The sequence below is a fragment of the Hippoglossus hippoglossus genome, chromosome 2 (genome assembly GCF_009819705.1).
Source record: "Hippoglossus hippoglossus isolate fHipHip1 chromosome 2, fHipHip1.pri, whole genome shotgun sequence".
Classification (NCBI taxonomy): domain Eukaryota; kingdom Metazoa; phylum Chordata; class Actinopteri; order Pleuronectiformes; family Pleuronectidae; genus Hippoglossus; species Hippoglossus hippoglossus.
Window position 1 is genome coordinate 2,734,519 of NC_047152.1, and position 144,179 is coordinate 2,878,697.

The 144,179-nt window shown below is 44.4% G+C and overlaps 1 protein-coding gene across 5 annotated transcripts; it reads right to left on the reverse strand.

Moving 5' to 3' along the window:
• Window positions 1-8,089: 8,089 nt before the first annotated feature.
• zeb2b (zinc finger E-box binding homeobox 2b) lies at window positions 8,090-119,068 on the reverse strand. Of its 5 annotated transcripts, XM_034609748.1 has the most exons (12): window positions 119,051-119,068; window positions 107,869-107,942; window positions 100,566-100,631; window positions 91,798-91,936; window positions 28,219-28,473; window positions 22,944-23,012; window positions 20,562-20,750; window positions 19,286-19,500; window positions 16,241-16,349; window positions 13,869-15,868; window positions 12,000-12,180; window positions 8,090-10,273 (listed from the first exon to the last, which is right to left on the reverse strand). In XM_034609748.1, exons 4-12 carry the CDS (start codon window positions 91,868-91,870, stop codon window positions 9,702-9,704), a joined length of 3,663 nt encoding a protein of 1,220 aa, XP_034465639.1. In that variant the 5' UTR covers window positions 91,871-91,936; window positions 100,566-100,631; window positions 107,869-107,942; window positions 119,051-119,068; the 3' UTR covers window positions 8,090-9,701. The 5 variants fall into 5 exon arrangements, with proteins under 5 accessions (XP_034465639.1, XP_034465646.1, XP_034465630.1 ...); XM_034609755.1 differs by lacking the exons at window positions 100,566-100,631; window positions 107,869-107,942; window positions 119,051-119,068 and adding an exon at window positions 93,206-93,699 and having other exon boundaries at window positions 28,219-28,470; XM_034609739.1 differs by lacking the exons at window positions 100,566-100,631; window positions 107,869-107,942; window positions 119,051-119,068 and adding an exon at window positions 93,206-93,699.
• Between the last annotated feature and the right edge of the window lie 25,111 nt (window positions 119,069-144,179).

The following is a 144,179-nucleotide window of genomic DNA, read 5'->3' on the forward strand; positions in this document are numbered from 1 at the left end:
TATCTATTTCCAGTGAGGGAGTACAAAACAGTGCTAAGTCCATTAATGGCGGCGAGCCTCTCTGGCATGAATAATCATAAACCAACCAAAAAAAAAGCAATTGGCCTGTTCAGAAGACAAAGGTACACAGAGAGGAAGGACACATTTAAAGTTCATTTGCTTGAGAATTTAGGGAAAAATGCCAAAAAAGGAGGGCAAAGGGCAAGAAATCATGGATTTTTTATGAGCACATTAACCCTGCATCGAATTGCTCTGTCTCCTCGTTCTCTGGTGAAGTATACCGCTTAATTAGAGCAGATATTTCCTTGTCGAAAATACTGGGGCCCAACGTCTAATTAAATCAAGAGGACAGTGGCATATTAGTGATGGGAACGCCCAGGCAGCCATCCACCATCGACCATGATGCCTTCATAAAAAATGCATGCCGCTCCCCGAGAAGGAAAAGCTCTAATTTACAAGAAAGGAGAAGAAGAGGCCTGAAAATTCATTCAGGGCTGCGGGTCTCAGCGGGGTGAAGCTCGCACCTTGACGGGTAAGTGATGGTTTGCTTAACGTCTCCTCTGATGAGGTTAAGGACGTGTCACTTTGTCTTTGGCCGAGCTTTAATCAGGCTCCAGCCGGCCCTCTGGCACGAGCCGCGGCTTCGCGGGCGTGTAACTGACCGGTGATTTAGAATGATATGATTACACCTACACTGGCATGCTGCACCACAGTGTGAATTAGCCCCCCCTCCCCACCTCTAGAAAATGTGTAATGAGCGATGTTCCCTGCTCCCAGCTGGGGCCCTGTGGGCTCAGCCATGAGCCGGCATCCTAATCAGCCGTCAGCCAAAAAAGCCGCTGTTGCCGGCGCATTAGAATCTGTGTTTGTGCATATCAAAAAGATTTCCACAAACGCATTGGCAAAACACATAATCACTTACCCCTCAGAGGGAGAGAAGGGGGGAGGCTGGATGAGCGACGGACGGACTGACAGAGATCATTTCCTGTGAGTGCTGGAGGAAATCGCCGTCGTCACGGAACAAGCTCGCAACCGGTGCTCGTCGTGTGTCGAGCAGACAGAGCCGGTGCCGAGGAAGAGGAACTGCAACACACGAGAGCAGAGAGAGGATCAAAATAATAAAGACAACATGGGGCTTTGGTTGCGATGAGCTGAGGAAACGGCAGGAAATGACCCCTGAGCTCAGCAGAGAAAAACCTGCAGCGACTTTCTCAACTCACCTGAGGAACAAATGACAAGAGGAGGAAGAGACTTTGTTTCTCTGAAGTTATTATTCAATATTCACAGACTTTAAATGTACTGCATTAAACAAAGATTTGTTTCGTCTTATTTACCACTTAAAGCACTACAAACAGAGACGTTGCAAAAGGCCCGGCAAAGCTAGCAATTGCCTGGGGCCCTGAGCCGAGAAGGGGGCCCCTGAGAACACCTGATTACGTTAGTCCATGATGACGCCAATTTTATGAGAGCCCCTTAAATTCTATCACCAGGTACGTACAGAAGTCTGCAACGAGGACGTGGAAACACGACCCGAGCACATCAGGATTTTGACATTATATTTTTGCAGGTTCGCGTTGGGCCTGGTTTGTTTACTCTTGGCCTCGGACAGAAAATTGCGACACAAGCTGCACTAAATGCAACAACAACATGGTTTTGCCAAATGCTTTGTCAATTCAAAAAGTTTGGTTGAAGACTACAGGGCCCTCAAAGTCCCTTGGATGCTCCTGACTGCAGCTCCCACTCATCGACACACACTCACACCCCAATGTTATATTTGGAGTTTAGTGTCTTGCCCAAACAGTTGGGATTCAAACTTGTAACTTTCTAGTTAGTGGACAATCAACTCGACCTCCTGAGCCACAGACGCTTCTCAACACTGTGGTTAGGAAGAAGTTGTGGCAGGAACTCACAGAGGTAGGTGTGTGTGTGTGTGTGTGTGTGTGTGTGTGTGTGTGTGTGTGTGTGTGTGTGTGTGTGCGCGTGTGTGTTTACCTTGCCTCTTGGTACCTCCTCACGTTCTTCGTCTGTTCTTGCCTGAGGTTCCTCACTCGACCACTTATCCCTGATAAACACAAACAACCGGGGAAAGACAGAAAATGTACCTTCATTAATTCAGACAGAAGTGAAAGTGTCAATGACTGAAAGACACGTTCATATAAAAAAAGACAAACACAAAGAAATTGATTCTTCAACTGTCTTATCCAAAGAGAGAATATCCTCTGTTAAGGTCTGTAAATGGTCTGTATTTATGTTGCACTTTTCTAGTTTTGATGAGCACTCAAACTGACTCGCCATCAAACTTGCCCAAAGATACTTCGGCACGCAGAACGGGGATCTAACCTGGTTAGTGGACGACCCGCTCTGCAGCCGCCCTGTGCTTGTTGGGAAAAAGAAACTACTACTACAAAGTGTCGGTGTCTTTTTGGCTTCTCAACAAATTGTGTTCTAGGTAAATACTCCTTCAATTTTAATTCAAACTCAGTTTCATTTACATTAAACATTCAAATGTGTCATATTTGCTTTGCTTTGTTTTGCACGCATCACTCGTCGATCAGACTCGATTTTCGCAGCAGCGGCAGAGAAAAGCGTTGGTCTTTCCCAGACCTCTGCAGGCGCCTGGTTCGCCGCTGCCATACCATGACGCTGCTGTGCCAAACGTGGCGTTTTTTCGGCGGGAGCGAGAGCATAAAACGATGAATGCAAATTAATAAAATTCCACGCGGGGGTCTTTGCAGAGCTGTCCAACATCGCCACGGTGCACGAGCCCCCTGCGAGCACCAGAGCATTGTTGTCTTTGTGGCGCTCTGCAGCTGCTGTATTCACTGGAAGAGGCAGCATCGCGACCCCGTCCTCGCAGACTCACACCGTCACCCCCAGTTCACATGTCAGTCTGCAGAAAGTATGTCTTCAATACATGAAGGTATATTTAAACATTTTCAAGACTCAAGAAGTTCTTTTTTCCTCCTTCACCTAAATGCACAGTAGAGCCTCGTTCGCTTGGCATTGTGGGAAACGTTGAGGTTGAAATAGCCAAAATAAAAAGTCCCTTTAAAACCAATTCCAACCTATTTTAACAATAAGCGACCTTTTATTTCAAACGTCACCTTCCTACCTTCTGTGAATTGCTTTTAAGTGTTTTTGCTCTTGGAAGTATTTTGGATTGGTTATGTAAAAAATAAAAATGGCATGCTGATAAAGAGCTCAGCGATGGGCTTGAAGCTCATGTTGAAGAAAACAGATATTCCTGCGTGTGCATAATAATAATGCTGGGCAAAGCAATAAGTGGCGGACAGGACTCAGTCCAAAAGTAATGCAGTAACGTCCCCACATTAGGCGAGGATGAGTTTCTTTTATCGTCTTCTTCCTCCGCTCCCTCCTCTGTAGCACCACTGGCACCGGCCTGCACCACCTGCTACGGGGCTCTTTTCGTCGCGGCCAGAATGAACAGCTGGCTGCTCTTCTGACGCTCTGATTGGCTAATCCCTGCTGGTCACTTGTGCTTTTTCTCCCTGCGTGTCATTGAACTTTCTCTCTCCGAGTGCCAGGTCCGAGGAGTGCTCTCTCTCTCTCTCTCTCTCTCTCCCCCCCTCTCTCTCTCTCTCTCTCTCTCTCTCTCTCTCTCTCTCTCTCTCTCCCCCCCTCTCTCTCTCTCTCTCTCTCTCTCTCTCTCTCCCTCCCTCTCTCTCTCTCTCCCCTTCCTCGTCTTCACCCAGGCCCGTCCTTCATGTGCCCTGCGTCTGGTCCGGGTGGCATATGGGGATATGTAAATAATTTAATGAGGTCAAAAGTGTGAGCGTATCCTCCACTTTCCCCAAACCCTCCCTCCGTGGCATCAATGGGTAAATAAAGTGTGTTCTTACAGTATTCGGGCTCAAGTGTCATCCCAAAACTTTCCTCTCTTGAAGTAAATTCATCGTCTGCGGGATTTAAAGGAAAAACTTCATGTTAGTCGTCAACATTTTAGGAAGAAAGAGTCCGAGAAGAAGCATCTCTGAGACTCACTGTGAGGTTGCCAGGTGCCTACGTCCAAAACCTGCGTTCTCCGATTTTTATCTGGCAACCAGCGCTAGCCAGAGATGCGACACAGAAGTGCTTTGTGGGGAGATAAACTGGATCAAATTATGTGGATTTTGCATTAAAGAAATCATCGGGGACAGATGTGTTGATAGTTGAGGAACATCTGGCTTTAATGTGGCTCTAAATTCCACCTGAATCGTGCAGATAAGTGAATTTAAAGACACCCAGTTGCGTTATAAAAGTTTATATTCGGCGACCGGATTACATCGTGTGTTTCCTTGAAGGCTCAAGAAGGTGATGACACTGTTCTTCGCTGCCTCCTCAGGTGCATCTCTACACTTGCTTTTACACATTACTGCCCCCGATGGTCAATTAAACCAATGGCATGACTGTGCACGTACATTACAGTGCTGCTTGGGTGGCGATTCAGTCCGAACCCGAAGGCGCCCGAGAGAAAACTAACCGAGCCCGACCCGGAACTAACATTTGTTTTTGTGTGTCCGAAAAATATCAAGTAGAACGTAACTAAACCCGACCAGAACCTGAATATCATTTCAAAACCCACGTTCTAACATGCATGCATTCACATGCACGTCCTCATGGGACTGGAGGAGCAGGCCCGTTCACTGATGTTCTGACCTGAGCACAGAAACGTTCACAGATTTATATTGGCACATTCTGCCCCAGATTTCAGTCCATAATAGTTTTGTTATGAAATGAAACCAGGAAGTGCCGAGACACTTATTGGCGTCTTCAGAATTTCGCGTAGACTCAACAGGACATCAACAGAAAGAAAGTGGGTCAGAATAGAAAAGAAAACAACTGAAACTGGCTGATAAAAAAATACAAAATAAATAATCACTCTGCAAATGGCAAAAGGAGAAAGAGGAGGGGAGCGAGGAGAACAGGTGAAGTAAACATATAAAAGTAATTTTTGACCAAGGACAAAATGTATCCATGTTAATAAACTTATGAATAAAAAGTGGAGAAAGAGCAAAGAGCTGAAATCCTTAAGGTGAGGAGAGAAGAGAAGCTGGAGCCTAATGATAAATATCTTGCCGACACAACCCTGAGCCGGACTGATCGGATTGCTTGTACATGTCAGACGTCTTCGGCTGCAGCTTCCTCTCGTCGTCGGATGTTACCAGCGTTTCAGTTTTTTTTTCTCCTTCTCATTTCAGGCACTGATCTGTTCCCCAGTGCAGCTCACACTGACTCCACCGTGGAAAAAATACACTTCACTTCCCCCAGTTTGCAACCAAACCTCAGACCTATTTTCATTCACTTGCCTCCGACGTGTTGTCATGCTCTATCACTCTTATTTTGTGCATGAAAGCGTGATCTTTTTTCCCTTACGTCTTCATTCCGCCACTGACGCTCCGCGCTCTCTCTCCCTTTTTCCATACTGTAACCCCTCGTGCTTCCTAAAGCACATTTACACGCTGGTTTTGTGTTTTTCTTTTAAAATGCGGCATAAACACAAAGTTGACTTGACAACCGAAAGAAGCGGCGCCTTCACCGCAAGAAACATACGACTGATGAGGATTTCTGTCTCTCGGAGGACGGGGAGCGCAGGTAGAGGAGCGAGGTTGAAGAAGAGGACGAATGGAACAAGACAAGAAAAGTGTTTTCAATGCAAACCAGTGGATTTTACTACTAAGTGTATCTGTGGAGGCAGCAGAGGAGCCCCAGGCTAAATACACACTTAGCTTTGGTCTATACAAGGCCCTGCAGTGAATCATCAGAGCTCAGCTGTCCAAAACACACCACCAATCTGGCCCAGGCATATGGCTGCATGACACTCGTATGAATTACTTCTACACACTCGTGTTGTTGTTTTTCTTTGTCTTACGTCAGAGCAGATCACAATCACGTAAAACGGAAAACAAGCAGGTCTGCGTTTTGAAAACGTTCACGTGGGAAAGAGCTCTAGTCAGATTTGAACGTTTTTTAAAGATCTGCTGTTGTGTAAAACAGGAAGAAATAAATATTTGTTTGTGTGTTTATGATTTTTTTTACTTAAGTCGTAAGATTTAGTGAAAATGGAAACCTGGATTTCAGTTTATTAAGTTTGGCAACTGATCAGCTGATCAACAGTTTTTGATATTAAATACACAACAAAATCAATGGTCATGAGGCTTGATTGCAATTAGCAGCGGTTTTCCAGAGGCCGGGCTCGTACTCTGAGACAGTATCGATCAGGAAAAGTAAGACTAGATTGGATCAGCTTCAGTATCGGCCACTATTCAGAGAGTGACGAGTGGGATTCATTCAGACAAGAGGAAAATAAATGAACTATGCGGCGATGGAGGAGTTAACAAAGGCTGGAACACTTCCCGAGAACAGAACGAAATCAATCTTCAGGTTTGCATTAAAACATTTTTTAGTTGTCGTCTTTATTTTGTCACTCTTTTAGTTTTCCCTCTAGATGAACTAATAAATGTAATTCCCCCCTCTCTCTCTCTCTCTCTCTCTCTCTCTCTCCGTGTTTCCCCTAATTCAGCGTTTCCATCTCTGCTTGCATTACTCCGCGGTTGCAGGAATATTTCATCACACCCGTCTCGAACTTTGACCTCTGCTGCTCGTCGCTTGTGAAGTCGGAGACCGGTCGGACTGCGGCTTGTATCTCTGCAAGTCTAATAGATGTGAAATGTAAAAGCAGAGGAAGGTTGAAAATTCCTCCCTTAATGATAGCGATACACTCCGGAGGATTCCCTCCTCGCTCGCCTCGACACCGACGCTCATTTTTCGCATGTGTAATTGTCCGGGCGGTTTTGCAGCACATTATCAGATTCATCAGCTAATCATTTAAGACCCCCTCTTTTATCTACAAGATGGTCTGCGAATGATCCGATGGCTCGCCGATCGATGGGAAAATCGGAATATGCAAAGTGCGTTCTGATGTTTGGCATTGCTCAACCTTTCGCTGCTTTCATCTCGGGCCCTTTTGATGTTGCTTTTAATCTGCATAACGCAGCGTGAGTGGCTAATGGAGTTGAGCGTCTCCTTCAGCGGAGAGAGGAGTCCGCTGCTGGAGTCCACCTGTCAGGCCGGGGTAAAGTTTCAGGGTGAGATATGGAGGAAAGGCGAGCGCGGCTAATGGCCGGAGAGATGAGCACATCCTGTGTCTCGGAGGGAGCAAAGTGCAAAAGAGTCTCAGCGTTGCAACTCCAGCAGTTGTTTCATCATCGACTCTCATGTTGTGTTTTGAAACCAAGTTTGTGTGTTTTGATTTGTTATCACTCAGGAACACGAAGATTTTCACTTTAAAACAAAGAAAAGCAGCAAATTCTCACATTTGAGAAGCTGCTCTCTTACTTTATAAATATATTAATCAATTAAATTCTTTCAATTTAAATCATTGATGCATTCTCACTCAGATTAATCAATATTTATCATTAAGTCCCACTGTGATATGAGCGGAAGGTGCTTTAATAAAAGCAAAAAAACATTGATTTCACATTTAAAGGTGAAGGCTGAACAATTTTTCGTGTTTCTCAACATGAACAAATCCCAAATAACGATGAAAACACAAATCCTCACAAATGTGTCACATATAGTTTCACTAAAAATATAGTGATTTTCTAAAACATCATAGTTTTCAGCAAAAATGATTTAAACAGAAGAAACTATTTCCAGTGGTGGATTAATACACATTTAGGGCTGTAGTATTTTCAGTTCAAATTTTCAGATTAATTCAGCAACATTTTCCTGTAAATGCTTCACTGTGTTTTTGTGTCTGGTGAAAAAAAATAAAATTACAAATACAGGTGAAAAAGTGTGGAATACATTTTTGGTTTGGAGTTTATCATCTAAATGAGACATAATAAGCAGCCGGGCCGGGGTCAATTCACTTTGATCCAGTTGAGAATGTGAATTGAAACGGTGTGTAATTAACATAATAATGAGAAGCAGAGCTCCATCCTCGGCGGTTCTGTATAAACTGGAAACGAGAGGAGAAAGATTTCCAGTTTGTGTCGTTCTACAGAGAATGAGAAGTGACTCGAGTCCGACGATGCCAAGCGAAACCTCACAGTTTGTTTCCTGGTGAATAAACATGAGGCGCCGAGGGTTTGGTACTCTGTAATTTGGCTACTTTTATTCGAGCAGGGTCATTTTCAAGAGAAATTACAAATTAAGAATTCAATAATACTTTTACAAAGACATTTCAGGAAAGATTCTTCTTCAGTCATGATATCATACATAGTATTTAACAGTCCCTCTTCATTTTTTAGCTTAAAAAAAGAAACAAAGATGAAGAAAGTGGAATTTTTTCAGTCGAAAATACAGTGTTTTCACAATTGTATAAAAGTTCCCAAATTTGGAATTTTCCAGTAACTGGAAAATAAATGAAATAAAATAAAATAAGATTAAACTTCGCATTTCACAATGTTTCAAAACACAATAAATGCTCTCTTTACGTAAAATTTGCCCCTATGATCGACACCATGTTCCTTTTTACTAAAATATATCTATATATTGAAGAACTATAGTACTGTACACAACAGTATGAAATAAATAAAATTAGGAAATATAAAATGGGCCACATAAATAATGTTTTTTTTTTTTCAACCTACAAATAAAATGAATGCAATTTGCTGTTTTCAAAAAAAAAAAAAAAAATGGTTTGGTGTAATACTGACAAAGTTAAAAGAAAAAGAAACTGAGAAAACATTGCACAACATAATGTAAACTAAGGAACTGATGCCTATAAGTCTTAATACTGACACGGGTGCTTCAAAGAACAACGATGAACCATTTCATAATACTGAAGCTGGTGAAAAAAAGTAACCTTCCTTTTACACAATACGAGGGTGGCACTTGCAGAAAACACACAGGTTAAAAGGTTTGCATATAAGGCTTCTTTTTTCTTATCAAAAACACCTTACAAAGGCTTCGTCCTTCATTTTTTCTCCCCCCCCCCCCCCCCAATACCATCTGTCCATAAACTGTATTTTCCCTTAAAACGAAGGTCTCTTTAAAACTTCATCCTCTAAAAAAAAACCTCCGAGCTCCTTCGTACAGTCTTTTTTAGTTTTTTCAAATTCCTTCGTGTGAAGTTGATTCCAGAGGCCTGAAACAGTGTGGCTGGAGATGTTGGTGACCGGGCGACAGGGCAGAACTAAAGACGACACCGCAGGAAGGGAGGTGATAACAAAGGTAATATCGAAGGACTGTAGTGCAGACACTACTGCTCTTTTTCCAACACTGTATAAATATATACATAGGCAATACTTTTTATTATTTTTGTTCATGATTATAGAAGCGGAGTGCAATTTGTACAAGTCACTAGTTGTGCTATAAATACTATGGAACACAGGGGTTTATTTGAGGAAGTTAGCACCACACATATTTTTAGGCCTTAGTACTGTACATTTTTTGAAATGTATTCATTTATTCATTGTTCGGTTTGCATAATGCAGCTTATTTCACAAACCCATGCCTCCCTTCCCTCAACGCCTCCTCCGGATTGATTTTTGAGTCCATGTCTTGTTTGGCAGACATCTCTCCCCCCCTCCCCGAGGAGTCTGTCAAAGAAAGCTTCCCGGAAGCTTCAGGCACGTGCACGTACAGCTTAAAACGGTGTTTTAAACCGAGCAGGTAAGAATACTGAACCGAAAGTGTGAAACTTAAAACTTTTAAGATTGGGAAGCTTTTGAAAACGCTGCCGCCGCCGTCGCCGATTACATGCCATCTTCCATCGTGTCCTCGTGATCCGATTTGGTTTCCGTTTTGCCGTCCAGCGAGCTATCGTCCATCGAGTGCTCTCCGTTCTCCTCCTCGTCCCTCAACGTGTCCGGGTCCGTGTCCATGCTCTTGATTTCCTCCTCCTCCTCCTCAAACTCATCCTCCCTCCGTCCCATCTTGGCATACGTTCCATCAACTTCCTTCCGTCCCTCTCTGATCCCTCCGTTCACCGCGTCGTGCCTCAGGATGGCCTCGCGCTCCGCCAGCTCTGGGTAACCCTGAGGTGTCATGCCCTGCAAGTAGGCCCGGCTCATCAGCAGCTCTGTGGGCTCCAGGTGGCCCTTCTCACGGGCCTCCCTCTCAGCAGCCTCCCGCTCCTCGGCCTCCCGCTTGCAGTAGGAGTAGCGGTGGTTCATGTGCTGCGAGTAGGAGCCCGAGTGAGAGAACCTCTTCCCGCACTTGTCGCACTGGTAGGGCTTCTCCCCCGAGTGCAGCCTGGAGTGCTCGATGAGATGGTGTTTGTGTTTGAAGGCTTTCTTGCAGATCTGGCACTGGTGCGGCCTCTTGCCTGTGGAGACACAAAACACAGAAGAGAGCTGTGAGTCGCCTGCCTCGCTCATCCTGCTGCTACAACAAATTACACAAGTCAGGAGAAAAGCAAAACGTTGAGGGAAAACTCGGATGAATTGGATGGCATGGAGCAAAATGACATCACGGAGCATTAGATCCAACTTTGACTTACGACTTAGGGCTATTTGTTTATTCAAATTGCGAACAAGATGAGAAAGTGCGCTCGCATTCATGGGCCTACATTATGGAAATTCCCTCCCGTGGTTAAAGCATGGAGAAACTCGACCACAACTACTTATTTTAGGCCTGCGTGCCCCGCTGATGGATGCAACATAAATAAACTACTGCAAAGCAAACAAACAGAGGAGGCGCGACAAAGGAGTAAACAAATCCAGGATGGGCTGGAGGACAGGGGGAGGCAGCGAGGGGGTCGCCCTGCTTATCTCCGAACACAATTCAAGTTCATGGTGACGCCCGGGCCTCTATTAGGTTTTGGGTTGGGGTTCCTCCGTCTACTAAATGTGACGGGGAGCTTGGATGCCGAGGCAGAAACTGGAAACCCAAGCTCGCCACAAGGGCAGGGTGAGATAGTTTTATGACACGAGGCCATAAACTGTCTGGCTAAATAAATGTCCTCTGGCTTGTTCTGTGGCCGCCCCGGCTGCTTTTACACCCACTGTTTACTCCAAAAACGCTTCCTGCCCACTAAGATAAATGCCTCCACTCCTCTAACGTTACCTGCCTTTGTTTGCTAATATGTCTGATTTGGGCTCTGTTCTCTCCCTCACTGCTGCTCGACACGTGTGGAAATATGGCTGCCTCGTTCACACAAATCACATGACTCCCCCCTGACACTGGCGTCCCACCCGCCAAGAGGCTTTCAAGCGGCACTTCTGTCCAACATCTGGCTGCTTCCACTGCACTTCTGAGCCTCGTAATGTTGCTAAAAACAACACGCGGCGACAAACACACGAGAGCGCCGCGTCCTGAGCGAGATGCAGGGGGCGGCCTGGAGATAACGCGTCCTTTTTCTTTTGCTTGTTTTAAAGAGTTCGCTGCGCTGTTCCGATGGTGCGCCCTCCCTCCCTTTCATACGCGACCAGATAACATGAAGGCTGCATAAAACACTGAGCGTTCGGCTACAGATAGTGGATAAAATAAATGATGCAACCCAGAGAAAGAGGATCTCTGTATAATAACTATAATGAAAGACTTGTTATCAGCGCTCTGAAGCTTCTGAGCGCTGCTCTGTTGATGTGATCTATCTCCAATAATGGGGCCGATAAAGGCATTAGAAGCCTTTTGCTGGCTTTATATATCGAGGTGAATTGATGTGCGTCTTTTGAGATAGCAAAATGGTTAATACAGCGGGATATGATTGGAAAATAAAGGGTACAATCACTTGAAAAAGCTGAAGTCTCCCTTTGCTTGCCTACACCTGCATTAATTACTGATTTTAAAAAGAACACACAAAGCTTTTAAGCACATCACATGTTAAAAAACTGTTTGAAATCAAATCGTTGGCATCGCAACCCTGTCAATGAAGAAGCAAGTTACATATACAACTGAAGGGTTAAACAGAGAAAGAAAAGAGGGAAGGAGGGGGCGGGGAGGGGGGGTGGGGACATAATATAAGGGTTCATACTGAGAGGATTTTGCAAACACAAACATTTAAAACATAAAAAAGCATGGGGTTTAAAATAAGGGTCTAGAACAGTATATACCTGTGTGTTCATATTTGTGTCTTAGAAGGGAACTGCTCTTCTGGAATGTTTTGTCGCACAAGTCACACGCGTACATACCACTTTCGGTCTTCTTAATCTTCTTCCGCGACAGACAGGAGTCGGGGTCTGTCATGTCGTCCAGCCCTGACATGTAATCTTGTGTACCGTCGAGCAGGTCCCCCTTTTTAAAGAAGAAACAACAAAAAAATGGGGGGGGGGGAAAGAGAGAAAAGACAAAAAAAATAACAATCAATTGGCTGTGTGATTTAAAGAAATACTGAAAAGTTTGTTTGTTAAGTGTCAGACGTATTATTTTACTAATAAAACAAGAAAATCATTTTTATATCATCTTATGAAGCTTAGAAGTTTGTTGTTGACATGATTCTGTGTCTAGAATATCAGGTCATTTGTGGCTAAATTGAACAAGGAGAAGAACTTCAAAATTCTAACAAAATTCTTAAAATAACTGAGTAAATGTCAAATAATGTATAGTCTCTATTTAAAATAAAAGCTCCTAATTAATGTCACTATAATAAAACAGTAAACTGCAGCCTTCCTCCCAAACAATCCCGCTCTTGTGAATCTTTAACCGCCGGCACACGCCACCATTGATTTCTTATAAAACTTTCAGCTGAGGAATAAAATCACAGACATAACGCTGTGTTGTAATTTTGTACAGGGGGCGTTAATTCGCTCGTTTCCTTTTAAACGTCTCTTTTATGATGAAGATTAGACCTAAAGTTGAATTGATGGGGAACAATATTAGAACATTCTCCAAACGGCACGTAATGATTCAAATCAGAGGGCGCACCTTAATGGCCAATATTGAGCCACCACAGCTTTTCTTTAATAATTGTGTGTGTGTGTGTGTGTGTGATAATGTGTGGACAGCCCTGCACTGTGTTTTAAGAAGGGGCCACTATCACTCTGCAATCAATTTGAACTAAACGCCCGTAGCTGTATTTTTAAAATCTAATTTAATAACTTAGAATAGGAAACATTATTAATACTTTTTTTTCTCCCTTCATCAAAATGGTTCCCTCTATGTTAAACAGCCTTTAGCATTCACTCGTAATGAACATGGAGACTGTGCATTATTAATCCACATGTAGGAGCTCATTTTGGCTGTGGCTCTCTTTTTTAAAATGCGGCAAAGTTGCGACGGGGAAATTTCAGAGAAGTGCACGGCTGCGGGGCTCACCTTTGTCATTTTTACAAAGGCCTTTCACCCATATTTAATAACGAGATATCTGGGTTCAGGCCCGAGCCGGAAGACGTCTGGAGTCTGGGAAGCGTTAATGTATTCCACACACAGCGGCAGAGAAATTTACAGAGGAGAGTGGTAACAATTAGAGCTTTGCTGAGATTAGATTCTAAGGCCGACGTCGTTGCTGGTGTTTATCTGAACCTGATGCTGTTGGATATTTTTGCGCCACTGTTTTTAGGCTTAATCTGCATTTTTCGCAGGGTTGAAAAATATAAATTGAAACACTAGGGAGGGATTGCAGGTTAATCTTTGGCTTTTTAGTGAGTAATATGTTTGATTAACGTAATTATTTTTTGCACCAGCACTAAAATAGTCCCCCCCCCCCCTCCATCACTGGCTTATATACGTGTTATTGTATTACTAAAATATCAATTTTAGGCTAAAATGTCCCCCGTCCTCCTTGACACCACTTTCTTTCACCCCTGGGCTCTTGTCGCAGATGTTTATCTCCGTTGCCTCTGCCAGCTCGGTCTACCTGAGGTGAGCCTGTCTCTCTCCTGACTCTGAAGTCATTTTCAATTAGCACAGAAATGAGTTCAGATCATTTTTGGGATTCTGAGTGAGCCTGGGGCTTTAGCAAAAACCACAGGTGGCTAATTTACCTGGAAACCTGGTTTCCGCTGGTACTTTCTCCTCTGCTGCATCTCGGCAAAGGTAGCCGCCCCTGCTGCGTAAGTGTAGGCCATGTGTGGCAAGAAGCCCATTTGATCCATGCCTGGATAGGCCCTAAGACCTGGTATGCTGGCCTGCATTGGGGGCATGAATGTGGCCTGTGGAAAAGCGCTCTGGGGCGGAAGTGACGTGTACAGGGGTTTGGCAGCAAACGGGTTAATGCCGAAGATGGGGCTAGTGCTTTTTTCTAGGTTTCCGTTGTTGGTCGAGCCTGAGAAATCCCTCTTGAGATAGGCCAAGTTCAAAGGCTCTTCGAAGTGCTCTCGGGGAGACGGAACGCTGTTGTGGTCAATGGTAATACTGTTGGCTTTAGTTCTGCTTTTGACAGACAGTGCATGCTTGGGTTCCTTCATGAGTCTGGGCACGGAGAGGTCCAGTGGCTCGGCCTGCAGGTCTTCTGATGTCAGGCTGTTTGGAGTGTAGGAGCTGCTGTGGGAGTTTTTGGAAGATGTGGAGGACAGATTGAGCGGGGAGGGGGTGTTGCTGCGGGAGTGGTCCAACTTTTCACCTGCAGGTTTGGTGCTGCCGCCGAACTGGTGGTTTTTCAAATATCTCAGCGAGTTGTCACAGTTGTTAACGTTGTTGTGGAGCTCTGCTATGGAGTGGGACGTGATGTGATCAGTAGGTTTGAGAAGTGAAACAGGTGACCTAGCTGCCATTGAGTCTTTTGGTGGAGTGTGGTGGTTATTTGTTCCGACAACCATATCAGTGTGGTTCCTGTGCTCTAGTGGTGGGGTTCTGGTAGTGGCGTAATGATACATCTTCCGCTGATCGAACCACTCCTTGACAAATTCCTGAGGGAGGCCGACCGCTATGGAAATCTTGAGCAGCTCCTCCGAGTTGGGCTCCATGTTCATGGCGAAATACGCCTTCAGCACAGACATGTGGTCCCTGTAGGGGTTAATGGGCCCAGTAAATCCCTTCTCGGACAACATGGGGGAGGTTAAGTGGCTGTTCTTCTCCATGTACATGACTGGTTTGTTGGGCATCAGATTCTCACTGGGCTGCAGCACAGCTTTGATCTCCTCGTTCATTTTACACATGTAGCGTTCGTGCTGATGCAAAGGTATTGGCCCAGTGAAGGATTCTTTGCAAAATTGGCAAGCATAAGGCGTAAACATTTCCTGCACCTTCTCATCCACACCTCCTTCAAGCATGTGGTTGGATTTCTCTCGTTTGATATTGCTAATCTGTCTCTTTGAGTCTGTCGTCAAGCTCTGGAGGCAGGCTTTGGCTTCGTTCACTTTTTCTAACGTGTAGTCGATGATGCTTTTGGTGGCGCCGTTGTGATTGATGAGTGGAAGACCAACCTGAGCCCCAGACAATGTCAGTGCCTGTTTCTGCTCTTCCACCTGGGTCCCCAGCTCTTTCATGTAGGCCTTAAGCTTGGAGAGCTCCTCCGGCTTGCAGTCCATTTTCTGCCTGCACACAGTGTTGTCCACGATCTGAAGCACCTTCTGCACCTCACTCAGGTTGTTCGCCAGCGGCCCCGGGAAGCCCAGGAGCTGAGCATCGAGTCCGGCGATCCCGAGGTGATGCAAAGGACTCTGGCCTGTCGAGTTGTGGTGGATCCCTAGTGGGCTGTTCCCTCCCATGCCTCCGTTCATGAACGGAGCTCCAAATCCATGAGACGCCATCATCAGCTTGTAGTCGTTGAAGTCAAGGGGCTCGGTCTTGATATTCATGTGGTTGTTGTGTTCGGGATGGCCGAGCGGCTTGCCGTTCTCCAGCTTCTGCCTCAGCTGGGTGATGGCAGAGTTGGTGGGCGAGGAGGAGGCCGAGGTCGGGGAGGAGCCGGTCTTCATGTTGCTGCGCATCCTGCCATTGACAGCAATCAGGCCAATGCACTTTTTACTGCTGATGTGGGAACTGTATGAGCCCGAGTGGGAGAAACGCTTCTTGCAGTTGGGGCACTCATACGGTTTTTCACCTGAAACAAAAAAAATATATGATGTCAGACGGCTTACATGAGAATCATAGGTCTATATGAACAATACAATCAACTGGGTTGCTTGTATTTTACTGTTGAGCATAACTCAACATGGACATTTTAACAACATCTAAGTAAACGTGCCAGGGTCAGCTCAATATCTAATTTGACAAAAAGGCAAATCAAAGTTCTTTACATAAGGCAAAAGAAAATAATTTTAGAAATGTAATTAAAGTAAAATGAAATGAGTTCAGTGTCCTTTAACAGCAGGGAGGGTCCAAAATAAACCATGAGGAACTTCTGCAGATTCATGGCGTTCTTAAATCATGTACATGAATATTCAGAGAGGGGGGCAGATATCTCGCCACTCACCACTATGAATCCGGAGGTGTTCCTTCAGATGGTGCTTGTATTTGAAGGCCTTGCCACACTCGGTGCATTTGAACTTGCGGTTGCTGGCCGCTTGGTTGAGCAGTTGGTGCTGTGAGGGAGAGAGAGAGAGGGAGATCCAGGTTGAATAAAAAAACTGCACACATATCGTGGGGGTGAGAGTTCAGTAAATAACCACAATTGGTCGGCATGACAACAAGCAACAAGCCGGCTCCTGTCGCCAATGAAGCATCTTGGCTTTCTACTCCCACCTCCGTCGAGCGACTACAGGCAGCGGCGGTGATAACAGAGAGAATCACATACTTTTTAATTTCCTGGCTCCTCAGCCAAAGGAGGCATGCCTTTAGAATTTGGCAGCGCAGAAAAAAAGAATAAATGAAAAGAGACTTTTTTACAGCGTTTCCCCCTCATTACAACCAGCGATCTGATCTGCTTTTCAATTAATTTGGGCCTAATCAGTCTGAAAGGTATTCAGAATCATCTGTGAGCTCTCTCGCCCTGCGTACCTGTATTCACAGCATTTTGAATTACACTTTGTACTTTTTCAGAACAGCCTCAAATGTCTTACGGTAGTTGGGGCTTTTTAAAAGACCTCAAATGTCTCTTTAATAATCTTAGGATACAGAACAGAGCATATAGGCGCAGCCTTGATTCACTGTTCAAAGGTAGACATCAGTTGCAATCCATCAAATTTGCAATTCAAACAAGGCCTGTTCGCTGAAAAGGAAAAAAAGAAAATAATACCCAGCAACAACAGCAACCCTGGGTTTGTAAACCTGGCTCGTCACTCATTAAACCATTAATTCCAAGTGGGAGGTGAGCACGTTAAATGGTTAGTAAATAATAAAAAAATTAAAAAAGAAAGACACATTTTCTGTAGAGCTCGCTAGGGGGAAAAAAATATGGCGACTCCCTCCTCCCAGTTCAGCCTTGACAAATGCTGGGGTGTGTGCTGACTCTACCCACATTCCTGGGGAGACAGATGGTGGCGCACAGGACACTGGGAGGACTGGGAGGAATTGTTCAAACAGCCCCAACCTTCAAAGATCAAGCGGGGAGAGTCGGGGGCCCCGCCAAGCGCCGGAGAGGGACCCCACTGCTCGTATGTTGCTGAGTTGCATAAACAAACAGCAACAGCTGCTTCAGGGCCCCCACCTCCACCACCATCCCCTTAACTTCCCCCCTGAGGACCCCTGCCCGGTAAAGTTTAGTCTCGCCACCACTGCTAATAAGACACAATCGCTCCGTGCTCTTAATTGTGAATGGCACCAGCAAAATGCTCCATCTCTCCTTCATGGCTCATTGTCGGTGCGAACGCCACCACCGCTGATTGTGGGCGGGGACCCGACTGGATGTTTGCATATGTATAACCTCTAATTAGTCATATTTCAGCTAAGTGCTTAAGAGGAGGAGGAGTATTAAGGCTTGTAAACATACAAGACAGAACAACATGGCACATGATTACCTATCAGGACATTATTCTTGATGTTAATCTGATTGCTGCCGAGTCCTCCTGTTAGTTAGTTGTTAATTGCCAAATGTGCATTTTCACATAAATACATGCTCATTTTCATTTTCCTCATCTTCTAAACACGGTGAGGAGGAAATTATGTAGCCTATTTTTGACGTTCGTAGTTTGTGTGTTTGACTGAACAGACAAAGAAAAGAGCGCCACCTACAGAAAATCTGCCACAAAGGATTCAAAACGAGTGAGACATCACCTCGATCTCAGCTCAAGGATTACCGTTTAAACAATCCAGCTAATTTACAAATCAAGATAACCGGCTTTGTGGCAGGACCCACGGCGCTTGTATGGGAGTGTTTGGCCGTTGCCTCGACTCTGGAGGGGAGCAGCAGCAGCAGCATTGTAATATGAGGATTGGGACGGCGGCTCACTCGGCCGGCCCATCTGCTCACGTTTACACCCAGCTGGTAGATCAGGTGAAAGTGCTGGCTGCTGACATCTGATCAAATCAGCCCCAGTCTGAGCCTGTCATCCTCGCTTCAGAGAGCACAGCCCCCACGACCTGCGACTGAGCGCTGAGATGCATGATATCATCTGTGATTGGCTGATTTTTTTATTAGAACACAAAATGTTCTAGTTGTTCTAGCGGAGGAAGTCCATGAAAATATTAGATAAGGTAGAAGTGACTTTTTCTTATGTTTCTAAAGGGAGCATACACAGGTAATTCAAACCTTTACTTAGAATGTAATTTAATACACAACAAAGACCTTTTTCCTGGAGTTTTACAATAATTATCCAAATCACAAAAGTAGATTCAACTTCAGGTCATTTTTCAAACAAATCCTCCTTTAACGCACAAACACAGACTCCATCGACTTTAAAATGTACTGCTCCAATTTGACTTCACTCAGAAGTTATAATTATCCCCCCGATGTGCGAAAAACTCTGAAAGCATGCAGTTTTTCTTTTTGCCACAATCTATTTCACCTCGCATCTTCGACTTAAAGCTGACGAGCGAGTTAAACGCCCGTGACAGCTGGATGATTTTTTCACCTCACAGGACTTTAAGGTGATTCATGCTATCCGCTCACACATTCAAATTATATTTCAGACATGTTGGATATAAATCGCTCGAGAACGTTCACGTATACACAGATGTTTATGCAGTGCATGAAATTAGAAGCAGGGGGGGCGGGTGGAGTTTGATGGAGTACTACGTCTGCAGGCTGCACCAGAAGAACATTAAAGGCCAGGAGTGAAGTGAAGTTAAGGAGCTGATAAAAATTTCCAAATTGGAAATTAACACAATCATTCGATCGTGAACATGAGACTGGAAAATCATATCAGGGAGGGCCATCAAAAAACCATTTAGGGCCTCAATTAAAGTTATTACCATTAAAGGATCTGCATCTTCAAAATGCCATGAAAAATTAATAATGATTGCCAATCAGAAAAAAATGATCTCTTCTCTGAGGGATCAGAGCATATTAGAAATGAAATGAAATATGGGGACAGAAACAGGAAGAGGAGGGAAAAAAAAAAAATATTTAAACTTGGCTCACCTGATCCCTCGCGGGCTTGTGTGTGGCCATATGCCGCTCAAGCTGAGTGCGGTAAGCAAACGTGTAGTTGCACAGGGGGCAGGCAAAGTTCTCCTCGTTCTTCTCATGGCGGTACTTGATGTGCTCCTTCAGCGATGTCAAACGCTTGTAGCCCCGGTCGCAGTAGGGGCAGGTCAACAGTTGGGCGAAGGCATCTGGCGTTCCAGGTGGCAGGTCTGCACGGGAGACAGCGGGAGGAGGGGGGGCGGCGGGGAGGAAGGGGAAGGGAAAGCGGGCCAAAAGGTCAGCGAATCAATGGCAGCTAACGGGCGGGCTGCCCAGAGTGGTATGGGAGTTATCTCTGCAATCTGCTCCACATGAGAGCCTCAGTGTCAGGCTGGCATCCGCTGCACTACGACCTCCTCCCGACTCCTCACACACACACACACACACACACACACACACACACACACACACACACACACACACACACACACACACACACACACACACACACACACACACACACACACACACACACACACACACACACACACACACACACTTGTGCAGCACTCGCACTACACTCTGAGTCTCAGTTTCCTTGACATAGTAGCAAACATCATGACACTGCATGTACACAAACACACACATGTACAAAGTTGTACGTGGATAAACTTGTCACACACGATTTCTCGTAGCTTCCTAATTGTTTTAAACTTGCCACACTTTAATGCAATTCTCCCCAACGTGTTCATCGTGTCATGAAGCTTGAATTATGGGCCTGTTCCAATTCAAACACCCCCTCAGTTTTTTTCCTTTTGGGGGCTTCGGAGGTGCGCTATCTGATTTCAAGCCCCTGCCCAGCTGTTGCTTAAGACTGTAGGTAAACACCAAGGCATCCGGCGAATCTGTGGGACCAACAGCTGCCCGGTCGTGTCAGTGTGAAGAGCTGCTGCTCTGTTCAGACTTTCCTTTCTTTCTTTTCCTTTTTTTTTTACCTTGGCTGCTGCTCTGTTACTGCAACACTCGTGCTTCAAGTTCAATATCACCACCAAAGGGTTTATAATTGTATATTAAAAGTCTGATAATGAAATACAACGGAGTGTCATTAGATTCTTTGGTATGACAGTGCCAATAGGGTACCTAAGGAACATTTTAGATGTTCTATGGAAGTTTGAAACAAGCTGACTTTGCTGTCACAGATGTTAACACCTGTTCTTTTCCTCCCCCAAATTTTATTTGGTTGCTACATTCACCTCTGACCCCTCCCACCTTCCCCTAACAGGATTCGTACCGTTCTCCTCCGGTCCAGTTGCCTCCGGCGTGCCCAGGCGGGACAGCTCCTCCGGGGCCTCCGGGTAGATGATGGCGGTGTCGCCCCGCTGCAGGTATTCTGCGATGCTCACCACGTGGCTGTCGCCGTCGTCCAGCTTCCGCTTGGCGAAGAAGTCCTCAAACTCTGAAGTGCAATCGACGCTCTTGACTGAAGGGGAGGCGGGGAGGGAGAGAAAGGGAGGGAGAGGAATAAATTGGATTCATTTCTTCTCCAGAGAAATGTCTTACAGGAGGATATTGGGAACATCTTGGTGGAAATGCGATGAGGACAGCCGCCCTAACACATTACAGCAGTGCTTTGGGGAGAATACATCTAAATTACTGGGTTTGCTTGTCACGCCATGACGGCTAAAATAAGAACTGTAACTTAATCCGGCCAAAAGTCAGAGATAAGGCGGCTACCATGAGCTGCTGAGGAACAACGTGTAGAAAAACTTCACTCAAACTTCAGCTAATTTACTCATGACATAAAATCGGATTTTCTGTTTAGGGCTGTAAAATAAAAAAAAAGGGAAAGACGCTCATACATGCAGAAGCCTGAGTTAATCGGCAACAGAGCCACGTTTCCTCGTATCGACTTTCACATGTAAGGTCAATCAAGAGATTGTGGCTTTTGTTGATTCTGTGTTGAACAGATTATCAAGGCCAAACCACAAACCAGCGCAAAAAACAAGAGAAAAAAGACAGAGACGTGCTTTTGCCATCGCTGGGCGGAATGTGTCTTAAGCCAGCCAAAGTGCTGAGGCCACACAATGCGTTTTCTCAAATTATTTCCCAGTCCCCTCTCTTCAGGGAAACTCTTAAGCTGCAGCGTGGAGATAGCTGCCTCCAAAAACAAACCAGAGCTAAAAGAAATCAGCAGCCTTCATTAGTCAAGGGGATGGCCGACTTTCAAAAATCACACACACACACACACACACACACACACACACACACACACACACACACACACACACACACACACACACACACACACACACACACACACACACACACACACACACACACACACACACACACTGTTTACATCCTAGAGATTCTGGAGGCTGTTTGGCTACGTGAACCACAAAAAACGAATGAAGTCTCATCAGACCTCAGCCCCTGTTAATTAGGCTTTTAGACTGTGAGCCAAGGTGAGGTTTAAAGAGCGATTTGTTCGCCCGTGATGACTCCTCGGCCCAATTTGCGAAAGGTCAAGGTGGAAGATGTTCGCTTGTCAAAAATGGCACCAAAATGTCATCGGTGCCAATGGATTCTTTTGATAAGCGTGATAGAATCGTTTACAACGTTCTCATTAGATGATTCGTTGGGGTTTTTGAAGACGGCTCGGCTGATTGTAAGAGACTCATTGTTGTGGTTTGTTTTTTTATCGTCACGTAAGATGAAGTGCTGAATGAGGAGGGTGTGGCTCAGTGCAATTACTTTTTGGATCAGGGATCATTCAAGTAAATAGAGCGAGAACTCTTTCCTCACCATTGCTTTTCTTTTCGAGTCATTCTGGATGAAAAGTATAAACCTAAAGTTATTCTTTAAGGAGAAATGACTTCTCTTTCAGCGAAAGGAGGAAATCACCTGGATCAAAGTGTGCTCTGGCACCAGGACGCGATCAAACTCCTCATCTCTCTAAATGGAATCATATGTCATGTAGTGGCTGCGAGCTTCTACAGTATTGTTTCAAAAAGTCCTCTAAGCAAAATGGAAAACATTTGCTATGCTTGAATTTTCAGAAGAGTGAGAGAGAGAGAGAGTGGGGAAAAAAGTAAAAGTGAAGTATAAAACACCACGAGCATAAAGTCATAGTAATTAGAGCTGAAGGGAGGGTTTCTGAGGCAGGGCTGCGTGGCATTCTGTGGGGTGAGTTTGGTTTATTCTAACAGCATCCGGGGCCAATTGTCAGGGTGGCCAGGATGATATCATGGAAGGGAGGGGTGTGCGGCTGCAAATCAGCTTCGGTGGCTTAATGAAAAATGGCAGGTAGGCTTTACTTCCACCGGGAGCAGGCGACAGGACGCAGACTTACCAGGGAAGCTAAAAAACGGCACGTGTAATCAAAGGTTACATAAATCAGAATACACTTCCAGGGATTTGTCTTTGTTGTCATTTTCTCAGCATGACAAGATTCCCCCACTAATTGCAGATTACTGTTTTGGGATGTCATTGTTTTGTTGTTATTTTTAAAAAGGTGGTAGCCGACTTGGGGTCAGATCCCGCAGGGAAGAAGACAAGACAAAGGGGTCACAAGGGGATGGACAGGATAAACATGTCTCACGAGGGAAAAAAGAAAAGAGACGTGGAAACACACAACTACAAAAAACAAATTCAACATCTTGAGTCAACTCACCTGTACCGTTTCCAACTGCCTGCAAAGTGGCGTCAGGCCCCAGGTTGTCAAAGTCATCTTTTATTTCATCTGCACACAAACAGAGGAGAGAAGAAAAAGGGGGATGAGCGGTGAGGGAAGGGAGGGCGAGTACCTCTGCGTCCCAAAGCATCAAACGCTGACAATGAGGCATTTAAGACGAAGGTATGGAGAAAGCAATAAAGGCACCGCTGTGCATCGTGGCACGCCGCAGTTTTGTTCGGCATGCTTAATGAATGCTATCATCTGCGCCAGACAGTGACTTATTTACCTTTAACATGACAACAAGCGACGGGGGAGGCGAAGAAAGCTTCAATCGCCAAACAGAGTGATTAAATACAACGTGGAGCACATCCACCTGAGCAATCACAGAGCTCCAGCCAACACGCAGGCTGAGCTTATTACTCCCTGGCTGTGACGCCGCTGCAATCCTCCGCATGCAGGATCACGCTTGTTTTATCATATGTCACTTGGTGGATGCTTTTATCCGGCGCGTTGCATTTTTTATTTCTTTTGTTTTTTTTCATTCACCACAATCCCTGGCAGAGAGTTAACGTCTTGCTGCTAACAAAAAGAATACAACCCTTAACCACAAATTAAGAGTTTTAGTTGCATAAACATTTCTCAGGGGCAGAGCCGCTCGGGAGGCAGAAATAACCTCATTGGTCGGGGTAAACCTCAGGTGGGAGGAGACAAAGAATTAATGTTTTCTGGTGGAGAATGAAACAGTTAAACCGGAAAGCTATTATTTCAAAGCCCCTTTTTAGGGTTTTAATCCTTAAAAGATTGAATTGCAATTGAAAATACACAAGGAATCCTTTACTTTTCCAAACGTGGAACATTCTTAGACATAAATATGAACATGTTATACTGTATTTTCACTGATTTTTTTTATCATCACTTTTTAACGTCTTGTCATAAAAAGAAAACAGCGACGTGGCACAGCAGAGTTCTGGTTGCGTAAAGTTCAACTGTTATTTCACCGCTTTTGTCTCCACCCGCCCGAGACTGAGCTCAACTGTTCCTGCCTCAGAGATGTGCTGGATAACTGAACCTCCGGGAGCGCTGGTTTGAGCAGAACTAGTTCTTACTGCCAATCAGGATAATGGCACCGTGTCTGTGCGGACGGGCAGATATCGTCCTGGCACAGGTGAGTCAAGGCTGTAAATAAACGGTGGGCTGACAGGCTCGTAAACAAACCCCCTTCTGACATATTCATCCCCTCCACGGTCAACAGGAGGACACTGACTGGACAATCAGCTTAAGGAGCCCCTGGTCCCTCCTTCCCGCGTCGTCGGTAAAAAATTAAATCAAGGTGCTTCCGAGAACATGGGGGCTTTTGTGTTATAAAAAAAAGAGAAAAGGGAACAAAAAAAACCTGCATTGTGTGTCTAACACGCATCTGTTCCTGCTCTGCTGCTCCTGCAAGGACATTACAAGTGTTGCATTGTGAAGATTTGGAGTTTTTTTCCCAGTCCACAGCAGGATCTGATGTATCCCACTATCCCATGGCTATTAAACCAGGATGAGCGCCTACATTGAGAAACCTGGCTGAGATATTACAGGAAAGGTTGTGGGTGTATTGTTGATAATAATGTTATCCTGCTTACATTACTCCGCACAAAAGCCAGAAGCAAAAAGATTTTTTATTTTTAGTTGGAAACAATGGGCTTAATAGTTGTGGAATGCTTTCTAAGGCTTGCAATTTAGGGTTGTCCTGAAATTAAAGATTTGGCGTCTGCAGTGAAATGATAAATACCCCTGTCAATGGCTCCATAGAATAATGACAGACTGTTCTGGAGGGGTATGTCCTAGTTTAAGTTTCCCCTCGCTGGGCTTTTTTTTTCCCTCGTCTTTTTCTCTCTGTACATTTGATTGCACGTCTGCCAAGCGGCATCAAAACCACAGGCGCAGTATGAGAAAATAAATGGGCTTTAAACGACATAAATTAAGCTATGACAAAACAAAACAGATTAAAAAAAAACTCCTCCACCACAGATTAAAATATACCCACAAGTATCAGGTATCAGCATGTTTGCAAACCCCCCCCTCTTTCTCACTGAACATGGTCAGAACTCCCTCACATTTCTGTGTCCTTGTAGGCACCGTGTTTGCATTGGGTAATCAAATTTGGCCGCATACTTTCGGTCTGACGCAAGGGGATGACCAGTGGGATTTACTGGTCCTCCGTTCTCCCCTATTTACCTTGGAAAACTTTTGTTATCTGTGGTCTGAAAGGGAGGGGACTGCAGCTTCCAGCAGGAGGTAGGCTAATACCACATACACCTCGCCGCTGCGGCCTCTGGCACACATACATGCATGCACCAGTGCCAGTCCTGAAACTCATTCAAACGGGACAAAGTGTGATCGTGGTGAGCCGGGCGCCTGCTCTTTCAATAGGGAAAGAAAAGCTGCTGCTGCAAAGAGGAAAAAAAAAAGATTTTACCCATTTCATGACTTTATCTCATAGAAAAGAAAAGTACGGAGAAAAAAGAAAAAAGAAGAGGGATTTGATTTCCTCTGGAGCCACAAATATGTGCCTATTCTTGGTCATGGAAAGCATTTTGGATGAAAGTGTCCACTAAATGCTGGAAGAGCGTGTTTTGTCAGCAGTAAATCACAGAAGACCTGAGGCAGTAAGGTACACACCTCCTTGAAGAGCGATGTTGAGGTCGGAGAGCCGACACTGGACCCAGGAGGAGTCCAGAATACCTTGGGCCAGACCATAATTCCACCTATTTTCATAGCAGCTCTGATGCTGTTTATTTTGAAAACATTCCTGCTTTTATGGCCGGTCACTGCCGTCGCGGACGCTTTTAAAGTTCTGCCTTTGTGCGTTTGGCCTCATTCATCCTGAATCTGTCACGTTTGAGTAAAGAATTTAACAGTTTCAGAACCTCCAAAATAAAGAAAGGTTTTATTAAAACAGATTTTTTTTTTAAGAGCTTGGGCCAATTCTGATATTTTTAGATTGAAGGAGATGATAGTAGATATTTTGTGTCAGTGTTCCATCCCTTCATTTTACAGCCAAAGAAAAGTGTTTGCGTCTGAATTTCTTTTCTTGGCAGGGATCAGAAAAACGCTGCACTTACTCCTGGATAGAATAGGTGACAAATTAATAAAACTAAAACCTGACAAAGAAAACAAAGATCACCTTCCTTTCTTTTTTTTTAACAGAAGGCCACATTTGGCAAAAATGTCATTGATGAGAAAGATTGTGTTTTCGATGCCTCTCGAAGAGGGAACAAAATATGTTTCCACAATCCGGTGAACAAGAGGGAAAGAAATGTCTACAGCCTGCGATTGCTACTACGTGAAGTCAGAAATTCTGACGCCCTGTGGAGGGGTTTTAAAAAGGGAAGAACGCAGGTGATTTATTTGAAAATGTCTGTCAGTAATAATGATGTCATACTTTCCAGCACATCGTGTCCAGCCTCACTGTGGGATGAAGGAATGTCAAGGACAATGCCAGACACAAGACTCTGATTGTGCCCTGGAATCAGACGACGCTCAGTGATAAACTTCTTGTTTTGTTTTTTAACTTCTTACACGCAGCAGATACGTCTCAGAAAATCATTTAGCTCATGAGCTGTGTATTTAATACGTCTAAAGAGGGTGTGTTTGTGTTTCAGGGCAACATTTTATTGGGCTTATTCTTCAACTCCTCAAACTCCTGCAGCCCCGGGATCAGCTACATTGACTCACACTTCCAAGACCTGTGTCTGATAGAGGAGTGACGAGCAAATCAGTCCGAGGAGGAAGGAGGGAGGGTGCGAACTTATCTCAGGCCTCAGTTATGTGCTGAGGTATCACTGTAGACACTTAGGCACCGAGGAAGAGAGAAAAAAAAAAAACACAGGCTGGGAAACATAGCACCCGCAAGATTGGGAAAGAGACTCCCAAATGCTCTAATGAACTTGACTTGCTCTCTGAAATATGTCAGACACTTTATCACACAAGAAGCATATTATCTGGGAATTGCAACATAGTTGAATTACAGACATTATGGCACCGCAGGTCTTTATCAAATAAACAATTACCGTATGCAACGACAGCTTGTTTATCCTTTATCTTGATTTATTTACCAAACTGTCTTCTCTCCCTCCCCCTCAAGGAACCAACATGAAGTGTTATTTAGGAGAAGCAAATGTTGATACCCACTATAGTTTTTTTTCCACCCCTAATAAATGTGCAATTTTCCCCCATATTAAAATTTAAGACTGCTGAATGTTCCCCCGTTTTTCGGCACTGTGCACAGCCAGTTCATTAGCAGAAATGAATAGCGAGAGCCTTGCTCATTTAAATGGGCTGTCTTACATGACTTCTCGCCGTACTCTGTTCCTGTCACATGCTTCCAAGAATCATTGACTCTTATTATACATGTAAATGGCTATCATAAAAATAAAAATTTCATTTAAGATTGTTAATGACTTTTTGCAGCAGTCTGGCTTCCTTTAATGATTATACCCTGCCCCCTAATTAAAAGTATTTATCTTTCAAGCATCCGTGACTGGGGCCCCTGCAATCAGAGCTGTGAGGCACGAGACGATAAGTCAGTCAAGTTTGTGGAGGTATCACCTGCCTGGGATTAGGCAGCTTGTGAGGGAGGAGGTATCACATGGCGTCAGTCATTGTTGGGGGGGGTTATTGAATTACTATAAACACTGATACAATTTGCCTGATACAACTTCACATCTCACATTTCCTGCAGAGGGAATCACGTCTCTTGTTGCTTTTTGCTTTTCTGCATCTCGCAGGCTTCTTTTTTCTTCATGAGGTAACACATTGCTGTAAATATTCTTCTGTTGTTTATCTCAGAGCAGGATTTTTCTCCAAGCATGAACCAAACGGTCCCTGTTGCCCACAGAAAAAAAAAATCATGTCTGTCTGTCGGTCTGTCTGCTGCAGGAGCGTCATTGGGGCTTCCAGTGTCAGACCTGGCTCAAGCAGTGTTTGCAAAACGCTCTGTGGGGTTTGTTTGAGCCGACTCAGGCACCAGATGGGTGGGGGTTTACGCCATAAGACGATACCACGAGTGGCAGGAGGTGCACACAGTCGCAATAAAGTATCTGAAAGTCAGCTTAGTGGTTGTTTTTGTGATTGACAGCTCACCTGAAGGGTTTTTAGGTTTTGAACCAGTCATAAGAAATATGAACAGAGATGCAACTGTCGGCCGACCAAATGTAATTTAAATAATAAATCATCTGTTTCCCTTTTATGCCAAAGTCCATCTCTCTATGTACTTCAAGACACTTACCAGTACCATCAACTGAGGCACTCAACATGTCGTTGTCGGGCCAGATGTGCTCCACGCCGCTGTCGCGCATTTCGTCGTCCTCCTCCTCCTTGGTCAGCAGGCCGTGGCTTTCGGCGCGCGGCGAGGCGTCCGGGTTGGTGAGGCTGGCCGGGCTGCCCGTGCCGTTGATCAGAGGGTCTTCCTCGGAGACGGGCAGCTTGTCCTCCTCCTCTGTCTCCGAGCCGGTCTCTACCACGTTCTCATAGTTGAGAGCTGCAGCACAAAGAGAAAACAAAGGAAGGACAAGTCCGGTCAGTTATGGGGAGTTTGGAAGAGGACAGCAGAGAAACAATGTGTTGTGCATGTTATGAATAAATGGTGGATGTCGTGGAGTCGATTTGCCAACAGAGTGACAGCGTGTGTCAGAAACGGATTGTTTTATGATCAGATCTTCTCTGAACATTTCTGAAAGTTTGAGCAGCTTTTAATGGAGTGGGCGTATAAAGTTAAAACATGTATATGAGGATAAAGGAATCTGAGAAGGGATAGTGACTTGTTTTGGAAATTGAGGTGTATTCCCAGATTAAAAAGGTCACCCCACATCACTGTATCCTCTAAGGCGTCGGCGCTTTTTCTCTTTCCTTTTTTTTGTTTGTGGGTTACACCCCAATTACAGCATTCGCGACTGGAATTTGTGACTGAACCACAGCGGTGGGCAGACAGCTGTCGAGGAGATGCGAGTCAAAATAGCCACTAATTTTCAGTCCTGCTCACATGCCGCGGATACCAACGAGCTGCACCTTTCAGGACGGCTCTGCTCCGGAGCATACCCGTCACGTTTGAAATGCTCCGCATAGCACAAGCAATATTACAAATGTCGTTGCTATGCATACAAAAGGCTTAACCTATAGTAATTTAGATTATTCACTGCTTGTACCCCCTGGATGTCTTCACATTTGCATTGCCAGTGAAGCATGAACATAAATATAAATGTTTCCCAACATATGAAAATATAGAAACACGACAGGGCCTTGAGGCCGACTGACTGCACACACCCAGGGAGGTAGGCTGACATACACACCCCCCCTCACGCACATACGCACAACTTCAGAACAGCAGGAGCGGGGCCTGCCTGGTTCCACAACACTCAGGTCCCAGACATATGCCTGCCTTTCTTAAAATAGACAGCCTGTAAATAAGGGCTGTGAACTCAATCAAAGGTGGCTCGCGTGCAAATTAGTCACCGCCATCGGCAGCCATCGGCCGCAGTGTAAATCGTGGCAGAAAAGGACGTCACAAGACTTATTGGGAGAGTGCAGATGGAGCACCAGGCGAGCCAAAAGCATGGCATGGGGACACACCTCATTGGCAGCTTGTACAAGAATGTTCTGTGGTAAGAGCCAATCATGGGAGGGCCCAGAGTTTCAGCCACCATAGTGAAGGTGGAGGCATTTTTTAACGTGCTTCAGTTGAATTTATGTTTTGAAGTCATAAAAAAAAGCTGCAGCAAGTCCATAAGTCAGCAGGGTCTTTGGTGGAATTCTACAGATTTATATCTAATAGCTTTGACATGTCACGTCGCCTTTTAATTTTTGCACATAAATAGTGTAAAATATGCTAAACGCCTCACATTGAGATCCTATAGGGAATTAACAAACTTAATTAAGGTAATTTCTGTGTCAAAATTACAGCCGCTGAGGCCCGAAAGCGTCCCTGCCTCTTGAACTTTCCCAGAATCAAGCTCGCCAACAAGATGAGGTTCACGCATGACATTTCTGAAGACATTATACATATGAAAAGATAATCCTCCCCACATCTCCTCCTAACACGTCTCTATACGACTGACTGGTCTGCACTTGCCTTCAGCGAACAACTGCACAACAGGTGCAAATTAAAATGAAAACAGGGCTTTCAAATGTGGGAGGGGAGACGAACGGGGGGAGGTGGGTGGGTGGCAGGCAGGCGGGCAAGAGGGGGTGTGGAGGAGGAGGAGGAGGAGGGTGGGAGTGCGGTGACCTGCCTCGAATACCAATCGACGGAGGAAACAAAACCTTTTCAAGAGGTGTGATCACAAGGGTTTAGGCAAGTTCAGACTCAGTAATGCTCCCTGGAGATGACAAAACCCGAGGCTGGAGACCCAGGAGTGGAGAGAGACATGAGGAAATCCTGGGTGGTCTAATATCTACCTTGGTACCATTGATATTGTGCCTTTTGTTGAGGAAGCTGTGTACAACTTTTGAAAGTTAGAAGTCTCCAGGAGGATTGGGTCACTGGAAAGTTTGGAATCTCCCGATCTCAAGATTCTCACAAAAAGAAATAAAATAATTTCGGGGGTCCCTTTTTTTTTTCCGGCCTCAACCCTGAGATGTAGAACTTTTCTCAGCAACGTCCCATCAGCTCTGTGTCCCCCAGCTTCTAGAGGAGGGGGCAGCGGCGCAGGGCTGGTAGAACAAAAGGCCAAGAGGCTTGGGAAGCTATCAACCCGTCACTGTGAACCTGATCTCTGGATGCAGATTCAATGATGGAGGATCAGGGGTCGGCTGAATGAAATTATCTAAGGCTGGACAAGTTTTAAAGGGCCCATTCTTCCCCAATAAAAGGAGCGAGGGCGCTTCTTTTTGTTTACCTCCACCACGGCAACGCACACCGCTCTGACTTCTATACTCCCACGTCGGGGAAGGAGGGACCATTGTGCACCTTCTGCGGCAAACTTTCAGGGTATGAGTGAGAATATCCTAAAGAAGTGGAGCTTATACTTTTATTTTTGGAGCCGTTTTTCCGTCTCCTGCTGTTTTTTCCCCCTGATCTCTCGTGTCTCAAGTTTCTGAACAAATTCAAGCGCGGGGGCGTTGAACTGTCTCCGGGAGCTACAGTCGACACAATCTTCTGAACGTCAGCTGTCTCCTCCGCATTCAACGTATACCTCCAGGAAGGCGAGTTGACAGTGGGGTGCTCGTCAAGTCAAACGCGTAGTATTAACGTCAAGAAAGCCGCCATTGTTTAGGTGCCACCGTTGACAGGAGCCTCTCCCTCTCCGAGCACGAAGCATCTATTGGTATTGTGTCACGCAACAAAGTAATTCTAACCTACCAATATTTCGCAGGCAGCAACCCCCCCCCCCACCACCACCTCCCCAACCTAGCTCTTAATCGGCCCTTTGTGTTCGCTGAGGAGCGAGAAAGACAAAGAAAAGATGATGTTTACTTCTCAAATGCCTCTCCTCTTCGTACCTTAAGTGTCATCCTCGACAAAAGCAATTACGCCTGACACTTTACAAACTGTTGCTACCTGTTTTTCTTTCTTCTTTCGCTCCTCTTCTTTTTAATCTCTCCCACCGTTTAAGGTAAATAAAGGGAGTCTCTTTGACTCGAGTTTGGCGGATAATTAAAATGACACATGTAACAGCACAATTCTGGCTTAATATTGGGTTTGAAACTATCTGACATAACCCTTTCACAGGCCTGGCATTATTCTGTCACTCAGAGAACGAGGGAGTACAGAGGAGAGAGGAATATTGTATATTGATTAGGATGGCTCGGAGCATTAGCAGTGACAGCCTGAGGGAGAACCAGGGAGCAAGGGAGAAAGTCTTATTAAAATCTCATCATTTCTATGATGAAGATAAATAAAAGGAGTAAAAAAACAATGGCGCGGGCAATACTTCAGCTGTGACAGTTGTATTCTGCAGATACTGCGAAGCCAGTGGCATTAATTCAGTGCCGGGAAACAAACTCCAAATCCAAAATGATTGTATTTACAAAGCATCAGGTTTGACAGTGAACGAATGGGTCCATTGATCAAAAATGCCTTTAATGTTTGGAATCATAATCGACTCCTACAAAATAAAAAAAACAACAGATAATGCACTTGGTGTGCGACATTGACGACAGTTGTCGGACCACATGCCGCATTCAAAGACGCCCCAAAGTCACTCGGAGGAAATACGCAGCCACAAACTTGTACCTTTGATGGTGACCCCATGCATCCATTCGTCCAGAAACCTTTGTGAGTAAGTAATGAACGCATGGGATTTCTTTCAAGCCGAGGGAGCACGCCATTAAACTGTCAGTAACTGAGTTTGTGTGCACACTTTCCGTCTTTGATTGTTGAATTTACATTTAGGTCTTCCCATACATTCAACATCCAAGCAGACATTTTGTCGTACATTGGTGAAAAGTTAAATAAACAATATCAAGATACTTGGTAATTTAACATAATTATGGAGGCAAAGACAAGGGATGGATATTTCAACATGTCTTAATTCTGGCCTGAAAATCTTCCCTTCATTCAGCAGCGAAAGCCAAGTGCAGAGGTGCTACACCTGCGCTCTCCTGAGCAAAGCCATTTCACACCGCCGACAGGTATAATCACATTTATTTAACGATCCCCAAGTACTCGTCCAGTGCCCAGAGGACACCGCACTAAAAGCCCTTCCTGCTCCAGTCTCAGAGCCAGAGAGAAACAGAGCTCTTTGTGTTCGACAGGCCAATGGTAGAGGTGATGGCTGCGGGGAGAATGACTAACACCCACGTTTGCGCTCTCACGCTAACCCCGGCTGACTTTTTAGTCGAGTGTCGAGGCTTAGCTCCAGGTGACACGCTCGGCCTCCTACGCCGATAATGAGCCAGGACATTCTCCCTATTGGACGATAACTGCTTGCGCTCGCTCCCTGTCTCATGAATGTGAGCCAAGCGGATCACCTGGATGGCTGCGAGGGAGACGGGGAAGCAAGGGCTCCAGTCAGTGTGTGTGCATGTGTGTGTGTGTGTGTGTGTGTGTGTGTGTGTGGGAGGGCATTAAGGTGGAAGCGAGGTCGCTGCCTTATGGCTATGGCCAGTGGTAGTGGATTCTAGTGATGACCTTTTGTCTGCCATTGTTCCCGTCTGCAACAGTTTAAGCACTTCCCCGGGTATAAACTCCTGTCTGATGGAAACCTCACACCTACAGCGTGTGCACTTACTTCATTATTAAATAAGCAACTAAACCTTTAACATATCTTTAAATGGCTTTAATGCCATTTCTCAGATTTTTTCTCACTTCCCCAATTTGGTTTATTTTGTTGAAAATGAGACGTTCCTATTTAAAACATGAAATGCTCATTCAAACATAAACACTTGTTTTAAAGAGTTTTTCTTCCCTTTTTATATATTAAAATAAAATTTGAATTAAAATGTCAAACAATTAAATCAAAGCTGATATAATTTGTTCAATCTCTGTTCAAAATAAAGCAGCTCGTGGAACTGATTTTCCTTCAAACGTCGGTGCTGTTTCTAAGTGAACTCAAACACAAGTCACGCCGGACAAAAGAATCGCAGACGTGTTTGGATATTTTTGCGCTATCTTGTCTCGGTATAATGGTGCGATCGAGCACAAGGGGCAAATCAGGGCCAAGTCGGTGAAAGGACGGTGGCAGAGGGCAAACAAAAGCCCTGAAAAGAGACAGAGAGAAAGAGCGAGAGAGAGAGTGAGTGAGGGGTGAGGGCCAGGGAGTGGAGGAGAGGGGGGCGACTTGGGAGAGACGATGAATGGTGAAAGCTCAGTGAAGTGTAAACGCAACCTGGGAGAGTGTGCGTGTGTGTGTGTTTGTCTGGGCAGAGTGTGTGTGTGTGTATGCGTGTCTACAGAGAGGTGGAGGGGTGTCGCTGAAAAGTGAAATGATCGTGTTTGACTGATATGAGTTGTTCAAGACAACCACATTTATTGAGAAGATTTTAGTCCCTATTTAAATTCATAACTTGACAATTTAGAATTTTCCTCTTGGTTTCGCCTGTAACACACAGATTTTTTAAAGGGGAGATATTAGTGGTAGAAAAATGTATGTGCATAATGAAATGATAATGACTTTTTCAGGCTGCAATGGTGCAAACCCCTGAAAAACAAATCATGTTTTACTGTGTGAATATTCAAACGTCATCATGTTTCATGAATGTCTGACATCATTTAAGGCAAAAACAACATTCTGATCTTTTAGTTTGATGGGGAAACTTCCACCACGTTGCCATGCATCCATCAAATCGCTACTAGGCTTTGTCCGCGAGGAGACCCTCGCAGCAGTGCCGACTCTAATTCAATTAAAGTCCCATTTATTTGCCAAGGAGGCCCGAGCAACAGGCTGGGGAGGGAGAGCGAGGCAGAGAAAGCTACAAGGTTTGCTCAACAGCACAGAGGTCCCACCTTTGCCGGGTCCTGCATGGATTCACCATCTGTGCCGGCCCCCTCCCTCCTCCCCCTCCTCCCCCAGTTCACACATGTTCCTGCCTCCAACAAATGTTCGGAGTAAACCCCCCCCCTCCCCCTCCCCTCCTCCTCGTCACACAAGCCAAAGAAGAAGAATAAAAAAGACACACAAAAGCTTCCCCTGGCTGCCCTCAGGACTCCCAGGCCAGGAGAGGAGTGGGAGGGAGAATTCAGAGAAGAACAGAGGAGGGGAAAGGTTGGTAGGGAAGGGGAGAAAGGGGGGGGGGGGGGTGAAAATGTATGTGTTAGGGGGTGGGGTGCACGGAGGGAAGATGGGTATATATTTTTTTTATTCTAGCTCAGGTGAGCTTCCCCTTCGCCTCCTGACGTTACCCAGACACACGTCAGGCACTGAGAAGAGGGGGGGAAAAAACCGGTTAAAATTAGAAAATTTAATTTATTTGATAATTTCCCAGAATAATTAGAGTTAATATGGGTTAATTAATATGCAAATCTCTCAGCAGATGTTCGGCAGTGAGGCTGCGCGTGACTGAGGAAAAACAGCCCCCTTCTACTTTCTCCTGCCTGGTTTTGGCTGTCAGTTATTGGGCCATAATTACTGTAACTAACCAAATACACACACACACACACACGCTGAGGAAAAAAAAAAGAAAACGTTTGCTGGGTGAACTGCTTCCAGTTCTGGAGTCTTCGCAGGCAAAGCGGTGCTTCTCACACACATAAAGGGAGACCATCGCTAATTTCCCCTCCACTATAAAAGGCCCTTTTTATGCTCCGAGCTGAATGAATGCAGCGAGTACTTTAAAGTATTTGAAATTTGCAGGGCTTTGTGTGTGTGTGTGTGTCGATGTATGAACGTAAATTGTAAAGAAGAAGAACAGGCAGCAGCAGAGGCAGCGACGACTGCGACAAGAGCACCTGCACGTAAATATTGAGGAGGAAACACTGCTAATAAAGCAGATGTGTGGAATCTGTCTTTGCACAATAACGGGACGGATATGTGTTTACGTGCATGTTCTCAGCTGAATATTAATGCCATAAACATGCATAACATTAATATGAAAGGGAGTAAGCAGCAACACTTGAAGCAAAAATAAAATATTCCCCAGATACAATGTGGGGGAATTTTGTAAAAAGAAAGAAAAATAGCAGAAATGTTCAAATGTATCAGATTTGTGTTACTGTTGAAGTTTTGGGCCATTTTAATTTGGATTTTCAGGCTTGAGTTTTTGGTTTTTAAAAGTTTATGCATTAATTCCACCAAGCACAATTTTTTAACATTTGTATTTTATCATTTAAATACAGATCAATTTGGTGCAATGGACAATTTGCTGGTTTTGAACAATCTACAGCTTCTTGAATGATGTAATTGGCTGCATCATTGTAAACTGAGTATATTTGACTTTTGTAATGTAATCTAAAGATGTCACACTCAGATATGGGAGCCATTTTCCCTATTTTACATTTTACAGACTAAATAATTGCTCAATTAATCTAAAAAAATAATCAAGAGATTGATAGATAGCGAAAGCAATCATTAGTCGCAGCTCTAGAATGAAATATTTCTCTTGTTTGTATCCTTGTGGGAGGAGGGAAGAGTTACCTTTAATAGAAAGATTTAATTCATGAATTCTTCCCTGGGGAGGGAGAAAAATATAAGAGCCTATCTCAGAGTGCTTGCCAGGGCTCTCCTGTGGTCAGCTCTCTCCAATAATAATGTGTTTCTGATAGCAGCGAGTGTGTGGCAGAGAGAGTGTGTGTGTATGCGTGCGTGCCAAAAGCCGAGACTGTTATCTAAATCGTTCCTTTTTCTCTACGCTCTAGAGTCTCTCTCTCCCTCTTTCTCCCTCTTCGTGTCCACCCCTCCTCCTCCTCCTCTCGCCCAGTCTCAAAGGGACACCGTGGCTCAATGCCACAAGTCCACGCCCTGGCCTACACTCACAAAAACACACACACGCACGCACATACACACACACCTATGTGTAGGACGTGGCAGCAACATGCATTCATAAAAATAAACACACAAACAAACATGACAAAACGGCATGCAGAACATTTTTATAAATAGAAGCACACTCTTGTGTAAAAACACACACACGCACACTCACACATATATAGAGAGAGAGGGACACACAAAGAAGTGCACAGCATGTTAACACACACTCAGGTGGTGGAATCTGCTGACATGGCCTCGTATCAGGTTAGATTTTGGCGTGGAGTGGGGAGGGGGCGCCAAATTGATAGTCAGAGCCTTCTGTTATCAGGTCTGTGTATTTAACAGGGAACCTGGCTGCGTGTGTGTGTGTGTGTGTGTGTGTCCATTTGTCTGTGTGCATGTGAAGGCACCACGTGAGTCAGTGTGGCCTTGCAGTACTTTGTGCGCAGCGCCACCGTGATAACACATCTGCTTTAGGTTCATCTGTTTATGAATCACTCTTATCTGCCCTGGAAGTGCTACACCGCTCCCGTGTGTGTGCGCGTGTTTATGTGTGTAAGTGAGAGTGTGTGGGAGTGTAAATCTGTGTGTGTTTCTCTGTGGGCTTGTGTTATTGTGAGTATTTACAAGAGTGAGACGAAGAGGAAAGTGATGAAGGGGAAGAGCTACTTTGAGCATGGATGAAGACGTACACAAATACAGGATACAACTGATCTAGTTACATTGCTACATGTTCCAGTTACACAATACAGGCCACTGGTAAAGAGGTAGAAGAGAAAGCTGAGCTTGCAATAGCTTTTCACCCAAGCTGAAAGTTTTTGAACAGGCAGAGCTGCAACAGATGACTTTAAAGACAAGTATATCTCTTCAGTACAATCAATGATCAGCTACATGACCATTTGTTTTTCTTGTTTCACCAAAGAGGGAAACTTTGCTGCTGTTGGATAATTTTTCATTTGATTTTCTTGCACTCAATCTACATAAAAAGTGCAGAAATCTAATCCGGTCAAACACTAAGGCTTCAAAACTTTTCCACAAGCATTACTGAGCCTTAATTAGAAGATCCAGTGCCCGGTATTGAACCTCAGAACTTTTTATGCACTTGAAAGCATAATGAGTAGTGAAAAATGGAGAGAACAGAAAGCTGGCTTTGGATATTTGGTCAGATTATCAGATATTTCCTGCGCTGAAGCATCCTCCAGTGTCTTTGCAGCACTCATGACAGATTGGAAAATACTCAACCCCAGGAAGTACAAAACCATGAGCAGTCACATCCTGACGGGACAGGTGCTGTGTCACCTTCCCTCACACCTCAGAGGAAACTCTCTTCCTTGCAGCACAGAGAAGCGAAATCCAGCAATTCTTCATCCCTGACGGCCCCCACGTGCCTCGTTTCAATAAAAAAGAATCTATAAAAATAAATTACTTGCACTAAGTATATGCAAATTCAAATGTAAGCAATCATTGCAAAATTAATTTTGCCAGAACTGATTAAAAGCTTTAATAAATCTATATACAGTATTGCGCCAATCTGATATTGTAAATTTATTACGCTCCCTGTAAGATTAATTAGAAAGCTACGGTAACATATTGCACTGCCAGACCAGATTACTGTACTTTTTTTGTTAATAACAGTTAAGCAGAACCTGAGCTGTAATTACCGGCGAACAGAGGCTTTTGATGCTGATTTCTTTCACCAGGAGAGAGAATGAGATCCAGCCGCTAACAAGAAACAAATGAAGGCTTCTCTGCTCAAATGCTAAGCATCTATTTTGGAAATAAAAAAAAAGAAAGAAAATTAATCACCGCTCGGTTTTTCATCTTTTAATGTTGCTAAGAATCCAGGGAATCCAGGCTGGAAGATTTGAACTTGGAAACTGAGGACACAAATTAAAATGTATCCTCGTTTGGTCTGTGGGTTGAGCAAGGCACCACTGTCTGGGTGAGAGGTTCAATTCCCACTAGGGACATAGTGGGGAAACTATAATGCTCTCATTTCTCAAAAAGTCTTCTTCTCCCACCTTTCACCTTGATTTGTCACCACTGCAGCTGTTACTGAGACATCGCTGAGGTTACAGGAGTTTATCCATGACTCTTTCACCTTTCTCCACAGACGTCAAAACTCCTGAGCACGAAAAAAACAACCAGTTTGATCTGGGGCTGTTTTGCATTCTTGTCCTGCAGTGACAAGGCCATGGCCACGTTTATCTACTCAAAATAGCACCTGAGAGCTCAAACGGCCGCTTCTGTGTCCTCGAATGCAACAACAGAGAGTTTGTAAATGTTACAATGAAATGTAGGGCTATTGTTATTGTTCCTTTGTAAAGACGGGATGACGACCACTTTCTTTTTAACAGTCCGACTTAAAAATCAAATCAGTGGTAAAACATCACGAACTGAGGCTGACAATGAGAAGAAAAAACAGGGGGGAGTGAGACCTCTTGCTGTCATAAAACTCTGCCAGTCACCAGCTGTTTAAAGGTCGATCAGTGTGTGTGTGTGTTCGTGTGTTCTGGGGGAACAGAAGGGGGAGTCAAGCGGGGACCTCAGATGGACTAAAGAGATCAGACAGGATGAACTGGGGGGTGGGGGTCCAGGTGAGGGGCCACAGGAGGGCGAGGAAGGGGAGAGGGGGGGATGAGGAGGAGGATTGAGTCCTCTTCTTCCTCTCTGGTCCGAGCCAATCTGGGGGCCCGGGGTCTCATTCACATGGTAATGAGAGTGTAAAATCACATCTGTTACCCCCACAACACACACACACACACACGGACACACACACACACACACACACACACACACAGACACACAGAGCAGATCTTTGTCACCTGAATATCCCCAGGTATCAAACAAGCAGCAGGAAATGGGATTGTGTGTTTGTGTGTGTGCGTGTGTGTGTACCTTGTCCTCAGTAGGCAATCGGCAAACTGGGCCCTTCAATCAGTAAATGACACACACACACACACACACACACACACACACACAGAGACACATACACCATGGAGAGGTGGCCTGGGCCCTTGCAGAGAGGGAGAGCCCTCTGGAGAAAGGCGATGCTCTCTGACACTATAACCAACTTCCCAATTAGCTACCAGCCATCCGTGTGTGTGTGTGTGTGTGTGTGTGTGTGTGTGTGTGTGTGTGTGTGTGTGTGTGTGTGAGTAACGGCAGGGGGAGGCAGGTGGAGTATGGACAGACAGGGGGCTTCGCTTCTTGTCATGGCAACAACCTACGTGTCCGGAACAGTCTCCTGGAAGCTCATGTTTTTCTCACATTGGACATGATCTGCCAGCGCCCAGTGCCTGCAGCATGTCTTAGCTCAAGGGCACTCTGGTAGGACCTGGGCTGCTGGATGAGCGTAAGTTTAATGCCTTAAAGGGTGAAAAGGGACGTAAACTGACTTTTATATTTGTTGGCACTGCAGAAAAGGAGCACCTGACACATTTTTAGAACGGTGCGTTTATGTGGTAGATATATAGTGTAGTACAGTACTTGACACAGTGCTGGATGCTATAAGAAGAACGTGTATTTTAAGCCTGTAAACGCTTTTGTGAATCAATTTTACTTCATATTCATAGCCTCATTGTGATGGGGATGGGAGATTTTGCACACCTTCTTATGTACCGCTACGTGTGTGTGTTAGACAGCGCTAGCGGCAAGGTACGCCAGGTGTAAGACAGCAGCGAGATGACACAACTTAACCTCTCTCTCAATCCCGGTAAACGGCACAAACAGGCAGCGCTGCCGTCGGAGGCCCCTGAGCCCATGACTTATACATGACGTGGGTGGGAGTAAACAGGAGCCGAGCGAGGCATTTTGTTTCGGGTTTCTTTATTATTTTTTTTATCCCTTTTGCCTGTTGCATTTCTTTTTTCTATTTCATGTCGTACCTGTCTTTCTTATCTAGCCGCAGGAGGGCGAAAACTACACTTTTAATTACATGGTGGGAGTTGAGGGTGGAAGCAGGAGGGGGGGGGGGGGGGGGGGGGTGGGGGGGAGAGCGGTGGGAGATGTGGATACCTAGGGCTCTTTCACATACTGTGCTACACCTTAATAAGAAAGCAAAGACCTTAACTGGGGAGTTCAAAACAGCAGCCACCTCCATGTTTAAAGGTAAGACCTTTAACAGACCTATTTATCGTATCAGTTCAGTCTTTAACTACAGAATTATCTCTCAATGGAGATTCTTATCAATAAAACAAGTGCTAGAAACACATAATTGGCTTAATTTCAACAAGTAGTAAAGGCAGTTTAAATATTATTGTCTCACACTCACATCTGACCTTTAAATGCCTCGTGCCCCATTTATTTAAGCGTGGAGTATTTTGGAGTAATCTCAAACCCGAGTGCAAGTGTGACAAGATAATTGAAGCCACCTCACGTGGATACAAATAAAAAAATCAAGGTTAAATCTGGGCTAAAATTGAAATTTCTCACTAACAGCTAAGATGGCACAGACTCAGTCATATCTACAGCTTACATAATTGAGCAGCTCCATTGGCTTGACGTGAACGGTTGCAACATGCACACATGCACACACACACACACACACACACACACACACACACACACACAGTGTAGTCTCCATATACTGCAAGTAAAAAGGAAATTTTGATCTAAGGCTCCCCCCCACCCCCTCCACCTACCCCTGGGTTCTGCCTCCCCGTGTCTCAATCCCCTGCTTTTTTTGATCAGTGGCTTGAAAGAGTCGAGCATGTGTGAGTGCTCAGGTACCTGGGGTATGCCAAGGTGCTAATTAGCTCAGCAGGATAATTGATGTGTAGATTACACCGTTGAACAAATGCTCTGACTTGTTTGTTCTTCGCACTTCTCAGCCATCGTGCGAGGGAGGAAAAAAAAAAAATCCTTCCCTGTAGCGCCCCCCCCCTCCCCTTTTTACCTTAGCCCTAATGAACAATTTACCTGGCTTGTAAAGGAGGTGGTTAAGCCTGCCAAGGAAGAGGGAAAACAAAGAGGGGGTTGCGCTGGAGTTCATTTCCCACAGGTGGAACTACTGTCTCCTGTGCTTCAAGACCTGCCTCTATTCCCTGGTGTTAGTGAGGCTGGCTGTGGAAGACGCGTATGTGTATATACGCTTTGCCAAACCCTGAAGGAGAGGATGGCGAGCATACATAATTCCAAAAGGGAAACAATTTTCAAAATGAAAGAGCATGCCATTAAGAGTGCCGGTAGGCTTCCATTGTTCTGCCCCCCTCTCCTATAATGCTATTTCCTCCATCTTTTGTCTTTGGGACGCTATTATTAGCCGAGCACGCACGTGAATAACCTCCCCCTCCCGCCCGCGTCCGTTCAATAGGGTTTGAATTTGCTCATTAACGGCTAAGAATCCGCAAACACATTCGCTGGAGCTTTTGCTACTGCTAATAAACTAATCATGCCCTCTCGTCTAATTGGGAAATAGAATGAGGGGAGGAATGAGAGCTTCGCCTGAGGATTTTAGGAGCTGGGTTTCTATCGCGCTGGCAGAGAAGTGAAAGTGGAGCCCATTAGCAGGACAGATGTAGAGGCAAAAGGTGAACGTCTGAGACGCCGGCTCCTCGCCACACTGCGAGACCGCCCGTAATCTGTCACCCACACTAGTTTACAAGTTAAACACATTATTGTGCTTATTGAGTCTCATTTCTGGGATGCATAGTGCCGGCTGCTCTTTTTCTCTCCCTCGTGGAGCACTTACAAACCTGCCAGGCCACTGTCATTGCATGCAAGCTATTACCATTTCTCTCAGCCGTCCTGATTAGTCAGGCAGGCAGGGCAGAAAGAGCAGAAAAAGAGAGCGATAGGGGAACTAAGCCAAGGAATAAAGTCTTACACTCTTTGTTTTTTCGTACTTCCCCAACATCCCTCAGAAACTTCACGTCAGCGGCTGAAGACGCTCCCAAATGGCGTCACAGGTCTCCAATTTTCACAGTCACATCATCGCTTTTTTAGCTTCTAAATGGTCAAATGATTTGCACAGTATAAATGAAAGGAAATCTTGCCCTGCAAGATGTCCAATACTGTGGTTAACTCTGGGTTTACCGATAAATTAAAGCCCACCAGGACATAGTTCAGCCATGAAAAATGCACTCAATACAACCTCCCTCAAGAAGATCATTTTATTCTCTTGTTATTGTGTTAGTGGCCTTAGGCACCTCCAGTTTGCTATGTCGGTGTGATAAGGAGAAAAAAAGATGAGTTCTCCTTTTTAGATCAACACTGAACTCCCTGGGACAGATTACCGTGTCATTGAAAACCCGGGGCGGCATGTTTGGACTACACCGGATTGGGAGTCTTGCTGACTAACTGGCAGTTTCCGTCGCCAACCTGATAACTCTCCTCCAACATCCCTCACCCCGGCCCAGTAAGCCAGCGAGCCAGCCAGCGAGGCAGGCAGGCACTTTTTTTTTTGTTTTTCCTCCCTGCCTTTTTCCTGTCGCCATCTCGGTATTTAATCTAACACCGGCAGGCGGCAAGAAGGGTTTACTTTTCCCCCCTCAAAGACAGCTTTGCGAGGTGGAGAAAGCAAAAGTGGGAGGAAGAGAGCCGAGCACTCAGGCGGGGAGGGACAGGAGAGTCGAGGCAAGGCACAGGAAACCTGGGCCAAGCGTCACTTTTAACAAAAGCCTTTCATGTTTCCCTCTGCTTTCCCCCCAAGACAGTGTGCTTCCAGCAGTGGGATCCTTTTAAGTACATACCTGATAAGGAAACTTTTTTTCTTCCCTTTCGAGAGTGCATAAAGGAAAGTATCCCCCTCCCACACACATACACACACACACACACACACCAGTGTGGTTAGAACCCTCTCATCGCTTTGAACGTCAGATACTGTCCCTTTTATCCCCGGCAAACGGGTTTCCTACGGCTATTAACTCATTCAAAACAGGTAATTACGGCGGGCAAACAGAGACGCCACGGATCAGAGCGGGCTGCTCAGGCCCACTCCACCTTTGCAATCAAACCAAGGCGACTTCTCGGCCGGCGAGTTAACAGGACAGAGGTAGTCGCGGATCCATTTGCGGATAACTGCACCTAATCCATTTTAGTCAGGAGTCATTGTGGCAGGGCTGTGTGCGCGCAGGGGGAGGACCCAGGGGATGTAACTGATGGAGAGGTCATAAATCACAGGGAAGAAGTTGAAAAAGTGGAGCTCCCACAGAGGGAGAGAGGTAGCAGACGGGGGGGGGGGGACGCCCCTCAGAGGAAAACAACTGAGGCTATCATCACTTTAGTTAAAATATCAGCAACCTCAGGGCAGCGAGGGTGGAACTGCTACACAATGTCTTCTTCCCTGTGGTTGGAGAGGAGAGGGATTCATGCAGAACCTCTGGTGGGTTGTTGTTATTGCGGGACTATTCCCTCAAGTGTAGTTAACATCGCATGAGCCAGTCGGTGGACATTTTTATCCGAAGCGACTTTGCTGCAAACATTTTTAGCATGGCTGATCCAACTTTCCCATGGGGGATTGAACCTTTAACCTTCGAAGAGTTAGTGCTAAAGTCCCACCTAACTCTCACCATTGCCAAAAAGTCACAGAGTCACATGAGGGATGACAACGAAAAATGGGGAAGAGAAATGGCCGTGAAAGGGAGAAAATAACCCAATCTCAGGAGCCAAGTGGTCCTTTCTCACCTATCTTCTCATCTGTACAGGAAGTAAATGGCGCCCCGGGGGACCACTCGCTCTTTCCTTCCTTGTCTCCTTTTTTTTCTCGGCGCTGTTTGTTGTTTCAGGTAATGAAAACAGAGCAGCTGACAGAGACGTTTTCATGTTGTTTTTGTGACCCGCACGACATGCCAGAGCCTCCCGCAACGCTTGTTCAACCCAGAGGTGAAGTTTGACAAGACCCTTAAACATTCTCCCCCTGCCGTCCTCCCCCTCCTTCCACTAACATTTTGAAGCAAGCTGTTGCATAAGAAACTTTGTATCTACGGTAATGGGAAGCTAATTGATCCCATAGGGTTTCGCTGGCATAAGAAGAACTTATTTACTCTTGCGACAGAGGGATATCTCAGCTCAGACTTTTTTTTTTTCTCCCTCCCTCCTCTAATGTGACTATAACTCTGAAATTCTCTTATCTGTGCAGAGCATGGTAAGGTGAAAAGGGGCCCAATGTCTACACATATCCCCAATTGAGAAGCATGTGTTTCTAGGGGGTGACAACCAGCCGCCCATTGCATTGCAGAGAGGAACCAATCAGCCTTTAACACCTTGACTCTTCCCTCTAAATGTGGCCGCCGCTGCTGAGCTGTATCACCCACCTCAATGTCAGTACTACAAATTGGCTTCCAACAGGAATTCAAGGTGCCAAAGAGCCATTAGATGGACAAAGGCTTGAAGTCTACCCAGGGATTAATGTGTCAAAATCCTTAGCCGGTGTAAGACGCTGGAATCAAGCCTCTTCATTAGGACCCTCTGTGAGTGAACAAGTCCGATTTCCTCTCAGTTCACCTCAGCATGAATTCTTCGTCTCGTGAAGAGAAACTGATCTTTTTCTTACAGTGGACTCAAATAAATGATGCTCTAACTAGAGTTTATACATCTCAACACATTTAATTGATGTTTTTATTGAGTGCGAGGTGTGACAAAGGCCTTCTCAAACATCTCAATAACTTTTAATGGAAACACTTAGCTTTATAGAGTGGACTACGTGATATATTTTCCATCTGTGCACACATTGTCCAAAATACTGGATCAAGCTTGAAAATACCTATTCAACAATACCTGCTCAAAATGTGTTTTACAAGATAATTGATAACACATTGTTACCCAGGATTCTGAGCTGAGCAGAAAGGGCTGGTGATACTGGTGAATGCATCATCGTGATGAAAGGCGAGAGCGAAACACCTGCACAACTGCACAACAACAGGGCCGATTGAGAGCGTAGCCCATCTCCAATTAAACAAAGTCGTAATCTGCCCCTGACAGAGTGGATTAGGTTTTGTCCTGGTGGGGGCCTCATAGAGGGAGGGAGGGAGGGAGGGAGGGAGGGAGGGAGGGAGGAGGATGAGGAGAGAGGGGGTGAACCAAGGCTGGCAACTTCATATCCTGTGAATACGCCCTTGTACTCCCATGGAGTTACCTGACTCAGCGCGGTCAGTCGGCCGGGGGGCTGACTGGCTGGTCAGTTGGCCGACTTGCCGTATACTTGTAGGAACCAAATCCTGTCTGAGATAACGGCTAATCATTTGTCACCCGGACAAGCAATTCCCTCCAATCACCCAGGAAGAGAGCGCCTCTTTATTCCGTGGTGCTGTCAGGATGGCAAGAAATTACATTCGGCCGCGCTTTTCCCCTCCTCCACCCCCCCCCCCCCCCCCCCCCCCCCCCCCAAATCTCTCCTGAGCCCTGTTTGGAACGACAGCACAACAGCTGACAAGACTGGAAATGACTGCGTCTTTTCTGACCCCAAACACAGACGTACACGTGCAACTACACATTTTTTATTGCTGTACCTGCGAGGATGAAGCATTGATTTCCTCAACATTAACCCTGATGTCAGTTTTAACACTGAACAGCTGAACCATTCAGGAGAATCTTAGTCTCTTTTTTTTTTTCAAACACTGTGGAACATGTGGTCCAGAAATACAAGAACACATAATCACACAGGAGCTTTAGGAAACTGTGGGAAACACATGCTGGTAAATACACACATCCAAGCCTGCATAAAACACACACACACACACACACACTCACACTCACACTCTCTCTCTCTCTCTCTCTCTCTCTCTCTAATGCTGTAGCCTGTCCATGCAGCTGTTTCCTTTTGGGATTATTCCTTAAGTTCTTGCACTGTGACACTTTCTCTGCTTTCTCAGTTAAACAATCATTTGGATGGAGCGGTTCCCAACAGCCGGGCCGCTGCTAAACTGAAGTTGCAACTTCTACGAGAACCTCAACAAACTGAAACTTCCTTGATGATGGGAACAATTTGCAAATATGACAAGCGAGGCAATGACCTATTGTCCGGCACATGTTTACATTACTGAGATAGACCACACAACTCTGTTGGCGACATTGAACAGTAAACCAGATAAGGCTGAGAAACCACATGGCCTCATTTTTACACATCTTTTTGGCACAGTGCGCTTCTGTTGAGCTCTGTTTACTTAACTAATAATCAAATGTATCTAAATGATAATGTCAGGGTCAAGTCCTTAGATCTAAAAACAAATAAAGGACAAATGAGTCTCAGAATTAATGTTTTTTCAAAGTAAAAGATGATGGTGTGACACAGCTCAGCAAAAATGCTGCTTGGTGCTCCGGTGTCACAGGAGCTGAACACAGGGAAAAGCCAAGCAGTTCATAAGGTTTCATATTTTGAGGTAGCACACTGACTAGCTCTGGGACGGCTGCCCACACCGCATTGGCCATCCTTAATTACATTATGCACGGCGTGGGGATATTCATAGCATACATGAGCGGCGAATTAAAAAGAAAAAAAAAAAAGACACAATATTGCCAGTGTGGAAAAGGACCTCTGACATCGAACGAATCTGGTGATTTATTTAAAAAGGCGACGTCCTATTAGGTTAACGATGCTAAATTAATGTCAGTTAAGAGAGAGCGGAGGAGGAGTCTAACCTGAGAGGAGATCAGTGCGACGGTGGCGTTTGGAAGACACCAGCTTGTTGATGGCATAATGCTAAGTCTGTGTGTTGAAGATAAGAGTGCCGTACAGTAGGCCCTAGGCCCAATGCCGTGTGTACCGATGTGTCAGAGAGTGGGGGGAGGATGTGTGTTTGTACACAGATATATATATATATATATATATGTGTGAGTATATGTGTATTAGTGTGCAAGACAAATGAGAAAAGTGCTCGACAGTGTGAAGCGACTTATCTCTCATTAAGGGGGAACAGTGGATGAATAAGGCAGTCGATAAAAGACAGAAACAATTAGAGAAAAGCAGCCAGGACTGAGTGCAGATTGTGGAGGTGCAGTTTTAGGTGTCTGTGCACTTGTGTGATAGACATGGAGGAGTGAAAAGGGCTGTAAAATTGTTTGCCATAAAACCTTGCTACAGGTTAAATCAAAGAGACAACTGCAAATGATTCCCTAAGCTCCGACTTTGAAGAAGAAATGCGGAAAATTGATCATGCCCACTCACTTTCTTTTTTTTCCCTCCTTTTAATCTAAAGGTAGTATTTGGAAAATGCTCGATCACTAAATGGACGTAGCGAGTGATGAAGCAATGGGAGAAGAAAGAAGAGGAGGGATGAGGGAAGAAAACTAAACGACCACCTCTTGGAATTTTTTTTTTGCACCAGCACAAAAACCAAGGGAGACATCAGATTTTTCTCAGGTTTAACTGAATAATGTATGCATACTTCCACTTGGGCATGATGAAGCAATTTTGGCCTTTACAACCTGTGAGAGCCGGGGTGGGCTTCACTTCCTGCACGTTTGAATAATTCAGGCGACCAGGTGGAAGGTCTCAGAATACTTGCCGCTATCGCTCTGTTTTCTCTTGAAAGTAAAAGAGCTGGGTTCTTATTCAAAATGGCTTCATGACAGAGAAATGTGGTGTCAAGATGAGGAAGCAGGCGTGATGTAGTGTCACGTTAACAAAGTATGATGCATCCTTTCTGACGCTCGTGTGAAGTTTTGAATTCAAGGCAGTTTTTTTTTTTATAAAGTTCATGAAACAGTAAACACACAAAAATCTGACCTTTTCTCCTCAGCTTGCATGTTTTCACCTACAACTGAACATTCAGGTTCAGTTCGCTGCAGCACTGACACGTCACTCTGGATAAGAGCTTCGGCTAAATGGCTAAAATGTAAATGTAAAATGACAGGCCCTGGAGATCTCCATGCCCTGAATGTGTGTGTGTCTGTTTTCCATGGAGTTCAGGTTTGCCCTTGATAAAAGCGAAAGAAAAAAGGAAAATGTATTTGTGCCGAAGAGGAGAAAAATGAATAGAGGGATTTGGCATCACAAAAGTGTGTCTGACAGGTTGAAGGGCTGGAACCGTGAGCGAGGGGACACCTTGGTGGGTCTCCTGAAGTGACGTCTCCCGAGCGGATATGAAAGGGGAATATGTGATATGAGGAGAAGTGCAGGGTTCAAAACACAATGTAACAAACCCCAACGGAGGCTTTTCTGTTCTGCAACAGTCCACCTGAAAATGAGGGTCGTAAGTTCCACGTTAACCGTCTTGCGTCCTCTGCGTTTCAGAGATAGAACATGTATTTATTGTGGCCCACCTTCTGGCTGCTTCTTGCTGACACTTAAATTTCCCTCTGGGATAAATAGACCCTGTATCTAGCGGAGGCCCCCGCTGTTTTAACAAACAAGCATGCTGAGCTATATCTGAGAAAAACCCAGGTACTAGTCCCTGCAGAACCTTCAAATTACCTCAGATCAATGTGGTAAAATAAAGCAAAATGCATAATAATGTGCTCGCTCTCCAGTGGGAGTGCAGAAAAACCGGAGAGAGGAGGATAAAGAAGAAAAGGTTTCCCGGGCCAGGCAGCGCTGTTGGTTTCTCGTCTTTCTCTCAAACTCTAAACACCCCACGCTGCTCGCTCCTCTCGCTGCCCTCGGTGGCCAAACAAAGAGGAGGATGCTTGTCAGAAAAGTAACGAAAATCAATAAAAGCGAGACCCCACCACCAACCACCTGGCCAAAGGCTTGCAGTGCTCATACACGCTGTTACGAGTGCAGCTCCTTTTCCTCATAGGTTTTCCCTTCCTACGCTAGCCCGAGTGGATAGGAGTAAGGAGGAGGAGGCTGAGAGAGAGGGGGGGGGGGGGGTGCACAGGAGGCAGCTGGGCTGCTCCCACAGTGTTGCCTGTGGGCTGGCTGAGTTGCCTTGTGTCGGGGCAGGAGGGCAAAGAGGCCACAGGGCAGCACCGCTCCTACCTACAGTTAGATTTAAGGCATTTAAAATGTTTTTTGTAGAATCTGTCTATTGGTGCCAAGCGGTCAGTGTTGAAGTAGTTTCAGCAGTTGTACGAACAACATTGTGCAAACAAAAGGTGGGTGAAGCGACTGAGAGTTTACGAAGGTTAACTCAAATGCTAAAGCCCTAATTTTTTACTCGAGCACGGCTGCAGCAAAGTTTTACTGACTGTGGAATACTGTGTGTATGTATTAGATAACACAAAGTTGCATTTGATTTATTTTTTTTGAATTTCCCTGTGAAATTATTGCACATTCCACCCAACTATTATTTTGTTGTGGACTTATTTTAGTATACCATACTTTTAGTTCAAATAAACATTACACTGGCTGTTTTCACTCGTCAATTGTATCGGAAAACCGGCTGGAGCCAAACACAAGTTAACCATAAAATGAGAGCTTTGAATTTTTTGCTTAGGAGTGTTCGTTAAGCTTTCATTGCACTTTTCCTCCTCTGGCTCTAATTTGGCTTTTTATTTCATCGCCGGGCCGGCTTGTATTTCACATTGTTAATTCAAGACGACGGGTATTTTCGTCAGAGATCCTGTCCCACCGGCCATCTCAGCCTATTCCTCTCTGACATCATTCATGATGGATAACAACATCAGCTGAACGACTAAAATAAAAATATGACTCAACGCTCCCTCCTTCGCTCTCTCGCGCTCTGACACACTGTTCTGGCAACATATGGCAAAACAACATAAAACCCCTAATGCACTCCGACTGTGGCTCGCCCTGCATTGCTGCTGCGCCCTGTAAAGAGAGCACTTGTTTCCTCCCACACAACATGAGGGCAACTTAATCTCAATTACACCCAGAGGTGAACACCGTTTCCCTTCCCCACCTGAGTGATTGGGGAACAACAGTGAGCTGAACTCTTAAGAGCAGTGCTATTCTGCTCTCCTCGACTCCACTTACCCCAGGAGAGGGAAGAGTATTGTGGTTGAGGTCAGCAGAAACGGCGGCTGAAGCCTCACGGTTCACTCCTGCCTCGCAATCTGTATTAGAGCGTCTTAAAGGAAGGGCTTTAGTGACCGGGGAGTGTTTTCATTCCTTTTTTTTTCACAGGTTTTGGCTCTGGATAAGCTACGCCAGCAACGAGAGAATCCCTCGGATGCTGGTTGTGTTACAGCAGAGGCCCGCCCACGCTGAGACCTCATCACGACTGGCTGCTACAGGGGTCACAGCTACTGCCCTCGACCTCGCCGCAGCGTCGGTAGGTAGTTGTTACGATGTAGGAGGAGGTTACACTGGAGACCTCGACGTGATACTCTGGCTCCTTCGTGAGCGGAAGAAGACCGAGGATGTGCTGGTGTGTTCGGTGTGGGCTCAGTCATTTCCCTACCTGATATTGGCATTGCAAATTTTTTTTAAAAAAGTGTTTCATTGTTTTTTTGCACTTTTAACCTCTGAGGAAGAGCATATTTAACATGTGGACTTTATTCTCGTTCCATTGCTTATTATTAAAGAGGAGTTTTTACAACCACTCGTGTTTTAGAGCAGGCACTGATCATTCAGGGAAACATAGGCTCAAAAAAATCTGTTTACATGAAATATAAATGGTTTTCATACAACCTGCCCTAATTTGAGCAAGTCTTCCAAAAAAGGTCCATTGAAATGTGAGACTAATCCTGCAATTTTGGTCTGAACACACAGATTCATGCGTTTGGACGACTGTGATAACGCATTAAGTCACTTTTTATCTGCCCACTTTTTTTGTCATGTCAAACTTGTCCCATTTGTGAAATCTGTACTCATTAAACCCTCTGCACCTCCCACCAGCAGCCACCGAAGAGAGGAGAAAAATGAGCTCAATGCCTAATTGCAGTCCCCCCCTCCGCTCTTACCTGCCTCCCCTCGCCTCTCACCCAGGGGGAGGTGGAGATGTGAGGGTGGTGGTGGTGGCGGCGAGGGGGGGGTAAGTTGAGGACAAGGACAGGCATGTGTGTTTGTATTTTAAATAAACATGACCCTTGTGGTTTCTCCCAAGGCGAGACGTGAAAAAAAAAGAGAGAGATGGCTAAGTGCGAGAGAAAGGGAAGGACTCTCGACAACAAAGATACCTTCGCTGGAGCAAAGAGAGACGAGGAGTTATCACAAAGAGGTCGGAGGGATGGTGGGGAGGGTGGGCTCTCGGTGAAGTGCCATTCACCGCCACTTAAACCTGCACTCTCTGTGAGGACTAAAAATAGCAGGACCTTTATGATGCTCAGAAGATAAGAAATTAAGAAATTAAAAAGCCTCGTCCTTCCAGGAGCGTGTTGCCGCTGTATCTGCCTGGTTTATGTAAATGTTGCCTGTATCTCTGAGTGTGAGCGAAAATGCTTGACTTGCTAAGAGCACAGTGTGTCCGCGGATAAGAGGATATCAGACAGAATAACAATCAGAGCTCACCAGGTAAAGGTTCAAGCTGCAGGAAACAAAAACTTTCCGTCTCCTCGCTGATAAGTTTGACGTCCTAATCTTGTTTTGAGGGACATTTGCCTCCGACTCCTTCACGCAGGTCACTCAAATCAAGAAACAAACAAAAACACACTTTTTCCTCACCGCCAAAAATATATAGAGTTTTAGATTTGGGAAATGAAGCCAATTTTGCATTTGGGCTCATTTGTTATGTTAAATGTAAAGCAGTGAAGACTGGAGGAGGAAGAGGAGGAAGAAGGAGGGGGGGGGGGGGGTCCGCTTTGTAAAACCTCAATTGAAATCTTCCAATAAGCGATTATGACATAGCTCATAAATATACTCAACCCTATAAATATTTGAGCTTGGCTACTCCCCTTGCCTAATGTGCTGTACAGGCCCTAATTAAGCCAGTATCTGATAGATGCCACTGCATAATGATGTGCGGGTGTCTGGTGGCGAGGAAAGGGAGGCAGGAGGAGCAGCGGTGGCAGGGGACAGAAGTATCATCCGAACCACTCGCTTTGTAATAATGATAGCAATGTTAATAATGGCACTGCTACTTCAATTAAAACTACTTAGCTACTACAGCTGCTGCTGCTGCCGCCGCACTGACCCCGGCTGAGAGAGAGAGAGAGAGCGCAGAGCTGAGCGCTGCAGATATCCTCAGGTATCAGTTCTTACGTGTCCTCTATAGACTCCTTTAAGTGTCATTCTCCGAGAACCAGAAGGAAAATCTACTTGTTTCCAATAGAAATAAACGGCACTTTTTGTGTGTGTGTGGGTTAGAATTAAAGCAACACTAATCTTCTAAAGCTGTCAGTTAAAAAAAAAAAATGGCAATAACAGAAAAGATATTTAAAAAATTTAAATTAAATTTAAATTAGTTGTTCTATGAAATAATGCCTGTTTTCAAGATAATGATGGTTATAGCCTTAGTTTCAGGTGTAAAATTATATTTTTGGGGGAAATGAGTGTTGCAGTATCTTGTCTTAAGGGTTTAAAATCAACTAATTGGATTGTGTTACTCTCCCTAGTATTAAGGGATTAAAGTTTACCTTATTCTGTCTTCTTTCAAAAATATTTCCATGTTCAGCACAGCTCATTTTCTAGAAATGAGCACCAGAGTGAGGCCCAATCAGCATGAGAATAAAAAAAAAAGTGACATATTTAATTCTGGTAATGTGATTTGTTTTGGAGACAGGTTGAAATTAAATCCAAAAATTATTTTTTATTCATTTTAAGAAAATTAGAGCTTTGGGGGCTCGATAATGACTCGACTAGATGAACATTGTTCGCAGTGCTCTCTCTCTGCGGTACCTTTCTGCTTCACACACACACACACACACGCACACACACACACACACACACACACACACACACACACACACACACACACACACACACACACACACACACACACACACACACACACACACACACACACACACACACACACACACACACACACACACACACACACACACACACACAGCCTCTATCTGGATGAGATAGACCAGGCATTGATTTACATGTCTCAGTTTCACTCCCTCCTCTCCCTCTCTCTCCTCGATTACAGCAAACTACCTTCTCCTGCCGTTAATGCCTGTAAAGGGACGGCATTATTCCACTGCACCTATTTGTAAATTTCCTGCTAAATTTTGCAGCAGTGAACGTAGCTCTAGTTTTTTCTGCTGATGAGGTCCATTCGCCAAACGCTGGACTTGCTTTGCCAAGCACTATTTGAGCTGTGATTCACTCAGTAACATGCTATCCAGGTCCCTGTTTCAACACTGGGCGACACACAGAGGAAATTTCTCACTCCTGACCCAATGTTACACCAGTAAATTATTCTAATAAAAGGGTGATAAAAGGTTATGAGACAATATATGTTGCCATTTTTAAACAGAGATGTGTGGCTTTTATTTCAAGGTGGTGAAAGCTCCTAACAATCGACATAAAGAGAGGAAACCTGGCCTGGTTTTCACACACCGGGTCTTGAGACAATTTATCAGGAGAAAATAGACGCAGAAAAGTTGAATCTTTACGACGCTCGAGGGAGCAGTCTAATTTGAAGCCGACTAATTCTTCTGAGCTTCCCTTAATTTAAAAGAGTCGAACTTGTAACCTGGTCAGGACCGGAGACTGACTTCTCACCTCGAGTTCAAAATGTTAAACCATTGTCTGCTGAACTTCTGCGGCATGAGTTTAACCGCAGAGAGAGAGACGCACGCAGAGCGGACCGGGGACCTCAAAACTTCATGACTCAATTATTCTGCCATTTGATTCATGTGCTAACCAGATGATCAATGCAGATTAATTATGTAATAGTCGTTTTGGCGGCATGCCACGTGAAGGAGGGTACAAAAAAAAAAAAAGAGGAGAAGCAGCTATAGACTCTTGGCTTGAAGACCAGGGTAAAAAGCCACGAGGGCCACGGACTTGCTCAGGTACTCGGGACTTATTCAATTACTGCGACGCAGAGCTGCACTGAAAGCATAATATCTGGGTTTTAGCCTCCTCCGTTTACACACACACACACACTCTCCCACTCCACTGACCTGGCTCGCTTCTGACAAGCTCTTATTACTGAGCAAACACGCCTGCCAAGTAGCCATGAAGCAGAGCCTAATGAGCACATTATTGTATTTACCTTAGATAAGGTGAGCTACACGAGGCGATAAGAGCCAGATAACACCTTGTTTGAACAGCGGATGTATACATACAGAAGGTATTTGGTATTTCTCAGATGTAACAAAACATGGTGGCTGGTTGAACCAGGAATGTGATACCAGAGGATCAGAGAGGAATGCTTGGAGTTTAGCCACACGTCGGAGAAAGTGTGATAGAAATCTGGGTAAAACGGAGCATCGGTAATCAGAGGAAGGGTCAGTGGGCACAGTTTGCCTTGGATTGCCTCCTGCTCTTCTAATTGCCAAATGATATTTCCAGTGAGGGCGATGCAGCCGGCAGGATGGGGGCGGGGTGGCGATTAGGCACTATGGCAGGAAGTGACCTGGTGATGTGACACCGGGGGTAAAAGGTCATCACTGAGTCCCTTTTTACGTTAGCTGACCTGCTGCATCCTTCCCCGGAGATCTCACATTTAACGCGCTGTTCTACTGCAAAGAGGGCCTCTCAAATTTATCACCTATTGACCATAGTTCACGGCAAGGTCATAAATCCACGCTCGAGCCTCCGCAGATGGCTACCTCAAAGCTCCGTCAGCTCGATAATACGAACAGGATACGGGCAGGGAAGAAGAACAAAGCCCCGAACTCGGTCTCGTGTGAAAAGGTATCCGCCGCTGTCAATCCTGTGTATTCGCGGCTTTCTGATTCAGAGCTTTTTTTTTTGTGTCCCCCGGTGGCACCTATAGTGTGCCAGATGTGTGTCACCCCCAACTCCCATCCTCCTGCATGTGACCTGAGACGAGCCCAGGGCAGAATTCTGGGTAATTTCTCGCTCACATCCAACACCGTCGATTGCGGCGCCTTTTTGAGGTGAGAGAAAGTGACAGCACCGACTCTCCAGGGCAGAGCTTCCCAGTCGAGTGGATCAGCGGACTGAAAATCGCTTATGAATAGTCATTAGGCCTTCATTACAAAGCCCCTCACTACCCACTTCTTCCTGTGCAACCAAATGCCTCTTGTCATCTTCACAAGGTGTATCATTTAATTGCCAATTGATTTTTCTCCCCCCTAGTATATGACAACATGTCACATAGCAAAATGGAGCCTCGGCCAGCCCTAGGCAGCCACATATTCTTGGCATCCTGAACTGCCTCTGAAAATTCTTCAAAAAGAGACAGGATGCTTCAACCCAAAGAGAGCTTAAGCGCCTCACACAATAATTAAACTCAACGCATGTGAAGACAGAAAGAAGAGAAGAAGGGGGAAAAAAACATTCTTTGAGCGACAACTGGCGATTGTTTCTTTGTGACCCACTTTCTGAGGCCACAGAGCTCAGACGTTCGTTTTAACGTACAACTGTTTTTTAAATAATCTGTATATTTTCCGTTTGCTGCTCACAGTCACTGTCAGTGCCATTAGCAGAAGTGACACACCTATTTTGTCTCAAAAGGAAATGTAGGACAATCGTCCCTGATTGCAAAACACTGAATCTCCCATAAAAATAATAAAACATAACAAAACAAATGTGCCCGCAAGATTTCCCTGACAGCTCGACAGACGTCCACTCACATCTGCTCTGTGCATGTTTGGCGTTTACTGTCAGCCCTGCCTCTCAACCCCCGAGGTTCGAAAACGGCGGTGCATTCGGTGGGAGAGAAAGAACGCGAATGGCAAGGCCGTGTCACTTTCCCTCCCTTGCTCATCCAGTGCTTTTCTGTTGCATTCCCTAACAGCTGCCTGTAATGTTGGCGTGCGCGTGTGTTTTTTTCCCCCCCTTCCCCGGCCCGTTGTAATGACATCCAAATCGGCAGGGTTATCTGTCAGGTGCACTTCGCCTTGGGTTTGACTGCATTGTGTCAGCCGGGGCGAAAAAGCATTACACGTCGCCTGTATTTACAGAGCAATTTCATCCCGCCTGCATGCGTGGAGGATTGAGCTTGCAGTCTTGTCTAGCCTTCAAATGTGGCAAATCAGCACAGTCGCCCCCTTTGACACGAAATGCAGCACGATTATCGAGTTGGTGCAGCCTTAATAAGCTGAATAATGAGGGAATTTCAGAAATGCCCGAGCGCCATTATACCCCAACAATAAGAGCTAGGAGTGAGTAAACCAGTGCGGGACAGAAGGTAGGCGTTAGGGATATAATGAGACTACTGTGTAAGTAATGTAGTCTCTATTGTATACCCATGTAAATGCCCATTTCTTCACATGCACAGCAACGACGGCATTAAGCCAGTCAGAGATTTCTGGAAGAATGGCACACACAGTGGCTCTCTTTTTTCTCCTTCACCCCTCTCTCTGCCTCGTCTCTTTCTTTTCTCTCTCTCCCTTTCTCTTTTTTTCCCCTCCCTCGTCTCTGTGACAGCCAGTGACAGTGGCTGGCAGCCGCCTGGCTTCTTGAAGGCAAACATTACAGCGAAAGATGAGCTGCAGGTGTGCCAGACTTGTAAACACGCGCTAATTACACATTTTTTTCCAGCAGATGACAATGAGGTCACTGAAATAATTGCTGTTTTTTTTTTTTTTTTCTCTGACTCCACACTGTAATCTAAGTGAGACCGAGACAGATGCTGCTTCGCTGCCGCGCGCTGTTTATCCAAAATAATTCATCATCTACAAATGAACAAAGATTCCCTGGTTAAAGAACATATTTACCTGATGTATTGCAAATTCATGGCTGTTGTAAGATTTAAGTGACAAAGTCCATTTTGCACTGTAATGTCCACCATGCTGCTCCAGTACATTAATCTTCAAAAGGCTTATTTTAAGTTGATTTCTATTCTTACTGCACCAACAGATCACTTCATTCTTTACAGGAAAAGGCCACTTTACAATGTCAGTTAAAATTAAATGTAAGGACGTTGCTTGTCCTTCACTATGTTTTGTCACAGTGAACACAATCCAGATCTTTATTCTACATCTCTGTATGAGTAGAGTGGGGGTGGGGGTGGGGGTGGGGTGGGGGGCGACAAACAGTTTCTGCATGATCATGATTGCAATTAATTATATTGGCGGCTCATTCAATACTGTTTGTTCTCATTTTTTGAAATATGAGTCCACCAGACAGTAAATTATGTCAGGTACCTCGCAAATCATGTCTGAGGCCGCCTGAGTTGCTTCAGTAGGAAGATGGCGGGGGAGGTCTGTTTCAGGAAAACAATCTCTCTCCTGCATTGTCAGACGTGGAGGGGGGGGTTACCCGGCGAATAGGCACATACATCAAAAGAACTGCCAAACAATTGTCTGTTTTTTATTAATAAGCTCCGAATATTGCTGCTGGACAAGGCCGGGAGAAGTGCCTGGCTTGCACTTTTTTCTGCAACACAATACAGGTGCAGAATTTAACAGCTCAGTACAAGCTGGGGTTATTTTCCTGTGGCATAAAGACGCTTGTAAAATGTCCTAATCTGTCAGGCTGCACCGAGGCGCCGATCTATTGAGACAGGAGATAGGCCTTCGCCAGGACGCCTGCTCCTTTTCAAGCCGAGGTCACAAAAATCCAGGTGGATTGTGTTCCCGAGCCAAGTTCCCACTCGTACTCCCTTAATGCGGTTAAAGACATGAATACAGATCTGCCCGAGCCTGCAAGGCCTGGCAACCCTCCACGGTGAAGCCAGTGTGAACAATCTCCATGTTAATGAGTCCGTTCTGTCAAAAAAAAAACACTCTTAAAAGATTCTTGTTCTTAAAAAGGTGAAAAGGAGAACATTCCCACCTGTTTTCTACAGATAATAACGGCCTTTATCTTTGGAAGACAAGTAATGAGGTTGTAGAGCCAAGGAAGGTTTGAGAAAATAGGCTGTATTCTTCGCTTTACTGCAGATTCTCTCACTTGTTTTAGGGAAATAAGGTTCAAAAGGACTCGATATAAGCTTGTAGTCAGGAGCAAGCTGCTTCAAGTTATTTCTGCTTGTTATCAAGTTCCTAGAGTATTATTACACAGCTTTCAATTCAAATGGACTTGAGGACTCAAAGACACATTTCTGTAATATACAAAACAATTGGATAATGTCAGGATCAGATTAGGGTCAAAATGCGGTCCCATATAGGATTTCCGAACCAGACAATACTAAAAATCAGCTTGAGACACTGAATACTTGGATATAAACTGATATCGGACCATTTTCATGCAGGAATAATCATCTGCAGCCTCAACGCAAACAGATCCGACTGGGCATCGCTTCCTGAAACCCGCAAACAACCAGGGCAACTTCCACAGAAGATAAACAGCGGAGTGGAATTGTGAGTTTCCATTGGCGTGGCTGATCTGCTGCACTTTGTTTAAGTATCTCTTTTCATTTGTTGGGGAGGCTAATCCTTTGCTGTACTTTTTACAAGCTGTTAATATTGATTGCCGCCGTGGATGAGAGAGGGGCGGCTCAATCTCAATAACAGCATTCCATTATATGGCAGACGACAGCCGTGCCGAGTGTGCATCTTCCATGCAGCCACGCATTTAGGGTATTATCAAATTGATAGTGACTCAAATTGATTTGGATAATGAAGGTCGCTGCACCTTGAAATATAATGGCCACTTATTGTAATTACCATCACAATTATCAAGGTCACTGCATCAAAAACAAAGGGGGCTGACATTGTGACCACAGCAATGGAGCCAGATGATCCTTTATTATTAGCCTGATCATAGAGTTGTGATGTTACATATTAAAGTGCTGAATAGAGATAGAAATGTTTGTGTTTGGTGCTATGATAGTAATTCATCCTGGAGATTTCTTTAAAATCACTCAATTAACCTTCATGTCAGACATTAAATACTAATAAAGTGTCTACAGTGCTCAAACACCAGGTTTTGCTTCAATAAAAAAGTACAAAAGAAGACCACATGATCCTTATGTGTGATTTTGACTTCAGCTGCACTTCACCCCTTTTTTCCTCTCTGCCTCTGATGCCCATCAACATGTCAGGGAAAACAGGAATGACAACCCAACACGAGCCGACTGTCACACTCGACACCTCGGCTGGGGCGCTGGCAGCCATGGAACGGTTTGAACAAAGTTCAAGCAAAATATGTGACTAAATAAACTAAATAAAAAAACTCTCCTTTGGGTCAAATGCAAACAGCCCTTCTTGATGGTATGGTTTCAGACCATCCAAAGGAAGCAGCAGGGACGCCTGCTGACTATCTCTGAGAATCAAACAATGTTGGATTGCGTTTCCTTTCACACAGTTGAGCCTGCAATAAACCCTTGGCCTTTGTTTCGACTACGCTGAGCAGAAGGATGACCTCAGCATTGAAACAATAAAGGGCCTGTAATGGTCTCTCCAGAGGCCTGCTGCCTCAACTTTGTTTCTCCTGAATATGTGAGAAGGGGAAGAAGGCAGAGAAAAAGGTTGGGTTATAAACTTTTCCTGCACTTTAACTGACTGTGCAAATTGATGGCAATAAGGGCACCACCTGGGGAGGTGGAGGTAAGATTTACGAGGTAAATGATGTCGAGGAAAAGCGCTTATCTCGTCGTAAAAGTGGATAAGAAAGTTTAGATTCTGTTTGGATAATCACAGCAAAGTCTTTATACTGCCGTAATGGAGGAAACCCCACCCATCTGGCAGCTGAGGTGCTTTAAACAAACGCGATGAGGACAAACAGGTGACAAGAGAAAGTGGAAAAGATAAAGAGAGCAGAGCCCAGTGGAACGACTGAGGTGGACAAACAGCAAATGAAAGTGGGAGAGCATGTGTGTGTTAATAGAAGTAATAATAGTGGTGGTGGTGGAGGAAACTAAGGGGGCGGAGGCATAGCAAACTGCTAAGAGGATCAAATATCTAAGCACAACAAAAGCTGTGTCACAGGGGTGTTTGAGTCACAAGTCTCCCTTCGACAACCCCTCCTCTGCCACCCACCTCTTCCCCCGCCACCCCGTACCTCTAACCTCCTGTTACCACGACAGCGCTCTGCCACAAAGACAGCCCCTGATATGACAAAGAACAAAACGGCAGACAGATGTAGGTATTGTCATGCAGAGTGTTCCCTCCCTCTCTCCCTCTCTCCCTCCCTCCTTCCATCCCTCCTCCTCCCTTCTCAGAGAGAGGAGGAGGGAAGAAAGAAAAAAAAACTACCCCTGCGCTTCTGTCTGGAACACCTCTGCAAAAAGAGCAACCAAGTCGCTGCCCTCAAGTCACCGCCGCAGAAACTTGTGAGATGGCCGTGACGGTCAGCGAGCAGGTCGGCTCTCTGGTCACGTCTTTGCGGCTCCGCCGTGGTGGGCCGGGTTGATTGAGAGACGCAGAGGTGAAGCCAGTTTCAAAAACGACACCGAAGTTCCACAGATTCTGGGTTTTTTTCAAAGTTGACAAAAGATATTTTTGAAAGCTGCAGAGGTGGTAGTTTGTGCTTATATTTCTGTACATATAATCTGGATCCTATTTGTGCCAAGGAAAAAAAACCGAAAGCTCTGGGTTGTTTTATTCTTGACAGGGTGAAAAGCCACCTAAACAGCACTTGCTATCATGGTACACCAGGACTGTCACGACGCAGAGCCAGACGAAAGAGAAGTTAGCAGCTCCTTAAGGCCGGGTGAAGCCAGCTGATGCATTGATCTAGTTTCAACATCAAAAGGGTTTTATTTTTAGCTTGTTGGTAAACTGGGTGAGACTAGATGCTCCCATTTCAATCTCCGATCACTGCCATGGTTTGTTATTTTGACTGATTCGAGAGTCATGAGTGTAGCTTTTACTAAAAGGTGCAGTTGAGGTATACTATGACTGGGCGTCCGTCTCCTCAGGTGTCAGGTCATCTGTGTGGGACTGACCCATGTCCGAGGTGGGCTTAGACGAAGCCGGGACATATTATTACAGCTGGGAGACCCGGTGAGACGCTTGCGAGGGGACGAGGTCTGATTGATTCAGGCCAGATGGGCGTCCCAACACGTTGCAGCGACCGAAAATAGCTCCACGCCGCCTCGCTGCATTCCTCAGGAACACACTGTGCACTTCACGGCAGAGACGGAGGATCCATGCATTCCCAATGAGGGGGAACCTTAAATCCAGTGCTTAATGCCAACTCTGTCGGCTTATCGGTGTCGGACAAGAAGTCAGACGCTTAGATCAGCAGATATTAGAGGAGGAGGTAATGTTTTTATCGCTAATAGAGCAAATCCGACAAGAGTGGGAAACTGCAGCATGAGAATGTTCTGATCATCAGAGAAGAAGTTCTAACTTGTCTCAAGTGAATTTCACTGAGCGTGTGCACCAGAATAACAAATTACTTAACACTGTGGGAGCTGAGGTGGCCATGAGAGGTACCTTAAATTAGCCAGGGATTTAATCTAATTGGCGAAAGTCATCTGCTTCAACCTTCACTCTGCTAAATCCCCCTGCTCTCCAGTCTAGACTGAATTCTTGACGGTCCTGCGCTAATGTCCTGGGCTGGCGGCGGCAGCGGCAGCAGCAGCAGCGGTGGAGGGACAAATGCAGAGCGGCAGGCCAATCTGACTTGAGGCCCGTCTCTCTGGCTTTAATGTGGGGTGGCAGCGCAGGCCTCTTTTTAAGGGAATCAATTAAGGTTTAAAAAGGTGATTCCTGGACGCAGTGTCTGGCTTTATTCCTGGGAGGGAAGGGTGGAAGGGGGGGTGGTGAGGCTGGAGATGGAGGGATGAGTGGGAGGTATGGAGGGAGGGGAGGTCCCATGGGGGTTAAATAGAAACCACACACACACACACATAATCACACACCTCAATAGCACCATTGTCGTAAGCAAACCGCATAACTGTGAATTTGGCAGCGCTCGTTTGCCTGATTTGAAAGTTTACATGGTTGTTTCAGTGTCGATTGACTCTTGGACCCTTGAAACCTGTTGAAAGTATAATTTCTCTCCCTCCCACCTCCCAGTTCTTCCTCTGCTCTTCGTCTTTCTCTACTTCTTTCCTCTTGACTATTGAATCTTTCTCTCTGGAGTGGATATTTTTTTTTAAACACATGGTGCCCAACAAATATCAAGATGACTTTCCTGCATGAGTGGCTCTGGGAGAAAGACACGGACCGATTCCAAAAACAGAGATAGTCCAAATCTAAAATTCAAAACAGCCGAGATGGTTTGGCTCGTTCTCCTCTTCTGCTAAAACTAATATTTTCTACCCAGTTCTTCCACTGTGAAGCCTAATGAACTTTGGTTCACCCTGTCACCCTCCATTTACGACCACTAGCCGCTTTTCCAAATTGCCCTCTGGTCCTTTCTGACAGCGTTGAAATCGGTACCTGATATCGCTCTACCGAAAAGTCCAAACCTGTGGGAAAGGGGCGGGAAGGGTTTCAGCCTCGTTCTGCAACGTTTAGCGGTGAGCTTGTTGGATTTCACTCGGTTACACCATGTATCAAAGGGAAGGAGTCTTTATCAACACAAAGGTGCTTCTACACCTTAGCGTCGACTTTAATCTCCGCCCTGAGGCACCACAAAAACTATTCTTCCCTCAGCGAGGCACCTTGCATAAGATGTCGAAATCAGCTTACGACATGATCTTTTAAGAAAGCTCGCTCTTGTGTGCGGAGTGCAGACAAGGTGTGTGCCCCGTAAGATGTGCGGGAATAGAATAGATGCCATTGTGATGTGTGAGAGATGGAACATCCTCCTCACGTCCCCAATCAAAAGCCCTCAGCACTCGAATACACATAAACAAATCCAGGGAGTGACACTTGATGTATAACTCTTATTTATGTCGTTCAATTTAGCCCCAGTCGCTTGGCAATTCATTTTCATGATCAATTAAAAAAGCTTAAGGCATCTGTAATGCATTTGGCTTGACAGAGCGCATTCACAAACGCTCGCTCAAACACACCTCGGTAAAATATTCAACCCCGGCGCCTGTGAGAATACGCTGAATTGGCTAATTTCCCCCCTTTCAGGGTGTATTTGTTTGTATTTATCCCCCAGGAGTCAACAGTTACCTACACCTTTGATGCTAATGGCGGGGCTTTGTGTTGTGTTGAACTCGCGCAGTTGTGCGAGGTGTGTCTGCAGCTGACTGCGCTCCTGTTAAACAAGAGAAGAGACAGGCGGCAGAGAGGTAATTTGTCTGGAGATGGAACCAGGAGAGATGCTCTTTATATAATAATCAGTTCATCTACGTTTTTTCTGTTTTTGGAGAGTGAAGTTCGACTTTGTGCTCATGTAGAATGCAAATGTCTCATTTTAAGAAACCAGACTGTGGACTACATTCAAAATACAAATGAATTATCAGATTATCAACATCACCACTAATTGAATAATAAAAAACAGCTGGAGAAACATGAATAAATCCAATAATCAATAATAGAACTTCAGACTAGGTGAACATTTGTTGTTGGTGTCAAATTTAATGGCTCTTCCAAATCCTGACCTTTCAACTTTGGACCTAGCTGTGACCTTTTTTGTTTGAGCTGACACTCCACTTGATGTATTCGGCCCACGCTGACATCTTATTGAATTTATTAAGTATCAGGTAGTCGGTGTCATCTGGTCTGAATAGGTCTCTCTGCACGCAGCTCCAGAAAAACAGTTTCAAATGATCAAATCATGACCAAGTCAGCTTCTTTTTAAATAATCTACTATCAGAGCTCGATGCATTTTGAGTTTAGAGCCCTCTGATTGGCTGTTTTTCCAACTCTGACGAGATTTTGGCAACACATCACTATAAGGGTTTGAATTAAATGAAGTTTACAGTTACAGTAATAAAAAGTTCCTCGAATGAAAAGAAAAAAGCCACTGCAGCTCAAAGGAGATGTACAAAATAAACAAAACATCTGAGAATCATGAGTCTGTCGTCTATTATGCTGCTGTTTTCTTTTCCTTCTCTCTCCTCACACCCCGGTTCCTCCCTCAAACAGGTTCGATTTTATGAAACATTGCTCGCTCCTCGAGGGAATGCATTGTGCATTCCTAGAGCCACGGCCTCGACCGTCTCTGCTCATATACAGGGGGAAATTCATTTCAATATTTATCTCCATGAATATTTTTCTCCTTTTTTTTTCTCTCTTCAGTTGGGTGAAAAATAAGGTGGAAATCACAAAACGGGTCTGGGGGATGCGTGTGTTGCTGCGGCACGGAGATGGGGAAGCTTGGAGGAGATCATCAGAAAGGGAAATTGTGCACAGCGGGAAGAAAAATCATTGTGTTACCCCAGGTGAAAAATATTGTTGCTTTGCTTAAAAGTGCATGCAAGGCGAGCTACATTATTAGAATGTTTAAATATTAATTCTTCTGCCGGGTAGTAAAGATGATGGAGTCGCGGAGTCAACTACTTTGTTTTCCCTCCCCCTGCTCGTAGGCCACAGCTGCATTATTTTTCCAATCTAACCTCGCTTTGTTCCCCGGTCTCGCACAAAAACACCCTTTCCTCTTTCTGCACTGAGGGTCACTCTTTCAGATTCGAGTTACACTATAACATGCAAATTTTTGATGTTTAAACAAAAATGTTGTACCGCATGTGATATTACAGGAAGGACCCGAAGGGTATGATGTGTCATTTTGTCAGCTTTGATCGGAGAATCAATAATCCTCGTCTTTGTCTTGACTGAAGGTGAGGTCGGGTTTCAAGTGCTCTGACGCTGCCGACAGTTAAAGGTAGAACAACATGCACTTGATATAAAAGCCTGCTTTTGAGATGCGGCAGCGTAGGGCGGGTGAAAAGTGCATTTCTGTCAAGGTGACTGTCATTTCCGAGAGTGGACGTGAAGAGGTTTCACTCCACAAACACCATGAATACATTTCTAGAAAGTAATTATCACCTGACGCTCATTTCTACATCCTCAGTTCTTGAGATAACATCCTGTGAAATGTTAATAAGTCTTACGTAAACGCTTCAAGTCAACATCTCCTTCCATGCAGCGCTTTTGCAATAACAGGGAGACCAAACTCCTCACACATCAAGACGTGCTTGCAGGGTGTTAAAGCGGAAGGAGGAGGAGGAGTGTTTGGCCAACAAAGCCAGGTGCGGTTTAAGAGGATCTCAGGTAAAGTCAAGTCAAGCAAATTTCCCTTGTTATGTCAAAAAGAGGTTTAAAAGCCGCCAGCTTAAAGGCAGGTATTAGGCTGCTCAGATCTGAAGCACTTTGGGATCCTTCAGACTGAAATGGATAAAGATACAAAAAGCCTAAGGGAGAGGAGAGGAGAGGAGGGGAGGGAGGAGGGAGGCGAAGACACAGACGTTCACATTGCAGCTGAAACCTGGGTTTTCATACCAGTGTCAGAATTTCACTGGTGGAAAATCCAGACTATTTATGGGACATACACTCAGTTTGTAGTTTAGTATGTACACCAAGCTCAATTAACACAGGATAACCCAACAGTCCTGCAGTAAATCCCATCTTCATGAGGTTTATAACGTTGAAAGTTTCAGAAACTACTTCATGATCATTTTGGAGGCTGTAGTTTGGGGTGCTGTGGAATCATATTGTTCTACTGACAGATTTTTCCATTCTAACAATTACAATCTTCATAAAAGGTAGGATTTACTGTGGGGATGTCAGGTGTACCCAGAGAATATGTGAGGCAAAATGCACAAATATGAACTTAATAGTGTTTTTGTTGGGATGTTTAATCTTATAAGGAGGACTAATTACAAAGTATGCACGACGATGAAGTAATTAGAAATTCTCCTTTAAAAGTTTGTAAAAGTAATCACTTTTCAACCGCAAGCAAATGCATTTGAACCAATTGTCTTTTATGAGACTTTCATTGTTCTCGACTGTTTTATAACGTCTCATTTTCCATATTTTCTGTTTTCGGGACACAATGTGTGACTGCAACAAGGCGCCACGACGGGCAGCGGCACGAGGAGGAGCGGGAGGGAGGGAACGAGGACGACTCAGACAAAGGAGGCGACAGATAGAGACTTAAGGCCCCCGGTGCATGGACATGAGAGTGCTGTCACTCTCGGCTGCCCCTGCCAGCCCTGCCCCCACTCGCCCGAACCGCCCCACCACCACCACCTGCGAGCGATTGCGAAGCATGTTCTAGTCACTCATGCAAGAGAAGCAATACACAAGTTCAGTGTACAGCCACTTTAAAAGCTCATCAGGCGCATACTATGCTTGTAGGAAATACCTTATTCATGACAGACCCGGCTGCGGTCTAGGTAATTACTTGAATCAAGGTGGCCTCGGAAATGTTTAAATCTACAAGGACTAGGAGGATGCATGAATAATGCAAAATAATTTGCATCTAAATTTTTTAAGTGTGCTTTATTCAAAAAAAGAAAACTAAAACGCGGGCGTCGATTAAAGTTTGATGAGTGAAAGCTGAGCGCTGCGTACATGCATGTGTGCGTGCGGGCAGGCGTGCATGCTTGCAGAAGAGAAAACCTTCTCATTTGTAGAAATTATTTAGAAAGGCGATAAAGGGGACAGGGGAGGCAAGAGGAGAGGCGAGGAGAGCCAGAGGTAGTGCCGATAAATAATAATTAAGAAAGAGAGGTATTACAGCGGCCGGGTGTCTGGAGGACGGTGTGAGCCGCATCCACTGTGGTGCTGTCAAACAGGTTGCAACAGCACTCTTACATTTATGCCGCTGCCGAGCATCTTGTTTGGTGACTTCCCCCCCCCCCATACACACGTTTTTACAGCTCCACTCGTGTTCGACTCTTTGAATATTTATGAGAACGTGTTGTTCATAAAACAATTTTCCCCTCTTCGTTATAGCTCAGGAATTCATTGGGGCTCAGGCGAGATGGCCAGGTTGGAATGTACACCGCCATCAGTATGTGTGTGTGTGTGTGTGTGTGTGTGTGTGTGATGATGGGTTTTGTGTAAGGAGGTGATACAGGTGCAGTTTACATGCATCAAGAGCTCGAGTGCTTACCTGCTTTGGAGTGAAGGAGCAACAATGGACCAGTACCGGAAAGAAAAGAGAGAGGAGGAAAACTGATTAATAAATGAACAGTTTTATCATGAAACACATTTTTCCATTTGCAAAGTTTTTTGAGGCAAAATCTCAAGTATTACAAAACAAAAGCAAGACAAATAGCATGTTATTTTGTGCACAGAGAAAAATATATTTGCTTCGACACTCAATATTTGTCTAGTGACCCATCAGCGGGTCCAGATACAGTTTTGAAGTATTTTCCCGTCCTGATTAGACATACAATTGTTATAAAACTTTGAATGATTGTAATTTTTTAACAATGGTGAAAAACATATATTTCAGTTTGAGTTGAATACGTGTCCCCATAATTTCACATCTGACTGAAACAAATCTGTCACTTAAGATGAAAATAACCTGAATGAATGCTGAGTCAAACACACACACACACCCGCACACACACCTCTCCCTTTGTTAAACAAACCATATATCACTGCTTTTCTCTCTGCTTGGCCCGGGCTGGCAGGGCCGGGGAGGTGATAGAGGAGTGGGGGGGGGGGATGAGGAGGAGGTGCACGCTGGGTATTTTTAAAACGGAGGCTGGAAACAAAGGCCCCTCCTGAGGCCGGCCCCCTGCCCGGAGGATCACCTAGTCCCAGGCTACGCTGCTCCACTTTTCCCACGCTAACCTCCAGCCTCATTTGCATCCCCTGCTGCCCCTCGTAGCGATTATTTTCAGGTGAGCTGCTCTGTATAGAAGGCCTGGCTTTAGTATGTGTGTGAGCGTCCCCGTATATGTCGACGTGCATGTGTGTGTTTATGTGATTTTATGTCCTTAGGTCTATCAGTGTGCATGTGTAGCGGTGTGTATGTGCGCGTCCACCCCCTGATCCTGCTCTTAATTACGACTGACTGGCACCAGACACAATCGCCCCCTTGATTCTTCGGTGGGCCCCCCCCCCACACACACACACACCCTGCGCTCACCCACTCCCCCCCACCCAGCAGCCCGGGGTGACCCGAATTATCTCCCAGCAGCTGGAGGAGGAAAACATCGTCTACACACGCTGACGGGCACAGACAGAGATAGCTGGGACAGAGTTGTGCTGTCTTTCTCCTTCAGTAACGCGGCTCGGACACTACTGAGACTGTCGCTGCTATTATGCAGTGTTTCTATAGGCTACAACAGTCCTCTGTGCGCCACTGTATCGCCTCACAGCAGGACCGAAGAAGAGACGCAGCAGTGTTGTCCTGTTCATTCATTAACACTGCTGCCATACATGTTAACCACATTCACCAGTCAGCTGTTTCATATTAACACTACAGGCTACAACACAGGAATATACAATGGTAATGGTCAGTACAGCATGTACCGAGGTTCCAGCTTTGTGCTTGGTTACTAAATACTACTATACATATATAACTGTACTGTATTGTGTACAGTAGACTAGGATAACTGCTATTATACGCAGTACTCTACTACCATATCCTGAACAATGCTATATTTAAAAAAAACTTACGTTAATAGAATATTAAAAACCAGAATGCATATAAAAATGAACAGCAAAAGTTGGTGGCTGACTGCAGTATAGCTGATAAACCCTGTCTCCTCCATGTTAGTGGATAGGACACAGACCAAGCCAAAAAACAAAATCAAAATCCAGGTCAACTACATTTCTTCCAAAGATGGTTTCTGTCTTTTTAAGTAGTTCCTATGTCTAAGCTTAAATTAGTTTAATATTTGATGCTATGAAAACGGGCTGAGACGTCATGATTGACAGCTGAGATTGACTCATGAGTAGTTGAGCATGTGTAGCTACATCAATAACAATACTTGTTCCACATGTTATGGTTCCACTGGTGAAGCTATATGCGCAGGTTCACTGCTTACACACAAACTTTCTTTGGCACTATGGTCTGAATGTGATCCAGTCTGTTGTGTCTCAATATATGCGGCTAATAGACGATTATCATTCTCTGCAATGAATTTATGTAAAAATGTTCATGTCTTAAGCATTGTTCTCCCAAATAGAGCTGAACTCTGTCACCCTGACTGTGTCAGCGCCTTGTTCTTCCCACTGAGCAACACATACAGTAAACCCACTGATCTCTGCCACAGCGGTTCTTTATAGAGATCGCATACAGACAAAAAGTGTTTTTGTCCTGCTGCAGCCGGGAGCCACACACACACATTACTACACCTTATTATTTCATATCATGAGCTCTGGACTAACTCTTTCAGCTGTGTAGCGAAAGGTAGCTACAAGGCAATGTACAGGGATTCACACACACACACACACACACACGCACACACACACACACACACACACGTGGAGAAACAAACGCACACATCCCTAATATAATTGTCAGCATCTGTCCCTCCCCGTCTCAGAGTAAAGCCCCAGCGTTCAGAGAGAAGGGTAATTATCACGTATCCGAAAGGGAGGATGCAACCGTCTCTGGCTCTGATTAGAGGGGACAGGAGAGTTGTGTCGCCTCCCTTTCGCAAGCCAGCGTTTACAGGGAGACGCACCTTTCACTGTCCAAACAATGTCTGTCAGTCACTATCAATAGCTGCCGTGGGAGGACACAGTGGCCAAGGTGCCTACACGGCCATGCAGGCAGAGAAATGGATATAAATTGGGTAAAAAAGGTGCATTACAAGGCTCTGGTACCTCCACAAATCCCTGTGTGGAGATGTGCGTAGCAGCCATCGTCCCAGAACATGTCCGACACCGTCCCCTTTGCACTTAGACCAGGTTTGTTTCATGCATCAGTGTCAGACCACAACAGCACAGATTCCCTTCCACCAGATCTGGTGATTATGACATTTGTAACGGAAAATAAAAAAACAATCACATTTTCCCGATCACGAGGAAGGATTCTGTCTAAATGAGTCTCGACAGAGGTTTTTAATCGGGCCGCGTGTGTCACGCCACCGTCCTCTTTCCACTCCCTTCACTTCTCCTCCCCAGAGGTTACCATCTGCACCCCCCCCCCCCATTCTCCTCCTCAGCACATTTCAGCCCTGTCTCATACTTTCTACTCCCCTGTTTTCATTTGTGGCTTCCCCTTCAGCGTTTTGACTTTTTCTCAACTGATTTTCTAATCGACTTTTGATTAAATGAACCGTCCCCAACCTTTTTTTTTCTTCAGATTCACATAAAAAAAAAAAAAAAACACACCAGTGAAGGAAAAATGTTGCCCGTTCTCCAACCGAGAGGAAAAAAGATGGAAGAAACTGCAAACTTAATGTGCCGACCGTCTTTGAAGTTCAAGGCAGGGAAGTTAGCTGCCACTTGAGATGTCATAGCTAATTGTCCATTGCGAATACATGTATGATCATACGGCAAAGTGAAAGTGCATAATGGCAAAACAGGGAGAGGAGAAAGAGTGAGGGAACATATGCAGAGGCCTCATTTAGTAAATAAATGAGCTAAAAACGGGGAAAAAGAAGCAGGAGACGGTTAAAAGAAAGAGAGCGAGGAAGAAGCGAGTCTTCTCTGCTCCCGTTACGCACACCGCGAGTTAACACATCGCACAAGATGATCGTCTCGACTCAATTTCTGAAAACTGCCTCTGCTGCTGCAACCCTCTCTCCACCGCCAGAGAGAGGAGGGAAAGAAAGAAAGAAAGAATGAAAAAAAAAACTTATCAGCAGTTACTCCTCCTTCATTTTATTTCATTTATGAATTACAAGGAAAGATGCCATTATATATTATTAATTCTCTGCTGTTGCTTTGGCTCTGGCTGCTGCAGCGGTGAGCTGCGGATGTCGGCGGCGGTGTAATTACGTTCTAGCCGGGCAGCCATCCGTTTCCTTTCAAAAATTTACAGGATTCTTAATCACGTTGCTCATTTGGGTGCACGGTGGCGGGGATGGCGAAACACAAACAGGGGCACGTCTGTTTGCACGGGAACACCTGCTTAGCATTGATAGCAGATGTCAGTCAGTGAACTGAACAAAAAAAAAAAAAAAGTGCAGGGAGGGGAGGGGGTGGAATTAAAAATGCAAGCATCACCAACTTCTTATTATTTACTTACTCCAAAAATGAACTACTGGAATGGGAGAAGGAAAATCCTGGCAAACGCCGCAGAAGCCGGGCCTCGTAATTGTGCCGCCGCCTCCCTCCCCAACGCCTTTACTCCCCCCTCCTCTCTCCTTCCTCCCTCCTTCCTGTCCATCTCTTTCACTCTTTCAGAGATCCAACTAAGTAGTGAACATCAAGAGGCATTTTTTAACCTTTTCCCTTTCCTCAGCCCCCCACCTTTCTTTTCTTCTCTCTCTAATTCCCCTCAACCTATTGAGCGATGGAGTCTTATATTTCTATCCGTTTGCATCAGTCTTTGCTGCATTATTCATTTGCATTATAGCACTGGATGGTAATTAAATCTTGCCTGGGATGCCGTTGTATTTAAATGAAACGTGAATATTTTAGTGAAGGAAATGCAGAATGTTTAATCTGCCCCCCCCCCACACACCCACTCTCTCTCTCCCTGTTTTTGCCTTTTTAAAGCTCCACAATTGGCCGAGCTGTGAAACTGTTTATTGTGCTCGCCGCTTTTTCTAAACGGCTTCTTCTTAAGAATAATAGTGTTGAGTCAACAGCCGCATTGACAAACATATTTCAGCTGATGCATTTGCCTGGACAGGGATATTTGATACGTCTGAGACACACACACACACACACACACACACACACACACACACACACACACACACACACACACACACACACACACATGCATAGTGGCAAACATGCAAAATCTCGCCAACAAAATGGCCACTGAGGACCTTTGTCTCAAAAACAGAGAAAGACAGAGGGAGAGAGGGAGAGAGGGAGGGAGGGAGAGAGAGCGAGAGTGCTTGACAATGTACACAAAGTAGTACGAGATTGTCAGGGAGGGGAAGAGGAGGAGAAACAACGAGAGAGAGAGGGAGAGATAACAGTCGAGGAAAATGATAGAGGCAAAGAGACAAGAGGTCATTCATACATCTTTAGATAAAGACCCGCAAAAATGAAAGACAAAGACAGAGGAGAAAAGTGAGCAGGAAGTAAGCAAATGTCGACACATATGAAAACACATCTTCTCCTCTCTGCTTCCACCCTCCATCCACACTCGGTTGACGCTAGAAAACTGTGACACACGCGCCTGTGCAGTGGTAAGTTCGGGAAGCATCTGGCAACACTCTCCACAACAGAAAGTATGAATAAATAAATCAGAACATCTATATCATGACTTGGGTTTGCATTGAAACACAGTGGAGGCGATAACATTGAGCAGAATGGGGCAGATCGTTGATTTATCTAGTGGAGAATCACCAGAATAACCGAAATCTTATATGCAATTTACTCTTTTACTGTTCTGCAACTGTGGGACGATACTGAGAAATATCATTTCCCCTGCTTTTCAGGTGTTTTATGCTGATGCATGTAAATTAGGCTCGTTTTAATATCTGGCATTTGTCATGGAGGAGAGAAAGAGCAACAGACCTTTGTCACGCAACGTTTGCAAATAGAGGAGAGAATCAGAGCAAAAAAAAAAAATGAAACAGAAAAAAAGAGGACGAGAGACAGTGACAGAGAGACCCTGCGAACGAGATGACAGAGGAGAGAGGGAGAGGTTGAGAAGCAGAGGGATGAGCTGTGCCTTTAATGCCCATCTGGCCCGGAGATGTAATAAAATTGACATATTGATTCCTTTGAATTTACGAATGCCTGTTTCATAAACTCCATTTCCAAAGCCGAGGCCTCTTTAGAGCCCTGTCATTTTTCCCCCAAATGGATCAATTATGTGCCCACGTAATCCTGTTACCTGAGAAACCAACGCATACTTCTCCCATTTGCGGTGCTTCACCGGGCGCTCACACTCGCATTATGTGCACATAAACAAACTCAAGGTTTTTTTTTTTTTTGGTTTTGTTTGTTTGTGTGTGAGTGTGTGTGTCTTCTCCACCCCCCCTCCCCGTCTCCTCCTAATATTAGCGATTGTTTTCTCCCCCCCTGGTGTCGTCGTACGAGTCTCTCCCCGAGGGTTTTACCGAGGCTTTTCCTCTGTTTCGCTCCGGCTTGTTTTTGAAGTCGTTGAAATCCCTTTTACCCCGATGAACTGTGATTCCACCACCTCTACATCAACACGAGCATCACATCACATCCTGGTTAAAAGCCTTGCACACATGAACTCCAGCTCTAGCAGGAGAAATGCTGAATGTTGTTGAATCCTGTTTTTTTTTTTACTTAAATCACAAAGACAAGCCACAGAATGATTTCTTTGATAAATAAACCCTCTTACACTAACCACACATGAAGTAATAAACAATGCAGTATTACACACAGGAGGGTTCCCCCCATCTGCTACAAGATAAATACTGCTCTGTGACTTTGGGTAGATGGTGAGAAAGAGCACCTCAACCAGGCCTTGGGGGTTCATTTACCAATGTGCTCACCTGTAATAAAATACGTATAATTCTGGTACTTGGAGGCTGAGTTGGATAAAAATGGACAAGAAATAATATGCATGTTAACCAAAACCTGTAGGTTAAATACAAATGTTTCCACTTCTTTCATTTTCCTGCACTGAGCTTTAACAATAACATTTCAAGGTTTTTAAAATAATAAAGTATAAGCCAGGCTGCTATAGCCAAAAACACTGATCGCTACTATAAACTTTTATGTTACAATTATGTTTATTTACTGGAAATAGTCTTACTCTCAGGGCTCTATACTCCCACAGTGTGGAAGGCAGTTTAGGATTTAAAAATCATATCTACAAATTAATTTCGGCCTCACTTTTTACAACAAACCCACCAAAGCATGAAAACAGATTCCAGGGGAAAAAATGAACTTGTTTGAAGAAAGTTTCAAAAATGAGTGTTTGCACCATTGCAATCAAGGAAATGTAAACAAACTATTTGAAAAATTGGCAGAGATATTCAAATTTGTGGGGCATTTTTATTGTTTGGTTAGCACTGTATCTGGTGGATTCTCCCCAGTGTGTGAAAGAGTCCACAAAACAACCAGAAACAACAGCTTTGAAGGAAAAACCAGACACAGAACTGGAGTTTGTCTCAGTGTCACTGGTGCAGGAACGTGTCGACAACTTAAAGAGTTTCTGACCCGTGCTGCCAGGGATGGCTCACATTCATAACCCGGGTGAAAACACAGGAGTCAGTATGGCTAGTGCCTGGGCGGTAATAGCATAATAGGCAGCTACAAGTGGTCACGGGTCAAACCGGTGCGAGTGTAAATGTTGGAGTAATACGGCGGGGCTGTCAGGTGGAACGGAAATGTATGAAGAGCGACAGCAACGGTGGCGCACAGGAGCTGTGGCTGAGCCACTGGATATCTATTTTACTATCTCACATTGTTGTAAAACGTAGAGAGAGACAGAGACGGAGGGAGAAGGGAGGGAGGGATTGGTTGGAGAAGAAAAAAAAAAATCGGTCCTCGATCTTATTTTCCACACTCCGGCGAGCTACAAGCGGCTCAGTTACACTACACTTGCACTGAACAATCAGTCTGGCAAAGGTTCACAAAACGACGAAATACCTTGTCACTTACTGCCTGACCTGTTCAGCGGAGTGACTCGGAAGGGGGAGAGGAAGAGGAGGAAGAGGGAAAAGGAGGTAGAGGAGAAGGGGAGGGGGGGAAAAAAAGAATCGTAAAATAAAATAATCATAAGGCAGCTCTGCAGTGGGTGACATGCATGAGAGATCGGACAAATTCTTTCATGTTTTTATTCTTGTTTGTTGCCATTGGTGAAGTGACACATTTATGAGATATTTACTCAGGTTTGTCCTTTATACTTCCCCTTCATATATAAATCATATAGATAGATAAGTCTAATACATTTATTTCTTTAGAGGCTTCTTTTTTCTGGATTGGGGGCGTTGTGCCCTCCAGACGAGGAGAGGGAAGAGTCAGGTTTTTTGGGATGACAAGACCCCAGTGAATGTAGCGGCGCAACAAGCAGCTTGGATGTCAGAGACAGAGGGAGAGGAAGGGTGCAAAGTACATAATTTGTCACATAGCAGCTGGAGAAAGTTAGGGGGAGCTTTGAGGCTGAGTGAGAGAGGCGATTGTTAAAAAGTGAAGAGGAGGAGATATCGGGGGGGGGGGTGTTGGGCTTAACGGGCTGACAGGCGGCCGGGGTTCTGCTCACTGGACTTAATCTAAGAGAAAAAGGGCCCAGTTATGATGAAAGGTCGGCAGAGTATGTCTCAGCAAATTGGCCCCCCCCCCCCCAGTTTTTTTTACCCTTGTGCTAGCTGATGCTTCCACTCCACTGCTGTGGAAGCCTAATGACCTACGGCCTGCTAGCTCAAACCTTCCTCCCACCTGTCCACCGGTTCAAGAGCACCAATTTTATGTGAAAACTTTGGCCGCCACTGTCGCTGTCCTCTCCGCTCTGGAGACGAATCAGGAGCCAGGTCAACCCACCACTTTTCAATGAGCCAGTAAATCACGCAGGAACCGCTGACAGAAGCGTCGTGACTTTTTCTGCAAACTTTGACACATTGCAAGAAAGACGGACAAACAAACAAGAGGAATTCAGAGAAAGTCGCGACCCAATTGCGGCCAAGTTCATAACACGATGGAACAGTTGGAGTCGGTCTTGTTCCAGGCCTGACATTTCTCCAAGGCCAAATATAATGATGGACAATGACAGTTAATTACTAGGGGGAGCGTAAACGAGAGCTCGAGATCAGCAGTATCTGTGAAGTTTCTGGAAACTCTGAGCGGGACGGAGGACGGCGGCCAACATCATAAGCGGCGGGTTCCGCTCCGATCGCCGTCCAATAGGAAAAAACCACGCCACCGCAATTTTGATGCTGTGTTTTCCCTAACTTGAACTGAAAACTTTACAACCGCTGCTTGTGCGCTGAACTAGCTGCTTGACCCTGAAAGCTGCTACAACATAAACTGCAAAGACTTTAGATGAATAATTAACTGTGTTGTTATCATTATTGGATTTCCCACAGATGTGTGGCAGCAGAGTCGTATGTTTTTACACCTGGATTAACCTCCTTTCCTCTTTCGTCATCTTTCCCTGGTTGTTTTAATTTCTACAAGGAGGGAAGATGTGTGTATTTGTGTGTGTGTGTAAAGCCCTTACATGTCATTATTTAGTCTAGTTAGGTGTTTACTCTCGCTGTTGGGAGGGCACAGACGAACGCCTAACGAAGACGGAATACCAAATAGCTTCAATATTTTGCAAACAGCTTCACCTGCATGCTGGGAATGCAGGGATTCGGTGGGGGGGTGGGGGGGGGGGGGAGGAAGGGAGAGAGGGAGGATGGGAGTCGGTGTTGCAATCTCTTGTGGTGCACAGACTCCCCCTTTATAAATTACCTCATCAGTGACTGAAATTAACACCGATTCTTGCAGGCAATTTCTCAATTTCCAATGCTAATTAGCTTTTTGTCTTTACTTTTAAATTCTGTAGCACCTGTTTAGGGGGAAGACATCTTAGGCAGTGCAGGCGCATTTAATCACAATTTTAATTAACCATCCCCGTAGATGTGAAAGAGAAGCAATTATAATGCAGATGAATGATGATTTTTTTTCCACATTAAATTGTTTTGTTTCTTCGTTATGTTGATTGCATAAATACTCGCGCTGCTCAATTTTTATCTACTGTAATTTTGTAATTGTTTTGCAAAAAAAAAAAAAAAACAGCAACAGAAAAAGGGGTTTGGATCGACGGAGTTTTGTCTGTTGACAAATTGTTTCATTCAGTTAACCCGTTAATCGTTAAACGTGGAGAGGATTTGGCAGGAAGTGTCTCCTTCGCTTCCTTCTCGCCAAAACAACTGTCGTCAGCCACTTCACCTGTCAATCATTCAGAGGTTTACGGGCTTGTTGTTTGAGCAGGGGGGGGCTGAGGGTTACAAGTCTTATCTCTGTTGACCTTAACAAACTATTTAACCAAATGAAAGTCATCCCCTTTCTTCCCTCTGCCTCCCCTTTAACTACTGAGCATATAGTCGCACAGATGGGTGCTACTGGAATGGACTCATAATCTTTATGTGCTCGTGAAAATATCATTGGGTTCGATGACGGCGCTTTCGACTGCGTTTATTACCCCTTGTTCTCCGAAACTTTGCTTTTATGTTGATGTCAGAGCGACTGTCGCTGTAAAAACAAAAACACACCGCTGTGGCAGATTTCCCTCAAAAGCCGCCGCCGTCTTCGGCTTTTAATGGGACGCGTGGTTTTTTCGTAAAGAGCGTGCGTTAGCTCGGCGTCGCGACATTTATTCAGAGTGGAAGCCTGTTAAACTGGAGAGTGAGTCTGTTTCAATAAGGCCCAATAATCCATCTTGACATCTCAAATGTCCCAAGTGAAATGTTTAAAACATTCATATGGAAGCTAGTTTTTATGCATTCGCTCTGATCCGATACTGTGAATACAACAGAAAAAACACAAGATGAGGTTGAAATGTTACTAAATCAGGTTTCCACAGGCGGTTTTTGATTTTATTTCCAAAATGTTCAATCAGAATCAATCAGGACTGAGGGGCTGTGGATTCATATTAACCCCTTCAGAAACAGTTTAAGAGTCACTGCGGTTTGTAGCAGGCTTCTTCTACAAAAGACCTGCACATAGCGCTTTGCTGTAGGGCAGGAAAAACTCCCAGAATCCTCCTGTGCTCTGTCCTCCGCCCTCAGCCACCCCCAGCAACACTCATTCTCTAATCCCACTGAGCACTGCTTTCAGTTTGCCCAAAGACCATGCAGGGGAACTCCAATGGACCAGACACACACACACACACACACACACACACACACACACACACACACACACACACACACACACACACACACACACACACACACACACACACACACACACACACACACACACACACACACACACACACACGGTTGCTCTCTCTGTGCTGCACACACACACACACACACACACTTGTTTCCTATCTCTCCCAGTCACAGTGACAGACACTTAGGCCTCAATTATACTCCCTTGCGGACGCGCACATGGACAGCTGCGGACAACACAGATGCGTAGTTGTTCTTATTATAGCAACTTCTTTCTACTCTGTGTGGAGGTGCGCGTGCACAGTTGGTGCCCGTGTAGCGCGGTGGCTGAGGCGACTGTGGAAGGTACACAGATGTCACACAAAGCCTGGCATACACACCCTCTGATGATGAAATTTACATCTCGTGGAGCCTCACATACTGGCGGATGAGGAAAGTAGAGCCTTGGCTTTACTCTGGTGGCTTTGTTGGTCCGTTTATCGTTAACATAACTATTGGGGCAGAGGTTTTACTAAAGATCTTTGAAGTTCAGCATCTGGTGATTTTGATCCAGATTTTAAACGATATGCTACACGTGGTATCATCTGAAGTTTAAATGCAGGGCATAACAAAAGTACATGATATCTGTCAAATCTAGAGATCTAGAAATGAAATGACATAGTAGCTGATGTATATTTAAGATAACTCCTCATGTCATGTATATTTGATGAAATATTTGTGTCTGTGTTTCTTCTTTTCGATATTATCTAAATATTTAATGAATTCCCAAGAAGTTTAGGTTTATGCAAAGGTTTAAAGTTCATTGAGTCAGATTTGAGAAATATAAAATTCACACCTTTCCCAGCAACATGATTGACACAACTAAAGGGTTGATATTATATTTTAAAGATACTTATCAACCTGCATTTTTTTTAGTTTTCTCAAAAGGTACAGAACAGAAAGGAAATGGCTTAGAGTGTTTTCACAAAGTGCAGCTTTGTCAGTTTTCTTATGGATACATCTTAAACCATACTGAGGTGCATCTAAGAGGAAGAAGCTCCTCTTTGTATATTAGTAGCGATTGGCTGGAGGTAAACAGAGCATTAAATCCTGCAAAACTGTGGCAAGGCCAATATGGGCGCGGGACAATGGCTTGGCCCGGCATCTCCGAGCCTTTGTTCTCGGCTTAACAAAACTCTGCCGTCACACCGTTTTACCTCAATGCTGCCCTGTCGAAACGGCCATCAGCCCATCAGAGCACATGCATAGCTGAGGACGGGGAGGGAGGTGGGAGAGAAGGAACCGAACAGGGGGAAAGGGAGCAAATATGAGGGCGGGGAGAGATGGGAGGGAAAAGATTAAGACAGAAGGAGAGAGAAAGAAGAGGGTGGCAAAGAAAGTGCCAAGCAGAAAGAGGGAAGGCAGACATTGTAAGCAGGAAAAGGAAATAATAAAAGATAGAAAAGGTGTGACAGTGAAAAAGAGGAGATATGGAAATGAAGAAAAAGCGACTTAAGTGTCAAAATCCTCCAAGGCTGTTAAAGGGTCAAAAACAGATAATAAAAAAGCTTATGGACAGTCATAGGGGGGAAAGAAATGAATAAAAACATAATAATACTCACCGCTCCCACACAACCTTAATAAGAATATATGGCAGCTGTGAGGAGAGGTTGTGAGGTGGGGTAGCGTTTTTTGAGCTTTGTGACGTGGCGGCGACAGAACTGGAGCAGCGAGATTCACTAAAAGTTTCATTACAAAGTCCTTATCTGCTTCCCTCTGTGGGCCACAGCGAAGTTCAGGAGGAAAAGAGAAAAAAGAACGAGACGGCACATCTGTGCCTGGCGAACATGTGTGACTGTTTGCTTGTGTCAGCCATTTTCAAATCGATGGCACATAAACGCACACTTGTAACCCCGCCCCCTCCACCGTCCAGTACCCTCTTAAAAAAATTAAAAGCTTGCAAATGTTGCAAACTTCAAAGTACAAGCACTCTAAGTCCTTTCACCTACTTTTGCTCCAGCTGGTGATTCATATTTGTGGGGATTTTCAGATAAAAGACACTTTACTGGCAATGATCTCAAGAATTCCTGATATCTTATTTTGAAAATCTGTTCAAGTCAGCCTCTGTGATTATGACTTATTAGCACTTGATCCAGAAACTTGACTTTACAATCACCATGTTGGATGTAGTTCAGGCTTCTAACACCACGATTTGCCTGTTTTTCTTTGCCTTCTCCCTCCCTCCGTCTCTCCTCCGCTGTCAGGTTCTGGCCTGCCAATTTCCACTTGAAGCTTGACTGGGCCTGATTTGATGCAAACTACCTCGGGGTGAGGTGGGGAGTCGGAGGGGGGGAGAGGACAGCGGGGGGTAGAAAAGGGGGAGACTGAAACTGATGAACAGTTACGTCAAGTTGATTTTGCACCGTGGGGAAAAGGTAACCTCTCCTTCGGGGAGGAGACTGCGAGGGAGGAGGAGATAAAGGTAACAATAAAAGGGCAGAAAAAAAAGAGAAAGTTAGCGGAGTGGAGGGTGCTGCAGGAGGAAGGCGGGGTCTGGTGGGGGTGGCTGGCACACCAGGGTGCACCCACTATCTGCCGCTTCACCTCACCTCCCTCTGCTTACCGCCCCGCGCAAAAAACGCTAACTGTCAGTGCGAGTACTAATTGCAGATGTGCCAGTCTGCCATCATAATAAAATCAGAGGCAGGGCGGACATTAAGCATGGCTGGCTCATTTGTGAGACTGCTGAAAAGGTAGCATAAATGAATATTTCATTACCTTAATTACTAAGGAATACTCCTTTCCGCCAGTCGTGGAATGAGTGTTGCTGTAACTAATTATGAAAAGTAATAACATTAGGGATACTGTGATTGCCAGTTTATAAGGCGGCGTCTGCTTGCTGTTGAGGTATAAACCATGTTGGGAAACATGCGGCGCAGTGCGGAAGGAAGGAAGGAAGGAAGGAAGGAAGGAAGGAAGGAAGGAAGGAAGGAAGCGAAGGGCTCCTGTCTTGATCAAACCCACACATCTGCACAAAAAAAAGTGGGGTTTGCAGGGATGAATGGAGCTCTGATTATTTACCCAGGGATCCTTGTGCGCGCTTGAAATTGCCAAGCTGAGGCTTTAACAGGTATGAAGAGGCTAAAAGGTTGTGAAACTCACTCGGTGGGTAAGTGACAGCTCTTTGGCAACAAGGGGAGCTCTTTAATACACCGTTTCTGATGAACACAAACAGAGTATGAAATGGCTCACATGCGCTACGGCTACCTGGACCGCAAAGTGCAATTTGATGAATCCTTTACCACGCAGCCCTCAAGTACCTGCACATCCAAAAAGGCCAGACTCCGATAAAGAGCCGCGAGCTGCACATTTGCATCGCTTCATCATCCTTCAGAGTCTTTGATGTCAGACACATGGCTCGATACCTTTGTACGTTATTCACCTCTGCAGCCCGTGGGCACATCCCATGCCCGGCTGTAATGTATGACCACTGATAAGGTCGTAGGGGGGGTTGTGAGAAAAAAGGCAGAGTACAAGGTCTGCTTTGATGGCCATGCTAATTCCAATACCCCTAAGTAGTAAGAATAACAAAGTGGTGGGGAATTTATCTCAGGAATGCCGGAGCAAGACGGCCGGGCGATAAGGAAGTAGCTTCCCTTGGGTGGGGGAGAAGTAATTAGAGTGGGCTGACTGGTTACATGACTGACTGGCTGGTGGGATGGATGGAGCTAAAGGTAGGGGAAATGGACTGGAGGGCAACACAAAAGGCAAAGTTCGAGGCAGAGAAGTCAGAGAACAGGAATAGATGTCTTATTTTCGAATTTTCTAAATATGTCAGTGTCAACATCTGGCAAAATGTGCAACTCCCACTTCATGTTTACATATGAGGCATCGAACTAATGGCTCGATGGAGCAAGAGAAAAAAAAATTCTGCAAGTTTTACAGTACTGAAATGGAAGGGAAAAAATACTTTATAACCACTCCCTGGAGAACTTTGTGAGGCCACAACAAAAATCACTAAGAATATACTAAACATTTGAACCCTCAGTGATGTAAAAAAGACAACCTCAGCCCCACAAGTCATAAAGCCTCGACCTAACCAAAGTGCCTCGGGATGAGTCACAGGGCGAAGTCTGAGCTTGATATCTGACCCAATCTCGGGCAGGAAATACTCGTCCCCTCTGCAGCCAGGCCTCCGCTGCAGCAATCCAGCTTGAATGGCAGCCATAACCAGATTCAGCCCATAACTCAGCTCTCATCAGTCATCTTCAGGCAGAGAAACAAGGCGTCGATGGCGAATTACAGCAATGACCACATAAGCCTCACTTTTATCACCTCATCATGACTTTAAAAAGTAGATAATGATAATAATCACAGAGCATCCATCCAGGGCCTTTTCCAAACCTGAAACCAAATCCTGGATTGCTACAGTATGTTACCCAAAACCAGAACTACGACCACATCCAAAGAAAGCCCGCTCGGTCGAGCTGCAACCTCCAGAGCTCAGTGTTTACTACCTCGGCCCCGAAAACCCAGACCCAAACTGCAGCCTGAAACCACAGAGAGCTCCTCTCCGCTGCAGCCTCGGCCCCCGTCCGCCCTGCATGTCAGAATGGCTGAGGACAGGCCTGTCGGTGTGATTATCCCCCCGCTACCTGAGGAGGTGTTTGTTTGACATTCGCGTTTGACAGCGACGGGACATGAGGCGTTCAGGGGAGGGGGATCCCTCTCCAGTCAGAATCTATTAACACATGAATTCACCTGTCAGAGTTTCTAACGGGGCTGACTTTGCTACACATGTCCACTGACTGCACCACAGATCACATTTAAGGGGAAGATGAGTCCCCCCCCCCCCCCCCCCCCCCCTCCTCCACCCTCCATGTTTGAGCTGTCCTTGACTCACTCTTGCCAAGGGTTAAATGTATGTTTGAATAACGAAGAGGCCAGAGTGTAATTCCTGACCATTTCCTCTCTTCCCTGCAACCTCCGGTTAAGAAGGTGCTTGATCAACGCCGAGATGAAAGCGTGGAAGTGAGCGAAATTTGTGCAACCGCAAAATGACCTAATTTCGTCCTAATCTCGCTCGGCAATCGGCTGCAATTAAAGTGAGATAATACATCTGAATTTACTTCAACACGAGACCGGGGGAAGCACAAACCAAAGCAGACATGTCCTCGTTAACAAAAAAAAGGTAACGAGTGGGGAGGGTTGCACTTAGGTGGCAGAGAAGCGGGACACCTTCTGAATAATGAACCACGGTAAGAAAGCGAGCCCTGATCAAATAGCATATTCTATTAACCCGAGTTAAAGGTAGAGCGTTGTTCTGCAAAATGTGTTAAGTCGTATGTGGAGAGGGCCTAGATTTCCAGATGTCACCGTGCCTTAATCTGGTGATCTGTTATTGATCGTTCCACGTGGCTGTGACCTTGCCAGAAGAGCTCTTCCACCCGACAATCAAACATACATCAAAGAGTGTGTGTGTGTGTGTGTGTGTTTCCCTAAATGCACATGTGGCAGCGAGAGTCGCTGGCAGATCAGCGTTGCCGACATCAGAGCAGAAAAACTGGAGGCTGCTTTCAACACTTGTTTGCACAGAGGTGTCATCTCTGGAGCAGCTACCGCAGAACGAGGAAAAAGGGGGGGGGGGGAAATAATTTTAATGGGCAATTGAATGATTACTTCTTTTTTCTCCTTTTCCTCAGAAACATCATGTAGCTGCAGCCGGCTCCACGGCTGACAGCGGTGATAAGTCTCACACATGCACACGCACACACGACGAGCAGTGTTCACACACAAGCTCGAACCAGCTGTGACGCATTTGTTCCTATGATTTAATCTATATTTGTTCCCTTTGCCGCACTATTAAAACACAACTGTATGTTAAAAGCACTTTGAAAATAGATTTGATTTGACAGGTCACTCTTTGTTGTGATCGATACTTGGCTCCTGGATTTGCTGAAGTGCTCAGAGCAGGACAAATAACACGCGATGCAGAAAAGAAGGTGAAATGAATGTCTATTAACACAAACTAAAAACAAAAAAATATTTGGTTTATGTTTAATAATATAATTTGCTTTGAATGTTGATACAAAATATGTTTAATCTGGCTCAGTTCGTCTTGTGCATCCAGACAAAGATGCATTTAAAACATTGTTAGGAAAAGGTGTTTTTGAAGTTGTTTTTTGGCCCCACACCATTTAATTATGAAATCTAAATGTTAGTTTACACCTGCTCAGCAACCTGTCGTCTGTCTCGCCCGTGCTCCCTCGCAAATAGGAAAAGTCGACGCGTGGAAAATGTCGAAAAATCACAGGCGAGACGCGGTGAAACAACTGAATAAGTGCAAACAGCAGGACGAGACGGAACGGATGGTCCAAATAAAGACTTTGCATTTTCACATGAGAAAGAATCAAATGAGGCATAATATTTCAAAATGCATTTCCCCCCTACGCAATGCATAAAACATGCTTGTACGTGCACGGCTTAGGGTAAAGAGTGTACACACGTAAATGAAAAGTCCAAATGCATGCAATTATTTGCCGGACCACTGAAGTTTTCAATTTCTGTGTTTGCTCTCTGCCGAAATCGCAAAGGAGTGAAAGGAGAAAACAGAGGAAACAAAGGGATGAGAGGAAGAACGTGCAGCAGGAAAAAAAAAAAGAGAGAGAAAACAAGCAAAAAGGCATGAAACAAAGTCAGGGAAGCAGGAGAAAGACATCTGACTGCAACTTTACGGAGAGCAGCGGGCTGCAGAACAGCCATACACCAACAGAACGAGGGGGGGGGGGGGGTGGGGGGGGACTGATACGACCTGTCAAATCCCGAGAGAGAGAGAATGAGTGGATGGAGGGAGGTGTGTCAGAGCTCGACAGGCAGAACGCCGCCGCCAGAAACACCTTTAAGTCTGTCACCTTTGCTCCATCACTCTCCATCTCTGCTTCCTTCACACCGTCCGGAGTTGACCGTGTCCGAGCGACCTCGACTTTCTGACAACCACAGCTCTCACAGGGAGCAGCACTAGGGCACAAACTACGCTCGTCCTTGACCGTCACCCAGTGGAGCCGAATTAGCACCAATTCAAAGCACAACTTAGCACAACACGAGCAGATACAGCAGTGCACTCGCTCGCCGTTTGAAAGGCGAGAAAAACTTGCTCTATTTTCAAGGCAATTCCTTCTGGGGAAGTAGCAGAAGTTCAGCAACAGTTCAGCCGCCATGCACTAAAAGTCTGGGACTTGTTTACATGTAAAACAGTCCCTTTTTTTAATGGTGCATAAACAAAATGCTAAATGAAGGCCAAAAGCACGCAGGGAATGCCACGTTGCCGCCTGTGTCACCACATTGTTTTGGCCGATGCATCATTATAGCCGTTTAAACATAAAGGGAAGTCACAGGGGCAGAATTGGCTCACTATTGGCTGATTCATGCCTTGGTATTAGTCAGGCAACGGATCCCAGCCACCGCTCTCGCTTTCATCGTTCTTGGCAGTTGCACTGTGTGTGTATGCGTGAGTGTTTTTTTTTTTTTTTAAATGTGTGTGAGTGTGCATCACCCCCAAATACACTGTAACTGCTGCAGCTCCGACTTTCCAAACCATCACACACACAACAAAAAAAAAAAAAAAAAACACAGGAATTTTACATCAGCAAAACAAGCACGAGGAATTCAGCTTCAAGCTCTTTTTGTACCAAAGGGAAGAGATGGAGGGACGGTCACAGAACACACTGAGGGAACCGCAAAGAGTTGTCATACAAAGAGTTAACCCCCCCCCCTCAACAACACCACCACCTCCATCCCGTTTCTCCAAAGCACGGGTTAATATCATGGCTGCCTGGTAAGGCATTATCCAGAACCTCTCTGAACAAAAGGGCCCTTTTGCAAACAGACTCCTACTTTCCCCCAGTGTCCAAAGGTGTTTGCTGAAGTAAATCTGCCTAAATCCTGCGCAGCTTGGCCAGGAGGGGGGAGGGAGGGAAGGTGTACCGATAATCCGTCTTCTTAACCAAAAAAGAAAAAGAAAAAGTTCTGGGTGAGGAAAAAGAAAGAGAAAGGGAAGAAAGGAAAAACTGGAATCCATATCACATGATGCCATTTAAAGAGCTGTGGTACCCCTCCCTCCCATCTCTCCATCTTTGCTTAAGATTAGCATATATCCAGCCTGCATGGGAATTGGATGATAAAGATATATTGCTAATCATTGTTGCATTGTGCATGTTTGTATGTTGGTTGTGAAGTTATTTCTATTTCCTCACATGTTTTTTTTAAATGCCGGCTGTAGAGGAAACGTACTCATTTTCACCACCCCAAAAAATAACAGAGCTTTTCTAAAACTTTTAAAACGCATTAAGAAGTTTCAGAAGCACCTTGTTGCCAAAAGGACGAGAGAAGAAATGAAAAGTGCATCATTAAGACAAAGACACCTGCTCGTGACTCTTATCGCCTCCTTTAAGCACAATCCAATCAGTCGCAGCCAGGATTTTTTTTTTTTTACTCCTTCTTCTTCTTAAGTGTGACCGGCCACGAATAGTGTGAGCATGCCATCTCGTAACACTATCTGTCTGTCAGGAGGGGCCCGGGTCCCTGCTAGAGTAGGGAGGCTATAAAAGGCTTGTAACCAGGGGACGACCAACAAACAACCACAAACACCCTAGTTATTTCTCTCCACCATCCACCCACCCCTTTCTGTCTCTCTCCCTATTTTTTTTTTTCTCTTCCTCTTCTTCTTTTTTTTTCTCCTCCTCTCCTCTCTTGCTCTCATTTTTTTTTCCTTCGCCCCCCTTTTCATCTCAGGCCCTTTTCTGATGCTGAATGCAAATGTGTAGCCCTGCTGCTGGCGGCGAAAGGGGCTGAATTGTGATTAAGAGGGAGAAGAAGAAGAAGAGGAGCTCCTTTCTTTGTTCTCCCCCCGGGGGATGTTTACCAGGAGAGACACGGCGGATCAGATATGAAAGGCATTCAGGTCAGCATTGATGTGAGCGAAAGTGAAATCGTACCTAAGGCATTCCAAAGACCCGCGGTGTCAGGGGTCCGGGCTCGCGGTGCCTCTGCAAGTGTGTGTTCTCTGGCCGCCAGGCGAAAAATATCTTCACACAAGCCGGGCGGTCGAAGAAGGAAGAATAAAAAAAGAAAAAGGGAATAATAAAAAAAAAATAAAGAAATGAGAGAAAATGTGTCAAAAATGTTTCTTGGCTATTTTTTGGGGAAGAGGAGGAGGGGATGGATGAAAGTTTTCTGTCCAGTGTCCAGGATGGAGTTGAGATGATCATTAGTTTTCTATTTTTTTTGGTGTGTGTGCATGTGCGCGTGTGTGTGTTGGGGGGGGGGGGGGTGTACAGCCACAAGCCATGCTATTTGCTTTTATCTGCCTTATCAAAGCGTGAAAAAAACTGTGCTTCTCTCTTGCTGTTGTGTGTGTGTGTGGAAATGCTGTTGCTCAGCTACATTCCTGATTTAATTCCTTGTGGAAAGCACATATTAGAGGATTTGGTGAATAACATATCAGCTTGAAAGCCGAAGATATCACACTGCGATATCTGTATCTCTGTCTCTCTGTGACACACACACACAGGCAAAATGAAATAAAATCAAAAAATTTGCGGAATTACGATAACCCACAAATATTCCCGGCCTTTAGACAAACTGATCCCATGAAGAGAAAATTAAATTCCCACCGCTCGCTCCTTCCTTCGCTCCTATATACCAACGCTACGCTTGAAATCACAATGGTCTCGTAAGGGAAGTCCATTCATTTTTATGTGCTTGGCTATATACACTTGACTCACACACTTTGAGCAGATGGATATATTTAGCTCGTGACGACTGCAGCCGAGGGAGAGGGAGTAAAAAAAAAAAAAAAATCAAGTGATGCAAAAAGCTACCGTGCGCTCCGGAAAAATAATAAGGCCTCACGCAGCATGCCAAAGTGCAATGTGTAGTTGTGACAGGACAAATATGCCTCCTTATTAGCCGGCATTGAGGGAAACCTGCTAGCCGTTTTACAAGGGGTAATTGGAATGTGTCTATTTTGATTCAACCACAAGGCCGACGTTATAAAAATACTCCAGCGAGAATCATCCCCGGCTATCTGCGGGTCCGTGCACCGCGACACTCCGAGCACAACAGGGCCCACCCCCCCCTCCCCTACCCCTGCTGCAGACAGATTCCTGCTGGCACCTGTAATATCTCGCAGTAATTATTTCACTCGCTTAAACAAAATAATCCCTCCACGTGAATGCACCCGCAAAAAAACACTTTTTCTCTGCTTCTTCCTACAGAATAAAAAAAAATATCCATCAGGAGCTTAAGGTGGCCGCTTTGGCTGCTCCACACAATTGCCAACCCGTATGGGAATGACAGCAGTGAATGGCGCGGTGGACAACCCCCTGCCACTATTGACGGTATAAACATGTAAATGAAACACATTACCAGTGACAATCAATTGTCCGCGAGCGCCCTGCGAAACCTGCCCTCTTTCCTCCCACCCTCTATTCCCCCCCCTCCTTGCTCAGTGACAACGGCAAAAAAAAACTGCCCCTACCTTCAGGAAGGAAAAATCTGGGTAAGGGGGGAAGGAGGGAGGTTGGTGGATGGGACATGGGAGGAGAGAGGAGGGGGTGAGAGAAGAAGACAAAAAAAAGAAGAGGAAGAAAGGGAGCACCTTGTCTTACCCCCCCCCCCCCTCCTGCTTATTCTCTACTGTGGGAGCAGCGAACACAACTTTAAGAAGGCAGAGGAATAATAGAGATGGACAAATTGTTTAGACTGGCAGAAATCTGGCATTGTCTGGGTCTGAAAGCAAGGCTACCCCCCCCCCCCCCCCCTTCCACATATACACACGCACTGTCCCCTATTTTTCTCCACCTTAAGCGTGAATCTGTGATAGCCTTAATATCCACATTCAGACTATTATATCAAACTCCTGCAGCCAGAGAGAGACGCTGAGCGGGGGGGGAGACTGGCCTCGTCTCAGTGCTGCTTCTTCTGCTGCTCTTGCTGCCTTCGATTATGTAATCAGTGCCTTTCCGAGGGTATGTCCTGACATCGAAATGTCATCTGGGATGCGGCGGAAATTCAGGAAACTGTTCAAAAACCGGGTGACACAGAATCAAACGTTGTGGGGGGGGGGGGAGGAGAAGAATGCAACATCTGCATTTCCTCTGTCGCCCTCTCAATGCTGCCACAGTTTGGTGCAAAGAGTCCGCGTATCATCCAAATCAAAAGCAACACAACTACAAAGCCGAGTCGGTTTTTCTCTGTGCTGAAATGGCTTGTTTTTGATGCCTGTGCCGGTTCAGTAATAGGAAAATAAGGACAGGTGTGCGAGTGCGTTTCTGTTGGGCGTGCACAGCTGGATGTGACAAGCAACACCTGGCAAGGGCCAAACTCTCAAACACTTCACGCTGCTGAGATCAAGTTTCACACCAGGAGAGGAGAAGGGGTTCTTCTTCTTTTTTTTTTTTTCGTGTAGCGGTTTAACAATGGGGGGGAACAGGACGACAAATGAAAAGTCATTTCTCAGGTTTTTGTTGCTGTTGTTGCAGACAGAGGCTTCACAGCAACGTGCAGGTTTGGATGAGGAGGGGGGGGATAAGTCATGTACTGTGGTTAAATACCACATGACAGACTGGGCAGTGAGTGAGTAAAGCTACAGTAGCACCTCCAGCCCTCAAGGCCAACAGTCATCTGGATGAGAATGTCATTGGTTAGACAACTTAGTGAGCAAATGCCTCATTAATACTAATTGGCACAAATGCTGAAATGCCCCCTTCCATTTTAAACAGCAGAAAAATAATCCTGACAATCCCAGTTATTCTCTCTGTGGAGGACGCAGTCAATAAAATACAATTTATATCTGATCAGAATTTAAAACATGGCCGAGGCTCGATTGTTTGATTAAAACAGAAAATAAACCAGATGTAAAATATTTAGCATTTTTAAAAAAAATAAGAAAAATAATGACAGGTGGCAAGGAGATTATAATTTACATCAAAACATGCCCACGTACACACCACCACCTCTCACTGCCACTCAGTGAAATTAGCTTTAATTGTACTTATTTCAAATTTGTGTATATTCATCTGATTTGTTAGTTAAGGTAAGAAAGAGGGAATCTGGATGCATCCGCCATCCATCTGGTAAAAAATGGAGCAAAAGCCCTGTGTGTGTGTGTGTGTGTGTGTGTGTGCGCTGCATTTATTCTTTTATCGGTGCATTTGAGGCGTTTTGCTAGTTTACTGCTGGAGGAGTCAGAGTCTGTCCTGCCGGCTGTCACACGCTTCGCCCTGCCCTACCATCCCTCCACAGAGCCAGGCAGGAAGAGGACAGAGAGACAGGCAGGGAGACAGCGAGGGGAGAGGGGGGAGAGAGAGAGAGAGAGAGAGAGAGGAGAGGAGAGTGGCCAAGCCTCAATAAGCCCCTGCATTCCCAGGGGGGAGGATTGGGGGTGAGGAGGGGTGGGAGTGAGGGGGTGGGATGAGGTGGGGTGGAGGGGATCATCAGACAGAGCTAGTTGTTATGAGAGACAGAAAAAAAAAAATACTGGATTCATATTTCACATTTTTCAATATTAAATCTATTTTCTTTAAATGCTCGTTCTCCAGCGTTAAATATTTTTATATAAGAGATATAAATATTCTTTACACGTTCTGCCAAAGCTGGCCATCTCTTGTCAGGTTTAAAGGTGTGAAATATATATTTGCTTTGCTAATATTATTTTATCAAATGCTACATTTGGTACAAAAGCCAAGACTGGATTTCTCACTCCCCCCTTTTACAAAACAGGTGGCCACGACTGAACCGGCTGTTCCATTTCAAATATGTCCTATTATTCTATTTTCCTTTTAAGTATGAATTCTGCAAATGTACACGCACATATATGTATAATTATTGGAAAATCTCCTGCTCCACTGTTGTGCTGTTGTGCTATTTAGTGTGGAACAAAATGCTTGTCTGGTATTGATTGTATGAAATCAATAAATGAAATCTGATCTAGATAAATAACCTGTGGGGGCAGAGATTAAAAAACTGTTGTGGAGAAAGCAAATAAAAGGCTGGTCTGAGCAGCTGAATCACAGCCTCGGTGTTTCACACACGCTGCCTCGGATTCGCCAGTGTGTTTGGAGCCTATATGGAATAATCAGGAATAACGGGGCCAGGAAATGTCACTGCAGATTTGCCTCTTGTGGGAAAGTGTGCAGTCAAATGGAGAAAGAAAAGCAACAAATCTCCACCTCCAGCACTGCACCCCAGACCCAATTAATGTCCTGCATTTATCGGACATGTCATCCTATTTATATATGATTACTCCATTCCAATAAACTTAAAGAGATAGAGAGAAAGAAAAAACGCACAAGTTCACGAATTGAACCAACAAGCCAACTGCCACCTCCTGTGAATTATTTCACCACTCAGCTCGTCCCGGACTAAATGACTTTAAAATGTTGCTTTTGCAGGGGAGATGCCATTATAACGATAAAGACATCACGGCTCAAACAGCGCGTTGGTGAAAGCAAAATCAAAAGTAAAGTCAGAGGACTTGAGTTTCTCCACCGAGCAGCGTGAGACTGCTCCAGCCACCCATGCTCTGAGTGACCGACACACAGTCCCCCCATGGCGGACTTTGTCCCGGCGAGCAGCAGCCGGCACCGCTGCTCTCCAACTTTCCAGCATCCACAAGTTTCCAACCGAACCTCCTCGCAGCCTCCACACAATAATCCCCCGAAAATACGATAGTAATTTTTGGAAGGGTTTCCAAAGGCGAGTGGGGCTGCAGCACGGAGTCATTTACGCACAGTTTCTCCGCTGGATAACGGTCCCGTTATCCCTGCGTAAAGAAGGGGGAAGGCTGATACGCGCACCAGCCGCGGAGCCTCACATGTCCCCGACCCGCAGCAGAAAACCTTCCAACCAGGCTTGCATCCAAACACATCTCCCCCCCCCCCCCCCCCCCCCCGACTGCTTGCATTGTCTCCCCCGTGATTTTCTTACCGTTTTTCCGTCTCGGGTTGGCTTGTTTTCGCCTCTTACACCTGGGGCCATCCGCCATGATCTCTTGCTTCATTGATAAGTGTGTGTGGGATCAGATGGCAGCTCGCATGGACTCGATTCCTTGATTTCAGCCTGATATCTGACGGGAAACACACAGAGCAGCAGCGACAATGTGGGCATTAGCGTGGAGGTCCACTTGCGCCGGACGCGCACAAGAAACTGCGACTGGAACTTGGATGTGGGGGGACAGATTGTAAAAAAGAAAAAAGAGCCGTGAGTGAAAGTATGAGAGGGAGCGGTGAGGGGATCCGTGCCCATCTAATTTTGATTTTCAGCTGATCGGCTGTCAGCTTAGTGGCATTAACAGCAAAGCAAACAGCAGCAGGAGGAAGGGAATTATAATTTCTCTGATTAGTAAAACCACTATTCTCTTCGCCAGTGAGAACTGCAGCGACAACATGACACTCGATTTCTTATTTCATTCAGAAAAGTTTCACAAGCCGGGGTTTAACCCCCAGAACTTGAAACAACTTAAAAATAAATCTTTTAACTTATTTTGAATAAAACTATTTGGGTCGGTTCGCGTTCTAGCGCCGAGTCCAAATTTTTGGGGCAAGAGGTGAAACAGGCTCATACATTAAAATTCTGTCAAATTTGAGGCTCCAGATCCAGATCTTACATGTTGGAGACGGAGAGCGAGAAAAAAGGAGCTCAGCTTGCATCGGTCTTCACTGTGTGGTCTGATTAGAAGTCATACAAGTTCAATAAACACCGAGAAAATTGCTCCTCTCGGTTTAACCAACTAAATCCAAACCCTCTTGTCAACAGTTAATAAATAGCAGATGGGAAATAATTGTTCAAATGTGCCAAATGACTCCGCACCTTCTTTTAAAAGGCACAAATGGCGCATAAACAAAAGCGATAAGGCTCAAATCGCCTGTGTGGGATGTTCGGGTCGTCTGCTAATTTATCAGCGCAAATACCGTTATTAGGGTAAGTGAATATTGACAAGAGGGTTTTGTTTGTTGTGGAGCACTTGGGCGTTTAGCTGGACGATACAAACAGACACTGATAAAATACAGAATGAAGAGGATCTGGGAAGAACGGGCTGCATATCGCCCTTTTTTTTTTGCCTCCTCCAAAAGGTTAGCGGTGTTGTGCAACGCCAAACGCCCGGCAAAGCGCACGTTTCCCCGGCTGTCAGGCGCCGGCAGGACGCCTCTACATCACGGCCGGTGAAAAGAGGGAAAAAAAGGAAAAATCTCAGCAAACGCACCTAATTCCACCTGCGCAGGTAAGGCAAAGTTGAGCTCCAACTCTAACGCGGGCGCACGCAAGTTTAAAATCCAACCGTTCTCCGATAAAAAAGCGCTATAAATAAAAAAAAAAGGAGAGAGGAGAAACGTACCTGTTTTTAGGGGAATAAAGAAGTGTCCTGTGGAGAGGAGTTGCGAGGATGATACCGGAGCGCGTCGGTGAGCGGATCCTTTTCCACCGGTGATAATAAAGCCTTAGAAATAAAGCCTTAGAAATAGTTGGGAGGAGGGAGGGACCGCTATTCCTGCTAGGGCAGGTTTACAACTGATGTCTTACACCCACTCCAGGAAACAAACCTGGGTAGGGACTGACGTGTTACGCCTCTTCTAATGACATTTTTTTTCTTTCCACCTCCTTTTCTTTGCCATGTAACACAGAGGAGAAGCCCCCTGAAACGCACGCCACCTATCTTCACGGGAGGGGATAATTGAGGAGAGCCAAACGTGAGCATCTTCTGGGTTGAACGTTAAGTTTTTTTTTTTGCCTCCCTCTCTCCTCTCTCCCCCTCTTTTCTTTTCCCTCACTCTCCTTTCTCTTTCTCCATCTCTTCTGTTTTTGAGTGAAACCAACTATGTCGGGCTTCGACGCGCGGAGCAAAGAACAGGCGACAGTGTTTTTTGCCTTTCTCCGCGTGAATGTGTGTGTGTGTGTGCGTGCGTCCGCGCGCGAGTGTGTGCACGTGTAGAAGGGGGGGAGAAACTTGATGCGCGTCCACGCTGGCTGCAGTCATCATGTAAGGATATTCTTTTTTCTTTATTATTTCTATTTCCAGTGTGTTTAACTTGCAGAAACGCCGGGGTTGATGCGCGGGATGCAGGAGTTGGTTTGAGGAGACAATTACGCATTTTCTTCGTTATTGTAATTGGCTGCGACTTCAAAAAGGTATGAGGATGTTCGGCTTTTTTTCCACGCTGCACAAATGTCCCTGGGGACTGTCATTTAGTGTAAAACATTATTCTTTTTGCCTAAAAACTCTGCCAAGTATAGTGACAGCCTCACTGGTCTTGATTCCAAATTGGAGAAATGTTTTCTTATATTGAGAATAATGTATTTAATGTCAGGGCTTTCATTTGTTTTGAAAATTACTTAAAAAAAAGGTTTTATAAAACACGTGGAGCTTCTCTGCGTCTGAGCAGAATTTATCTATTTGTTTTCTGTTAGATAAACAACGCAAAGGTTTGCAAAGTTAAAGTGGATTTAACAGTAAAATGTTGTTATCACCTGTAACGTGGCCTGTACCTGCAGCACCAGTGAGCCTGCAGGTACATCAGTGTGTCTATGCAGGAGGGGAATTATTTGTCATTTGTAATTTTTATCTCTGCTTTTTGGCATTTCCCCCCCCAACGAAAATGAACCAAGAGGGAATCCGAAATAAATGTGTGACATTACACAACTGTGCCTGAAAAAAACTATAACCCAGCGGTGACAGAGACGACTGAGCCTCAGCAGGAATATTCCGATGATACTAAAAGGGCTGGGGGAAAAAAAAAATACCATAAAGTACAATAAAGTGAGCGTAAAGTCACCGCAGAGAGCCACAGCCGCGCTGCGGGTCCCTGCTGGAGAATTAGAGGCACGTCACAGGAATATTCCAACATTATTAGAGTGATTTTTCGTTTCTGGACGCCACTTAACACGAAGAAATCCCGCATTTATTAGAGAAGTCAACCATCTCAGCCATGTCTGACTGGCAACAGAGAGAGAGAGAGAGAGTGAGAGAGAGAGAGGAAGCTCCACCTTTGCAGCGCCCTGATTGGTTATGTAAATAAAGTATTATTTTGTGTCCTGTCCTCCTGCAGTTCGCCACTGTATGGCTAATTAAATCATCAATCAAGGGGCTGAACTGGTTGATGCCCCCCCCCTTCAAAAAAAAAAAAAAAAATAAGAAACATCAAATGAGGCAAAGAGAAAGCAAGAGTCCAAACTTCTTGTAGGGATTTTTATACAACTGGTTTTACGCAGCCGTTTCCGAGGAATAGCACTTGTTCTGCTGTTAATATATTTGTTTGCAAATGCCTGGTTCAAGCTTGATTTGTCTCAGAAGGGGGCAGAGGTGGGCAGAACCCGTCCGGGGTGACGCTGCTCTGGCTCCCGTTTGCTCGGGTCGAAAGTGGATCCGGTCCTGGGTGAATTATTGTCATGCGTAATTTACTGCCACGGTGCTTGCATGTAAACGAAGCAGTCCAGCTCCCTCTCTGTCTGTCTCTCACTGTTAAACACACACACACGCGCACTCACTCACACGCACACACGTACATAAAGGGGACACACACACACGGTCCCATTCATCCATGCGAGCCTGGAGTGGCACCTCTCGCCTCTTTTTTACGCGCACAGCCTCTCCTACGTGGGGCCGCATATTCACCGTGAAAACGGATTACAGTCGCTGTGTGACCTATAGGGGGACCTTGTGCTTAATGAATATATTGATTTAAATCGTGGAGAGGGGGTGGGGGGGTACCACAACATCAAATGCATCCATTCATAAGTTTTGGTCGATCTTTTTTTATATTGTTGACGATTAAAAATGGAAACATGTTGCTGCGCATGCATGTCGTCAATGTGATTTAATTAGTCATGTGGAAAACGATTGTTTATAATGTTTTGGAGGATTGTTATTTATGAGCTGATTTGTAAAATAAAAAAAAGGCGGATTAACAATTAATTACCAATATTTTCTCATGAATTGTGGTTATTTTTGACTGTATTTCTCATTGTTGTATTTCTTTTTTTCCAAATAAAAATTTCAAGTCTTTACAGCACATTTGCTGCTTATCGGTGTATTTTTCTGAAGTTGAAATGTTGCCCGAGAAAAATCAATAAGTAGAAATTCACTTGGGTTTAATGGTTTTTAATGTCCGACACCTAAATTTGAGCTGTGCAGTTCTGCAGCTGTCTGCCTGAGGCATGACTGCTGATTACCAAGATTATAATCCAAATTTTCTCTCCCTCTCCCTGCCTCAATGTGTGTGTTTGTATGTGTGTGTGTGTGTGTGTGTGTGGAGAGAGAGGCCCACTTTAAGCTTTTTGACAGCACAAACACATAAACACAGTGGTGCGGTGGGGTTGTAGGAATGTTTCGCAGTATTTTGAGAATCTGTCAGTCTAATTACCACTACTGTTTGTGTGTTCAATAGAGTAGTCGGGTTACACTACTCCTGTATATTGTATGGAGTCTGTCAGCTGCTATTACACGAGTGAACGTCTCGCCAGGCTTGAAAGTTTCTCCCCGACAAGAGGGAGGAAATAACAAAGATGCATGTTTTAGCGTTCCGAGAATAAAAAATGCCTTTACACTGGATTCACGCGGCTGATCGTCTTCTCCAGCCTTAACTGCAAGATTAACACAACAGCACAACCACAAGTAGGGAGGTCAGGTCACTGCAGCGTGACAATAGCCTTCTGAAAATGTCTGACTTGTATGATTCAAACTCCCAGGTTAAATTTGTCAAATCTGCAGGTCTAACAGCAGCGAATCTGCATTGTTGCCTTCTGGTTCGTGTTCCAGACGGAGTGAGAAACCCTCCAAAACCCCCCGTATATCACCAGGAGACACTAAACCTGTCCAGTGAAAACTAAAACCGGGATTAGCAGCAGGTTTAACTGCAGAGTGAAATCAGAGACCGGCTTAAATCACACCGGCAGGCGACATCACTGACCATCTGATATGTGATATTTATTAAAAGAGAACGTCGGCCTGGTGATACGTTCATCCAAACAGAAGAAGAAGAAGAAGAAAAAAAACCCTGGTCTTATTTACTACAATGAATGCTTTTATATAATCATTTGTTTTTTGCAGCCGTTACTGGTATATGATGAGACACAGTGAGAGAGGGATGCCACAGCAGAACACGCCTCGGGACTGAAACACAGTTGCATGTACACGTTGTGCATTCAACAACTCAGCCGCCAGGCGTCCCTGATTATTGGCCTAATTTAGATCTGTGAGAGTCACATGACGTTGTGGTGCATCCAGTGATGAATCTATGCCCAGTTCTCATCAAGGAAAAAAAAAAAAAAAAAGAGAAACACTCAGCGGCTCCACCAAACCTGTTACAATACGAGGGATGTTCATTCTGATCGTTTGTGGTGAATTATTTCATTATTCTGAATATAATGTCAAAATTATTTTAAAGCCTTTTCTTGAGGAAACTAAAATACTCTGTTTTTAATAAGATTTGACTGATCAAGAAACCATTTGTGTTGCTCTTGTCAGCATTTCTTTTTAATTTTCTCCTGATGTGAAATAAAAACGTATTTGTGTCTCTCAGATGTGGGGACCAGGGCGCCTGCTGCAGGGATGCCGTCACTCACAGTACCAGGGTTTCACAACACACTTCCTCAACCATTTTCAAGGATTACTTGAACGAGATTTGACTGTTTCAAGGGCAAGTTTCAAGTGTGTCACTTTGTTGATGAGGCAGATTTTTCCCTGTTGATGACAATGATACATCGTAAAAGGAAGAAAAAGAGGAAGAGAGACGGGTTTTACACATTCATCTCACACCTCCAGACAAATTGAGCTTAACTGCGAGTGTAGATTTATTTAAGGTCGTGGCCGACAGTGTGGAGGTCAAAGGTCAGAGGAGGGCAAACACAGTCTGATGTGGCTACATGTTGTATGATACAAACACAGATGTTTGTAGCTTGAAGCTGCTGACGGCTGACGTGTCGTGCCAACAGTTAATCCTTCAACTGTTGGCAAAAACAAAGCTGACATGTTTCCAAGCAAAAAAAAAAAAATAATAATGATTCAACGTCTCCTCCAGAGCTTTGTGCTGCTCAGGTAAGAAAAGGATCTGAAACAGGGTTTTGTTCCAGGGTGGGGAAACTAAAACAGCTCCCTGAAGTGGGATTCATTAAGGCCTATTAAAAAGACATATATATTCCTACTGGTTAATATAACATGTAACAACCTGATCAAATTTATTATTAGAAAACTGGTTAACACCTTCTAATAGGCAATTCTGCACATTTTACAACAGTTACCCTGTAAAAGCTGGATTAAATCTGACCTGAAGGACACTGACTGGGTTACAGCCTTGTTCAACAACGTTAACTCAGGTTACAAACACGTTTTTTACTTAGAATAATAAAATATAATCCGAGCCTGAGAGTAACATGTACCAGTCCTGTCCTACCTCCTCATGTGCTGGGCGGTGTTGCTTTTCTCAGCGGTTGCATCATGCATGAGTTTGACATATGACATCTCTCAGACATGAAGTAAGAGGGGATTTTTTTTTTTTTTTTCCTTTATTATTCCGGTGAAATACATCATCACGATGATTCAGATTTGCCCACATTAAGAATTTTTGAAGACCAGGAATTATACACCAGCGAAAGTTATATCTCCACTTTCTGTTGAAGTAGCCGAGCAACACTAAACTTTAGGTTTAACTTTAACCCCAATATTTATTTTCTATTAATTAGTATAGGGTGTTGCAGAGAAAGACAGAGGTTGTGTGAAAGTTTTAACGATGTGCCCTCAGCCGAAGGAGTTGCTGTAAATACAATTATTAGCACTTCATGCGATGGGGAAAATCAAACAAAGCTGCCCTGACCAGAGAGTGGGTCCGCAAAGAAGAAGAGAGGGATGTTGTGAAAATACACGTCTGCGATTCAAAACAGCTGTCAAGTGACTGCGGCCCCTCGAGTGTTAAGCCCACGTACAGTTTGTGCCTCGGCCCTGAAAGCAAGTTTTATCCTCTTTAATTAAAATAACGGCCGTCGCAGTGTTCAGAGGTTTTGAATGCATGACAGAGACGCCATCGTATCCTAGATCACATCTCCTCTCCGGCTCCTCTCCGCGCTGGTTTGCGGCTCCTCCAGCTCTGCGACATCAAACTCAACATCTCTCGACGGGGTTTGGCTCTGTGATGGCCACCACCGCCAGAGCCTCAACGCCACAACAACTCCAGAGATTGACGGACAATTAAAGACCAAGAGGCGACGGCTGGAGCGTGTGATCTGCTAGAAACTGCTCAAACATGCAAAAAAGAATTTAGTTTACATTTGCCATGAGCGAGAGCGAGCGGCAAAAAGCCTCTTCTCTTTCCGAGCACTTCTGATCTCTCGCAGTTGGACAAGAAAGCTCGCGGAGAGAACAAGATCGCTGCATAGCAGATTGCTGCAGAAACAAATGCCTACACCAAAAAAGTATTGATTTTTTTATGTTGCTCTTGTTAGCTGAAGCCTGAGCAGAGGCTTCTACAAATGACCACTTATTCATCTGAGACTCTCACTTGAACAAAGTGTGAGCCGTCTTTGTTTTCTCGTTTATTCCTGTGGAAAGAGGTCAGATGATTTGTGGCTCCTCGAAAAACAACAGGTTAGGGAAACACAGGAGGAATAAAAAGTCAAACTGCTCCTTGATTATTTATCACCAGATAAACAAGTGATACCTTAAGTGTTATACCTTATTTTCTTCTTCTGATTTTCATTCATGTATAAAATTGTATCTTTTTTTGCAATTCATATTTTTGTGCATGACATTAAAGTAAAATGCAGTTGAAAGCTCCAGAATAAAACTGGTAAGAGGGCCTTGAGTCCCTTGCACGCACAATTAATAGATTGTTACTTTAGAAAATGACCTTCTGTTTAATGTACTTATGATCGTTCTGTAGAAATTACATTTCAGCAGTAATTGCAGTTCTCTCAGATATGAGACGAGTATCAGACGAGTTGAAGAAAGATTCTCTTTGACTCCTATTGATTTCTGGCATCAAAGTGAAGCTTGTTATGTGTCAGTTTTAAAGTTTGGAGTCATCTCAACATTGGATAGATTTATGACTTAATGAATCGTCAGCAGTCAGTTGTTCTGAAGCGGAGGCTGTACATGCTAAGGTGTCAGTCTATTGAGTTGAACAACAGCCCTGGAGCAGCGGTGGCTCTGGTTTCACATGGCGTTGCATTGCATCACACTGCACTAACATGTGTTTCTCATGATTTGTCCGGCTTTGATTGTCTGGAGATGCGTGTTTGTCGGCACTGCGTTGACATATGCACACTTTATATGTCTTTGTGTGACAGTTTTCATGGTGCACACAGAGAGAGGTTTTGGAAGCAGACGCACTGGGACAGCGCACGTTTATGTAATGTGATATCCACAGTCCAAGTGTCTGCTGCCTCAGCCTCTGCACCAGCGCCACCAAAACAAGTCCTGCACGTTCACTGTACTTGACAAATCCAATGGTTTTGATTGGGATTCTGATAGATCGCACAAGAAAACTTTTTACTCTGAGAAGAAAAAAAAAAAAAAAGGGACTACTTATTGCCCGCTGAAATTAATAATTGACAGCATATCCGATGAATAATTTATCAAACATTTGAATAATTGTTGTAGCTCTAATCTTGACAGACATTTGCATATCGGCATGCTCTTAATATCTGCCTCTATATATGAATTTATATCCTCCCAGGACACAAAGATAGAATTAAAAGATCTGACTTACATCTGCAGAAACCTTGTCTGGCTCTCAGAGATTTCCCACTCATTCAGATCTCGTGGATCAGCTGCACTGCGAGAGATGAAAAGAGCATATAAACTTACTATATATATATAAAGACACACACAAAAAAAAACAAGATCTGTAATCACATGTAATACTCCAACACTCCAACACGCAAAAACATACACAAAAAAACTAAATTACTTTAGTGAGTTTCACATTTCTTCTTTGGTCAGACAGCTGCCGTTCAAATGCAACTTTGACTACAATTGTCCAAACTCCCCATCGCTCAATGCACTGTTTCCAAACAAGTGTGTGGATGTGCTTGTTTGTCTGCCCACAAGATCACTAACTACAGTATAAACTCGATGCCAGCAAACTAATGTTTTTTTTCACCAACTGTAGCAGAACTTTGCAGAGAAGTCGGCTTTGAACCTTTGGCCTCTTCGATAAAGAGTCGGCAGCTTGCTCGTTTGCGGTTTCAAAAGGTTTGCATTATTTTTCAGCGCTGGCTCAGACAAAACGTATCTATTTCATCCTCCCGCAAATGTGATGGCCCTGCAGGACTTGGAGAAAGTCAGCTCATGGTCTGCTGGATGCAGTGTGTACCTCCACTGCTCATTTTAGACATGCCATCCTTCCCCACATTGTCATCCGTGGCATTTGTTATCTTGACGCACAAAGGATTTCGGGGAATGTTGATGTAAGCCGGTGTAGGAAGCAAATTGCTGTTGTGTCCGCTGCTTCCTGCCATCTCTCTATCCTTAGCGAGTGGAGCTATCACTTTCACCTCTCGCTTTTCACCGTTTTTTCCGCGCAGCCGCCGAAAACAGACAGACAAGAACGCATGTGTGGTTGTCGGTGTGTGTGTGTGTGTGTGTTCAGAGTGGAGTCCATGATTCCTCTTTTGATCCTGGTGTGCTTGTTGTCAAAAGCTGCCTGGACTGAAGAGACTGTTGTCCACAATTGACTGTGACAATTAGGGCACGATCACAGTAGCCGAGTGGAGCACTTAAAGGCTAATTTACATGTCACTTTGCCGAATTAAAAAAAAGAGAAGAGCGAGAAAAGATATTCTGCTTGTGCTCACCCTCCCATTCACCTTCTCTCTTTCTGCCCATCTCCTCTTTGGTTTTTTTTTTATTCCTCCATGCCTTGTAAACTGTAATTTGTACACTGCTTAGGGGAACCTGGCAGAGGAGAGGCGACCGGCATTTCCATTTGAAAAGAGGCAATCACCAGGCCACTGCTGAGCCCATTGTCCGGTGGTGGAGGGGAAGCGGCGGCAATTTACAGGCAGTGAAATTAACCTTCTGATGAGGTACATTACACACAAGGTTTACATCCGTACGCATGGAGATCTTCTCGTGTTTGCCGATATTCTGGCCAGATTCTGTCTTTATATCTAAACCTGTGTGCTTATCCGTCTGTCAGGTTGACGCCTCGTTTATCTCACTGCCTCTCCTGCGGTGAGGCCGTTACCCTGCCAGCTTTTAACCGCACCCACGAGGTCCTGACCTCATCTGTGATCCCCATTTGTATAAAAAGATGCTTCATATTTTCACCCACACAGCTGATTGGCCAGGCAACGCGACAACAAAACAAAAACCCCAAACAGATTAAGACTGTGACAAAGGAAGGTCGAGGTCATGCCGTTTGAAATTTTCTGAGAATTATTTGTTCACAACGAATAACAATGACATCAACAGAGACGTCAACTGGACCCTGGCTCCTGGAAGTTTTGTTTCAAATGAGCGACCGCAGACATGATTCAGCGGAACTGGGAGTTTTAATTTCTCACTGATCTAAATCAATTTTCAAAGGCTTTTGTCCCTTAAACCAAACATTTGTCTCGACTCAAAACTCCAAAAGTGACATTCTTTTTGATAATTGCATGGCACAGGCTGTTTCCCAGACCTTCTTAAGTGCTGTTAGAAGAAGGACAATGCCTTCATTCATGTGAGGGGCACAAGCCAAAAAAGCAATATGGAAGGACAAAAAACTGTTTCTACTTTTGTCGTGTTGCAAAGCTACGACATTCAGTAACTGGAAAAGCAAGATTCTCATCAAATATTGTTTATTTTCCTCATAAAGTTGTTGCAGGATTGTGGATAGGTTTTATTCTACAAGGTTAAATAGTTAATTGGTTTCTAATGTTTTCCTAAAAAAGATAAGCGTGGGATAAATGTTGTTTCTGGTTTTTGATTTTCAGCTTGAGCATAGGAAGCTGTTGGAAATCTAGTGACGTTATGCGTTGAGCTGCTGTGGCTACTGTGAGGAATTTTGCCACAAAAACAAATTCAAAAAGTTCAAAATTAAATCAGTTGCGTCCTTAAAAGTCTCGTCCGGGCTCAAACAGACAGCCCTTCCTCGTGGCTGAAGTTTATTTTCTCCTGTTCTGACAGGCTGTTTGTGACAGGTGCAGAGTGTGTGTGTGTGCATGAAAGTGTGTGTGCGTGTATGTGATAGGTCCCCCCCCTTCATCCATCTCTCCCTCACACACACACACACACACACACACACACACACACACACACACACACACACACACACACACACACACACACACACACACACACACACACACACACACACACACACACACTCCTGCTGTCCTTTCAAAGAGAACATAGAGGGGACAGAGTGTGTACAGAAACAGCAGGTTGATGGGATAATGCCCATCATCTGTTGCACCGTATCATTTCTGTGCCGCCATAACTGGCTTTTGTAACGGCCCTGTACCCACACGCACGCACACGCACACGCACACACACACGTTTTTGCATGCGTTTCTACACGTGAATGAGCAAAATAATAGAATATGGAGGTACAATAGAAAACAACTGAATTCAATAAAGTGATCCAAGGTGGGATATGTATTTAGCATGCAACACTGAATTGTGTTGTGAAATGTAAAATGCACAAAAGCCCAATTTTTGTGCACATGTCTAGGTGTGTATGTGTGAACACGAGTGTGTGCGTGTGAGGTGTTCAGGCATACGTCAGCCCTGGACGGGGATTGTTGTGCGGCTCAGCCCGCTCACAGTAATCATTGGAATAAACTCCCTTCTCTGCTGTGAATGACCTAATCCAGATTTTATGGTCATTATACCAGACCTGTTTCATTATGCCGTAAACATACAGCGGAGATAATCTTAATCTCTGTAATGCCACTGTAAACGAGAACAGCACTGCTGTTGCTCTAAAACCACCTCTGGTTGTTGTGTTTTTGTTTCAGTTTTCCGGGCGACGATTCAAAGTCCACACATATTTTTGTGAGTTGTGTGATTTTTGAAGCACTGGCGGCTGAAATCCTTGAATACACACGTTTTGCTGGATACTTGAGTTACTAATATGAGTATCAGGTTGAATGTAGGTTACTAATCCCAGCGATTGAGCCTTTAATTAATTGCACAGTTTTGTAATAAGGCTGGGAGGATTAGTGTGTGGACAGGTGGGCAGATTTAAACCTCACTGGGCCGGACACATGTTGAGACTGAAGGGAAGCCATCATCCCAAACAAAGAGGGATTTTTTTTATTGCATGGAAATACTCCAAACGTCTGTGTATGTGCAGCAAAATATGATTCTGTTGCATGTAAGCTTGAATGTAAGCTTTGGCAATCCGTGTGCTGCTGTAGAGGCACCATTTTACAAAGGGTTCTACACAGGAGCTTCAAATGACATCACATTTAAAAGTGCTAGTTCCTCGTAGCACAATTGTCAGTGTAGCGTGGAACATGTGCATCTTTAAATTGACATAATTCTCATCATCCCTTCAAAACAATTCTTGCAATTTTGCAAAAACAATTTCAATTTCTAGGTAATGTGCATTTTCCCAAGGCTCTGTCATTGTAGGCAGATTTGGTGCCTGTGCAGAAAACCAAAACTTACTGACAGTGTCTGGAAATGTCCGTTAACAGCAAAACAAGGTGCCCAGAAATAATGGGTGAATACATAACATTTTGCTCTTCAAAAAAAGTGATTTAAAAATGTGACCGCAAATTTGCAAACCCAACACTTGAATCTCAATTCAGGGGCTACATCTTTTGAAAGTGGCATTTGAAAACTGATTGTGTCCCAGAGCTGTGGCCGACAAAAAAATTGGTCTCATCCCTGACCAACGAAGGCTCCAAGGGGCAGATCCCTCTTGGGCCAACCTATCCCAGGATTCATTGCGCTTTACTAACAAATTTACCATTGTGACAGTGAGATTTACCATTTAAAAGAACCTCAACAAGCAGCGTTCATATTATTATTGAGCATTATTGAGCAGTATAGCAACTCTCCATCCGTCCCCAACCATGTTGCGGTTCTGTGCTAGGTTAACAGGACATTTGGGGTTTGATCTTCTGCTCGTGACACAGGGGCACAGCATGGCCGAGCTGCCTGCTGCACACTGTATACACGAACCCTAGATATGGATACAGATAGAGGGCCACTTAAACCACCGAGAAACCCACCTTTGTGATGACTGCAGAGGATAGTAAAGCATCGGTTTCATATCAGATTTATGGTGATATGAAACCGAAACAATGTTTAAAAAACGTAAAGTAAAAAGTCATCTGCAAACAAAATGAGCCTCATGATACAAAAAGAGGAACTGGATCTTTGTCAATGTTTTTTTCCATCCACACGACTTCCTGTTTGTTGTCACATCATTTATCTAATGAGGATACACACATTTTAGTTTTAACACTAGTTTAAATATTTCATACGATCTGGTGAGGATGCACCGAGCATCTCAGTGCCTTTTTTTTGGCCTGTGTGTGTCGGGGGGGGGTACTTCATTAAAGTACACTCTTCTGCAAATATTGAGCCACAGCAATAAAGCACCGCTAAAGCCACAAACTAAACACAAAGCCTCCTGCAAACCAGACAGCAGGGGTTTCAGTGCCATGCTCCAATCAAGTTTTGTCGCCTATTTTTGGGGGCAAATGTGGGAAGAGGAGGGAGGGGGGGCAGCGTTTGGGGTTTGGTAGGGTTGTTGGGGTCTGTCTTTACAGAATTGTCTATCAATAGGTGCAGCCAGTGTCAGTAGTCCTTCTCATCAAACCGGGGCCTGACAAAGAGGCGGCGGCGCATGGGAAAGGGGCAGCAAGGTGAAACTAATGCCATGGATGTTTGATTCATCAGGGCCTCATTGTTGGCGGCCACGGCTGATTGTGAAGGTGCAGTCAAGCAAAAGGGGTGCGGAGTAATCAGTCGGATTTATGGTGCCGAGGGCCTCGGAGAGACAGAGGGAGACAGAGAAAGAGAGGGAGAGAAAAAAGTCAGAGGGAAGCTGTTTGCAGTGCAGCCAGAACAGGTCTGAAATACACATACCTCATGGAGGAAAAACATCTTTTAAAATATATATTTCAAGTCCGACAGCGCTGACTACCTGCTTTGTTGAAATAATTAAATAAGATACGTGAAAAGAAAAGAAACACCATAAATCAACCACATGGAAACTAGTTTATTTCAAAATCTGAACCCAACTGCATTCAGACACGCACGCAGTATATAGTGCACGTGACTAAAGACACGTATGTGCATATAATACGATTGTGCATGTGATTACTGTCACATGCAGCTTGGCGATCTGCACCAACACCATGAAATCCACCCTGAAATGAATAAGCTGTCACTTAATCACAGGAAGCAAAACTCTTATTTTGGAAAAAAGTACTGAAACTTAAGTTTTAGACGATCAAACGCGGAGACAAAATGCACAAACGCACATCTAAGCACATTTTGTTCATGGCCACCTATTGTGCTCGGTTGTTAACGGAATATGAACAGGAAGGGTCTGATGATTACGTCATGACTTTGACATTACCCAGGACATGCACGGTGCCAAAACCTGAATATATGCTACTAAAACTATGCTCTTATGCACCAAAGGGCCTCCATGAAGTTGGAAAACACACCTAATAAGTTGATGTTGAGCAATACTTCAGTTTTTTAGCAGCAGTGACATGTTGTTTTCTTGAGTCAGTACTACAGTCAAAAAGCTGCCAGGTAAGATCCATGTCTATAATGTTGGAGAAAAGGAAAATACTATTACTATCCTAAACTACTCTATAAAACTGTTTATAAATATCTCCCCCATTTCCTCCTCTTTCACTCCCCCCCCCCCCCTTTTTGTTTCTCGTTCTCAGCTCTCGTTTCCTCACCTCTCTTTTTTCTCATCTTTCAGCTTCTGCCCATCTTTCGCCTCCACCCCCCCCCTCCCGCAGTCCATCATGAACCACCTCACCCCCTCCCTCCCCCCCCCTTTTTTTTCTCTCCTCCTCCCTCCTTTCATCCCTCCATCCACCTTTCTGATTGGTTGTCGCGGAGGGAAGACAGATGTAGGGCGAACAGCAGCTAAGCCGTTGTACTCTTAAGCCTAATGTGGAAGTTTTATATGCAAAGAGGTGAAGCAGGGAGGAGGGGAGGGAGGAGGATGGAGTTTGAACTGATTAGGATAATTCCTGCTTTTAATACAGCTGTCCCTCCAGCTTAAGGTAAACCAAATGTTGCCATCGGAGATTAGTGTACCTTGCCTGGTTATTAGCGACCCCCCCCCCCCGCTCCTTCCTGCTCACCCCCCTCAGACACACACACACGTCAGAAATGTCTCTAAAGCCGCTCTCGCTGGCATTAATTTGAGAAAGAGAGAGGCGGGAAGGAGAAGACGAGGGAAGGACGGGAGGGGGTGGGGGGGAGAAAAGTGCTGCAACTTGATCTTCTACACCTGTTGGGAAACAGTGTGTGTTCTTGGTTTTTTTTGTGCCTTCTGAATTTCCTTTGCAGGAATTTTAGGGACAGCGTCTTGAAGTGATGAAATCTTGGCTCAATCTCACTTCAGGATAAAAGTTCAGGGTTGGGTTACAGACAATTTGGCATCACTTGAAGTCCTCAAAAGTATTGTATTTCAAATGTTTCAAATTTTTTTTTTTTAACCCTTAAACTATTTTTATTAAACTTTATTTATTCTTTTTTATTTTACTTTTCTTGTTGATAAAATGTCACTTTTTTGCTTTTGTTATTTGTTTGTTGGAGCAAAATTTGAGGAAACTATCTGTAATTCAAAACTACCATATAGTCCAACTACCAAAAGGTGTCTTTGAGGACATAAATACAAAAATAATATATATTAATAATAATATAATCTTGACTAATCTTTATTGAAAACTTGACCTTTTTTAACATCTGATCCCTGTGAAGAACTGCGAAAAAAACTTTTCCAAAATCCAGAAATGAAACACTAAATGTATGTGGACACTCATACACTGCTTGTGTGCATGAGTGTGTGTCCTTGTGCGTGTGTGTGTGTATACCTGTGCATCTGTTCAGGCTCATCAGTCGACATGGTCTCAGTCGATGCTGCCAGTTGGCTTAATACCTTCACACCCTGAGAAGAACAAAACACACAGTTTCTCACACTTGGCATCCCATGTCAAATATTATGTCACCCGCTCTGAGCTGGGGCCTTTAACGAAACATTAGTAACCGAATACAGCGGACTTGGCTCCAGAGTTTTTATTTGAAAGCCTTTTCAATACTTAAGCTGAGAACACGGCTGAGTTCCTCTGTGGAGAGTGAAACAGTTTCAGTGCAGAACCGCAGCAGAACGGGAGAACAAACCCCCGACACTCCAGTCACGGATGTCCGACTTTCTCTCAAGCGCACGGAAACAAACAATCCAAACAAAACTGTGCACTGGTGGAAAACACAGAAAACCGCTGATTTAAAAAAGAAAAAAAACGATTTCTACCTTAATACAGTTTTTCGAATATCTTACAATACAAATAAGGAAAATAGTTACTCATAATGTTACATATTTAAATCTTAATTTTCTTAAAAGTTATTAGATGCACTTGCGTTCCTTTAGATTCACTTCCTGGATGACCGAAAAACATCATCAAGAATGACTAGAATTGTTAAATACTACAAATAAGATCTATTTAAGTTTTTCTTCCTCAAAAAGTTGTTTGTAGTTTTGATGGCTTATATACAAGGTAACTAATGTTCATATGAATAATAACAAGCCACCACTAGCATCGCCTCTATGTCTTGTTCGGACCTGGTATTGATGTCCAATCCCAGGTGTTCAGCTCTAAGGCATTTTAGATATAGTCACTCAGACCACATATCAGTGTATGCATGACCTCACTCAACTGTCCTGACCACTTTCATAATGAGCCCAAAGTATTTTTACACTGCGCAGTGTTTCCCGTACATTGATTATTTGCGGCCACTGTCACGGTATTAACTTTGTCTGCCACATATTGATTCTCTCTGATTAAAATCTTATTTCACTGTGGAGTAACGCGCGGCGCATTGATTTGCTCAGCCCCTCCTGACCCCGTTGTCTCCACACACACTGACACTGGCTAAAAACGACAACAACATAATAAACAGAAACAACATACGTGTTAGTGTGGATATAGAGCAAGGAATTTATGGTCTGCTCACAAGTAGCGCGTGGAATGGAGGAATTTCTCCCTGACCCAAACCTGAGAGGCATTCTATTGTTTGGGATGCATGTTAATTACCAAGCCTTCTAATATGGCCGACTTAACCCATCTTCATCATGTGTGGGGTTGTTCTCAGGCAAATATATGCAATAGTGATGTTTCCAGGAACAAATACATTCAACAAGAACTTGGGAATAATGTTTATGAATGGCATTCAGCCTGGTGGAATTTAATTCATATTTTCTTTCTGTAAAAAAGAAAATATCAGAAAGCCATGCTGTGTATTACATTCACTTCATCCATCGTGTTGTAGGAACAGGGTGGGTTTGATATATTTCTACCTCATTTGCAATAAAACCCATCAGCTACAGGAGTAAAAACTGAGATGCACTCACCCAACACACTAGGTGGGCATGAGTAACCTCTCTAAGTACTGGTTAAGTAAGTATACTAAATACTATGTGACCTAGTTCTCACACGTGTACTGTAGCTGTCACAGAATCAACCCCACTTTCTACAGCGAGCTACTTTTGACAAAAAGGGAGGAGAAATCCGTTGCCTGGAGCGCTCGACGTGAACATGTGGAGATTTCCTCCCAAACGAGAAATATCCACTGACAAGTGAGGAAACATCAAACGGCACCAAATTAAAACAAATGATGGCAATTTTCCACGGACAGTAGGTGTGTCTTATCTCTTCAGCTGACAGGATGTTTTATATGCTTTGGGCTTCAGCGATATTACCTGATATCCTCAAGTCCCACAAAGCAGGGCATTACTGAAAAGTCTTATTTGATAATTAAAGCTCCTGGAACTGGGACTAAACTGCGGTTTGCAGTGTAAGTAAGCAATGTGTATTTTACCAAAGCTTTTAGACGTTGCGCTGAACACTGGACATTCTAATGACATTTTCTGCAGCGACTGTTAGAATCGCTGGAGTTTTTCCTGCCTGTCCCAACAGGAAACTTCACAGCTAGCGGGCGTCTTAATGACATTTCTAACAACAAGAAATACACAAAACGAATCCAAATATATCCGAATGAAAACAAAGTGCCATATGCGTAGAAGATGAAGATGTCAACTGGGAAAGACAAGGAGACTCTCCTGAATGATCTGGACATTCTCCTGCTGTTGTGAACACGTCTGACCAGGACCACCTCCTGTTGCATTCTACACATGTGAAAGACGAAGTCCAGAAAGTGTCATGTCTGAAAACCGCTTGGGTTTAGTTTAGATTTGTTGCGTTTAACTTGATGTGGCTGTGTCTAGTCAATCTCCCGAGTGGAGAAAGAGATCAATTAATTCAAATGACCACAATACAAAAGTTACATCTCTAAATAAAAATCACAATAAAGTCCTTATATCTGCATGTGTGTTTTACCCTAACTATTAAATTAATAATTTTCACGACAGGATCACTAAACTCTCACATTAAGAGTTTTCACTTCTAAATGGGTCAAACCAAAACACTAAGGAATTTGCAAAACCTGACATGACTTGTATGTTGTTTTTCTGGGAAATTCATGCTTCTCTTTGAAGCAGCGGGAAAACAACACTGTCACATGCTGGCAAATCTTCACAAGATAAATAAAGGTAAAAAAAAAAAAGTGTTGTCACACACATGCAGAGGCAGCGATGCTTCACTGACGCCCTGAATCACAAAGAAGTGAACACTCAGTCAGAGGAAGCCATCAGAGGTGATAACACCGCTCATTTCTGCTTCCCTGACATGTGAAAAGATGGTTCATTGGCTAATGCTTAACAATAATACACCCCTACACACACACACACACACACTCTAACACCACATGAGGGTCAGAGGGCAGAAGAAGAGAGAAATCATTACAGACACTGACCCACACAAACGGATGATTACCACCACGGCGGCCCTGCGTGGATCGATGTGGAACAATTCACTCCATTATCAGGGTTGGGTAGTTAGACAACATGCCATGGGTTAAGTAACAAGACTGTAGAAGTTGATATCGTCGCAGCCGTGTGGGGAGATATTGCACACAAAGGGATCAGAAACACGACTGAACTAAAAACACTCTTTGTCCAATTGTTGCACAATGACTCTCGTCGCAGAAGAAATGCACAAAAATACAAGAAGTATCCAACTGTGGCCGCACTTTTACACAGATTACAGCATTTGTGGCTAAGGCGCCGATAGTAGTCAGTGAACGTTAGAGCAGGAAGTCAGTCTTTAAACTTGCTTATAACTAGAATCTGATTAATTGATTGGCCGATAAAAATGAGACGTATGTGAATCTGTGTTTGCAGATATGAAAACTTTTATTTTACAGAATCAAGAATTCAGAAAAGATGCACGTTCAAGTTTACATTTTTGTTCGAAAGTTATTAGTCTCTTCTTCATTCAAGTTCTGTATATGTGGTTGTATTTGTGTTCTATAATAGAGCAATAATACATATATAATAAAAATTAGGGTTAAAATGTTAAAAATCAAGCCTGAATAACATTTGTCATAAGAGTTTGAAAACGGCATCTTAGGAATTCCTGCCAATTTTAAAAGAAATATATATCTCTGTATATTGGTGTTGGAATACTTTCCTTAACACTGTAATATTGCACACTATAGTGATACCTGGAGGTAACATGAGTCGTCCAGTGTTTCTCATAAATATCATGGATTTGCACGAGTGCCGTGGGCCTATTCCCTGGAACCTGGGATGTATTCTCCCTCTGTTCTCCTCATTACTCTTTGTTTCAGTACATCCTTGTTTGCATCCTAATAAGTAAATGTGACTTGACTTGAGCACAGTTCCAGTCGAGCTGAGAGGGAGCAGAGGCGCGATGGCTACAGGCGGGTCAGCGGGTTAATCACACTTGACTCGGAGCTCATTGCGATTGTCTGGACCACTTTAGACGTCGAGCGCAGACCTTTCAGCGGAAATCCCATTAACCTGGCGAAAAGACCGTTTAAACACGGTGACTGGAGCGCCGATTAGGTTCAATTTGAGATTCCCGCTAAGCAGTGCGAGGCAGAGCGAGCGCTGAGGAACAGTGAAATTCAGTGTGCGTAAATTTTACCAGGATAATATAAATTGTTGTCTTATGTGTGTGGAAGTCTGGAGGATCTAAAAAATGACATCCTTCTTTGTTTTTAACAAAACACACGAAAAGAGCTTTGCTTACACCTTAAGTGTCATAATTTTTCTGGGAAATTAGCAGTACATGATTTTGTCCTATAAATTACTTTCTTTGTTTCATGCATATCTATTAAGTGTATTTTATTATAAGAGTACCATCAGGGATTTGTAAAATAACGTAACGTTAGTAGGAGCTGCTTTCAAAAGTAAATTGAGTTGCCTTTTTAACTTTTGACAGCCTTTCGACAGATGCAATAGGCTGAGAAGAGGAAAAAGAAAAGGAAACAAGGCTAAATAAGAGGAGGGAGAAAAGGTGGAATACGAAGAAGACAAAAGGAACAAGTAAAAGACATCACCTCTCGCTGTTTAACAATAATTCACACCATCCTCCTTGCTGAAGGATATGTGCGACTACGAGTTCAAACAGTAATGCTCAAAGGTTGCACCACTGCACCGCTGCTCATTGCATTATGGGTACACGGATGAAGGTAAGCGAGGGGAGACCTCATGCGTTTCCTTGCGCTGGGATAATCACACGTCACATAGCATTGATTTGACACGGAAACGTGGCTAACAAAGGTGGGCTCGTATGCTAACACGCTGCAGCCTCCTTCACTCTTAACTCAGGGTTCTGAAACGTTCACAAAGGGACTGGTTGAGGTTATTAATCACACCACCGATCTTCCTCATTCGGCATTAGCAGTGGCTTAGTTCATTTGGCTGCAGGTTAATAAGGTCGAATCAATATGGAGAGAACTGCAAAGTGCAGGCAAATATTTTAGTATCACATATTTCCCTTGTTACAGAGTTATGAGAGTTAGAACGGATACAGTTGTCAGATATGACAGTTTGATATATTTACCTCCCAACTGTATTACTGTTAGACACTTAGATCCTTATTGGAGACTAATGATTAAGTCGTCTACCAGAGACGAGCAAATCATAACAATGTTTGATATGTGCAAGAAAGATCTTCTCTCTCTGTACGAGGTTTCCCCTCACACACACACACACACACACACACACACACACACACACACACACACACACACACACACACACAGAGAGAAAAACAACTCCACTAGAAAAACAAAAAGGGAGAAGTTTTTAACTCGCGACATTGAAGCTGGTGCAACTCTCAAGGACAGCTGAGGGGGAGAGCTGATAGGTGTGTGACCTTGACCAGCCCGAGATTTACTGTACTTGTCCACAACTGTGCAGATAAAACAAGAGCAGGCGAGGACTTCCAGGTGAGAGAGATGGGGGGGGGGTCTTCATGTGAGACCGAGAGGTTTGTTTCTTCTGCCAAGGAGGTAATACGGAGGATGTTTTCCCACATGTCAGTTTGTTTGTCAGGGATTTCCATGAATCTTGGGACATGGGCCAAGAGACAACTCAATTTATTTTTTACGTACTTAAACATGGTGAGATTTCCCCAGGGAATACTTCATAGATCTTGATGAGAAAAACCAAAACATATTTAGCTATAATGTGTGAATTTTCTCCTCTGACGTGCGATGCAACATGATCTCAAAATGCTGACATGATTTTCGGACTCAATTGGGCCTTTGTCACCTCAAGGGAACTTTGCCAGGACGTGGGGGGCTGGAGCCGATCCCAGCTGACATTGGGCGAGAGACGGGGGCACAGGTCGCCATCCCGTCACACGGCCTCGGAGACAAACAGCCATTCACTCTCACATTCACACCTACAGACAATTTAAAGTCTCTCCAATTAACCCAGCCGCTATCTGCATGTCTTCGGACAGTGGGAGGAAAGAGAAGAGCGACGGAGACACGTGCAGAACAAACTCGACACAGAAAGACCCGGGAGGAAACAGGATTTGAACCAAGCACCTTCTCGCAATGAGGCAACAGTGCCTGGTCAGTTCTGACACTTTGACGCCTTCATTAGAACAAATGAGCGACTGCAGAGGATGTAACAACGACAATATGTCCAAAAGACACTTGTTTTCCTCTCAGGTGTTAACAGCTCACTAGAGTCATCACTCCAATGAAAAACATGGCTGATGAGTTAATGGTTGCAAAAAAACGTGACATTACCTAAATACACAAAATTAAATGACCAGTGACAGTATCCTGTTTGACTCCCTCTCTACATAATCAAACATAAGTGTGTGTGTGTGTGTGCGGGGGGGAGGGGGAGGTCTGCATGCGAGGCTCTGACAGCCTCGACAGTTGGGATGGGCGACTGCCAAGCTGCTGCTAAATATACACTGGGGTCAGTCTCTGGCAGTTCCTCAGCTTTGTCAGAGCCGCACTTCAGGTTTTCTGATAAAAGCGGTTTCGAAAGTCAAGAGACAGTTGTGACAGGGGAGAGGTCGCGCGTCGGGGACCTCTGCGTGCGTGCGGACGTGCGCGAGGACCTGACCTGTCGGAGGTTGATAGGCACAATAGGCGATGGAGGGGGGGGTAGCAGGAGTTGTCACTGAGGTCCCTAGATATCCAGCCAAAAGGACTGAGGTTGTGCGGCTCTCTCTAGCCCGGGATTTGTGTTATGTTTGTTTGATATGTGTGTTACGGCTACACTACAAAAAGTTTGCGCCGTGCTTTGTTTCTTCAGTGTGGAGAAATAAAGACTGATTACACATTTCGACTCGCTAAACAAATGAATCCGCAGAAAATTTACTCAAATTGTTTGATTGATATATGTTTTATGTGAGGATCTAATGTTTTCTTCAGTTTAAATTTGTTATTCTTATTAAACTATTGATCAGTTTATTATAAAACAATAATTGGATTTATCAATACTTAAATTACTTCTAGCCACAGGTTAATGTAATCAATCAGAAGCAAAAATCCTGTGATTTTAATCACATGATTCCAACATGTTTACATTTAATTAATCAAAATTACCTAGAATATACCAACATAATTTCTATAGTTACCAATTTTGCTTGGCATGAAAACACAACACCTTAAAAAAGGAACAAAGTGGAGAGTCACCTTCAGTGCACATTTTTGAGTGACAGGTGATTTGACAGAAGCAGCTCGAGAAAGCAACAAAAACTAAATCACATTTGTAAAAACCAGCATCTCTCAGATTAACATTTAATGGGGGGGGTTGCTTTTTGCAGTGTGCCGGTGCATTTCCCCGTCTGTCTGTGTGAGTGTGTGAGAGTCTGTGTTTGTGTGTGTGTCAGCAGAGCATTGATGAACTCAGCACAATGTTGAATGGGGCTGTTTTGGCAGCTGAGACAGCGGGGCCAAACCTGCGGGTCAGAGATAAACGCCCCTCGCAGCTCCGAGCCGCCGAGAGGACGTCCCATCAGAGGTGGGGAGAGAGAGCTCAGGAAAAACAGCTCGCCGAGGGGGCAGCGAATGGACGAGAGGTTAGACACACAGGCTCGTGAGCGGAGGGGTTGCGGGTTGAAATCCCAGAGCAGTGCGGGACTCTCTCCCACAACAACCCAAGAAGAAAGATAATTCTCAGAGAATTGACAGCTTGTCTTTGAATTTGTCTTCCAGGTTTTCTATGCAAACACTTTTTAAACTATCATATATCCTGCTGGGTCGATTTTCATTGGGTAAACTCATCAGTTTGCAGTTTCTAGTTTAACCGACATGCCGTCTGGTGCCTCTGCAGCTGAAAATCATCACTCATATTTTATTTAAAAGTTCCTAATGCACCTGTACCATTTCAGGAAGCAGGTGTGGGTTATTTCCATACTACTCAGTTTTAGGCCCCTGAAAAACTCACTGCTCGGGACCACAGTGAACATAATGGAACTTGAACCTGTGATCCAGTGACCAGGAAGCGACCTAATCACCGCGAGGAAATGATAAGGTCGGTGCTTGATGTTTGCAGCAGGAAGCCAGGCGGAGGTGGCCGCTCCATTTAAACAGGCAAACCTGCCAAGATTCAATCTACTCTTGTTTTTTTCCCTCACGAGAGGCCTCCTCAAGATGAGGGGAAAAAAGGCCTTGGAGAATCACTGACTAAAAGCTTGGAGCTGCATTAAGGAAGGAAGTTGAGTAAACGGTATGATGTGCACACAGAGGTTATTACTTCAGTGTAGGACTGGGCACAGGGAAAACAATATGTTTCTACAGCTTCACCTGTCACTGCGAAAACCAGCTCCAAGGTTGTTGTTGTGCAGCCGAACACAAACTCTGTTCTTTCTTTAAGTGACACACACACACAAGGGGAAATTGAGATTATCACCAACAGCAAGTTAAAGTTTTAAAGACAAAGTAGCTTTCAATAATAAGAATCAAACTCTCCCCCCCCCCCCGTGTTTGACAGGAGGAGGCCCTGCTCGTGAAATGAGGAAGCACACGAACCAGAAAGGTGACGAAGGCGAAAAGTTCAAAACCTGCAGCCTCTGTCGACTTTGTTTGTCATCCGAGTGATTCCAGTGTGAACACAGACTGAGAAAGTGCAGCACACTGTCTGACAGAGCACTGATAGTGGATTTGAAAGAGAAAGCTGCAGTTTTGTAAAAACAAAAACACAGAGATGCAGCAGAATCCTTGCTGGGTTTTGGACCTCTGAACTGCCCCCCCCACATCTTTTAACCGAGACCAATGAAAGGTATCAGAAATGCGAACGTGAGAATCATCGTAGCAGAAGCCGAAGAAGATCCAGAAGTGTCTGTTGAGAGAAATGAGAAAGAACTTCTGGGAGCAGCAGCACCTTCAGGGCTGTGCAGCACGAGAGTGGAGTTTAACAGGGCCGCTCCGAGCTACAGATAAACCCGAGCGTGCAGCACGGCGTACCTGCACAGAAAATCTGTCCTCTGTAAATAACAGTCAGGAAAAAAAAGCCAAACCCAGTGTGCAGCAAATAAAGAAGCACAGACATGTTTGGAGGAATAATCTGACTGCCACGGAGGCTGCATTACACCTTTCATCTCCACGTTACAGAGAGTGGATTTGGCTTTCCATCACGAGGACAACGCAAACTAACGCGGCGAGAATGGAGCGAGGGTTTGATCTTCCCCGTGGAGAGAGGCGGCATCCGAACAGTTAGCAAAATGAATTGAATCAGCGGGATTAACGGCACCTGTAAAGACCTGTCAGGTAGATTTACAGGCCCCGCTGATAAGCCAGTGGCGAGGGATAAATACGCCCGCTGTCCCGTCGGCTGCCAGCCAGTCAAAGAAAACCATCCCCCCCCTCTCCTGGTCTCTCGTTCGTTTTTTTTCCCCCGGAGCTGCAGACATCTCCACCTTTGATAAGGTAATAACATCAGTCTTCCCTCCGGCTGCAGAGGTGAAAGCTGACGGCAGGATGGTGGAGACACGCTTTCAGGCTGATGAATGCAGTCAGGAACAGGCGGACGGCGTGTATGGATATCAAAGGTGAACACACCCTCGCTGTCAGGTGCAAACCTCCTATTATGGAAATAACTGACTCAGAAGCCCCAAAAATACTTGTTTGAAACCTACAATTCTGCTTTTTTAGCTTCTCCGGTCGTCTTTTCGGAACATTTTACAAGACTCAAAGATTTATAAACCCACAGAGGAGCTTTTTAGTCAAACATAATTAAAATTAGAAATACAATACTGTGCTGAAGCTGCTATCGAGGCCAGAAGTTCATGTCCTCTAACGTTTCTTGGAAAGGATTCGTTTTTTTCTCAACCTGAGGAGGAGTTACCCTTTTAACTAACACAAATTATGTTTTTATATTTGAATGCTTTTAGATACAAACTAAATAAGAATAAAATATAGTTTTTAGAATATATAGTTTTAAATTACTATCTGTTTCCACAGTCTGGAAGAAATACAGTTTTTAAAATTCTCAGTTTCAAATAACGTCTGAGCTTCCTCTGTAACTGTGCCCGTGCTGTTCAGTGTGTGAGGTCACAGCTGTCCTGATCCAGGGGGAGACACAAAATACCAGGAAGCAAACGGAAACTCTTAGGACAAGAGAGAATAGTTGTGCCGTCATCTCAGAACCAAGTTACTGTGATTACTTTTAATCTCTTTTACCCAAACAACAAATTCCCGTTCAGCACGTGAAGAAAAGTTGAGGAGAGGACTGTTCTATCGTCCACACAAAAAAAAACTAAATCATGTTATTTCCCTCAGAATGTATCACGTTCAAATGCTGAGTGGTGACCTGCCTCTGCATGAAATATGAAACACAGGGCTGCATGTTTCTGAAGTGCATGACATTTAGAAGTGACTTTAACTTTTCATAAGCGAACACCAGTGCTGTCAGAAGACAACTCCCGTTCCCACAGTCACTCTGAGGTCATGAGAACCAGTGACGGGCTGCAGAGGAAACTCTGCACTGTGGAACTCAGGGGTGTCTCTCCTCCCAGCGCCATCTCTCCTCTTCTCTGCATAAAGAGACTTTAAAAACTGTTGATGTGCAATGGTTTAGAAATAGGAGCTTAAATTGTACGTAGGATTGAATGAAAAATGTGGTCTTTTTATTTTTCTCTATTTACTTCCATGGTTTTACTGTCTTTTTAAAATACATTTTCACCTGTTCCAACCCGATCTGTTGGAAAAGTGCAACACAAATGGTTTTATTCGACTCATTTAAAAGAAACAAATTAGAAATTACAGATGCAACATCTACTCTGCAGCGGTGCAGGTTTATTCACACGTGCAGCAGCACATCCTCCCAGAGCTAACGTCAAACCTTCACCTCCTCCAACAGCTGGACCTGCTCTTGTGTGGCCGACCTCGGTGCCTTCACCTCGCTGCGCATATTTCTCCACGACAACTCGAGAGATACGACTCGGTGAAAACTTATTAGGGTTGGTTTATGCATCAAGGGGAGAAACTCACCTCCGAGTCGACTTTAATTGAAAACATCGGCTCACTACATTTACAAGAGGGCTGTAAAAGGCTCTCCTGGCTGTGACTTAACGCAGCACGGGAGGATCGCACGTCCCGCCTGTTTGTTTAAGTGTGTGTGGAAGCGCTTTATGATGGTCAGTTACTGAGTCCACTTACTCCATCTGATTTATGTGCGCTGCACGGCAAAGCTTCCTGCAGGAGGGACCGAGATGCGACAAGCTGCATCCAACCAGGGCGACCCGGGAGGGAGTCCAGTGTCGGCATGTAGGCCACGTCCCTGGTGAACATGCTCTCATGGTGAGGCAATCCATGATGTCACCGCTGTGGGCTGCAGGTGGAGAACGGACAGAGGACAGAAAAAGTATGAGTCCGACAGCTTTTCGTCTTTTGAGCATGTGTTTGCTCTCAAACCGAAGCAGCACAGAGAGCTGGCTCACAGCAGCAACTGTTTTACTGCTGTCAGGTCTGCTGTGTGACTAAAGGTTTACATGGTTGTTGGGCGTCTTTTTCCGGTTGGACAAATCCCAACGCGTCGCCGTCGGCCAAATTGTGATGTTTTGTTTTTCCTCAAGAAGTGAAGTTAATGTCTCATAAGTGTCTGATTCATTTCTTCTTCACCGATGGACAGAGGCAATTTAGAATTTAATTAAAAAAAATGCATAGACATGTTATATTCACCACATGGCCAAAAGTAGGCATGTTGTTTTTGTTTCTTACAAACCCCGCCTTCTCCTTGTTAGTGGATGGGCATGGACCAAACAAACAACTTTCTGACATTTCAGATAGATCTTACTACACTGATGTGATTTTTCTAGAAAGTTTGGATTTATTTAGTTATTTGATGATAAAAAAAAAACATGGTGAAACATCTTACATGAGAGCCCGGACTGACCCGTGATTGGTCGAGCATGTTAAAAGCGGGAAAAGATGGCGGCGCCCGTATCGTGGATATCTAGGCAAAGTGGAGGTGTTTATTTACGGTCATGGTCTGCACAGACTTCCGCTTCGCCAATCCCCTTTGGGATGAAACACAGAAATCCAGGACTTATTGGCCAATATCAGAGGCACAGATTGGCCGATATATTTAATGTACATTTGAAAAATTGGTTGACAAGGGAAACAGACAAAATATCCCTCCAGTATTATGTCAATGACTCTGTAAGCTCTAAAACTTTTGTAAAATGCTCATTGCACTTTACTCTACATCCAGTATTGTGTATTTCCTCACTGTTGCAATTGTAGCACCATGGTTTTTTCCAATAAAGGCAACACAAAGAGGTTTTTATAGCACTTTTCTGTCGTGTGCTCTGTGAAATCCTCCCAAAATAAACACCAAACGAAGTTGAGTTCCATGACACGCCGCACGCCATGTTAATTAAAACAGCCGCACTAACAATGCAGTGGCTTGGTTTTCATAGGAAGGAGTACCTGTGTGCAAACGGAGCCTAATACCCTCAAACCCTCACAGGACCAGTGCACGGATAGCGGGGGTTATTCCACCAGAGCATCGCTGGCACGGCCGCACTCTTCTCAGAACTGTACAGTTTAATGTTTACCCATATTCCCCACTGGTGTGGAATTCCATATATGTGTGAGAGGTAATGTTTTTCAAAGCCATGACCGAATGTGTTTGGGTTGGCCGCAGAAAGCTCCTTTAGATTTAACGCAGGCAATGGAGGCCGATAGGTTGTCCGACAAAATATATTCCAGGACCAAAACGGTCACCCAATAAAAGAGGTAAATTTAATGGGTATTTACATGAAGCTGGATTCATGTCAAACTTAAGGGATTTCAGAGTTTGAGGTAGAGAGGCACTGAGCCACAACTTGAAAAACTCATGTACAATGACAAAAAAAAACTTTTTCAGTGCGTACTCACATCAAGCGTCATCAGTGGAGGTGCTGCAGCCAAATATATATATATAAATACAGACGTGATTAAAGGAGGAATAAAAGTGGAGTTGAACTTTGAACCAGGGGAGCTGACATGTCGGTTTACAGCAGGTGTGTGTGTGAGTGTGTAATTGGGGCACCAGGTGGGTGATAATGGGTGTCAGACAAAGGTGTCCTCCACAAGTGCCTGATGAAAAAAGGAACAACTGTGTTAATTATAATACATTTCATTTAATGATAACTTTTAATTGAAAGTAAAGCATAGGAAACGTTTTTTAAATAAACAATAAGAAACTATTTAAAGCAAAGTTAAACGGGATCAAATAAAACAAAAAAAAAAATTGCTAAGATGGAATCTATTTCTTTAATGAAGCCAGGATTTCATAATTATATCTTATTATATATATATTTAGATACATTCACAGGTACGGGCAGAGTATAAAATAAATAAAATTAACTAATGTATGTTTTGTCTGTGGAGAAATCAGATATTAAAATGATTGATAGCTGCCGGCGCTCAGGTGCTACGACAATGTCTATGAAGTATAATGTGGTTTGGTTCAATGTAGGGCCCTCCCCCCCAGGGCCCTTTTGCCCGGGGCCCCAAAAGTCCCCTGAAACCAATGTCCACAACTCGACATGCAGAATCCAGGACGGGCCACAAGTTTGTCTGGCTGCAAAAACTAGTGAGCAGCTTGTGATTCGAGGTTTCCACTTTCTGACTGATCAACATTCACGACGAGCTAAATTTGTTTTGTCAAAACAACACAATTCAAATCTGTGGGAGAATAGAAAAATGTGAAACGCTCATTTAGCAGTCAAAGACGTGGTAATGTAATTACCATCGAGCAAGGCACTTTGATCCAGTCGACTTTATTGGAGCTTTTGAGGTAGTTGTATATCTGTATGATCATTTTAATAAAAAAATCTGACGCTTTCAGTCCCCCCCCCCCCCCCCCCCCCCCCCCCCTCACGTCATGGATGAATCCAGCAATCTCCAAAGACGCTGAGAGCCGAGCGTCCGCACTTGTGCTGACGAGACGAGGGGGAAGCTTTGAAATGCAGATGGCGCGGCCTATTGACTGTCACCTGTGTGAAGCACTTTAACTCCTGTCGCCGAAATGAGCCGTTTTCAAGAGGCACATTGTGATGTGTATCGGCCGACAAGGCACACTGCTGATGATTGCTCCATTGTGGCTGTCAGCTAGTGAGAACAAGGTATTCATCCTTTGTCAGAGTGACGTCTCCGCTCTCATCTCACCAATGAGAGCCCCCCCCCCACCCTCTTCTCTCTCCCCCCCTCCCTGTTAACCTCTTGTCTTGATTTGGAATTACTGCTCAAAGGCCTGGTTTACTGGTGCCACCATTGCTGTCAATGGGGAGAGATGCAGCAAGCCTTTGTGTTTGCTTCCACGCGGCGATTACTCTGCTGCCTCACCATTAAGAGCAATCACGATTCTGTGTTTGTGTGCACGTTTTAAAGTACGTCACGATGCATGCTGCAACTAGGAATTTTCAAATCCACCTGTCTATCTGTAGCGAGGGCTGGTAAAACAATTAGTTGAATGTTTGGATTGTTTAAAAAAAATATGGCATATGGAATACATTTTACTGTCAAGTGTTTTCTTTTTTTTATCAAACCAAATTTTATTTCACTCTACTCTATTGTCTTGAAATATTGTCAGGGGTCTTAGGATATTGATATTTGAAAACCTAGGGAGAATAAAATATTGGTTTTGTACAGTTAAATAATAATAATATAGGGATTGATGTGTCTGATTTGGGGGAATTGTCCCTTTAAGAAGGTTTTCCATTATTGTGTCCTAAGTGTTTTTCTGTGCTTAGAGTTTTAAATTTGACACATTCTGAAAACTCAGTATAAAGCGCTGACACCTAATTTTGCCTCGAGACTAAATTAGATGTATGTTGTGTAGCGTAACTATGACAGAACTTGGAGGTGTGGCTTTGACAAAGTGGACGACACCCAACAGCTTTAATATCAGCCTGTCCTGAATAAATGCGCACGCTTATAGTTTCTATAGCACCTCATTTATTTCCTGACACTAATGCTGCATACTGTGTCCGTGTTGTGCGTCTCCGCTTATTTTCCCCCCCTTTTTTTTTTTTTACCCATAATTCAAAGTGAAATACTTCCAGCCATTTGACACAATTAGGCGCTCTCTTCCCACCACATCGCATCCCACTGGATGGCCCTCATTATCACGAGCCCCTTGCCTTTTAGATAACTTATAATGAGGCCGAAAATGTTTCACATTTTGCTTTTTCTGCTACACCGTCGGTTCAAAGAGACCTACTTCAACCTAATTAGGAGTTCCAACCGCCGCAGTCAAATGCTTTTTCTTGTTTCTTATGGGTTAACAGCGGTGAGATGTAGATTTCCACGAGACAGGGTCTAAAGCCATTATGTCGAATCTGTGACAGATATCAGTGATGTCCGAGTGCGACGGTAGCGTAGTCCTCAGCGCTCAGAACTGTGCGGTGGGAAGTAACCGCGCTGATGGCGAGGATGTTGATAGTCGGATAATACGGGGATTTCTGCTTTTTATCCCCCAGATCAACTTACATCTGCACATCTGGGAGTCAAAGGGAGAATTACAACAATAAAAAGAGCAGAAAACCTGTTCTCCTCCTTTGGTATGTTGTTGGATGAACAGCTGAGGCCCCTGAATGTTCCTGAATAATCCACCGAGGACCGTGGATCAACATTGTGCCGTTTAAATTGTCTTCCCATTTGTATCGAGCACCTGCAGAGATCCTCCACACACACTCCCTCGTGGAGTCAGTTGGATACCGAGCAGAAAATGGGAAGCATGTGCCGATTCCCATTTGGAAAAAACTGTGAAAATGGACCAAATGCACACAACCTCCCTCTTTTTTCTTTTTTTTTTCTCCAGACATCTGCATGTTTAATTTACAGTTGGTGCATTTACCCGGCAATCATCGTAAAGTGATTTAGTTACAAGTGCAACAGGAAACTAAGCTCAGTGGTAATTACAAGCAACTGATAGGAGCTGAGCGGGTCACAGAGCGACTGCACGATTGACAACAGATGATAGCAACGTAAAAAAAAAAACAAGATGAGACTTTGCCCTTTGGTTTGCTTCAAAGAATTTTCTTAATTATTCATATATATGCTGCTAAGTGGACTGCTGCCAAATGAAATGTAGTTGTATATTGATACACAGTGACGATAAAGAATCTATCTGTCTATATCAAGAGGTAGAAATTAGGAATGAAAATCTCAGTCACCCCCTGGTGGCTGGCTGTATTTTAGGTCATGAATCCCGTCTCCTCCATGTTAACCCTTGGAGCATAGAGACCATAAAAAAGTACATGCTATATAAGTTTTTCTCTCTTCCTCTTCATTTTAGGAAGTTCTTATCACTCTCATATATGTTCACGTGTTCATGTTTTGTTAGTTTTAACTGTCAATGTCATAATTGACCGCTGAGACCCGATCGCGATTGGTCGAGATATTTTGGCTTCATGAGTGGATGGTGGGAGGAAGTGGAGACGTAGCGTCCATCTTTATTCACAGTCTATGGGTTAAACTGGTCAGAATGAACCTTTCCTCCTCTGGAGAGTCGAACTACGACGGAGCTAAAAGACAAAGCTCGGCCGCACTTGTCTGATTCAAAATCCCTCTGGAACAGACCACGTAAAACCTTTTCCAAACGCACACCGTCCAGCTCTCAGGAGCCTGTGGATCGACCGGCTGTCCACTCAGATAATTACGACCACGGACCCGAGCCCTTCGACCTCTGCTGACCCCTCAACAATTCAGCTTTCCACTTGAGTAAGTCGTAGGTGTGTTTACTGGGCGCCAGCTTGTTCCTGTTAATAATGTGAGCACTGAACCCTGGACCTCACCTGACTATAGTATCTGGGACAATAGCCAGCTCGAGTGTGTCAGTGTGTGTGTGTGTTTCCTTTCCCATAATCTTGTTCCCCTTACCGAGCCACAGAGCCTATAAAGCTGTCACTGAACATGTAGAACACGTCACCTTTGCCGGGGTTTCTCACACACACATATATCCCTACAAACACACACACACACACACACACACACACACACAGAGCTGCTGCTATATCACACACACTCTACAAGCCACTGTTACACATGCACAAAGGTATGCACATGAGAACTCGCAAGAAAAACAAAACGACGTACTCACTTCACACCCAGGGAAACACACACACACAAACACAGTCGCAGCTCCACAATGTAAAGCGCAAACACACACACACACGTAACATTCACACTTTGCAGAAAGGTCCAGATAAACACACAGCATTAACCTCCGCAGATTACTGTCATTACTTGTAATATGTTAAATTGGAAGCTTGACAGTTTAAAGAGTCATTCAGTGTATTAAGGATCACCAGTGTTTACACACTGCGGCGATCAGATGTTATGACTCGGAGTAAACACCCAGACAGATAAATCAATAAAGAATTTTTCTTTCTTCGTGCAAATATACTGCAGCCACATCTGGAATAATATACATTTTCTCTATATTTCAAATCCCACCTTTACTCCGTTCAATACAGTAAATTCTCAATGTCACATCCAGGCTGTTCTAAAGTATCATCTTCTTCCTCTTGCTGATGGACTTTTATTACCTCCATCAAGGCTCCTGTTTGTTTGTGAGTCAGCAGGATTACACAAAAAACGAACTTGTATTCACTTGAAATTTAGAGGGAAGGTTGTGGAGTTAAGAAAGAACCCATCACGTTTTAATACGGATCTGGATCAGGGGGGTGGATCCTGGAATTATTTTTCCCTTTCTTTAACATTGTGAGGAGGGCAATTTCATTTTCATCACCTTCCCAGGGGATAATTCATGGATCTTGATGATAAAAAAAAACTGACATATTGAGGGGACTCGCAGCCATGAGTGTGGGGGTGCAGCTTGATTGAATTGAAGGGGACTAGTTGGCCTTGGTGGAGGTAAGCCCCCATATGAGTGACATTGCAGTTGAGCATGTATCCTGTTTAATTGTCTGTTTTCTATCCCCAGTTCATACTTTTTTCAGCAATTTTTATAGGGATATTAACAAGGTTTTACCATAAAAAATAATTCATGCTTAGCCAGTCTGCCTGTGTAAATAGAGAGTAAATAAGTACATATACAAAAGTATTTTCAGATACAGTTAAAAAACAACTTAATCATTATTAGTACATAACATCCAACTGGGTAAAGTTAGAAACTCCAGACCCCCAGTGGCCTCAAAAATTCAAGTTCCCTTTCTCTCAATTAGTAATTTGATTGATTGCGAGATTATTTAGGAATTACCATCACAAACAAATTCAATTGAAGCAGTAATTGTCTTTTTATCCAGTCTTTTTAGCCCCATTTTTTTTAAAGTGGACCTGTGCCAAACTAGCTTAAGGACTGTAAAATGTGCAGCCGTCTTTCATCGGCACTCTTGAGGAAAAGAGTCCCTGCACTTGAGAGACAGCCCGGATAAAAGAGGAAAGTAGCAGAGTGCAGGTGTTGGAGTGTGCGGCTGTAGTAGTGTGTGTGTGTGTGTGTCAGTCTGTGCATTGTTTGTGTCCGTGTGTGTGTGTGTATGTGTCATTTGTGCATTATGCATGTGCATGAATATCCATGTGAAATGTGTGGCTGTGTGTATTTGATATGACTGCATGTGTGTGTGTGTGTGTGTGTGTGCTGTGCAGGCCCAGTGTGTATGTGGGGGGCCAGCCAGCTCCTGGTCTGACAGGGGGATTATGGGAAACAGATGACTTGCGCTTCTAATTTGCGGCCTTAAATTGCAAACAGAGTTTCAGGAGTCCAGGAGAGTTATAAATGGTGGAAAAAAGGTGTGTGTGTGTGTGTGTGTGTGTGTGTGTGTGTGTGTGTGGAAACGGTGGGTGGGTTATGCCACACACACGCTGCCAGATCACTCCATGTTGGCTGCAGGTTCACCCAAACACAGAGTGACAGGTTATACATTTACATTTCATTTTACATTTCAGATGTTTTCACGCTGGGCGATGAAAGCCACAGGAGGACGAATATTAACACCTTGATGGTCGACATAAGAAGAAACAGTGAGGGGGGGTGGGGGGGTCAAAGGTCAAAGCTTGGCAGCTCCGTCTCAATTGGTGCGACAGGTTTTAGTTTCAACTCGCTCCTTAAGAACAAAGGAACTTAAACGCTCTCGCTTCTGGGCCGAGAAACTGTTTTTCTTAATTATTTTTCATCATGGGGAATCCATTTCAAATTATGACATGAATAAATCTTATGTTAATTATAAATAGTCAGTTTAAAAACCCAGCGAATTAAGTTTTACTGGGGGATCAAAGTTTTAGTGCAATGGAATGAAAGCAAGAAAGTAGAATTGGTTTTCTATGGTTTGAAATTAATTTTATGCAGTGTAATGTTTTCCGGCTCACTAGGCAGTTATGTAGCAGCCTTGAGGGCAACCCCCCCCCCCCCCTGAACAAATTACTGAATTCTTAAAAAAAGCATAATACAAATGTCACTAAAGGGGAATTTATTTGTTTGTTATTTCAAATTTTACAGGTCAGATGTGTAATAAATTATAACTAACTACTAATAACAGTAAATCAGTGTGTAGTGTGTGGTCAGTTATCGACATCATGCAGGAGGGGACAAAAAAATATCCCCCACCGTGATAAAGCACCGCTCCTGCAGCACATTTGCCGTGAAGGTAAACAGCTGAGCCAGCAGCACATAAACCTGCACCTGTTGGTGATTAACTTTTCTCCAGCGAAGGTAGAGAGAGCGCGGCACGCAGCCCCCGCGGCGAGGAGGAATGTGGCGCCGGGACATCGGAGACAGACCCGGAGATTCCTGACCAATGAGAGCAGAGGGAGAGGAAATACCCGAGAGACCGCCGCGGTGGTTTCACCTGGCACCTGTTGAGCAATCGGAGGGACTTGTCCGAGAGAGCGTGCCGCTGCTGGTTACAGCCGCAAGTGTGGCTGTCAGTCACTGTTAGTGCGAGGAAATCTGGTGTGAATCATCATCACAAGGGTCCCCAGAGATGTCCCCCTTTTTCTTACAGACACAGGGGGGGGCAGTTGGGAATTTGAGCTCCAAAGTTGAGGCAGGAATCTTAAGCTGCTTTCAGACCTGCACTGGACCCAGACATTTTCCTGAAACTTTCCAGAGGCGCTGAATGTGACAACGCAAATGTCTTTCCAGTTTTGTTTGTCTGCCAGCTCCCGAGTAAAGAGTGAGCACACGTGAAAATACAGCAGGAACAATTCCAGAATGAGAGTATAATGACTCTGCCCAGGATCCACCCCTTTTCTCTGTTGTCTTACTTGAACTGTCTCCTGCTGCGTTCTTCATATTTAAAAGGCAATGTCAGGGCCCATTTTACCGAGTTCATGACTGAAATTAACTTTAATGACAAATCTTAAAGGAAAAATCCGGTTTATTACATCTTAGTTCTTACTTTTTGTACTTGAACAGAAAAAGGAAGTCTGGAATTGCTGCGGCATCAGCGAGAAACACTGAAAAGTGTGTAACAATCCCTTAGGGGGTTGAGCGGTCACCCTTTAACCAGAAGCTCGGTGGTTCAATCCCAGGCTTCCCAATCTGCATGCTGAAGTAAAACTGTACTGTAACTTTGAGTGGTCACCAAGACTAGAAAATATAAATACTATATGAATACTGGTCATTTACCATTCATCTGTGTAACGTCATGGATGATGCTTCACAGCTCATTTTGTTAGTTGAGTTGTTGTGTTCAACCTGATGAGTATGATGTTGTCATTACTGAAAATAGCCATCGTCCAAATGACCAGAATTTTATTTCCATATTAAACTGAATGTGATAAATGTGTTTTTTCGGGAAATCAATAGAAAATGTGAAATTATCAATTCAGAACTAAACAAGCAGCTCTCCTGGAAAACTAGAGGGTGGGGTGTGAGGCAGGAGTCATCTTGTCATGTGCTTGGACAGGAAAGTGTGTGTGTGTGTGTGTGTGTGTGTGTGTGTGGTCAGGTCAGTATCTGGACAGATTTGACACACTCGTTTTCCTCTCGGATTCCAAACAGCATGCCATCACACTGACATCACATGTGACAATGGATTCTCTCTCTGCCCCTCCCCCCTTATCTCCACACTGCGCTCCTCCACAGTGAAGGTACTTCATGTTTTATGTATGGCTTGAGTTTTTTTACACAACAATAAAACCAGGTCTAAAAAGCGCGTTACAGTTCACAGCGACCCCCTCACTGCAGTTTGGAAGGAAGTAGCAGGGATGAAGTGACGATTGATCGGTGTACACAATCAATTCGAAGCTCATAACTATGGCAGGAAATGCAAAGTAATCGGAGGGGAAGTCCACTGATGGAGGGCGGCTCACTGTTCAGCCCGTGAAACGGTTGTATAATGTTTTCTGTGACTCTGAAGCAGTGTTTTTTTCAAAGGAAATACCACGATGGCATCACTATAAAAGTTGTCCTCTTGGGCTTTAGGATTAAAATATTTCACAGAACGCTTGTACCAATAAATGGGAAGTCTGGAAAAACATGGGTTTACGCCAGACAAGGGAGGGTCTGAACGTTCAGCTGCATTGTGGGAAATGTCACAGCCAAGATTTTGGATTCCTGGGAATAAGGCTACGTCCATACGAATACCTTTAAATACTAAAATGGGGTTTTAAAATGAAACCGACCTTTTACGTACACTGGGAATGTGATGATAAAAATCCTCACATTTCAAATGGGAGAAGTCGTACCTGCGTTGCACTGTGGATCACTTCTGTTTCTGTAAGCTTGGACGTCCAAATTTATGCCATCTGCGAGGGTATTTTGATACCGAGAATAATAGGTTTTTCCTCCTGTAAAGTTTTTTTTTTTAACTGTGGGGAGTTGAGAGCCTGCTAATAAACTCGATTCTGTTTTTTAGGTGAGAAAAATCCCATTCAAACCCATATAAAACTGAATAATGGCACCACGATGGCTGAAACAAGTCCTGGTCCCCTAAAAGGAGAACTGTGATGTGGTCCCTTAGATCTTAAAATGTAATCCAAATCAAGCACAGGAAACAACTCGAGGGATCATGGGTAGAGAGAGACAGACGCAGCGCAGCCAGCATGGAAAGCGAACGGGAAGAAAATCAGTATGTGGATTTAATTTGAGCTCCACCTCCGCTGCCAAAAAATCTCCAACCTACAAGACTTTTATTTACAATTCACGGTCGCCTTGTGGTTGGGCAGTGTGAAACTAAACTCAAATTTGATTTTCCACTCCGTTTTAGGACAAGGAAAACAAAGTGTAGGTGTGATCGAAGCTTCGCTTGAGATAAGAGCAAAACACAACTGAAATAATCCAAGTTGTCCACGGGTCATTTCCTTAATCATGTTGCGTTGCGTGCGTCCAACCGTGACCAGTTTGGATTGTGACGTAAACATGGGAAAAAATGTCCACCCTAAAAAACTCGAAACAAGATCTTAATCTAAACCAGTTTGGTGAGAACGAGGAGCTGAGAAAAAGGGAAAATAAGTTGCTATCAGGAACAATATACAGTGAGATGACTACTGCTGGGTGGAATTAAGGAGAGAAAACATGACGTGAGTCAGGCAAACACACACACGGACAACACACTATTCCAGAGTGGTACACTTTTCATAGTGTTTGCTGCAGTTCCTTTAAACACATCCACACGCTGTGAAAGATATCAGCCTTTTTTTCCTCCTCGTGGTGCAAACAGTATATCACAGCACAAATCAACAACAAGAACCCCATTAATGTCCGAGTAAATAAAACACAGCATCAAAGTTTTTTTGCTGTCTTATTTATACTGAGCTACTCTGTGAAAAAGAGGGGGGGGGGGGTGGATATAATTTACAAAGCCACGTAGGATAGAAAGAGGAACAAAGGTCAGCGTCATCTGTCTTTTGGAAAGTAACACATAACATAGTGAACACCTATTCAAGCTTTATCAACTGCTTAAATAAGGACAAATGGGAAAATAACGCGTTCCAGCTTTCATGTTTCCATCACTGCCGATCCGAGCGAATACCGATCATGTGCATTCCCATTGCAGACAAAAGCCAGACGTTAGGGGGGGGGGGGGGGGTTGTCCAGTGGAATAAGGGGCTCTTCTGTACCGACTGCACATGGTGAAGAAAATCAATATGAATGTTATCGGCACAAATATAAGTGCAATATCTGATTTATTGAAAGTTATTGAAATGTTGATTTGGTTCTTGATTCTTGATTTCAGGGAACTTATAATGATATTTTATTGACCTATCAGGGGTGGGTAAAAGGAATCACACACATCCAGTCCCCCTTTGTGTCATTCATGCACAAAATAAAAGAAGAAATGTGCACTTCTCGTACAGCAAAATCCACATATCAGAAAAAAACAATTAAAGGTAAAATGATGAGTTAAAGCTCTTGTTTCCCCATCGCGGCTTGTTTCTGTGCCTTGTGTAACCAACTACTGTTTGCATGATCGGCCTCTACATGTGAGGCCCCACTGTGCCAGGACGCACTTATCTAACCGTGTTTCTGCTCCACTGTCAACACAACAAATTCCTGTACAACAAAAAAACGGCAGCGGTCCACACTGTACTTGAAACTGGCAGAGGAGGGACCGAAGAGGGAGGGAGGGAGGGAGGGAGAGGGGGGGTGGGGGTGTAACTGGTTTGGCATGGCAGTCCATTTAGCAGCCCATGCAAAGTGTTTACAATAAGTCTGTCTGTGGCCTCATTGTCTCATAAATGAGGACAGCGAATCACCTGGCGAGGGGGAACAAGGTCCCGAAGTGGAAAGGCTTTTGTTCGGCGGATGGACGAAACCTTTCCCCCTTTGCCTTCCCAGGGAAGAGAGGTATTTTTTTTTTCTTTCTTCTTCTTTTTTGTTGTTAAACCGACAGTCATTAGTTGGCTACAGTGGGGGGGGACGAAGAAGAGGGAGGAAGGAAAAAAAAAAACGTGAGGCCCTTTGCGGGACCTGAACCTTTTCAAATGCGAGTGCGCCTTTTGTTTTTGCAACCCTGTCAAGAACGGTCACCTAATTAGACCTGATATCTCTGGCCAGAGAGAACCCGTTTGTTAATGGCTCTTTACGGAATTTTCTTAATGAGTTTAGATGGCCATTGTGTGGCAGAGAGCTCCTCTAAGACAAGAGCATTTTCCACCAACTACACACACACACACACACACACACACACACACACACACACACACACACACACTCACACTCACACACACTCGCACGGACACACAACAGAAAAGAAGTGAAATGAGGGCGAAGCAATGGGGGAAGCGAGCTGACATAACCGTGGGCAAAACAGGCAAGGTGTAGCGAGAGGCTGCGAGCGCTATGGATGGAATCAAGGCAGGGTCATTAAGGCGGAACAAAAGCAAGCGAGAGCGTACCCGGGGGCCTGCTTCCTATCTGCATTGTGTCAGGGGCCTCGGCGGCGTTGTGCGTTCCCAGACACAAGCAGCGAGCGACACCTTGATGACATCTCGTCACGGACGCCGTTTTCTTCTGCAAACTCCAGCGGCTTCTTTTAGGACGCCGTTCTTTTTTTTATTTTTATTTTATTATTTTATGTATGTGTGATACCCTCTCCTCTTAAACCCAACCTCAATGCCAACCCCCTCGTCCTCTCTTTTTTTTTTTTCTTTCTGCTTTTGTTCATGTCTCAAGGCTTTCCCTTTCTTCTCGGCTCTGTGGAGAGGGAACAAGCTTGTTAGCTGGCATGGATATTTTGACTGGAGATATACTTTGGCCACTTGCCTATGGAAACAGTGTCAAAGCACAACCTGGCTTAATTGTCACATCGGCAGTCCTGGGAGAGGTCTTTGGTGAGGTCCAGGCCTAATAAATATCAAAAGCTCCTCTCATCTCTCTCTGCTATTTCTCCCCCCTTCCACCCCTCTCTCTCTCTCTCTCTCACACACACCCCTTCTTTTTTTTTTTTGCCAGTGAGGGAAAACTTGTAAATTAATCTTAGTGTCAAAACAAGACTTTCTCTTCTTGCCTCAGAATCTCTAGTTATTTTTCTGTTTTTGTCCCAGAAGTTTTCATCAAAGGGTAGCGCTGTCTGAGACCTAGTGTAAGACCATCCGTGCAATTTATAGATTTGATGTTTATAGAGGCTTGCAGTTCCTCAGTTGATTTAATGAGAGTATAAAGCTTCAGCAAAATACACAGCAGCAAATAGAGAAAAAAAAAAAAAATACTGTATATATATCAACAACAAACTGAAGCTGTTCAGGAGTGAAACATTTACACCAGTGGAGGGGGGGAATGGCATTCGGGGAACTCCAGTTTGATGTAACCCTGAGGTTTTCCAAATGGGTCACCACACTGTTGCATAGCGATATGGTGGCATGAAGCATTGATTCTCGATTAAATACACAATGGTGGGTGTTACATTTCTGCTAACACTCTGCACATGTAAAACAAATTCTCTGAGCAGAAATCTGGCAAAAAAAAAAAAAGCTGATGTAACTTTGCTTTGCTTTGATTCCGAGAGGTCGGTTAAAGCAGCGGATCTTGACCCTTTCATAATTCATGGTACTGTGACTGATGTTGAAAACAAACATTTTATAGCTGCAGAATACTTGGGACAACATTGACATATTAATAACTTGATAAGTGTTGGTAATCATCTTGAAATATATCTAATCTAATACATCACATCACATTAAGAGCTAGTTTTTAGCCACACACCTGTACAGTTTTGCCTTTGCATCCCACACATTTCTAATGTTATCGTAGCTCCTCCCACTGTAGTTGTCTTCAGTCGAACAACTTGTTATGACGACAGCCACATATTCACAATATAAACCATACGTACACTGTTGGTAATAATGTAGGAATGAAATTACTCATTACTCATGATGTCAACATGCTGATGGGTGCCCGCGTATGATCTACAGCCCTGTGTCCTGTTTTGCGGTTACGGCAGGAAGAAAAAAACATACAATGCTTCATTCATTTTCACTTTAACCATTACAAGCAGACAAAGATGTGTCAACAAGCGGTGAGGGACAGGGACACTTCCTGTAGCCCGGTGCCACAATCTGCAATTAAATGCAGACAAACAGCGACGGTACTAATTGTGTATGTGCTTTGTTGGCTGGGACTGCAGTTGCAAACAAGTATGATCTGGATTAATTTTGATGAGGCAAATGAATCAAAAAAAAAGATTTGCCCTTTCACATTAAAACCACTGAGCTGTCCTTCAGCAAGGGGGAAACTGTTCAGTGGAACACAAATCAAGCTTTGGCTGTCGTAACTTTTCAAAAAAGTGAGTGTGATGAAACAACTAAAGGTAACACAATGAAGAGGTGGGAGGAGAAGGAGAAGAAGAAGAAGAAGAAGAAGAAGAAGAAGAAGAAGAAGAAGAAGAAGAAGAAGAAGAAGTGAAAACCCTTCGACGGACACAGGATGACACATCAGCCCACGTCCGGCCCTCAGATGCGATGGACATTCGGGCAATATGACTGTGTAATGGTTGGCTATAAAACGCCTTTCTGTCATTGTCACATTAGTGATGGATGATGTCAGAGATACATAGGGGGCTTTATTTCCAATGATTAATAAACTGGAGCTTCATATCGTGCACTAAGTCATTTCACTATCAGGGCAGCTCAAGAATTTAAAAAAGAGTTTCTGTGGCTTTTCCCACCCGAAGGAATAACATCCTTGGGAACGTATAATACACTCCATTTATTAAGATGTTATATATCTGTTATTTTATGTTGTGTGTGTCTTTACCCAGCTGCCTCCAGGACATGAACCCTGTGCATTTATGCTACACGGTGCATTAAGTGAGTCTGGGTCTGATTATAAAGGGACAATTCACCCCTTTTTTTTTTTTTTTTTGTAAACACACCGCTCCGGGGTCGAAGTGTCTCGCTCAGCCACGACTGATGCACTCAGACAGTCATCGCCGCCTCGTAAAAACAAGGGGGAATTTAGGCTTTTATCTTTCCCCCGTCCGTTTTAATAAGCACACTTTGTGACAGCTTAGGTTTCCCACAGCATCTTAGGTGATACACAACCGAGGCGGAGACTTCCAATTAAAGAGGGAGGGAGAAATGTAGAGTGACACCGAGGGAAGGTGATGAGGGATAAAACGTGCGAGGGGAAGAAAAACATGGCTGGTGAGGTTGAGGAAAGGTTTGGATCTGCATGGCCCTTTTCTTTATAACCCCACTCTTGTCTGTGCCCTTGCCTTCGTTAACCGAGTTAGGCCTGTTACATTAGCCGCTGGAATGCTTTATGTACTTGTACCAATTCAATTATTTGTTTCTGCGACTCAGCCGCGGCAGGAAGCGAGGAGAGAGGCACTCACATAAATTCTAGCTGTTAATTTCCAAGTAATGCAGTGGCCGTGATCATTTAAGACAAGACAATTGATACCACTGTCAGGGAGGAGACATCTCTGAAGGATGCTCTTTTTTTTTTTTTCTTGTTGTTTTTTTCTCTCTCCGCCTGCAGAACATCTCGTTTCAGACGAACGTCCCGGAAAGCCCTTTGATTAATGTAATACAATAAGAGAAATGGGGGGCTAAAATGCCCGCACACGTCTTCTAGTTGAATATTTGACTCAACAAATGAAATTCTCCCTGTCTGTCTCCTCCTGCCCCTCTGTTGAGGACCTCTCAATCGTTTTCTTTGTCATCAATCAATAGACATGACAGTGACAAACACTCTGAGGTCCCCCGTCTTCCTCCTTTTTTTTTTTTTTCGTGCTTTATTGCTTTATGGCTCCTCATTGTCAGGCTTGCCGACACATGTATTTCCATGTCATCTTTTGGAGGTGTCAAAAAGATGACAGAGGAAAAATGCAGGGGGAGGGAGGAAGAGAGAAAGGAGGTGTGGGTGGGGGGGGGTCATGAGCAGGAAGCAATGCCAGATCATTTATGTCAGTCTCGGATGGAGACGGCGATCGTAAATTCATACGTCCACGTACATGGTGCCGCGGGTCACTTAGCTCTGCAGCATAAAAATTTAGATTAAGTGTACGTACTCTAGTCATATAGACAGCTTTTTAAAATTTACACCCCGCAGATCAGAATCACTTCATCATTTACCAAGTAGAATAAACGGGCGGGGATTTATCTCGCAGGTGGCGGTGGCAGGGCTGTACTGACAGCTTACTCGGACTTGTGCCGCAAAGATTTCCTCCACAGTTGTAAACCTGTAAAGTGCATTTAAGTGTGTTATTGTACTGAAAGATGCATAAAAGCATTTCCATTTCTATTTCAAACTTGATCCTGCATCGCCACGTTAACCTGTTATGGCGCCCGAGGTGCAGCGTGTACAGTTTTCCTATGCGAGAATATGATCTTGATAAAACGACACAGGAATTGTCCTCAAAGTCAAGGCCATAAATGCACCTCTTAAGTGCTTATGGGTCGTACATAAAGTGCAAAGACAAATAATAAAAGAGCATTCAGACCGTCATGGGACGGAAAGACTAGAACCTAAAAATGATGATCCTGTCTATAAAACTGGGTGAGCAACAACTCTCACCTGTGGGTCAGATTCGTCTTTACATCTACATACAAACACATTGACTTAAAACATGATTAAATATAAAAATATTCCCCCCCCCCCCCCCATATCTCTCCTGTCACCCCAACCAGTCGAGGCAGATGCCCACCCAACGGTTTCTTCCATTGTCTCTCCAGGGGTCACCAAGCCTCATCGTGGGAACTGTGAAGGTGTCGACCTTAGTCTAGACTTACTAGTCATGCTCCCCCCCCCCTAGTAAAGTGTACAAGTGAGTCATGTGAGAACACTGCGAGCAAGTGGGTGTGTTGATGATGTTTCTCACATGGGACTAAAAAGAATACAACTACGTCAGGATGAAAAGTCATGGACGTAGAGGACGGGGGTTGAGACGTCAATCAATCTAATTTTATTTGCGTAGTTATTACATTATTCACAAATCATAATTTGTCTCGTGTCACAAGCTGCGACATCCTCTGCCCATGACCGTCAGCAAGAGGGACGAAAACTACCAAAATAAGATAAAAATCATTTTAAAGGAACAAAACTATGTCGAAATCTCAGAGGGAGTCACATGGCAGGGATTTCTCTCCCAGGACGGACACAAGTGCAATAGATGCTGCGTGTGACACAGCACGTTGTCAAAATAACAATATTTACAACATCGATGAGAAAAGACAGCGTCTAATATAAATAGACCCATTTTCCAGATATTTTCACGAGTTTATGTCTGAAAAGAGCTTCTGTAAAGTGCCTTGAGATGATGTACATTATGATTTGCTGCCATACAAATACAACAATGAATGGATGATATATTCACCATAAATAGACAGAGGGGACACCAGGAGAAAAAGACTTAAACCGCCTCCAGCGTTCATATACCTCGCTCAGACACTGAGAAATCATTCACGGTTGCTGCCCTTCCCTTGAAAAACAAAGAAGTGGTCTTTGTCGTGCACCTTTAACCAGCAACACAGCTCCAGTGAGTCTGAGGAGACGCTGAACTGAAACCTGAGGGCAACACGGAGACATTTCCCAACATCAGGCCGCGGTTCCTGTCACGCGCTGGATCTTGTGACGATGATGTGAAGCCCCTTTAACGTAAAAGCATCCTATCAGACATTATGCTGTGAAATCAACACTTCATTGCTTTAGAACAAAAACACATCTATAAAGCAACTTATGCAGCTTACTTCTGATTCGTCTCCGTGTGCCGTGTACACTCGAGGTGTCATCACTTTCCGTGGAAAACAAAGTTCGAGTTCTGACACCTGACTGCTCTTCGAACGTGTTTTTTGTCAATGATTACGTGTTACCTGTTAGCAGCCGGGACAAAGTCAAGCATCAGCCACCGTTGTTCAACGTGAGTCCAGGTGGAACTCACCTGTTCGTGACATGCTAATGTATAAAAGGTGGCAGGTCATGTGTCTGTCGTGCTGGGAAAAGTTAATTATTGGTGTGTGTGTTTTTTTTTTTGGTTCATCTGTTAAATGTCCTGTTTCCATAGACTCAAAGTTCAGGGTTCAACCAGTTCATTAATTTTAAGAAGAGATGCAGGCGATGGCACTTTTTCACTAATGGAACGATATTTGATTATTTCTCTATACATTGTGTATTTTATTGTATTAAATGTACTTGTTGTTGTTGTGTACTGATTAGGAACTGGTAGCAGCAGGGTAACAACTGGATTTAAGTAATCGCTTGAGAGTAAATTCATTCCTTTATATTGATTATTGCAGCTCTCATGTATGTAAGTGTCACTTCAACGTGCTTTTATCAGGATATCTTGTTACTTAAACATGAGGTAAACTTGTAAAGTATATAAATGCCTATTAATTGACTTCAATACGAATTCAATTACTGACTTTGTCTTTATGTGCATACAGCAAAGCAAAATCTGTTTTCACAATGATTCACAAAACAATATAATTATTTTGAGCTGTTCCTTTGAATGGCTCTTGCTAAGGAATGGAGATCAGGCCAAAAGTATCTGTTATCAAATCAATCATACAAATATAATTATAAAAAGACCAATGATGCCAATGAAAATGCTAAAAGATGGAGGTATTTTGGAGTTAAACCGAGTGAACAGAAACAAAGTCCCCTGGATGTTTCCCGCTGTTCCTGTTCTACGTGTAACACTAATGTCGGTGCTGTGTATTCGTTGAGCCCGGATTAAAGCAATTTTAATTATCGTCAAAACAAAACACCAGAGTCATATTTTGCCGCATTTGCACACCATCAATTAAACGAAAAAAGACATCCTGATACACTCCTTCACCATCCACGACACCTTCGCTTAATCCACTTACAATATTTGAGCTGCTTCGCAAACAAATTGATATCATCAATTGTGATGTTGGCAAATACCACAGCCAATCTGCTCATGAATGTTTATCTCCTCTAACACTCACCCACCTGCTAAGAGGTGCCACGCTTTAATGAAATTGTTTGGACTACCGGCGCCCGTTGCTAAGGAACTGTGTCTCTCTTCTGAGGGTTTTTTTTTTTTTCGCCTGCAGATTTCTGTCATCAAATAATGATTAGAGATGAGCACACCTCAAGGTGCTCAAGCCAGTGAAGGGTGTATTCAGAGCGAGATTGGCAAACAGCTCCGGGGCGGGAGGAGACACTGAAAAGGGAGCCTTTGTACGTGGAGCCTTCGCTGGCATCCACTCCGGTTGTGGCCCTTTCAAAAGAAACACTGACGGTTTCACAACTTAATGCGATTGGAGACGCATCAGTGTTTAGGTTTTTGAAGGTGGGGACGACCAGGAATTCGGCGGTCTGTGGAATTACACGCCGCGGCCCGCCGATCATCTGTACCTTTGACAAGGTGTCGATATAAACCTGTTTTCACATCAACAACAACACCTCTTCCCAGCGATTAGGGATTGTCACACTCAACTTTCCATTCCGCTCCTTCTTTCATCCGCGTTTGATGTCCGATTTCTTCTCCTTTCATATTTTTCAGACTACACATCAGCATACAGACGCAGTCCGACATAGGTGACTTGAAAAGAGTCGAAGATCAGGTGTTCCATGAATATGTTTACACATTGCAGCCTTTCACTGAGAAATTATTCCTCACTCTCCTGCTCTACGGAGTTTTCTTTTTTGACAAAATACATCTGGAGGGTGAACGTTTGACTTGATTTGTGCTACTTCACGGTGAACAGAGACACTTACTTTGTGTCTCAGGAGTCCGTGAGTTCTCACTGCTTAGCGCTTCTCCCTTTAACCTTTATGGAGAGAGGAGTCGCGTTTCATATTCATAACTAGAATGGCACTCAGGAGAGCACATACCTCCGCCGAGGCCCGACAGCACCAGATCCGTCATGTTCATTCGGACAGAGTTCTAACTCTATTGAAGTCGCACGTAAACTGTTGTTTCCCAACTGAATCTACATTATCTCAACTACACATAAGTGGTAGTTACAGGTTTGTAACCTAATTTGTTACCGTACAGCGGCTAAACCCCCTCCCCACTTTAGAAACCACATTTAAATTTGATTTGGATCTGCACACACTCATTGATATTAGTCCCCTTTTCAATGTCAGGTTGTATTTTCATCAGGGTGCGTGCATTATTCTCTGGGAAATGGGTCGAATGTAAAAAGAGTCAGGAATTCTGCACACTTCAATTCTCAATTCTCAGTTTATTTTTGCGGGATGTTCAGCCTCCAAGATCCACTCTGGAGATCTGAACTGGCAAGGAAATCAAAAACACACTCCCCCCCCCCCCTGCACTCTCTTTACCCCCAGTTGGTGACTGTAGGTGAGCATCTGGACAATGGCATACGGTTACTGGAGTCTCTCCACAGGCCCTCTGCATGGTATTCAATCAGGTTGAGGCAGGAGGGCCTCTAGATTGTATAGATCCAGAGGGCTGATCCATAGGGGTGCTCAGCCTGTGCAACTTCACTCCTTTAAACCCGCCGCCTTTTAAGGTAGCGCTATTGGACCATTCACCACATGTTTAGATCAATTGTATCCCTGTTAATGGAAAATAATTGAAGTTTTTCCAAACCTGCTGCTGCTGCACAGCGTTGTACAAAGAGATGACCTGTGAGGGATGTTTTTAATTCACTACCCTGCACTAACAGGGGGGAGCAGGGCCTAAATTGACATCTCTGTTTTCCGCAGTGAGGCTAGAAGGTATCCTCGTGATAATCACTAATGCTGCGGAACAGAGGGAGAGAAAGAAAGCTTTCTATAGAGGCTTTCTGCAGAAAAAAAGGGGGAAAAGATGTGGCGGTGAAATGCAGACACATCAAGAGTCACGGCAAAATGGTTCTTCTTCCACGCATTAATGGCCATATCAATTGAATAGCATCTCAAGTGCTTTGAAAGGTCTGTGTTAGACACACACACACACACACACACACACACACACACACACACACACACACACACACACACAGCTCATACATACAGTCAGCACATCTTGTGATCTCCATCTCTAATGTAAACTTGGTGAGTGTGGAGGGTGGGGAGGGTGGGGAGGGTGGGGGGGGGGGGGTAAAGATGTTAACTGTGAAAAATAAATGTCATCATTGGCTTCTCCTTCAAGATGGTTTCCTTAGATAAAAATTCTATGGTCCAACTTGGTTCCTCGAATCAATCAGTGCAATTAGGGCCCGCGGGCCATTACACTGTGCACACATCTTCCCATTCGTTTCACTGAATGCTCTCCACTCCCATTGTGCACGGTGAGGTGTTTGTGTGGAGACTCAATAGAGGAAGTAGAAGTGGAGTCTTAAGAGACTCTTTGTGATCAGGGTAAATATAGCACAAAGCAAATGAACACGTTAAGGAGTGGAGGTTCTCAACCTCCGTGCAGGTCAGAACACGGGTTTCGGAGCTCGAACACTGAATGTGCTGTGGAGAGAGAACAACATGTGCCCTCTGTGCGACCTATATTTACATGCATCTTGTTTCTATATGGGTGACTGTAAAACAGCCTGTGTGTTAACATTTTCAGCCAGTAAACAAAATCTGCTCAACTTTATACTCAATCTTAGATACAGAAACAGTTCACTGTGCGTAGTCTGCGTTCATTTCATCTTTCGAATTTGTTCTCATCTTCTGAAAACTTACGGATATGGATGAAACAGACACAAAATGGAGCAGCGCCACCAGAAATCGTGTGGGGGAGTGTAGCCAATAGTGAGGTGATCATAGAACACGAGGAAGACATTTCAACAATGGCGGAACTTTTTCAGAGGAATTTGTTGTCGGCAGAAACTCTGGACTCTGCGCTGCCCTCTAGGGGATGCATTGCTTAACAAACACACCTAACGTAAAGGACGCATGAAATACTGAGACTCTTGTTTAAATAATAAGTAAACAATATTAGACACTAAAGGCTGATGTAACAGAACATGTTCTGCAGTGTAGCATAGGATTCAAAACAGTCAAACAACTCGGACTCCAAGAAGACGTTCAAGAAGACCAAAACATTTTAACCTGAAAATACTTTTCTTGAATCTGTTTTGACAGAGAAAGTACTTTTGAAGTTATGTAGTTTAATTTCATTCACATTCTGCGCCAACTTAAACTACAACTGCATGTCCATTTTAGTAAATTTGTGCATTTTACTACTAGGGTTTCATATAAACATCTATATCTCTACTTATGTAATAACTCGATAGGACTGGGTTTTATTCAGTGTTTATAATACGAGTAATCTGTATCTTCTCTGCAAAGGCTGTGACTTGTAAATCTACTCCGAGCTAAAGCTCTTTCTTGGTGGAGTGCAATCCAAACCCTGACGCCACATGCCAGGGCTTCAATCTTTAAAAGGGCCCCTCTGAGCTTCTCCCTAACTGGCTCGCTTGGCACACTCCGGTCGACTCCAGACTTGAGACGGCCTCACCTAAATCAGCGCACGGCCTGTCCCCGATTAGCGTTAATTGCGAGCTTTGTGAGCGAGCCAGGGCCCGAGCGTGGATCGGCACCAGTGTCTTCTATTTTAATTCCATTTAATTTTTATTCAACTGGGAAGGTCAATTAGAAGAGCAGAAATTCTGATTAGCAGCGATGGCCTGGCAGATCATCTGAACCAAGCGGGTTGATGTAAGCGGCACCATGTTGAGATTGCCTGGCGTTACCTCATCCACTGCGCACCATGCCCGACGTTCACATCAGAACTAGGTACGGAGGAAGGAGAGCGTGGAGGATGCACGGAGGCACCTCTGGGAATGATGAAACAGACCTCTCACGTAGTGAAGGCGTGAGCTTGTCTGCAGAGTATGAACCAGGCGAGTCAAAACATTTCTCCCCTTTTCTGGCCCTTACACTGAGTATTATCACAGTGATATGATACGGCCTGTGCGGGGTTTCTCTGTTTAAAAGGTAGTAATTACTCTCTTTATATGTGGACTGTGCAGATGTAGCTGCTGACTAATGGGTATGACAGATCGACTGAGTTTGAAAGAATGATTGCCAAGAAGTTCTAGTCTGATTATTCATTACTTTTACAATTTAAAGCAGGAAAAAAAAAGGATCCAGTCACCATATATTTTCCCTCTTCAGATGGAAAAGACCATTTTAATGGCCAAAAGTAAGTGGACAAACCTTTCCATAATAAAATAGCAAAATGGTGACTTGCCTGCACAGAGGCCAGACCTTAACGCCATGGTAACACCTTTGATATGAGCTGGAACGTCACCCAGCTGGAAATACAAACAAATGGCGAGGATGTACTGACTCCATACAGAGACACAGCAGAAAATTCCTTTTCTGAGATCCGAACAAACCACTTCTGACACCTAACGATTCAAAAACGTCAAAAAAGACTAAATAAACATGCAGAAAAGGTTCAAATAAATGTATGTTTTCCCTTGTGTAGCTGCAGAAAGAGGGACACTTCTATTTTACCACAAATGCAGACCAGGAGGAAGTTGATGTCCAAGCGTCGGTATCGGTGTCACCTCTGTTAGGTGTGTGTGTTGTGGAGTGACAATTGTGCGTCTAGCAACCCCCCTTTGGGAAAATGTGAGGTTATATTATTCATCCGCAACAATTATGTAATTTGTGCAATTATAGCAGCGTGTGAGGGGTTAGGACCCAGCAAGCATCTGACGAGACGGGAATAAAACAGGAAGCGACCAACTGGGGACAATGGCGAAGAAAAAAAACATGAAATAAAAATGTTTTAATTCTGGTATTCGGGATTTAGGTCACAAAATGATGTAAGTGACATCCAAACATAAATGTGCGGTAAAATATGTTGTGGTTATTCTGTCCTGACTTTTTATCATTTGAGCGGCTCGAATTAAAATCTCTGTGTGTTCATATATCTGTGGATTGTGTGCGCGATGTGAGATTGGCTGTACAGGTGAGGCCTTGCCGACGGGCAGGTGAGGGGTTATGAGGCCCGGCTCCGTCAAAAGGCTAATAATTAATGATCAAATGTTAACGGCGGTGGCGGTGCTGCCGGGCTCCACTGATGCCATTAATTCAGCTCAGTGGAGTTCAGGCCTTTTGCTCGGGACCTGCTGCAGCTGTCACCGTGCGTGCTTAATTATCCCCTCACCCCCAGCCCCCCCGCCCTCACTCCAACCAGCCCGCGGCCGCCGTGAGACTGCTGCCTCCATAGCCCCCCCCTCCCGAGCCCCCCCCTACCCCTCAACCCCCTTTCTGTCCTTTCCTGGGGTCTGCAATTACGCCCGGGGCTAAAAACAGAGGTTAAAGTGGGTGAGTGAGTTTAGTTGCCTGCTCCATGTTCACTGTTACTCACAGGACTCAGATATAATATCTGTGTCTATGCTCATGTTTATTTGCAATGAAACCGTTAGTGTCTACATTAGTGTCACATACATACTGGGAAAGCGATACTGGAAGTTAATCCAGATACCAGAGGCAACGAAGGGGGACTGGTGGACAATACCC

Excerpts from the sequence above, each read along its gene's own strand:
- zeb2b (XM_034609748.1), bottom strand. The coding sequence starts at position 91,870 with ATGAAGCAAGAGATCATGGCGGATGGCCCCAGGTGTAAGAGGCGAAAA. Across the intron at positions 19,501-20,561 it reads AACTGGACCGGAGGAGAACG|ACCTGCCACCTGGAACGCCA; the intron begins GTACGAATCCTG and ends TCTCCCGTGCAG. Across the intron at positions 15,869-16,240 it reads ACACCTCCGGATTCATAGTG|GTGAAAAACCGTATGAGTGC; the intron begins GTGAGTGGCGAG and ends TTTTTGTTTCAG.